At 45.1% G+C, this 144179-nt stretch overlaps 3 protein-coding genes across 7 annotated transcripts in view; 1 reads left to right on the forward strand and 2 right to left on the reverse strand.

Annotated features, from left to right (window-relative positions):
- The window catches only part of ADAM11 (ADAM metallopeptidase domain 11), a 92513-nt gene extending 74203 nt beyond the window's left edge, over positions 1-18310 (forward strand). Inside the window, exons 20-27 of the mRNA XM_088470668.1 lie at positions 1896-1959; positions 8313-8412; positions 9757-9876; positions 10727-10895; positions 11492-11606; positions 12488-12578; positions 12684-12701; positions 16037-18310. Coding sequence (XP_088326794.1) covers positions 1896-1959; positions 8313-8412; positions 9757-9876; positions 10727-10895; positions 11492-11606; positions 12488-12578; positions 12684-12701; positions 16037-16052 — 693 coding nt within the window. The 3' untranslated portion in view covers positions 16053-18310. The remainder of the gene's footprint in view (positions 1-1895; positions 1960-8312; positions 8413-9756; positions 9877-10726; positions 10896-11491; positions 11607-12487; positions 12579-12683; positions 12702-16036) is intronic.
- A 32307-nt stretch (positions 18311-50617) lies between these two features.
- GJC1 (gap junction protein gamma 1) lies at positions 50618-98199 on the reverse strand. 5 transcript variants are annotated; one of them, XM_088470738.1, is made up of 3 exons: positions 98115-98199; positions 54959-55032; positions 50618-52241 (listed from the first exon to the last, which is right to left on the reverse strand). In XM_088470738.1, the coding sequence occupies exon 3, from the start codon at positions 52225-52227 to the stop codon at positions 51058-51060; it is 1170 nt and encodes a 389-aa protein (XP_088326864.1). In that variant the 5' UTR covers positions 52228-52241; positions 54959-55032; positions 98115-98199; the 3' UTR covers positions 50618-51057. The 5 variants fall into 5 exon arrangements, 4 of the variants coding, with proteins under 4 accessions (XP_088326864.1, XP_088326866.1, XP_088326865.1 ...); XM_088470740.1 differs by lacking the exon at positions 98115-98199 and adding an exon at positions 66185-66255; XM_088470739.1 differs by lacking the exon at positions 98115-98199 and adding an exon at positions 55956-56033.
- A 21311-nt stretch (positions 98200-119510) lies between these two features.
- FAM187A (family with sequence similarity 187 member A) lies at positions 119511-121618 on the reverse strand. The gene is given in 4 exon segments (XM_088470716.1): positions 119511-119553; positions 119555-119663; positions 119948-120179; positions 121538-121618. Coding segments are annotated over 4 exon segments (465 nt in total).
- Positions 121619-144179: the final 22561 nt, after the last annotated feature.

The raw sequence follows: 144179 nt of genomic DNA on the forward strand, positions 1-144179 counted from the left end.
AATGTGATTCTTGTGTGTTCCAGAACTTTCTTCTCTCTCTTTCTACTCCTCCTCCGGCCTATGGCTTGGTACGTAACTGATTTGCCTTGGCTCGGAGGCGGGGTATAGGAGGGGGACCCAGTGCATCCTGGGAGGCTAAAAACTTTAACTCTGAGGTGCCCGATGTCTGCTGCCATCGCCTATACCCCAAGGCATCCTGTGCAACCCTATGGACTTCGTAGAAATAGAGATAACAAGGGTAAGTTCTTTCCATATCTCATTTATTAACCCTTCTGTTTTTAAGAAGGATTTTTTCCACACCTGCCTGTAACTTTTGCACCGTACTGTGTATATGTATGTATGTGTATAGAGAGAGAGAGACCGACCCACAGCAGGTGCGGTACTCACAGCATCAGAAATAATCAATGTAAATGGAGCATAACATTTCAGTGCTTTACTAAGTATGCACAGTCATCAGAGTAATCGGTGCATACTTAATAAAGCACTGAAACGTTATGCTCCATATACATTGATGATTTCTGATGCTGCGAGTGTCGCACCTGCCGTGGGTCTCTATCTCCGTTTTGATTGTGAGGGCACCGGGCTACTCGGACAGATGGAAATTGTGAGTGCCGGTCCTTTGTTTGTGTGTGTGTGTGTGTGTGTATGTGTGTGTGTATATATATATATATATATATATATATATATATATATATATATATAATATAATATAAATATATAATCTGGGAAGCGGCACTCCTCTAATGTCCAAACATTTGCAATGAACAAATAAATAGTTACAGTCTGGTGCCCTCCAAGCTGTGCAAGGTCAGTGTAGCTGCATGTAGATTCCGAACTGGCGGCACTCAGAAAATAAGACTCCACAAGAAATGTGGTCCAACGTTTCAATGCTCTGTTGTTGCGTGTGTGTGTGTGTGCGTGTGTGTGTGTGTGTGTACACCCATCTCATCAATTTATTAATTCAGCACAGGTTACTGTAATACTAAATCAAGTAGGAATATTTGGGGCAGAGCATTTTTCATTGTGTTGAAGGAGTCATGTTAGCGGTTTTATGTTCAGCAAGGTATGACTTCCAAAAGATAGCACCTAGAATTTGTATATACTTACCTAGGATTCAAGGATGGAAAAGGCTAGCCTTGAAGTGTAGTACTGGATTTAAATGCAGCACATCTAGGGTGTTTTTTGGCACATCCCTTAAGAACCTCTGTATTCGGAAATAATGTGTTGGGTTCTTTTTACCAAGAAAAAGCAAGATATTTGGGCAAATACTGTATTGTATTCTGACCATCCTATAGTTACAGTTTATAATATACTGTATTAAGGTATAGAATTTCCAGAGTTTCACCTAGCTTGGCTAATAGGATATTCTGATGGACAGTTGACTCAGATATCCTTTATTGAGTATTTACTATAAGACACTGCCAGGCTTGAATAGTAAAAAGCAGAATGACTATAGTGTCTATTTATCAAGGCAGTTTTTCATCAAATTGTGCAGAAAAGGGAGATACATGGATGCAACTTGCAAGGACAGCTTGGTTATCGCTAACACTGTCCCTTTGAGTTACACTAAGTATATAGCAGGGATATTTTAATTCAAAATAAAACTATCCATCTCAATACTGACTGTTAATAATTGTGGCAGTGCTGCTATTATTAATAAATAGGCTCCTATATCTTCGATGGGTTCCAAATTATTATCCTATACGCTAAAAGGCCCATTATGTAGTACTTATAGTAAAATATATCAAACTATAAAGTAAACAGAAAATACGATACTTTCATACATCTTTTTCTGCTACTTCTGTTTTTGATGAGTGTTTCTTTAATCTGTCATTGTGTGGAAAAGTGAAAATATCACCGTCCCTTTTAAATCTTTATATATGTCTACCTCACAGGGTCGGTGTTATGGAGGCCGGTGTAAGACCAGAGAGCGCCAGTGCAATGCTGTGTGGGGACGCAGTGAGTATTACTGTAACTACGTGCATTATGCAGATCACTCTGCTATAGGCTCAGGTTATAACTTTTTTCAGTGATCACTTTGGTTATCATTTTTTTTTTTTTTTTTTTTTTTAATTCAGATATCACAATGACATAAATAAGCTATTTGTATCTTCTGAGAAAGAAATGCAGATGATCCAATTTGTGAGACAGCCTACATAGTAGATTTAAAGATCCTGATCATTGGCTCCTCCACAATGTATTAACCCATGGCTTCCACAATTGGTTCACAATGCAAAAGCCATTTAACACATAATGGGCCTCATTCAGAGCTGCATGCAAGGCCGATATTCACGTACAGATGTGTCCACATACATCTTACTTTCTTGCCCTTCTAGTCGCTCCATGCAGTTACAAGGTAGCCCGAGCGTCTTTTTGTGCCACATTTTCCCTTCAAATGCTTCTTATTCACAAAGTAATGTGACCAGGACGTGGAGTCAGCTTCTGCTGATTAAAATGATATGCGGCATGCCTATGTTCTGTGTGCAGCTGTGGTTGTATCTGCATGCGAAATGCTACTTTACAGTGTCAGTAGCTGTGACACTGTAACGTAGCATTTTGCATGCAGATACACCCGCAGTTATCATTTTAATCAGCCGAAGCTGCTTGTGCAAACTATTCACATCACTTTGCAAATAAGACGTATTTTAAGGGGAAGAAAATAGCAATAAATGACGTTTGGCGGTGCTGAGTAGCACTGCGCTCACACATTAGTTTTAACGCGACTTGTAGCGTACAGAGGGAAGATGTGTGTGGACACATCTGTAGTTGAGCGATTATTTGCAACTGCACATGTGACAGATTCTACAAACTCCTACAGCGCATGTGTTACCCTGAGTATATCCGGTTGCGGTAGTGAGAGACGGTATCAGAAATGTTGTGGAAAAGTGTAGGGTGTTCCTAGGCAGTGAAAGGGCATTGGATAGAAATACACGCAAAAAAAGGTCCATTCAGTGGGTGAATTATGGGAGTGTCGTAGGCACGTCAATGCAAGTGGCTGCATTGCCAGACGCACAGCCGCAGGCACAGGCTGTGGTCAGACAGACATACTGCACCACCCATAGAGCTGTTGCAAGTTTTAATAGTGCAGCCAATGGTGGAGTATAAGGATGTTTCAATCGGTATTACAACGTGTACAGATGTTAAGTGGGCGTCTCAAAGCTTTCACTGTCGGACGAACGTATGTGCACAAGCGAAGGAGTTTGTAACAGCATTCGTATAAAGTTGCAGATGAGCGACTGCCAATAGATGCTGCTGCGTGTGCTTATACATGCCACTCAGCTTTCAGGGCCAATATGTCTATTACTGAATGTTTAGGTCTGTCTTTATGATTACATTTTTACATTTTTTGGCTGTTTTTTAAATATTGTATCTTAATCTTGCAGAATAATGTTTCGCGTTTTCATCATCTCTACTATTACATGCATGTATTGTACAGCAACAATTACTGGACGTCCTACTTACCTCTCTAGTCATGCTCAGCAGTAGTCCTCAACCCCAGGACTTTAAAAAAAATGACTCCCTTCATTTGGGACTTATTAATTGAATTTAATAACTTGATCTAATTTTTAACTCCTTGTGTATTTTGTATTGCCAATCACATACAAAGCAACAGTGAATGGATTTGTGCAGTATCCAAACACTGTACAGAGAGGCTGGAGGCAACCCAGCCGCTTAGGAAGTGCTGGGTACAACCCCAGCGAGATGAACAATGGGGGCATAATGCATGCCCCCCCATTGTGACCAATAACAGGAGCATGACACGTGGTGACACAGCCTTATTGTGCATGCACAAAAATCCTGGCCTCCCCATCCAAATATTGGAAGCTATGCCAATATAATGTACGTTTTTCATAGTACAAGACGTTTATATGATTAAATGTAAGATTTTGAGAACATTTAAAGTAAATATCTCATGTTATTTTGTTTCAAGACCATGGGCTCTATTTATCAACATTATTTTTACTAAAATATAACATTATTTTAGTATCACCTATAGTTATTACAGGGCAATTGGAGTAGAATTCGTAAAATTATACTCCAACCCCTAAGTATCACTTATTTTTAGTAAAGCAGATCGCATTTCCCATAACTGTAATGGGAAATGTGATCTGACCATAGTTACTAAAAATAAATGTGAAAAAAATACTGGGGAAAGCCCTGTGATAACGCCACCTGGAGGTGGCGTTATCCAGGGTCTCCCCCCGGATACCGGCCTCCTGCCCTGCTCTAACGGGGAGAGCAGAGCCAGGAGTCGGTCCCTGTAATCAGCTGTGTGGTCTAAACAGACCGCAAGCTGAAATTATTATGCTGATAGGGAGACACATATTTAAAAATTAAAGGGGGCACAGATTACTCCTATTCTAATTAAGAGTACAAATATGAGTACTTTTCTTATAAAAGCAACACCTCACTGGGCTGAGACTGAGGTGACCTGCTACTGCTCCAGGGGCAGTAGCAAACGCAGGATTTCTAGAGGGGGGTTTCCAAATGCCTGATTTTAGAGTGAGTGTGGCCAGCCCAAGAAGAGGGCAGAATTAGCACTTAACCAGCTTTAATATGCATCATACAAAGTGTATTGTGCGTCATAATTCCAGCATAGAGAGGAGCAGCAATCACTGTAACCCATTAAATGCGGCAGTAGGGCCATCCTGCCTGAGATAAATGGTTTTATTTGAGATGTGGGCACCATTCCAGAGCATTGGAGCAAGTCCGGGAGTCTGGGGGAGCAGCAGTGGAACCTAGCACTGCCCTGGACATATATGTACATATTGGGCTCTATAGCAGCACATCCTTAACAGTGAATGTTTTCCAGATCTACTAGTTGGTGCACAGGTTATTTATTACTGGCTGATACATGTTAAAAGATCCACCGGTGGTGTTAATAATTTCATTTGTGACACTGAGAAGGACATACAGCGCTAGTAAAATTACCTTACTATTTCTATTGTGGTCATGGTGTGGGCTGGGGAGGGGGGTTTCCAGGCAGACGGAAACCCCCCCTGCGTTTGCCTATGAGGGGAGCCGGTGGGGGCTGCTGTTACCTGTCTCCTGCTTCTGTGTCTGGCTGCTGTGGTTCTGGGCTGCTCAGGATGGATTCAGTATGCCCACCGAAACCTCTGAATGAGCTGGGACTGGCGCCATGTGTCATCTGTTTGGCGATGTGTCGTGGAGTGATGATGCTGCGGTCGCTGAGGTCATCGCATCAGAGGACCTGTATCCTGCTGCTCCCAGCACCGGCTCTCGGGAAGGAGGCTGGAGTTATTATCACAGCGGCCGGGGTGGTGGAAAGAATGGGCACCAGGGCTGGGCCAGGAATCGGGACCAGGGACAGATACGGCAGCAGTCTCACCAGCAGCATCTACGGCGGCTGAGAAGGCAAAAGAGAGGGAAAAGGACTGGCACCCTAGCAAGACTGAGGTATCAGCCATTTAAACCCTCTCTGCCTAGTTTTTAGCCAATGTAAGATCCCTGTCTAACAAGATAGATGAGATCAGGCTGAGAAGTGATTATCAGCCATTAATTAACTGCTCCTTATTGATATTTACCAAGACTTAGCTGGGAACGAATGATCCTGTTGGTCGCTTTGCATTGCCTGGGAGGGCTTTGTTTAGAGCCCATAGGACATTAGAGTCAGCAAGAAAAAAGGTGGAGGCCTTTGTAATAAGATGTGGGTTTAATTGAAAGCCATTGTTCGGCTGATTTGGAATTTATGCTGTTAAGGCGTAGGCCATGTACAGCCGACTATGGGGATGTTTCTGAGGTGGGTGGTAAAGGCAGTACTAAAAATGCTGTAGGAGGTGTCTTATGTAAAAAGACGCCCACTGCCAGCTTCTCCGATTCACTGCTGCATCCAAAGATGCAGCATCGGATTAACTGCGTGAATATCGCCGGGCCCACATATCCCCGTATTCAGTTTGAAAGTACACGAAAACTGGACCCGGCAAAACTTGAACAGGCGGAAAATACTGTCAGATTTGGGGAAATCAGCCTGACACCCCCCAAAAGATGCTCTGACATGGGGGTTAGCTATGGTTATCCCCGATTTGGCTTGCTGAAGGTATTGGGTGTTTTTAAACGTGCTCAATAGCTGCAAAATAGCGTTTTTGTATAAGTGGTGCAGAATAGTATTCAAGAGTATTTTTTGCAGAAAATAACATCCCAGCAAATTTGGGGTACTTGAAAATGGGGGCCAGCATATTTTAAAGTTGCTAAAGTTAAGTTATTATTATTATTACCAGTTATTTATATAGCGCACACATATTCCGCAGCGCTTTACAGAGAATATTTGGCCATTCACATCAGTCCCTGCCCCAGTGGAGCTTACAATCTATATAAGTTGAAAAAATCGTGAAAAATCCACCTGCCGCAAGCCCCTGCAATGAAAAAAAACACATGGGGCATACTTGGGGAACCCCCCAGAGTCAAGTCCACTAGTTTATATCTTTGTCCCCCAACATTTTTTTTTTGCCCCCAAATTCAAAGTGATGATTTTTGGGGTGTCCTTAAGTGGTGTTTTTTTGTGTTTTTTTTTTTTTTACGCAGTTTACCTTTTGTTGGACTGTCTGAAGGCTGCACGGGGGTTCCCGCAACGTTGCACCCCAAAACCCCAATTCTGCACTTTTTTCCGCGAAATAGGCAAAACTTTTCCGCCTATTACATTGCATTGACTTTCCGCCTAGGCGGAAAGTCTTTCAAATTGAATACGGCGATACTTTTCTGCCTGGCGAAATGACGTCATTGGTGAAACTTTTCCGCGGATTCCGGCTTTTCACCTCAAATTGAATACGGACCATGGGCTGAATGATCTGCTGATCGGCTAATAGCCTTGGCATAGCTATTTGGCCTTGAAGTTGAGAATGTCCACCTCAAACATATTAACAGAACCATGGAGATTGATAATACCCCACTGTCTTCCTCTCGCCAATATTCCATTGTTGAGGATCATCAGTGTAAAGGCAGAATGTTTCAAGTACACAATGGTTTAAAGGATTTAATTATTAAGGAATGGGAATAGCCTTTTCAAGGTTAGGAGGCATCAAGGTGTTGAGTGCCTAAATTTAATGCTCTGTAGCCAATCTATTCTGACGCTAGCACTATGTGGGCCTACTGAAACATCACATGAATAGGAAATGGAAAGCTGTTTCAAGACAATTTGGGGTTTATTTTAGAACCCGACGAAGAGTAAATAAACCCCTTCATATTTACTCACATACCATAACTCAAGTCTGATGTGGCTGCAGCCTCAGGGCCTTGTGAACCAACCTGAATCGGGTCCTCAGTTCACAGGGCACTTAGAGTATGGTCTGATAACCTACATAACTTTCTGCCAGATGTATGGCTTCAGTTGTCATCACTAGAAGAGCTCTGTGGTTCCATCCTTGGGTGGCAGGCCCACTATAAAAATGCGTGACCATGTTCCATTTTGAAAGCACTTTTCTCTTCAGGGATAAACTTGATTCAATTCCTCAAAAGATTAGAGGGATCAGATTACCACAATATGTGGCTCGAGTCTATGGCATGTACCCATTCTTCTGCATTCAGTTCTGCCCAATTTGGCTACATACATATGTATGTGGCTTAAATAGGCAAACAGACTGATTTTAGCATTGCACCAAACTTAAGTAGAATGCATACGATAAACCTGTATTGTGAATAATTCAAAACAATTTCAGCTTTCTAGGATCATCCCTGAGGGCTATTTCAGACACAACACTTTTGTCCGTACGGAAAAAAAAAGTCAGGTTTTCTTCTGTGGAGTGGTTGTAGTCAAACGGAGAAATACATGCATACTTTTAGACGACACAAATACGGCATGGACGCCGTGTTACAGCCGTGAATCACCACTGACAAAGATGGCTGCTGTGCTGTGCCGCCACCGTAAGATAGTGAAGTACATGATTTTCTGAATGCTTTCACACGCCACGGTATTTAGTTGTATGTTCACCTACCTGTCCACAGTATTCAGTTTTACAAGTGTTGTGGTACCATGTGTGCCTGTGTCACCCAACATACTGTGATGGGGGTGGTGCTACTGCACATGCCTACAGATTGCAAAGAGATTGAAAACACACAGCATTAACATTACACATGGCACAAAACCATTGCTTGTGAAAGTGACTCATCCACGGGAAAAAAAAACCCTCTGTGTCTGAAATAGCCTTTATTATTAGCCTTTATTATTAGCCCTTATTATTAGCCCTTATTATTATCCCTTATTATTAAATAATGAATTCTCACTCTCTAGAATGGAACATTTATATATCTGTCAACAACTGCAGTGCTGTAACAGACCAGTTTCTTTTGTATTCCAGGTGCATCTGACAGGTTCTGCTATGAAAAACTAAACATAGAGGGGACAGAGAAGGGCAATTGTGGGAGAGATGGCGATCACTGGATTCAGTGCAGTAAACCGTAAGTGGACGTTAATATTGGTATTTACCTCTAAAGAGAATATGCAACCACACATTTTTTTTTTTTTTTTAGAAAGTCGCTCTTATACTGTAGGACAAGAAGGCACTGTACAGTTGCCTAGCTTTTGTTACACTACACTTCCTAATAAGCAGATAAAAGGCTACAAATCTCTAATCTCAATTGGCCGTACACTGACCAACTTTCATCTAACTAGTAAACTATCCAACTTATCAGTCCCACTAAAATGGTGCTCCATACACTGAAGCAACCTTTTCATGAGACCAGCCACTGCTGTCTACCAACTGTACGTCTATTTGTTAAAAATAGAGGAAAAAAAATAACTCATGGGAAAGTCACGTGGGCTTTTAGCCCAGTGCTGATTACCCCAAACTCAGGAGGAAAATGGCACGAGATCCCCCCTGATATTAGGTTAGCCAGCGCTGGGTCTTGCCAACCTGGGCTGATGGAACTATAGAAGGAGATCACCGAAGCAGCCCCGTAACCAGGGATGTGCTACATGTGCTGTAGCAAAGGACGGAGGGCCCTGGGGAGGCGCCCTGCAGCCAGCATAGCCGCTGCAGTGCTGTGGAGCATCATTTGGTGCATACTGCAGTCTGCAGCCGTTTGGAGCATCCTCCGGACACTCCAGGCACTGTTGCACTTCCCAATGCTGGTGGTGCCACCCACTCTGCACAAAGTCATGCGTTCAGGCGGTGTGACTGGCACAGGGCGACCGGTCAGATTTAAACTGTGCTGTCTCGCAGCATGTGGGTCCCCCCACTGCGATTCCAGACAGCTAAAGGCCAGTTGGCACCAGGGGTAATTTTCTCAGGGGTTCGGGTCCACAAAAAAGTGTGCAACCCCGGATAGAGCAGTTTCACATCGGCCATCTTGGAATTAAAAACCAGGCTGCCAATTTCTTTGGAGCAAGCTGAGACGCAGGGGGAAACAACAGCAGTGACAGCAGGTAAGTGGCGCAATGCCGGGAGTGAGGGGGGGATGTTACAAATGCTCTGCCCTGCACAGCAGTCTGTCAACGCCAGGCCTGATGCGGTAGGGTACCCACCTGCTTCTGCGACTGATAGTTCAGTTGGGGGGAAAGTGACCAGCTTTCCCCTGTACAGAAAAGATAGTCAGGCATCAAATGTTTGATTACATATTCTAGTTGGACCTACCGTTTTCACTTATTTCTGTCAGAGACTCAGAGCAATCGGACGATTGTCGTCTGCTATGTATGATAGTCATTCTGTGTATGGCCACCTTCACTGTTTGTAGAAAACACATCCTGTAGATCTTTAGCACACTGTTGTTTATATGACCTCTTTTCATACCCCCATCTCATAGGGATGTGCTCTGTGGCTACCTCCTATGCACCAACATCTCTGGAATACCAAGGATTGGAGAACTGAGTAGTGACATCACCAGTATGAGTTTCTATCACCAGAACCGATACATTGACTGCAGGTATGACAAGTGCACTTCTTGATGCAGATTGAAGTAGAATCTACTAGCTTTGTTTTTTTAAAAAGGACTATATTTAAAAAGTAATAAAAACAAAAAAATCCAAAAGTAATTATTTATGTTTTTATTGTCTGGAATTGTGGTGTTATTGAGTGCAATAAATTAATAAAGCTGATGACACCTTAGGAAATACAGATGTGTCCACATTCATCTTACTTCCTTGCGGGTTAAACAGCCATGCCGTGACTCTGTAGTGCTGAGCATCTTTTTGTGCAACTTTTTCCCTTCAAATGCGTCTTATTGGCAAAGCGATGCGAATAGGACACAGAAGCTGAATGCTATGCGGCATGCCTATGGTCTTTGTGCAACTGCGGGTGTATTGCATGTGAAATGCTACGTTACAGTGTCAGTCACTGATGCTGTAATGTACATCATTTTAATCAGCAAAACCTGCTTGTGCATCCTATTCGCATCACTCTGCAAATAAGATGCATTTGAAGGTAAAAAGACGCTCGGTGCTACAGAGTCGCACGTCACTCACGCGTTATGTTTAAAGCGACTTGTAGCGCACGGAGGTAAGTAAGATGTGGACACATCTGTAGAAGGGTGGATCATATTCATCAGATATTGTTCAGCTGGATACTGGTTTAAAGAAGTAGAGTGTAGGTTGAGATAGGGCCAGAGGAAATTCCCTAATATATAATTTATTACTTAACCCTTTACCTTCCTGATTGATCAAAATCATATTTCACACCTATGTTCCCCCTGTTACTCCTAATCCTGGTGCCTCTCAAGCTGAGGGCCTTTTCCCTCCCAAGGAACTTACATGTGATTTGTTTTTCCTGTGTTTTAGAGGAGGGCAGGTTATACTACCAGATGGCTCATGTTTGGGGTACGTGGAGGACGGCACACCGTGTGGACCCAACATGATGTGCCTAGATCGAAAGTGTCTCTCCGCCACTTCTTTCAACTTCAGCTCCTGCCCTGGCAGTGGGAGCGGAGGGGTGTGCTCAGACCATGGGGTAGGTTCTGTTAAGGGATCAAAGAGTTATCCCTGAATGAGGATATGACTGTATTGTAACTTTTTTCTGTCATGTGCAAAAAAAAAGTGTTAGTGGAACTACTATAACACCTTGGCTGTGATGTTACTGATAAAGTGATAGGAAGACAAAATGGCTACCTCTACTATGTATAGGTAATGGATTTACTTTAACCACTTAACATGGGTGCAACCACTGCCAGATAAGTTGTGACCATGTCAGTGAAAGCCCATGTGACCATGCCATCGTCCTCCGTCCTGTGTAAATGTAAATCAGATCTCTTTTCCTACTGCTGTCGTGTGGATGTATTGTTTTCTGAGTGGGTCGGGTCTAATGTCACAATGGGTACCTATGGACACTCGGGGTGTTAAACCCCCCCAGGAAACATTTTATTTTTCAATTAAAATACTTAAAGTTCTTGACTTATTTATAAATATCAAATATTTTTAGTTAATTAACTAGCATTTAAGTGGGTAAAAGTGGTCTTTTTGACATATATGTTCTATTTTCTGTAGATGTGATAGTGACAGTGACAGATTCAGTACTAACTGTACTTCTGTTCTTTTATCTGCTTCCAGGTTTGCAGTAACGAGGGAAAATGTATTTGCCACTCAGACTGGACCGGCAAGGACTGCAGTGTGTATGATCCGCTTCCCATTCCTAAATCCACTGGGGTCGTGGAGAAATACAAAGGTAATTACCCTCAACATTTAGAAGACACCCCTGAACAGGTTAGCTGAAGGGTATATTTTAGGAAGATCATGCTTAGGATAGGCAATATCTACAACCAGGCTTCTCTACTTACATCTCCTAATTAAATGTTGAGCTGACGTTGGGCTCAGATAAATTTCTTTAATTTTAACTATTATAATGTTGTATTTCTCTATAATATGGTTCGCTTTTTAACACTCAGGGCCTGTTCCATAGCCGCACACAAGCGGCTGTGCGAATCCGTCCATCTCAGATGCCAATGCAGAAGGAGGTGCCAGACACTTCCTTGCTGTATTTGCGTTCCCAGCACTGCCACCGGAATCGCAGGCTGGGATCAGCTGAAGCTTCCTGCAGCCTGACCTAGTGCAGGTCACGTAAGAGGTCAGGAATCTGCGTCCACTGAAACAGACCCTGGCCTTGTCCCTCCCGGAAAACGGGGTCGACACACCAGTTTCCAGGAACGGTGACCATGCACGCCCCACAAATGCCGCAGAATGTCAGTCATGCTTGAGGGGTCTGCGAGCGAGATCACAGGACTCCTTCTGCACAGACCCTTAAACATCATGATGTACATTAATCATCGGATAAATGTACATTTCTGAATTAGGCCTTCATTTATGTGTCCTTGAAATTTATTGATGTTATGGGCAATACTGGTGTGAGAAAAATGTCCATACTAGATGGGAAATTGGTCTTTTTATAGATTTTGAAAGCAATGTTTCTGATCGATACAGGTGAAAGTACAAATGTCTTTGTAGGAATACTTAAGCTGGTACAGTAGACCTCTCCATAGGGTAGAAGATAAGCTATAATGATATGGTTTTCCTTTGTGTCCACTCTTAACAACTACATCATTATTCCAGGTCCAAGTGGCACAAATATCATCATTGGGTCCATTGCAGGGGCTGTGCTCATTGCTGCCATTGTACTAGGGGGAACTGGATGGGGTTTCAAGTAAGTAACAGACTGACCATTTACTAATCCCTTGCTTTGTTATCTTTGTCTTTATTATAATGTGGAAATAATTGCCTTTTCTTTTTCTTTTTTACTTTTGGCAAGGAATATCCGGAGAGGAAGGTACACACCCGAGGATTACAATTGTTTGTTTTTCATCGTCATAACTTCCCTACAGCAAGCTGCATATTACACGTCATCCCAGTCTCATCAGCATCACTCAACGATGGAGTGTTTAGTCAAACATGTCTACTTTGCTTCTAGACTATCCAGAGATACAGTATGAAAACAGTAACACCTCACTCACACAGAGGCATCACCGAGTCTGGTGACAGCCAGTGCGCATCACCAGAGCTGGGCTGCCCCCGGAGACTGGGCAGTCTGCACTATTGGCTTATCTTCTATGACAGGAGCCGGGTGCTGCAGGGGAATGGGGCACATAAATAGTAATGCCCATAGTATGCCCCTGTAGTAGTGCCCATAAAGTAATGCACCTATAGCGCCACTTACAGAAAATATAAAAAACATTACTTACCTTAAACCTTACTCCGACGTCCAGTCCACACGGCTGCTCCTCGGAACTATGGGAGAGACTTCATGACGTCTCCCATAGTTCCCGGAAGCTGGAGTTCAGGAGAGAACTCCAGCCTTCGGCTACCGTGGCGTGGCAGGGAAGGAGCCGGGCGCCCGCTGGTAATAAAATGTCAGCGGGCGTCCAGCTTGGAGCCTTCCTGCGGCACCGGTCTGGAGGACACTGGCAGCGGTGCACGAGCACCTCCATGAATTCGCAGTGAGACCAGCTTGCACCTAATTAAATTGACCCCTATATGGTGAGTGCCAGCTAGATATTATCTAGGGATAGCCAAGGACAGACTGTGTACAATATATAGCTGCAGTAGATAATGACATTATGGCCAGGGCCGGCTCTAGGCTTCTCTGTGCCGTCCCATGCTGCACAGTTGCGCCCCTTCCCTCCCACTGAGTGTATTCCAATGACTGCAACGAATGGGTGGAGGGGGATATTTTCCAGAGCTGAGCGCTGGTGAGTGCCTCTGTTCAGGTAGGGCTCATTGCTGCACCCTTCAGGCTATGGCGCTTCGGGCGAAGACCCTCCTAGCCAAGGCCTTGAGCTGCCACTGATTATGGCAACAATGTTCTACACAGAGCAACCAATCAGTTTTCAGCTTTCATAAATAAGACTAGACTGGTAAAGGCAGCATCAGAGGGGAGTTTTAGAACATCAAATCTTTGGGTTTCACAATAGCAGAATGTAATGATGCACTCAGTCAGAGTAGAATGAAAGTGCATGGGGAACACTTTCCCTGTTATACTATTTAGCGTCATCTGCCAGAATACCAGATGCAACTCTGTGACAGTGGAATTACTGTCATCATGTGATAGTGGAGCAGAGCAGAGCTCGCCATTCTCTTACATATTATCCCGACTGAGCGTATCATCATTTTACAATGTTGAGGTTTCCTGGTCAGAAACTTGCAGTGTTCAAAAGAAAATGCCTACCTTATTTTGCCCTTACATCTCTGAAGCTAATATTCTACCCCTGGAGTCACTGTAATACATAACAAATATTATTATCACTGTAATCCTTCGGCATTTTGATCGACACGTGTCAGTCAAATGATTCTATTTCAGTCAGTAAATATACTCTTTCTGGGCGAGATGCAGGAAGGGGAGGAATGCGTCAAACCCTCAAAATGCGGGTTTGACCGCATTTCTCATATGCACTAAGCTTCCTGGTGGCGTTACCCATACCCATCTTCTCAGAGTGCTAATAGGAGGATCCCTCCCAGCCCCCCCTAGCGGCGCGTGCGTCCTTCTAGACCCGGAAGTTCCTCCATCGCAAAGAGCTGCTGTTACCGACAGAGCGGTCCTTTGTGGAGATCATCATAAACACCGGCATTACCAACGCCGACATGCATGCGAAGACCTGCAGAATGCATCGCATCCCGAGTGCGGTGCGTTATGCATCCTGCCCACTATATATAATAGCGAGTCTAATTTTTTTGTGCATATAAGTGATAACAAAAACAGCATGCAATTCAATATAATGATAGTTGAACAAGATTCAAATATTAAAGACGAACTCCGCTTTTAAATGTGAAAGTTCTTATGTGTCTTTTCATATCTTCAATTCATCATACATGATGCTTAGAAAATTGATAGTCACCAACGCACAAGAACTAAGCACAGATACATGTTGCATGGCTCACTGTCTTAGTCGCATCCCAACAAACACAGGGAAAACTCCCTTCATATACTTGCTACTTACAAAATTACTCCCCATAGTATCTGGTTCTAACTGGTATTACAATTGATCCATAATGCTTAGCGTGTGCCCACATTGTTACAGAGGCAAATACATAACACTATGAGGGGTATTCAATATGAAACGTTAACTTCACTGTCGAAGTTAACGTTTCATATCGGAGTTTTTTTCTGCGTTAAAGTATGGTGCGCGCTCCCGCTTATCCCCGTATTCAATATAAAATTAACGAAAACGGGAAACTCCGAAGTTGGATTTGCGTAAAGTTACGAATTTTTCCTTAAAATAATTGTAAGACCCCCCCTAAAGTTGTAAAAACATGGGGGATCACTATGGGTACCACCGTTTTAGCCTTTAAATGAAAGTCGGGGATTTAAATAGCCGCAGCAGGTGTTTTTTTCCCGACATTGAATAAGTGATGCAGAAGAGCACTTAGGTTATTTTTTTTCGTTTTTTTAAGTGGTCCCATCAAATTTGGGGTACATGAAAATGGGTACTAGCATATTTTTAAGTCCCTAAAGTAAGTTTTTAAAAATTCTGCATTTGTGCACCTGCTGCTATAATTCTATTCTAGAAAACACCTGCCGCATACTTGCAGAATAGCCCTGAATCTATTTCCCTATTGTTAAACAATTTTTTCCCATTTTTTTTTTTCACCCCAATTTTTTAAATAATTTTTTGGGGTGTCCCTAATTTTTTTCTTCAACTTTTTTTGACACAGTTCTTTTTTAAATGTCATTCCCAGGGGTGCAGGCTATTTTTTTAAAGCCTGCACCCCTGAACCCCAATTGTGCACTTTTTTTCGACACCTATTCAATGGTGAAAAGTTATCCCCGTTTTTTATCAAAGACTTAACGCAGTTTTGAAAAGTCTTTGAAATTGAATACGGTGTAAAAGTAAAACCTGCGATAATGACGTCATACCTCCGATATTAACGCAAAAACGATGTTATCGCACCCATATTGAATACCCCTGTACGTATGACTCATTGTTTTATCGTCGAGGTCAGTTTTTGCTCTATTACAAATGTGTACACTGGCCTCACACAAGATATCTGCTAGTCATGCAAAAATCACCATTTTAACCCTATAGCGACAATCACTCCTCTTCGCAATGCATAAATAAATCCCAATATCTATGTGCTTTCTATAAACAGCTTTCTCTTTTTATTTTCCAGGTCTGGATGTGGATAGCTGGTCAGACATAAGCTACGACACACAAGTCATTTTTTAAAATTCTCTATCATTCCCATGACACCTCTAAGCCTTGATAATGACACAAACAAGATGGTGGTCTATTAAAGTGTGATAAGAATGAGAAGCTGCAGCAGGAAAACTACAACAAATATTTATGGGATCACTTTCCGTGTCTTCCAAAACTAAAAATGTAATTGTCTCTTCCTCAGGACAGTGATGGACCACAACATAAATGGCTTCTCATGGCAGGAGCCTTACTGAACTTATCAGTCTTAAAAACTGCAGCAACTTATTACCAGGAAGAACTGACCCCTCAAAACACATCACTGCCATTAGTACACTTTGCGTTTGACAAGTACTGACCCACTAAAACAAGTTACTGACATTAAAACACTTTATACTTATAATGGGATCAACCTACTTAAATTGTACCAATAGCTTGCACAAAATGGAGGCTGCCATTTTGTGGGATGAACCAACATTTAGTGGTCTATTTACCAAGCAGTGAGAAGTGGACTAGTGGAGAAGTTGCCCATAGCATCCAATCAGCTCCTACCTATTATTTTATAGACTGTACTTGATAAATGCTACTTCAAAGCTGATTGGTTGCCACGGGCAACTTCTCCACTGGTTCACTGCTCCACACTTTTCACTGCTTGATAAATAGACCTTGTCCTAAGGGGTCTATCATCAGTAAGACAGTGGTACCAAGTAAATTGATGAGCTACATTGTCAAGAATGGGGATTCAGCACACAAAATGCCTGCCTCCTTGATGTAAGCAACATCACTGCCATTAGTCCACATTGGTCTTAAGAGGGACTGTTCTTAAAGACAGCATTGCCATTGGTGCACATTTGGTCACCTGTAGTCTGGCCACTTTATATTAATACTGCCATAATACTACTTTGATTCCAGGTAATGACTGGGAGTCTCATTGATAATGGAGGCAAGACTATGCTTTTGACATAAGAAAGAATGTTAATTTTTAACGTTTGGCCCCAATATATTATCACATACTTAATATTAGGGATATCTATATTTGCAAATATTTTTTAAATATTATGTATGGCAGATAGGCACTAAAATATTTACATATGCTAATTGCACTAACAAATGGAATTGATGACTATGTGAAGGGGTTTAGTATTTTTTGTTGGGGGGGGTGGGGGACAGATCACTGACTTGTATTTATCAACAAAAACGGCTGAGAAATGTATTCCAAATGGATGTAGGACGAAGACATCCTCAAAATTCAAGAATATTGCTCAACCCTGGCTTTTCAAATGACTTTGAACATTCTGGATTTGCAGAGATTTCAAATTGTTTTTTTTAATACTCTGAATGTAATACTCCTTCTAAGACATACAAAATAATTGAAATGGCTACTCTGTTTACTGTATGGATTCATGTGTATATTGCTCCTGGTTTCTATGGTTTTGAAGAACCTCTTTGCCTCAGTCTAGTAAGAATGCCAGTATACCTCTGAAGCTTGTCTAAAAAATAATCGCCAACTGAAATTCCCCTCCAGCATCTTAAACACCACTCAAGTAAGAGGTCTCCATTCTCCAAACCATTTGTTTCAGAGCTTTATATTAGCTCACTACCAAAGCCTTCACCAGTCCAAATGTGTGCACAGAACTTGATCCAGCACAAGATAAAAGGAAAATTGTTTGTACTCACGACAGCACAATGCGCTAAGAAAAAAACTAGACTAAAAGGCGTAACAAAATCAGGATATGGCTTTACTAATATTATAACATGGATATAATACAGCACAATGAGTAGAACAAGGAGAGAATACATCATAGTGGGTTAGAACCTGAATGTGTCTGCCCAAACAAGAATGAACATAAATCTGTGCAGAAAGAAATGACTATTTAGGACATCTGTAAAATTGATACACTGGCATTAGTGAGTATTGATAAATGAAAATCAAAGGACTTGCACAAATAAGAACTGTCCTTCCATGGTTACCTACAGACAGCCATCACATGAGTTGTCCTATTTTTGGGATGTGGATAGGAGAGCACAGACCACCAAAAGACTCCTTTACTAAGCAATGTTGAATATCTCTTTCTTGATGGATATAGGTGAGTTTGGAATTAGCCAACTGGTTTTGGATCAACTTTTAACAGCTTTTAAAACATCAATCCTATAGGACCTTGATGCAGTAGGGTCGGGGGCTCTTAATGAAATTCATTTTTTTTTTTATTTATTACAAAGACGATAAATAAAATGAATGTTCTCACTGTGACAGGATATAGAGCGAGATATTTTAACTACTTTATTATTTTATTGTAAGAAAATTGTGTTTCCATACTGCCACTGAGGCTACTAGATGTTTTCAGTAATACAGATTGAGGATATCGCACGCAACATAGCTACATCGTTCCATGCAATATACATGTACTGATTGATACTCTAGACCTCAGTTGATATAGCAGCATTATAAGCACATCATTTACTTTGCCAATACCTAATTACAACTATAATACCTAAACTGAATGCTGCAGGCAAGAGAAATTAATGTTCCATAAGACTATTTGCCCATTTTACTTATTCTGAAAGATTGCTACAACATATATGTGGCGGTGCAAACATCATTCCCTTTTCCAAAATGCTAATAATTGAAGCACTCAGGGGATACATCTGTTGTCTCCTGTTCAGTCGTTACTCGCATTGGCAATACATTGTGTAGCATGGGTGTGGTAAGATTGGTCGACACGGTTGGACTGTTGACATGCTTAGCATGTCAACATTCACCCTGTCTACACTGATGATATGTCAACATGATGAACTGTCAACAAACTCCCTGGTGGTCTAGTGGCTTCTAACCTCCCGGCGGCAGAAGAGGCAGTCCCGGCAGTGACATCTAGGCAGCAGTGTTCTGTAGAGCATTCTACCACCTTGCCCTTCTTCTTCTTCTTGAGCATAACCCTAACGCCCCCCTGCACCCAAACTCTAATCCTCGAGTCAATATTCTAATGTCAACATTGTGGTGTCAACATCATGAATGTTGACATAATTACGCATGACTTAAGTCTTCATGTCACACTAATTTAAAATTAAGCTGAAAATTAAATTTTGTACATATATTTTGTACATTTAAATCTATGGCCGCTAATAGAAGTTTGAAAAGGGCTTTGCCACCTCCAGATGACATGAATATGTTGGCTTGTACCTGCCCCCCTAGAACTTCTACTAAATACATAACATTTGTTCTAGCTTCTTTGCTTTTTAGCCACATTTATATATTTAAGAAGGGTTATGTACTCTTTGTACTGGGTACAATTGTATGCAGAAAACAGCTGTTTTCTTACTGCACTGAAAATAAACAACTGTCTAATAATATGAAAACAATGTGCAAAAGCATGAAGAAACCTAGAAGAAAAAACAATGCACTTAGTTAAAGTTGCAAAATAGTACACGCACACACAAGACGCTAAAGCCACTTATCGGTGGTCATGTGCTGTGAACTGCGTCAATCTGAAAAAATTCTGAATGTATGATGGTCAGAAAATTGAGACTTATTTAAACATACAACTGGAGAAGGTTGAGGACAGAGCTCTGGCAGGGTAGGTGCGATGTTTCTAGGTGTCTTAAGCAAAACTTTACATTACCACCCCTGCTCCCCTCTATGCACTCTCCTGATACTTCTACACAAAACCACACTTTTATAGTTCCAGTATTTGTGTGTGCAGTGGGGTACACTGAGGATTTTCCAAGGAACCCTGTTTGGCCAGTCTGACATTGATTACTTGTACTTTGTCTCACTGGCCCTAATTTGAGGGCAGCTACTAACCAGTCCTTTACAGAAGGAGATTCATCAGTAAGGGAGAAATGAACTTAAAGGAAGATGAAGAATACAGAGCTGCAGGGATTTTGTAATGGATGTGATTTGTTAAGACGAATCCTAGATTTATTGCATAATGAGTGTGACCTTCACCCTTTCAGTCATGTACTTAGGAACAATTCCAGATATATTAAAAATAAGTGGCAAAAAAAAAAAAAAGCATTGTAAATGTATTACACATTGTTAACAGAATCAACACAGTGTCCATTCACCTTCACCCCAATCAACCCCATTTAACCCCCTCCCAGCCCCCATAAACCCATTACCCTCAGGAATCCACTAATCAATTACTCCAGCCCCAGTACACATTAAAACATTGCTCTTCAAAAAAAAAAATATATATCCTTCACCCTCCCAGTACTCCAAGCAACAAATGCTTTTAGAGCGACACATCCTTCTACAGCAGTTGTTCATTTTATATCCCATAGTAGCGCCCTAGTTAATTTTATGTCCCACGTAAGTGCACCAGTTCACATTATACCACAGTGTCCCCAGTCCACATTATGCCACACTGTAGTGGCCCAAGTTAATGTTTTGTAACATTACCATGTCCTCCAGTTCATATTACAATGTACTCCAATTCATAATATGCTACATTAGTGCACCCTGTTCAAATTATCCCACGTCCAGATTATGCCACATTACAGTGTCTCCAGTTCATATTGTGCCATATTCTAGTGCTGCAGTTTATTTTATGTAACATTACCATGCTCTCAAGTTCATATTATGCCACATTACAATACCCCTTAATACACTGACATCCACTACACAACACACATCCTTACCAGTATAATGAACACTAAACACACCGCTCTCTAAAAATGGAATATCATCTCATAAGCAGCCCTATTCTACATAGAAGTCTGGTAAGAGATATCCCATTGACCTACTATGATATCTCACCTTATTAGTCAATTGAAATACTTGCAGTGCAGCTTTAAAATCTTAAATGGCATGCTCACACAGGGCCTTCAGGTGTGAGAAGATTGCTGTTTTCAGTGAGTGTAGACAAGTGAGAAGGACCACCCAGCTCCTACCTGTAGGGGATACTTCCTAGTGCAGGAGATTCCACTTTGAGCAAATACCTTCTTAATTTCAGCACACTGCCCTTTTCTGGGACATTCAATCTCGGAGCTCAGTTCCCACCCCCCAGCTCACTTCAAGTAAAAGCCTACTCTCTGACAGTTCCGAGCTCACTGTATAGCTCAGCTGTACCTGTGAGGGTGAAATGGGAGTGCAGGAGATGACTCATGTAAGTATGATTCTTTACTGAGGGAGAGACATCCACATGTATGAGCACTGACGAGTATCCCTTTCCAGGCCGGGCAATGGTCTGGACCCTATTGCTTAGCAGGCAATTTTGAGAACTATATGACCTGTCCTGGTCCTAAGCCACTGGGCCTCATATCAAATACATCACTTGCTACAGCTACGCCCATGCAATTATCAATTCACTCCCAGCACCCAGTCGCCCAACACTCAGTACTTATAAACGTCTCCTCAAGAATCATTAATCAATTATAAAAATATATAGCATTACTCAATTCACCCAACCAACTAACAAATTCCTCTTCAAGAATACATCAATTCACCCACCCAGTACTCACTAATACCCCTTTCACACTGAAAATGAAATTACTGGGTAATTCACTTTTACCCTGTAATTTGCTAAACAATCCGGGATTTTTCCTTGTGATATTTCCCAGGGTCTCCGACCCTAGTTTTTTGCAGGGTTGGAGACCCAGGAATTTAGTCCTGGGATGAACCTGTCACACAGGGAAAAATCCTGGGTTGTTTGAAAATTAAACTACCAGGTAATTCACTTTTACCCGGTAATTTTCTAGTGTGAACGGGGTATCAGACAGAAAATGGCAAAATACCTGGCACGCAAATGCCAGGTAAAAGCCGGGTTTTTTGCCATTTTCTGTCTGAAAGTGGTATAACAAATTCATAACAAATTCATCCACTGTCAACACCCATTAAATCATTCACCCCCCACTCAGCACCTATTAACTTCCAAGCACTCATTACCCATGCCTTTCCAAGAATCCATTAATCAATTCACCCGTCCCAGCTAGGTAGACACCCATTCACCTCCCCCTACCCAGCATTCATTAACCAATTCACCCTCCTAGCATCCAATCACCCCCACCTAGAGACCATTAGAAAACTTCAGCTGCCTGTCTATCTCTAGCTCCATTCAGCTCCTCATTCTTCTTGTGTTATCAGGGCAGTGGAGCATCTTGTATGTGAGAGGCCACTGCCTGCCTGCGGCATCGGGCATGACATGATGTCACCAACATTGAAAACAGGAGAGTATCTCCGGCGATGAGAAGGGTACTTTATATATCAAAACTTCATTGTGACACTTCTGCTATGCAAAACTAGTCCCTTATGGTGCGTACACACGGTACGATAAAAATTACCATATTGTTATCGTTCAGATCGTTCATTTTTGGTGCCTACCAGCGATGCGTGGGCACTTATGGACGATATCGACCATCGACCGATATCGACCAGGTTACTTAGGGACCCGGGATAGTTGATCGTGGGTCGCTGGCCTGGCCTGCCGGTGGTGTGCTGGATGAACGATCAGCCAGCACACCGGGATGGTGCAGGACGATCAGTCAGCGATATAGTTATTACCATTACTCTCCAAAGGTTTACTTTCCACATATGGACACGACATCCAAATATATCTGAACGGCAGCATTTACATCTAATCTTAGAGTCAGTCCCAAATCAGACCATTACAAGAGCATATTCCAATAATCGGAGTATAAAATAGAGGAAAAAATAGCCGAATATACAGAATTTGAATGTAAACAAAGGACTGTCCTAGGAAAATAGGGACATAGTAACCTTCACAAAGCATCAGGGTAAAAAGACTTCCAACTTGATTCAGTATGAGGTGAGCATTTGTCATATCATTGCAAGCCACAAAAAAGTCAGTTAATTAATTTGTATGTATCGATCTGCTGGTACACATAAAAATAAATACATTCAATATAAAATTATTTCTTTTATTCTGACTTTCATGCATTTTTACCATGTTTACTTGATTGGAAAAAAATAAGATTACAACTATAATGTAAAAATTCTGCAGCATATACTGGTGCTATATAAATATCCCTTTTTTTTTTTTTTTTTTGCGGTGAACCAATTGTCATTTTAAATTCAAAGCCTGCCACTCGGTGGTGCTGGTGTCATTCAGATCCACACTATGTAATAAGATGTTAGCGCTTAATATTACTAGGATATGGTGAACTAGACTAGATTGTATATCTTAGAAAGTAGCTTCGATAAGTAATACCTACTGCTATAACACTTTTTGTTCAAACACCAATCAATGCTTAAAGAAGTGCTGTGACCAAACGCTGCAGCCACCCACAACCTTGACCCATCTAAAGGCCCCCACACGCGGTACAATTTTTTACATGATTTGACAGATTTCAATCGATTGGAATGACCAATCGCTTAAAAAGTGCTGTGTGTGGGCATGATTACGATGCCAATATGCGCTCCCACTGTCGCTGATCAATTGAACCTGCAGAAAGATATCGAACTATCTTTAACGATTTGGCACACCTCGTTCCGTGTGTATACACAGATACATGTAGCATGGATGGGGGATATCCGTACTACATGCATCTGTATGCGGGGCGAGGCGGGGTTATTTTTTTACAGACAGATGCATGTAGCACGGATCTCCCTGATACATGCAAGCATCTCTGTGCTATCGCACACGATCTATATCAGAGGTTTTCAACCGCTGTGCCGCGGGCGGTTGTGAGGTGTGCCGCAGCGGTAGAGTCGCCGGTCACATTAAAGAGCTGCGGCCCGGGCAGCGCTGCCACTGAGCTCCTCTCGGAGGCTCAGGGGCACGCCCGGGCCGTGACCTGCCTGAACGCGGCAGCGTGACATCACAGGTCACGCATGCCGCGTTGCCTGTCTGGCCTGCCTGCCCGCCCCAACAGAGTCTCAGCCAGTCCTTTCCTCCCGCTTGCGGCCAGCCAGTCCTTCTCTCCTTCCCGCCTGCGACCAGGCAGTATTCCTACCTTCGCCAGCGGTTAGCCACCCCTTCACTAACTCCTGCCTGCGGCCAACCAGTACTACCCGCCCGCGACCAGCCACCCCTTCTCTCCCACCCGCCCGTGGCCAGCCAGTACATCTCTCCCTCCAGCGGCCAGGAAGCCCTTTCCTCCTAGCCGCCCGCGACCAGCCAGCCACTGCTGACAGCTCTGCACCGTGGGAACCTGCAGCCAATGACAGGCAGGTAAGTCTAAAAAAATGTACATTTATTTTTGATGTGGTAGCCATTATGATTTGATTTTGTGGAGAGCAATGTGTTGTTGTTTTTTTGTTTGTTTCTGTGGGGGTCCTTGTTATTTTTTTTTTCTGTGGTTGCCTATGTTATTTTTTTTCTGTGGGGGGTCTATGTTTTTTTTTTCTGTGGGGGCCAATGTATGTGTGTGTTATATCTTTGGGGCCATTGTATGTGTGTTTTATTCCTGTGAAGGCCAATGCGTGTTTTTTTATGTGAGAGCCAATGTGTATGTTTTTGCATAGGTCGCGCACGCCGCATCGCCGGATGGTGTGCCTTGGCAATTTTAAAATCTTGCCTAGTGTGCCTCGAGTTGAAAAAGGTTGAAAATCACTGATCTATATGAATATGCAAATCATTAGATTGTGCACGATAGATCTGGTGAACATTGTGCAGCTTTTCACTTTGCACATTTTTTACTGGAGCTGTCGGGGAGAGTTCAAGGGAGATTGCAAACGAGATTGGATTGTTTGCAAATCGTACCGTGTGTAGGGCCCTTGACCCCACAAGAAAGATGCAATGCTGCTTGTTTTATCTCAGTGCAAAGTAAGATAATCTCTGCATTTATTATTACTCTTTTCTTGATGTAGATTATTATTTTATTATTACATTTTATTTATAGGGCACCACAAGTGGTCCGCAGCTCCATACATACAGTAAAGGATAAACAGAACATTACATTACAGTGACCAAAATATAAACCGAACACAAGTAACAATTAGCAACACAATTCTCCATACACAATACAGCTCTGAAGGTGAAGGCTGTCATAGAAGTGCTAGAGAAGAGGGCTGTGAGACAGTGGGGGAGGACCCTGCTCCTTGGAGCTTACAATCTAGGGGAGAGGGGAGACGGACGGATGACATGAGGCATGAGTGTGTAGAGGGGGACCTGAGTGCAGGAAGTAAGGAAGGTAGAGATGGCTGAGGCGGGAGGGACACAGACCTGGTAACATGGTTATGTGGTGGAAGGGTATGCTTTGATGAACCAAATGGGTTTTCAGTGCACGTTTGAAGCTCTGCAAGGTCGGGGAGAGCCTGATCGAGCGAGGGAGCTCATTCCAGTGAAGTGGGGCTGCACAGGCAAATTCTTAGACACGAGCATGAGATGAAGTAACCAGGATGGAGGAGAGGAGTAGTTGAACTAATCAGTATAAACCACCTTTTACTCATGAATGGATTAACAGAGATTATGCCAATGTTGTATAAAAGAAATATTGCCCTTACACTAGACGTACATTTATGACGGTATGGAGTAAAGTCAGAATGAAAATTGTAAAGCAGGGGAAGGCACAACAGTTCTCAGTGATCCTGTATCCATCGTATAGGCGAGCAGATTGGAGATGTATCAACCCTTCCAGCAAAATAAAGAAAAGTTGCCCATAGCAACCGTTCAGCATCTAGCTATCATTTATCTAGAACAGTCTATGAAATGACAGAAGCTGATTGGCACTACAGTTGCCACTGCCAGAGTATGGTGGGACGTGGCATACAACCACAGATGGACAAACACAGGCAGCCTCCTAGTCATGAAATCCCCAGATTTGTGTCTTCCCATCCTTTTTACCCGATGGAGAAGCTCAAGTACCAACACAGCAGCTCTAGTTAGGGCCAGATTAACAATGGGGCAGATGAGACTACAGTTTAAGGCCTCCACATAAAAATAGGCCCATCATCATTCATCATGGCAGCATGAAGATGACCAGTCACTCAGCAGGTCATACAGTCGACTATAAATCATTAAGTATAAAAATTGCATTTACTTTTTCATTTTTGTTACATATATATGGAGACATTGGGACTGATATTGTAGGGAGTGTACACACTCACGTGGCAATGGCCACACCCACACGGCACTGGTCACAGGTCCAACCCTTCTCAGAATAGACCTTTAATAATTTTCAGCACCAGGTCTATGCAGCCTTTAATCTGGCCCTGGCTTTAGTATAGAGGGTGCTTCCAGTGTGGATAGCCACAAAGCTGTAGTTTCTGTGTTCTGTGACTATCGGCACTGCCCTCGCTGAGGCCGTCTGTTAGAATCAGATGGAGGAAGAGCAGACCCCATCAGCCACCATGTCTTTGGAGAGGGAGGGGAAAGTGTAGAGACAGACCAGTTCTGGGACTGGGCTGATCTGGTCAGCTCATTCAATAAGGTGCTGGTCCCCAGCAAGGGCTAGACACCAGGAAGAACATATATGTTGAGGCAGGCCACCAATTACCCAGTGCTGGCCCCAATGAGGCTGGCAGAGCAGAAAATATATTTAAAATGAGTCACTGGTCCACCAGGAACACACAGTTCAAGCCTATGGTTATTCCTCCCCTGTTAAGTAAATATGCATTTCCGTGCACTACTAAGTAAGCACTGTTTATTACACATCTTTCCCCACATTTTAGAAACATTCACACTTTCATTCAAACACTTGGGGGCCCTCCAATTAGCCATGGGACTTACCGCATGACTGCAGCTCCCGGTTTAACGCCCAGAGCATGGTAAGCACGGCTAACTGATAGAGTGAGTTTAAGCACCCGTAAGCCCTACTTACCGTGGATTTCTTTTCGCTCCTCACGAGGGTGCGAACAGAAATCCGCGGTAAGTGCAGCTTGCAGGTCTGCCGCAAGCTGTAACCAGGGGCGGATTGGGATACAAAACCAGCCTGGGTATTTTATGGAAGCAGCCCTAATGGGGGCGGGGTAATTCCTCAGAGGGCCTAATTCTGAGTTGGATGCAGTTGCGGCCTTCTTCTTCATCTTTTGCAGCAGTTGTATCTTATCTGTGACTTTAGGCAAATGCAGCTACGATGCCTCTCCCTGGTGTACATCCAAATATGCAAGGACTGAGATGCCTACTTCCAGTGTCTGCAGACGCTGCAATCATGCTACATCTGTCCTTCGTGTCATCAACACGCCCATACTACATTACATCTGCGTCTGCTTAGCCAACCCCCTCTAACCACCTAGGAGTGCCCAACACATTTCTAATACACTGCATGCATCTGAATTTGTACTGCAACGCCATACAAACACCATCGGGAAGCATGCACGGTGCAACTCAGATGCATGCGCAGACGAAAAAAATAGACACATTGGCCCCCACAGGTAAAAAACAAATACATTGGCCCCCTACACGAAACCATAAGACATATTGTTTTGTTTTCACACATTGACCCCCAACAGAAAATAAAAAAAGCACTTTAGCCCCCACAGGAAAATATAAAACCCATTTCCCCCCTAAAATAAAGCAAGAAAATTGGCCTCCACAGGAAAAAAATAGGTTGTTAAGTGTATGTCCCTGGGTTGGAGGGGTACTGTGTCTAAAGCTGGGTACACACCTCAAAGATATATCTGCAGATCATACACACTGAACAACCATCATCTGGCTGCGGCTCCCCCTCCCCAGGGTTCACGTCTCGCCCCCCTTCCCACGGCCTCTGCTCCAAATGTACAGGCAGTCGGCTGACTGCCTGTGCATACAGCACGATGGACAGATATATCTGCAGATAGGTGCAGCACAATTGATCGGCCAATATATCTGCCAGTGTGTACCCAGCCTTAGGGACCAGAGGGGTAGGGTGGGGAGTTTATGTTCCTGGGTTGGGGGGAGGGTGTATGTCCCTAGGTATGCCGTAGGATGGATAGTGTATGTGACCGGGCCTGGAGGTATGGTGGTTAGTTGAAATCTCTCTGGGGCCAGGGGGATGGGAGGGGGTAGTGTATGTCCCTGGGCTGGGGGATGCTGTATATCTATGGGGCCGGGGGGAGGGAGTAGGGCTAGTTACAGGTATGTTCCGGAGGCAGGGGTAGTGGTTAGGGTGAGTACTGTACAGTGAGGCCAGTGGGTAGGGCTGGTTAGTGTGTCCTCCCCCACCAGAGCTAGCCACTAGGGAATCGGCCGCTGACACCATCTAGCACTGCTCTGTAGGAGGCCGGCGTCATGTCCTTATTGCTGCCGCTGGGCAAAAGCGACTGACATGGACTGGACGTGGACAAGTCTGGCGATGGAGGGGACACAGGAGCTGGAAGTTTCTGTTTTGCGTTCCACAGTGGAACGCAAATTCCAGAAGAGCAGCAGCCACCACTGGCAGACACATGAATCTGCCTTGACCGGCAGGCATGTCAACCGGCCCGGCGGGAACCTTCCCGCTTTCCCGGTGGTCCAATCCACCCCTGATCAGCCTGTAACTGAATAGCACATTTATTTATATAATTACTGATGTTGGAGTTGAGCACTTCTACTTTTTCTTTCTGTGTCTGTAACTGAATATCTCCAGGCACAGTAAGTGCCACGGTTAATTTGGGAAGTGAGGGAAAATTAGCGATGTTACTGGCTATTAAGTGCCTTCCCCCAAACAATATGGAGGCACTTTGTGGCCATCTTGCAGAATTGCACCGTAATGTCTGGCACGGAGCATCAATTTCCTACGTTTTACAAATGTGCTTTTTTTTTTTTTTAAGAAAAAAAACACAGCAATGGGAAATTTGTAACTAAAATAGATTAATATAATGTCAGAGCAGGCGGACAAAGGCAGGTGTGGTTATGCAAATCAGTGGATCTGACTTTGCTGCATAACATGAGAACTGTGGATCACATAGGGGTGAGGTTACCAAGAGGCAAAAAAGGGCAGACTAGATGGGCCAAGTGGTTCTTATCTGCCGTCAAATTCTATGTAACAGTAATATGTGATCTCTAGGCATGGTTTATACATTTGGGTTCTGCAGGTTCTTAATCTGCTTTCTTTCTGTGCAGTATACCCAGCAAATGACCAGCAGACAGAGGGGGTCATTCAGACCCACTCGCAAGCGGCAGTACGCTCGCAAGTGGGTCGATGTTCCCCACTGCGCATGCGCACGACAGAGGGATCTCCGTCGGTCGCGCATGCGCTAGACCCGGACTGCGACAGCCAAGCTGTCGCTCCGGGTCTCGCACCAAAGGGGGCGTGCTGTCGATGGTGACTGACAGCACGCCCCCTTTGGTGGGCGTGCCTGCCAGACGGAGGCGTTCCCATGGGAACGCCTACCGTCTGAAGCCGGCCCCACTGACATCACTAGAGATGTCAGTGGGAGTGATTTGGGCTCTGATAGCCAAAATCACTCCATCGGACTTGCGACTCCAGGGTCTCCGTCGCAAGTCTGATGGTCGCGATGGTCAAGACCATCGCGACCATCTTTTTGGACGCTCGTATATGCTGTGGGTGGTGACCCACAGCTATACGAGCGTCCAGGAGGACGCTCCATTTTAATGGAGGAGGGCCCTGATTCAGAGCGAGCGCTCTGGTCAGAGCGTCCGGCTCTGAATCAGGCCCAGAGCCCATTCTGATTAGCATACACTACATAGTAAAAGATGGCTCTTTTCGACAACATTATGCAAAACAGAGTACCATTCTGGTGACTAAACACAGCAAAGTCAATTGGCCTATAAATTAACCACGACACTGACGATTTTAGCCAATGTAAACTACTCAAATTGTTGTTTCTTAATTAAGTTTAAAAATTTACTTTTAATAATATATTTCAATATTTTATTTAAAAAAATAATAATTATCTATCTATCTATCTATGGAGTGTTTTACAACCTCCCTCATACCCAGTGTCCCCATTATAAAATAACTTCCCACCCCCTATGGGTAATAGGCCCCATAAGGGGGTCATTAATTCTAATAATAATACCCCCCCACACCCCATTAGTAGTAGAAAAAAAAATTCCCTACTTTCTAAACAAACCATCCCCCTTTAAAAAGACCCTTTTTCTTTGTGCCCCCCTCCTCCTTCTACTCTGTGACCAGTATGTTTTTTATTATTACTATTTAACCCCCTCTTTCCCCTCCATTCATATGTCTCTTTATTGCCCCCAACCCCCATGGGCATACACACACTGCCCCCTCACCCAGCGCAGCGGAGCATGTGTCAAGGAGGACTGATCCCCCCCCTGCTGAAGCAGAGATCAGCCAGTTAGAGCTTGGAGGGGAACCAAGTTCCCCTCCTCGCGCTGTGATCCCTGGCACAAGCACTCCCGGAGTGACGCTCGCATCACTTCCGAGGGATCCGAGGAGTCGGAGGATATCTGTTCTGCAAAAGCTGGGGGAAACAGCGGGTCGGCGCGGTCGCATATGATGCAACGTTGCCAGCTAAAGCAATGCAGACTGCGGTCGCATCACTTGCGAAGCCGCCAGTTAACTTGTTAATGGGTAGATCTTTAAATATATCTAGCAAGTAGAGCTACACCAATACTATTTTTTTATGTTGAGGGATGCACAAATGCACATGACCTGGTGGTGCCACCAATATATAGCATTCATATAAGGGATAGCTTCTACTAGATAGCAAAACTCACTCTAGGAACCACATGGTATTTCCATTGATCACAGCACAAAAGTGCTACGTTTTACGTGCCCACGGGTAAGTTATCACAGAGTGACACAGAGCAGAAAAAGCAAAGCATGCTAGGTGTTTGGCCACACAGGCAGGTAACACACAAACAAAATAACCATTTATACTTCCCAGAGGCAGCGATGGATTATCAATGGAGTAGATGGAGCTGCAGCTCCAGGCCCCTGATTAAAAAAAAAGGCCCACAGAGTCCACTGGAGTTTTATAAAGAAGTCAGGATTTATTTTTTTCCTGTCACAGCCAGCGCTGGTGGCTCAGTGCTAAGCCCCGCCCATTCTGATCCCATCACCACACTCTGTCCTAAGCCCCGCCCATCCAGAGAACTTCTCCCATATTACATAGGGCCCGATGGGTCTTCAGGGGCGCGCCAGTGGCAGGTAGTAATTTCACCAAGCTCACCCCGCAGTTATGGTGCTGCCTTCCTATGGGAAGGACCTGGCACACACATGTATCCGTTCCTCTCCCTCCCCACTCCTTGCATGCCTCTTCCTTCTCCTCCCAGTTACTTCCCCTCCATAGCTCCGCCTCCAATTTGCCCCAGTGTTGTCGTAATAACTTAGGTGCCCGGTGGTGGGGAGCGTGCCTGCAGAGATGGAGACATGCCGGCAGCCATGCAGTCCAGCCTATTCATTAACACTGAAATAACGGTTTTAAGAACATTTTCCTTAATTGCCGTTATTTTAGTATTCATTAACACACTTGGCACAGGAGATATCACTGATATCTCCTGGTTAAGTCAACCTGCGTTAATTTCCACACTCCCTATACATTAGTATGGTGATGTAGAATTAGACTATTCATCAAATTCCAAAAATTATGTATTTTCGGAATTTGATGGTGTTACTATACGCCAGTCTCAGGTGCCGTATAGTGGGTTACATTTACCTGCTTTCAGCTGGGCAGGTCCTCCTCTTGCTCCCTCCGTCACTCCCTCATCCCTCCTCTGGCTCCGGCTGCTGCTCCGACTGTGTTCTCCTGGCAGAACACAGTGAAGTTTAAAAAAAACAAAACAATATATATACAGTATATGTTTTTTTTTTAACTTTACTGTTTTCTCCTCTTCAGACTGGAGGTTGGGGTCCGTGGTTGCAGCGGCCAGGTAGGTGGGGGATAGGGAGGTGAGGGGAGGGGACACACACACACACAGAATTACCGCAGCTGTAGGCAGTGCTGCGCATGCGCCGATTTTGTGAACGTAATGGCGCATGCGCAGCACTGATTACAGCTGCGGTAAGGTAGTGTAGACAGGGAAAATTATCTACCGTATTTCCTGAAAAGCTGTCATCACAAATATTGCAGCTTTTCGGAATAGATACATAAGGAGAGGAGGAATGATGAATTCCTCCGGTAATTAGGTAGAGCTCCATGCGAGTTCTAAACCTAATTACCTCCAGAGAATTTTTAGTTATGATTATGATGAATAGGCCCCCAGGTCCGGTACTACAGGCTGCAAACTATTGTGGAGGAAGAAGAAGAGGGCAAAGTACCCAAATTGCTGAGGGACATGTTTGCTCTACTGCTTCTGCCCCTGCATGGAAGGGGAGCCCCTAGAGCAGGATGGGGAACCTCAGGCCCGGGGGCCGTATAAGGCCCTCGGAGTCATTTGGTCTGGCCCTCTGAGCTTTTCTCTGCTAGCCTCATCTGGCTACCAGGATGCCCAGAATGGCACCCTGCAGCCAGAATCTATGCAGCAGTGCCGCCAGGAGCATCCTTGAGACCCTTTTGATGGTCACACCGCTGCCCTTACAGCTGCCCGCTGTCAGGATGCTCTGGGTATTTCTGTAATCAACAGCTATTGTGGCACCGCTCCGTGTGACATCACATTGAGGGACCGCGGCCTGCCCCAGGCCCGCAAATGATGTTATATATATTAAAATGGCCCTCGGCAGAAAAAAGGTTCCGCACCCCTTCCCTAGAGCATGAGATCTGGATGCCAGTCTGGGCACAATCTTGCTTCAGGGTAGCTTGACAAAAGTTCCAGAGAGCAAATTGAATACAAGTGAGCAACTAGTGGCATAAGTTCATCCCATACGCCCGGAGGAAAATTATAATGTGGTGCTCCTCTCCCGCCACATCCGCTGACACTGTAATGTAACAATTCGCATGCAGACAGGCTATAGATATACGAAGGCAGCAGCTGATGGTCTGACATGGAGCTCTCCACTAGTGTATTGTGGCTTCTCCGGGATGGGGTGCCATGTATTGGGCGGCCTTGACGGTACTCTCTGGGTATATAGTTACAGCCCTAAGTGGGGTGAATATATTGTGGACAATGGAGGAGGTGCCCCTTCAGAGCTGGAGCCTGGCGGCAGGCGCCTCCATTGTCTCCCATAGTTCTGCCCCTGTGAGCAACAAAGTATTTGGTTTTATTTTGAGGCTATCTGGTAGCATCCTAATTATGTAATACCGCATTGTAATGATATGTTGTGCCATTACAATGTTTATATAGTATATTGATGGGGCTTTATGTTGGTGTAATGATGCTGAGTTATAGGTCTAAGTGGCTTTATGATATGGTGGACAGTGTTTGGTGTTCTGCAGAATACTGAGCATTGAGCTGTATGCGATAGTCAGTTTAGTTTGATGTGCAATGTATTTGTCCTAATTATCCAGTACAGAGCAAGAATAAAGTGTGTGTCTCAGCCTCAGGGGCGTATCTATAATGGGTGCAGGGTGTGCGGGGCACATGGGTCCCTGGGTCCAGGGGGGCCCCACACTGCACACTCTGCACCCATAGTATTACTTACATCTCCAGAGTCCCACATCAGCGCAGGGGTCCGGCGCTGTAAAAACGATTGGAAAATGGACGCCACGGCCATTTTTCCGTCGTATGCGCAGTACAGGGAAAATGGCCATCGCGCCCATTTTCCCGGTGTAACTCTATAGACTCTGGGCGCACTCTACAGCCCAGAGACTATAACTCTGGCACTGGCCGCGCACTGCTCAGTGCACTGCCGGCCGCCGGACAGAGAGGAGGGGGCCTGTGTCAGGGACTGCACACGGGCCCCCTCCTCTCTAGAAACGCCCCTGCTCAGCCCCTAGTGTGCATCTCAGCCAGACTCCCCAGTCCCAGTGTGTGTCAGCCTCATTCCCCCCAGCCCCAGTGAGTCTCAGCCTCATTTCCCCAGCCCTTGTGGGTCTCAGCGTCATCCCCCAACCTCTGTGTCATCCCAGCAGTGTCGTCAGCTCTGACCTCCCCAACCAGCCCTGTATTGTCTGCTCCTACCCCCCAGGGCAGCCACCGCCGCCAACACTTACCTGCTGCTCCTCTGTTTGGCTGCCCACCGATTGTCTCTGCATCACCATGCAGGCTGCTGTCCAGGAGTTTTGGGCTGGGCCATGGCGGTGCTGGAGACGGTGGCTCAATGGCCCTGCATGCACTCCACATCACTAGTGACATCCCTGCTGTGCTTGCCAACCTCCTTGCGGTGGCACACAATAGGCCCTTCAGAAATGTAATCTCCAGGCCCATGTGTACCTTACTCTGGCACTGCCTAGAGGGGAAAAAAAAGACTTGTCAGAAGAGGAATTCAAAATGCAGTATTGTACAGTAACAGAAGCCTTTGGAGAAAAGCTACTCGATTGTATGATTGTACATTTTTGACCCGAGTTGTCTGTAAAGTGAAACCAAAATATCTTGTCATCTTTAAAACTGATTTTGTAATTCTTATGTTTTCTGTCAATTTAGTCACATGACTATTGTTTTTTTTATATCGTAATTTGCTCATCTAATTACTGGACAGCCATAAAAAGAATATACAAAACCAAAAGGCATGAAATACGTCTACAAATCAAGGGGCAAATCAAACTCCACTATAGCCGCTGGCACCTGCTGGGGAATCCACCTTCTATGCGAGGGAGATCCAAAGTACTTGCCGCTGGTTTTTTGTTCGGTAATTAAAGCCGAGGCTATGACAAGCAGGGCTCAGTGGAGCGCGTGGGATGGATTGGAAATGACAGAGAAGATGCAAACAGGATAGCTCCAGAGATTGTAACATCAGTGGCTCGGATTAAATGCTGGTGGCTAATGTAGACGTTAGCCTCCTCAGTTGGCTTGGTGAGTGGTCAGTGAAGGCAGCCAAATTGTCCAGCCCTTAGAACAATACACAGGAAGCAAATGGGAGAGTAAGTGGGGTGTGAACAGGGTCTATCCAACTAACCGCTGAAGAGAAACAAATGCTTTTCTCCATGTAGAGACTATTAACCTTTTCAGTAAATAGAATGTGCACCCAAAATGTAAATACAGTATGTCACAATTGTCACACATCATGTATCTTGCTGCTATGTAAATAGAGAAATACACAATATAGTTGCAAAAAGACAGCCATGCATTTCAATGTTTATATAACACTTGAACAAAATAACAATATTAAAAGGTTATTCATTAACATTGATGTAAAAACCAACACTTTGCAGTAACTCTAATGAAACAACCTGTTTGCCTTGTGCTAAGCTGATTAAAGCTAAATACATAGCAATTGTTGCCTATGCACTATATATAATTGATCAAGCTTTTGTCAGTTTATGAAGCCCAGGTTAGGGGCATCTGTCCACTAGTTGGTACATTACTGCATGTATTAATTGCATCCTCAGCATATTTATTATACAGAAATGTTTTGAGTTTCTAGGATAACTGCTCATTTATGTTACATTTGACATAATATAAAGAATCTATATCAGGATTGTAGATAAATGCTTCTCAAACTTGGTCCTCAAGGCACACTAAGGGGCCAATTCAATTACAAGTGATGTGCCGTCAAGACACCCGTACTGGTGACACATTGCAGCCTTATGACTCATATTGCCTCACACCCCCATAGGGGGAAAACTCCAAAAGAGGTGCATCGCAACTGCACATCACTTGGGGGTCATTTTATTCATTAATGGGTTTAGACCCAATAAGTATAATTTCTCTTTGTGCTGATAAGAAATAAATTACTATTCTTTACAATATAAGTTTCTAGATGAATAATGAAAAGGTTGTCTATGGGGATCTAGATAGAAACGGAATTAATACATTTATATTCCAAATTAAATATTAATTAAGTCCTGTAATAATTACATTAGTGGCTGAGATTTATTTAACTCGGCATATTGGCAAATATTTGTATGTTTCTGTACATGCTCCTTTTGTGCAGTGTACACCCAAATTACTGCAACTCTGCATCAGGACCTCTATATAGTCTGTTTTATAGGATTGTCATAATTAAATAAAAGGGAACATTTTATGACTGCTAGCCCTGTGTGGTGCTGTAGTATACAGAAGATTTCTACATTACTCTGCTGTCACTACTAGCTGTGGTTCACATATTAAATGTCATAGCCTGTGTTGGTTTTCAGCTTGTTACCATATAAGGATGAAGGAGTACATTTTACTTTTGCTAAGGTCTCTGCTTTTGTTGAAGCCTAAGAAAATGCAAAACAGGCTGAACTCTTTAAGGACTTGACAACGCAAAAGGTACATTTAAAATTTTAAATTCAAGGAACACAAGATAATAGGCGGTGCAAAACTAGTGCTCACAGGACATGTTTCTCATGCTTTGTATTAATATTTTTACAAGTATTTTCCTTCAAGGCAGTACAACCAATATTTACCAAGCAAAACCACTTAACATTTGTAACATGGACTTTGTATACAGATTCATTTTCTGTGTATACACTATAAGTCATAGATCCTTTCTAAGAAGAAAACGAAATGAGGCCATCATAGCATAGTGTACATAAAGCAGATAACTCAGTGCAATATTATACTATGGGGTCTGTTTACCAAGCTTTATCCTCCCAAAACATATGTAGAAACCGCAGCTTCTGCATTATTTTATGAATTGTTGCTATTTACTATTTTGATTCTTTTCTAACTATGCTTTTATTTGATTTTGTGATTGTATGTTGTGGGTTTTGGATCCATGTGAACGCTGTGATTAATCTCAGCTGGACCAAATTGAATACAAATGTATTGCACTATTTAAGAGCTGCACTTGGAACATTATGGTCACCTTGAAAAAGCTGCCAGTTGGCAGTGAAACGCGTTGATGTTGTACCCTGAACCAGGCACCTCTTTGCACTTTGCACCTACTTGGAAGGATTTATCCATCTGGAAACGCTGTCCTCACTGGAGTTGCTGATTATTCACTAAACGGCTACAGCAAGTAGGAGGAGATCTCTTTTGCGGTTGGGATATTGACTATAAAGACCATCGCTAATTAAGGACACATTGGACCTCTCGCCAGCCGACTGAGTTATCATTTTATGGGAGCATCTCATTGGACATAGTGCGGTGCATATGAACAGTGACGGAGCCTGACAAGGGTATATGCTTATTTATGCGAGCTTTCCTAAATCTGACATGCATGTCTATTATTGACTATTTTTGTGCCATATACATTTGTATATTGATTATTCCCATTTTTTAACAAATTATGTTATGACAATTTTATAATAGTGTATTATGAATTCTAGTGTATAATAAATTGTTTTTTTTAGCGCTGCTTTAACCTAATTTTATTGTTCTATGGAACTCACAGCTAACTGAATTCAGCCCTAACTGTAACTTTTATATGTATTGTTACTAAATATAGTTGATGTTATTTTTGATATATAAGCTTGGACTTTACAAGCAGTTTCAGCATAGACAATATCTTTATTTTTCCAACAAGCATGACAGGAAAATACCCAGCAGGTGTCACAGTAACTTTGCAGTATGACATTTGCACACCCAACTCGAGTATGTAGATTCATACACTTGAAATATCAGTAAACATAAGGGGTCCATGTACTAAGAGGTGGTAAGGGGGCCAAATGAAAAATGCAGAGAAAATCCCAGTACACATCACTTCTCAATAGTATTGAAGGGTTTTCTGTGTCTTCTGCCTCCTAGCGCTAAGAGCAGGCTAGAATATTGCACTGCCATATGCACTTATGTCAGCGGTAAGTGACCCAAGAAGCCGGCTGTCTTCTCCAGTGCCGGCTTTGTCACCTCTCTAGCTGCCGTTACCTGCTTCTTCCTCATGTGAAGAAGCAGGAATTGACCTCTCTGTCACTTTGGCCATTTGTCAGCAAAGTTTTGAAGAAAAAAAAAAGCATTTCAGGGAGATTGTGAAAGCAGGACCTATGAGTGCGCGTTAGAGTGGGCGTGTACTGCTACATCTGGGGGCGTGTCATAACACTGATTTACATCTAAATGTAAACGAGCCTAAAAGCAGTTAGTGAGATCTACTTGTTAATTAAAACACACTCATACTTTTCAGAAAATGCATGTAGCCATAGGGATCATTGTGTCTTATAACCAATACAGGTCAATGATTCTAATCATCCCATTTGAATGTGTATATCACTGTTTTTTCTTTTATATAACAGCTTCATAATGGGTGTAAGGTACAATTAGGGAGATTGCTGCGATTTCAGGGAGTCTCCCTGACAATCAGGGAGAGTTGTCAAGTATGCAGTTCAGTCAAAATGGAATGTGTCCCTGCTGATACCGCCAAGAGGGTAACTTAATGTTCACTATCCCCAGCAGGGCTATTCTTAGCTACAATAGTGGTAGCAGCCTCCTGCTTTGCAATGATAGCAGGTCGAAGTAGGAATGACTTTTTGTTCACAATAATCAGGGTTTTAGTACATGGGGATCTGCGGCGCTGAATTGTTACTTATCACTATAGATTGCACCAGTCCAATGAGGAGGAGCGGTGATCAGGGTGTCTCTAATGGTTTCTCAGGATCGTTTTATTTATTTAAAGCTGAATTACAAACAGGGGCGTGTATATAATGGGTGCAGGGTGTGCGGTTCCCATGGCCCCTGGATCCAGGAGGGGTCCGCACCACACACCTTTACTGCGCCTGCGTCGGCTGGTGTACAGAGGGTGGAGCAATATAGTAGGCTGTCTGAAGAGAAGCTGCAGTGGGGGCTGACGGTAAACCGGGGGGGGGGAAGCCAGCACTCAGAATTTCTGGTTTCCTTTGAAACTAACTGGATTACGCCATTCTGAGACGGCGATTCGGCACCGTAAAAAATTACTCCGAGTTAGGTTTTCTCTGGCTTCATGAATCACAGTCACCATTCTACGGTATGTTGATGCGATACATCACTGAACTAGGGGCAGCATGAGAGAAACATTGTGTTTCTCTATGTGATAACCTCTTTGTAAATAGCCGAAGGCAGAGAAGGTATGCGTTCGGCATCCCGGCGCTCCTGGTACTGATGCTTACATTATTGGCGTCAGAATACCGACGCCGGCATGCCGATAGTAAGTAAAAGGGTGGGGGAGGGTTAGGTTTAGGCAATAGAGGGGGGAGATTAGGGTCAGGTATTAAAGCGGGAGGGTTAGCATACCGACCAACAAGTGTCGGTATGTTAACCCTGTCAGGATCCCGGCGTCGGGATTCTGACTGTCGGTATTTCATAGATTCCGCAAAGCAATGCCCTGTTTACCGCAAAGCAGGGCATTTCTCTGCTTCACAAATAGAACTCATGGAGCCCTAAATCTCATTTGGGTTTTCTCCCTTAATGCCGTATTTTAAGCTATAAATGAACACTTTTGAACTACAGCATTCACAGCCCACTCTACAAAACTATTACCGAGCTGTCTACTTTCACCACTTTGTAAAAGCAACAAGCAAAGAGAAGGTTTTAAAACACTGCATCTATTATCCATTACTTGGCAGTTTAGGCACTCACCACTCCTTGGGTTGGGTGGTAGTCACAGGCTGAAGCATCCACGTTTACAGCTATTGCCGTTCCATTCATCACGGAGGGTGAGAGTCATCAAAGCTTGGAGAGAGATAAAGTACCCACCAATCAGGTCCTAACTGTCACTTTACAGACTATAGGGGGAGATGTACTAAGCCTTGGAGAGCAATAAAGTGGAGAGAGAAAGTACCAGCCAACCAGCTCCTATCACTTTACACATGCTGTCTTTGAAAAATGACAGTTTGAAGCTGATTGGTTGGTACTTCATCTCTCTCCAAGACTTCGTACATCTCCCCCAATGTGAATTCAGTCACTTGGAGAATATGGACCATGTCCATATTCTCCACCATATTGTCACTAGCTGTCAACTCAACACTGGGCTGTTTGTTTACAATGGGTGTGGTGATACGCCCTTAGCAATTCTATGTGGGTGAATATCAAATCCAGGGCATGAACAGATTGCAAACTAGTTCTCTCTAACTTGTCATCGTCACACACATTTATCAGAGTACAACTAGTTGTTACTGTGTTTTAATACTCCGACAGTGCAACCAATTATTCACTGCTAATCTATATAAATCATATGATTGTTCAAATAAAACGTGCAATTGTACAGCTGCTTCTCCAAGAATACACCACAATAAAAACATATTGAACCTGAAAAATTAGCAAAATGGAGAGCACAATAATGTAGCATGTTTAGTATAATATAATAAACTGCATACATGTGAATGCTGATCTGCACTGCAAATTAATTTCAGACAATTACCCTTAATCATACCTGCCAACTCTCCCTCATTGTCAGGGAGACAATCTCCTCGACTCCCAGAAGAGTTTTAAAAGTGATGTTGCCCATAGCAACCAATCAGATTCTACTTAACGTTTAACTAGCACCTTCTAGAAGATAATAGCTAGAATCTGATTGGTTGCTATGGGCAACATCACTTTTAAAACTCACTACTAAAAACTCTCACTTTAGTAAATTTACCCCTAGCAATCTCCCTAATTGCACCTTACCCCCATTATGAAGCTGTTGTATTAAAAAACCAGAAATAAATACATTCAAATGGCATCATTACAATAATTTCCCTGCATTGGTTATAAGGCACAATGATCCCTATGGTTACATCAGGGACATATTAAGAGAGGAGAGAGCAAAATGCTGGAAAAAGTTTCCGGTGTTTTGTGCAGGGCTGAGACACCTGACGCGGGACCTCAGAGAGGTCAGTATTAGAAAATATGGGTGCAGGGTCTGCGGTGCGGCCCCCCATGGATGCAGGGGCCCGTGTGCACCGCACACCCTGCACCCATTATAGATACGCCCCTGGACTACATGCATTTTCTTGAAAGTATCAGTGTGTTTTCATTAGGGGTGAGCGGATTCGGTTCTACTCGGTTCCGTTTGGATTTAAAAAACGAATCTTATTGGGTATCAGCTGTCACGAGTTTTGGACAGCCAATAAGATTCGGTTTTTAAATCCGAACGGAACAGAGTAGAACCGAATCCGCTCACCCTTTTCATCAACAAATAGATCTTACTAACTGGTTTGGGGCTCATTTACATTTGATGTAAGTAAATTTTAATCTCAGAAGCACGTTAAAGTATACTGCTACATCTGACACCCAATCTGCATGCACAGGGAGGATCGCACAGGTGTCACAAAAACATCAGTAGTCTAAAAAAAAAAAAAAAAAAAAAAAGAGTCCAAAAGATCTAGTACACACAACTTACGTGGCCAAAGTTTATGCAAACTTCTATCAAAAGGTTAAAATTTACAATGCAATATTTTGCCTGTGAGTAAGCTGAGGTCTGATATGATAATACATCACAGCCTTTTAATTAAATCAAGTACTGGCTCCTTTAAGAATTCACCCCCCCCCCCCAAACAAATTAAAGTATCTTCATTGTTTGGAAAATCTCGTGAGACCCTCCTAGTTGCTCCTGCTACTCTATTTTTGGACTTTTTAGAAATGTCTTTACACACAAAAAAAGTGAAATTCCTCAATGCTGCAATGGGTGTGAACTTGTACAAAGTTCTATGTTAACGAATCTTTATTACAGATTACTTGCCATGTAATAATATACGGTGACCTTATTTATAATGCCAAACATAACCCAGGCTTAAAACTTAAAAACGCGTGTGGCAAAATAAAGCAGGCGACATAATGGCGATAAATACTTTTGTACAGAATATACCTGGTAGTAAGCGAGGGGTATAATGAGGAGTACTGTACAAACATTTAACTTGACAGTGCACTACAGTATTACATCCATGGCAGCTTTTCCAACTCTTTTTGGGGAAAACTGAATTGTCGGCGAAGGGTGCGATTTGTTGTTGCCACAGCGTTTAAATGGCCAAATGCATTCACACAAAAGTGCTCACTACCCTATGGTACCCTAAGGTTTTTATGTAAGATCCTGCCACCGCCAAGTGCAGCGGCTGCTTCATAGATTCAGCCGGGCAAATGGTTTTCCCTTAATTGAATTCCCCCTTAGTGCTTGCTGTTTTCATGCATATCTGTTACTTAAAAATATTTAAAGCTGCATTACAAACACGTGCAAATTTATAATGGGTGCAGGTTGTGCGGTTCACACGGCCCCTGGATCCAGGGGGGGTCCTCACCACACACCCTGCACCCATATTATACCTACCACTCTGGAGTCCCACACCGGCTCCCTCACCATCCCACAGATACTGTTTACTTAATTTTGTCATTTAAAAATATGTGCACACCTGCATTTTACTCATAGTTGCCGACCTTTTGGCTGCCTCCACCGGTAGGAGGTAACCAGGTTGGCACTGCAGGGATGGGGCTCAGCGAATCTGGGGTGGCGATCGGCAGGTACAGAGGCGTGATGATGCAATCGCATCATGGTAAGCCTGCCTTCTGCTATGCAATGCAGAGATTACCAGCATTGTGTAGCAGGGGGCAGAGCCACGATGATTTTATGCAAATCACATAATCGCGAGCAGAGGCGTAGCTAGGAGCCATGGTGCCCTGAGCAAGGGTATGTTGTGACACCCCCCCTAACCTGTAGTGAATTGGGGCCAACATGTGGGGGCATGTGTGCATTTGAAAGGAAAAAAAATCCAAAATTTACGAGAGCACCACTCTGTTGTATTATTTATAAATACAATACATAAAGTTAGTCAGGTGCTTCAGTCTAAATATTATACATACATACATACATACATACACACATACATACATACATACACACATACTGTGTAGAGAGAGAGACTGTTTTCATTATAAAAGTGTATGGAGGGATGTTTGAAATATTAAATTAAAAATGTCTGTGAGGCCACGCCCCCTTTTCGGCGGCGCGCGGGGAGGGACTCCACTGCTTGACAGCCCCGCAGAAAGAAATAAGGCGCACTCCTGGATTTTGGTGAAAATTTTGCCTCTTTTGGGGGCAAAAAACTGCCGTTTTCGCCAATTGAATGCGGCCATTAGTATCAGAAAAGCTTGTATTCAAGTGATCAACAAGCTTTTTGATACTAAATCCAGACTTATTTCCTTACTTCTGTGGGGCTACCATGTCACACTATAGGAACACTATATAGTCAACTATCCAGAAGGGCGGCCTGTTCGTCCTATTATCCTGAGTGCCGAATAACAAGTAGACTATATATACACACATATATATATATATAACACAACAATTATACATTACAGGAGCAGCTAGCACGCACCTCTTTTCTTTATTCTTATCTTGCTTTTATTCATTGTGGTGGGTACATTCGCGGCTTCTCTGTGTGTGCAGTACCCGGCTGATCTGGCATTAAGCTCCGCCCCCAGACCTAAGCCCCACCTTGTTGCCGCCGGACCTAAGCCAATCTCCCGATTAACATCTGCTGTCAGTCTCCAGACTCAGTGTAGGTATAGAGGGCTGGATGGGCATCGTCACTGCAAGGGGCTGTGCGGCAGGCACGATCGTGTACCGTCCGCGAATGTAATGCAATCTGTTAGGACCCAGGCCAGGAGAAATAATTAGTGTGTGCCTGGCACGGCAGTCTGTCAGCAAATAGACACCTGCTGGAGTAAGACTTAAGCTAGCACCTGACTTTTTCAGCGCCTGGAGCTGGCGCTGCGCCGGAACCGTCCTCACTACGCCCCTGATTGCGGGCAAGCAGGTGGCCCAGGAGTGTGGGAAAATTGTCCACCTTTCAGGTGGCCGGGAGTGCTACTCTATTTTCAGGAGCCTCCCGGCAAGTATGATTTTACTTTGACTACAGACTGGGTTAAAATGTTATTTGAGCTTCCTGTGTGAAGGAGTGACCTATGTACCTGCTTTAAAATGTAGTCTCATGTATTAAATAACTAATTTTTTAATTGGGATGGTAGTCATAATCAAACAGAATTTCATAAGAAAAACAATGGTGTTGTTTGTTTATCGTATCTTTATTCATTCTCGAGTTTTACCATAAAGTTTATAGTATATGTTCGAAGTGCTGTCCACCACGTTGCAGTGTTAAGATTTTTCTCTTTTCCCATTCCCGATGAACCTTGACCAACATGTCTGGCTGAATCTGAGCACAAGGATCAACAATTTGTTGTTGCAGATGATAACAATCTTGTATCTTCACAGCATAAACATGTTCCTTCAGGTAACCCCACAGTAAGAAATCCAACAGAGTTAAATCTGCAGATCTTGGTGACCACTGGACTGAACCTCTACAGCCAATCCACCTTTGGGGAAACTGAACATCAAGATATTCTCTGACAATAAGTCATTAATGAGGTGGGGCACCATCTTGCTGGGAGAAATTAGGATATCACCCATCCACTGATAACAATGAGGGAAATATCTCTTCATCTAACCACCTCTTGTAATGTGCTGCTGTTAACCATACCAACTGTTTTGCCGAGGCCACAACCCTACAGGCATCCATCCAGTGAGGGTTTGTCTCTGACCAGTACCTGTGGCTCTGTTTGTTTACCTCAGCATTGACAAAAAAATCTTCCTCATCACTAAACAGTACCTGGTGTGGAAAATTAGGGTTCAGCTGAAGTTGCTGTGTTACCCTGTGCAAACTCCACCCAATAGTCTGTGTCATCCTCAGTCAGGTGTTGCAGAAAGAGGCCTGTGATAAAAAGTATTTTGCTACTTGGGAGAGTTTCATAAAGGTTCTTCCAGTTTCCACTAAAGACGCTGTATCTAACTGTTTACTCGTATTTATTTAGGTGACCCTCCAGTCTCCTCTTAATGTGTTGTTCGGCTTAAGCTGGGTATACACTGACAGATATATTGATCGGCCAATACAATGTCGTCCACATACATATCGCGTCGGCTGATATATCTGTCCATCGGGCAGTGTGTACACATGCAGATGATGACCGGTCAGTGTGTATGAACGACCATCATCTGCAGATAGATCTGTGCAGTGTGTACCCACCTTTAGTACCCACCTTTTCCTGCTATCTGTATAATCTGGTAATGTGAATTAGTCATTGCTCCAGTTTCAAATCTTTGATGTTGTTATGGATACTACCCACCCCCCGCCATAGAGAAAAAAAATAGCCCACATTAACTTTCCCTGCCATGTATGCCCATATAATCATAGTTATTAATCTGTAAAACATTATTTACTAAACAAAGATAATAATTGTGGTAGTTGTCTATGGAATTTTCTACTCAAAATATAATCTATTGAGCCCCTCCCTACCACCAGGAATAGATCTTAACAAGCCATTTAAAAAAAATCTCAGATTTCTAAAAGTAGAATATTATTATTATTATTATTATTATTATAATGATATGATCCCACGGGCAGTGGTACAATGGCAATTTGTGGGTTAGTATTCATATAGTGTGCTTCTAGTGTGACAGAAACAAGTTTACATTGCATGCCACGCTGCAGGCATGATGAATATATAGTACTAACACAGAGTTCCTGAGCTGATAAAATGCCAGCAGAAGCACCAGAGTGAATGGTTGACCAGGTTTCAAACACACAGAACCAACGACTATTGAATGTTTGACGTCTGGTGTGGCAGTGTATACACTTCACTCAGGCTGGTCTATAAAGAAACATTAGAAACAATACAAGGGAAAACAAGACAATTGACAGACTTCAGTCCAGTATCACTGAAGGAACAAAAAAGGAGCTCGGTATAAATGGAAAGAAAAGAAAAAATCCAGATTGTTCATGAAAATAAACTTTTCTTTCAAAAGTATTAAATACAGAAATTGCTATTGTGTTTCATGTGATGTGAGCCACTATGAGCTCCACAATGCACATGATCCAACATGATGAAATGTTAGGGAAGATTCAATCTGGAGCTCCCATGCACTTCCTCTTAGCTAAAGTGATTCCGTTCACATCATTGTGATATCACCAGGTTTCTTAGCAACCTCCTTGCACTGAATGTGAAGTGCTTGGGAATTTGCACTCACTGAAAACAGAACTCCCATTGAACTACACTGAAGTGATCAGGGGGACAAAAACATGGCAATTCTCTGACCTTCTTTGGCCCAGACCCATTGACAGCAACTCACGTGAGAGACACTACTATTATTTAATTCAGAGGTTCATAAACTCCACCAATACAGTCTACATTTTAAGGATATTCATCCTTGAGCACAAGTGCATTAGGGCCTGATTCATTACCGATCGCAACTGCGATTATGCACGCAATCGGACAATTGTTGCATTCTGCGCATGCATTGCGCGAACCAGCCACTGTGATCGGGACTGCGCAGATCCTTTGCAGAGTGATTAACAGGAAGTACTGTTTGCGGGTGGTGATGGGGTGGTGGTTGGCGAAACGTAGGCGTGCAAGTGCGTCTGAACACCATTGCATGGCCATGCATAAATTATACACTGCAATTGTAATAGCGATTACGCAGCAGTCTCACTGCGATAGTATGCTAATCCACTGCGATCGCTATGCAGTCGCAGCACAACATAAGGACGCCAACTTTACCTTACACACATCCGTAATACTTAGCAAGACTGCAAAACCATCGGTAACATTGAGTACCATCGGAGCCTTACGCACACTTACACAAGCTCTGACCTTACTCAGGAATTGCTTACCTTGTTGCACGCTATGAGTACTCAGGCTGCGTATGGCATCGCAGTGTATAATTTATGTACGCCCCTGCAACTGGCATGCCTGCATTTCGCCGGCCCCCCTCGTCACCTCCCAAGCTGCGTATGGCATCAATGGCACTTTCTGTCAATCACCCAGCGATGGGTCTGCGTAGTCACTGTGATCGCAGTACCGATCGAAGTGGCTGGTTCACAGCAATCGGCCGATTGCGTGTGTAATCGCAATTGTGATTCTTGCTGAAACAGGCCCAAAGTCCAGAAACACACATACTGTGAATTTAGGCTGCTACTCCAGCAATGTGCTGAGCAACTGCAGTCACCAATTCATCCAAGGGCTTATTAATAAGAATGAGGGGAACTAAAAATAGAACTTCCCAGGGATGTAATGTACATTTTGTATGTTAAAGCAAATTAGACATATGTCATATGATTTAATTAACACATTTTATCACGAACAAGTCAGATTAAAACAGATTCTTAATTAAGTATTGTTCACAGCCAAATATTTCAGCATGAAATTTCCTTAAATTCTATTTCATTCTTATATTATATAAGTAATGCTGATAGTGTAATTGTTTCACTTTAGAGTGATAAGATGCTGTACTTTAAACATGGAGTTTGAAGTGATTCTGCAACACCAGTGACTGTGCCACACCACGGTAAGGGTCAAGCTACAGTACCTACCTACCTACCTACCTACCTACCTACCTAAACTAATGGTTAAGGCTCCGCTTTCAGTAGTGAATGGTTATATTGAGCCATATGCAGAGCTGAACAAACGCACGGTTGCGGAGCATATCATGTGTGCACAGAGCATGCTCCGGAATGATTTGTTCTCATGTACAGGCAATGCAGAACTGCAAGCATTTCAATCATATCTCTTACTGAAGAGGTGTAATTGGGCATTCTCAAGTCAGCCAAGTTCACTGAAGGCGTGCACCTAAAATAGGCTGTGCAATTGCCTATAAAATGGAGAAGCCATTGCCAGCTCTGGTGTAAACTTTTTGGGTTCCCCCTGCACAGACATGTATACAAAAATAAAAACCTAAATGTAAGTGTTTGTCCTCATCTACCGTATACAATTCAGGGGAAGTTTCATCCCCATGGTTGTTTTCCCAGTGTATTAGTAGTATTGTTGTTTAATTGAAGGGGGTATATACAGTATATGCCTTTTATTTTAATGACCACCATGCTTCTGATGAAGGACCCATACTTGGGGGTTCGAAATGCATTAAGCAAGGTGGAAACCAGGGACCCTGATGTGGACTGAGGTGGGCACTGTACGAGATATTTTCTGAATGTTTGGATTGAAACCACAGGTTCTGGGACTTGTCAGTATTTTCCCGGCGATTTTCTCACAGCGCATTCGCAAAACGCCAGAAACATGGCCACAGCAGCAATTTTCCTGCGTTTGAGCAGCGCTGGGAAACCCAACGCGGGACCTCGGAGAGGTAAGTTCTACATAATATGGGTGCAGGGTGTGTGGTGCGGGCCCACCCTGGACCCGGGGGCATGTGTGCACCGCACACCCTGCACCCATTATAAATACGCCCCTGTATGTAGTTGTTTGTCACAATTATAATGGTTTCATTTTATGCTAACGTTTTAGTAATAAATTTGATATATGTTGAATATTCGCAACTTACTGTTATTTGTGCTCCTATTGGCGTTTGCTACTAAAAAACAAAAGAAAGAGGGAATGGTGATTACGACAGAGTTATACCGGTTACTTGATTTAGAAGCTTCATTAATGGGACATCGGGTCTGATTCAGCATGGATCGCAACTGCGATTTAGCATGTAATCGGCTGATTGTTGCGTTCTGCGCATGTGTATGCATCGCAGTGCATAAACACTCCTCTGTGATCGGAACTGCGATCAGAGTGAATACACAGACCAATCGCAGAGTGAGTGACAGGAAGTACTGTTTGGGGGTGGTGATGGGGGGGGGTCTGCGAAACACAGGTATGCCAGTGCGTTTCAAAGCCGTTGCAGGGGCGTGTATAAATTAGTCACCGTGATGCCATACGCAGCTTGGCCTTTCACTGCGTGCGATGAGGGTAGCAATTCCTGAGTAAGGTGAGAGCTTGTGCAAGTGTGCGTGAGGCTGCGGTTTTACTCGATGTTACCAATGTTTTGGCAGTCTTGCAAAGTATTACGGATGTGTATAAGGTAAGGTGGGCGTCCTTATGTTGCCCTGCGATGGCATAGCGATTGCAGTGGATTAGCCTATCTTTGCAGTGAGACTGCGTTTGTAATCGCAGCCGCGATCCGTACTGAATCAGGCCCATAGTTCAATTTAAATTTATTTAGTATTATTCTGTGCTTAGTTTATTTCTGAGTTCCAAACCTATGCACCTGCAATCAATGAAGGAACAAAATAAATAAAATCGAAAATAGTTATACAGATGTATCCAACATTGCAAATTTTGTACTTCTGTATTTTGATGTTCATTGATTGCAAATACAACTTAATTGCCTCCTGCTATAAACTCCCAATACGGAAGTATGCTTAATATGTCAATCATAGAACCCAAGTGTAAACATAGAAAACAAACACCGAACCCCAACCTCCCCCCCAAAAAACTCACTGTCCAGAAAGGAAATATGTAAACATGGCAGTATATATCTGGCTGACGATGCTAACTGTCCTTTGTACAATGAAGCAATTGAAGACAATACAGAAAAGATGCAATGTAGTAAAAACAAAAAAAGAAAAGTTAGATTTGTGATTTGTTTATGCGTGGTATTGGAGAAAAATATCTGGGTCTTTAAGGTTTTGGCTAGGCCGTGGCCCACAATATATTAACCATGTGTGTACACACAAGAACATATTTATTGCTAAATTACTAATGTCTTGTAACAAAAAGAAGAGAAAAGCTGCCATAAAATAAAGTTACAGTACGTTTTTTTTGTGTTTATTTAAGAGAAAATTGAATGAGGACTTTGGACATAGGACCAAAACAGCAATATTCTGCTTACTGTGGCCCTTAGCTTCAAGTACCAGGGGACACTCTGAGGGGAAACTTATACTTATCACTAAATGGGATAAAACATCACTATGGAATGTAAAATCTGGGCAAAATAAGTGCAACGTCTATGATCCTAACTGTGTGCCAGATTAGTCCAGTATACAAGCAGTACATGATTGCATTAATATCAACATCTAGGATGTTTGCTCTTCTGTGGTGCAGATATTAGAGTCATTTAGGGGCACTGAATACCATTAGGATGATGCTGAAATGTGCAAAAGAAGTTACATATATCTCTGTATAATGTATTGGAGAACAGGTAGCACAGATACAAAGAATGCCCACAAAAAAAAACCAAATACATACTTATCTGGGGCGTCGGAATGATTTTATGCTGGGGGCAACATAAAGTTGTTCTGGCGCCTGCAACTCCCCCCTCTCTCTTACCTGAGCGGCGACCGTGGACGGTCAGGGGCTGTGCTTTATAGCAGGGGCTGTGCTTTATAGCAATAGGCAGCACAGTTCCAGCAGTGCATAGGGGAGGTGTAATGTGCTGTGTTTCAACTTAAAGACCGCACATTACACCTCCTCCTCCATGTGGTGCAGCCTATTGCTATAAAGCACAGCCCCTGACAGTCCGCAGCCGTCACGCCTTTCAAATGTTTGGGGGACAACGAGCTGCCCTCTTGCCCCCCGTTCCGATGCCCATGATACATATAGAGTACTGCAAAGAGTTCCAAAATGTTCCTTATGTTTTTTTTTTTTTAACATACCCAATTCTGTTTATCTTTTTTTGCAAACTATATAACAAAGAGAGGAGGCACTTGCTCTAATGTAGGTATATACAATTACATAATTTGAAGTAAAAAAAAAACCCTTTTTGTTTCCATGTCTCGCGGCTTCAACGATTAACTACAAAGATTATTTTCCCCCCAGTCACCGCACATCTGTAATATCTGATGAATGCGCAGGAAGGGGAAGTCTGGGATCTGGTTTTCATCAACAAATGCATTTTTATTCCCCCCTTCTCTCACAGTCAGTGACTTGTTACACTGAAAGCAACAAGATAATGGAGGTGTTATTACTAAGCTTGTCCGAACCATCTCACACATGAGGTCAGATGTGTTGTCTTAAAAGAACAAAACAAAAAAAAAAGTTACGAATGAAATAAATACAGCACTCTGCAGAGCATCAATGTAAGACACTTGTTCTCCTACAGCCAAGCGGAGACCTGGGGACGCAGAAGCACCTGCAGAGGGGCTACGGCTGCAAAAGTCATAGAAAATAGCTACATCACATTTATAATTAGTAGCTGGTGTGGCAACAAGTAAGACTAATAAATGATCTTCCCTGACTCTGTTTGAAATACAAAGAAACACAGCAGCCCATTTGTAATTATAATCATATCATGTATAAAAAAAAAGGAGAATTTGAACCATAAAAAAAGTTCTGCAATCAAACAGGATTATCATACAGCCATGTTGGATCATTAGAGATATAACATTACTGTCTAACAGATTGCAGGTCACAGTAATACAGTTCCATAATACAAGAGAACAGGCCTACAAAAATCATAGGCCATTTTTTCTCCTCATATCCAGGCCATACAAGTCTGTTTTTCTCCAACATTAACAGAACCACAATATTTATATGAATGGAAGATATCACTCTGCTGCCTGTTCCTCCCGGAGACAAGAAGTCACAACTTTTTGCTGGTGAGGGATTAAATCCACACAGAGGTCTTTCCGTCTCCGGACCGGCTGCTGACACTACTCTTATTTGACCCTTTCTTAGATCGCTTTTCTTTAATGGGAGGTGGGTTGTGTACGCTATTGTAAGCTTGGATGGCAGTTTCCAGACGTTCTTGAGCCATGCGGACTTCCCGATGAAGGTTTTCTAGGTCAGTAGGGATATTGTCCTCGCTGTTCCCATACTGCTGTTCCTGAGCAATGTTGGCCCTGTTTTGTTTGTAAGCCATTTTTGTATTTGTAAGTTCTGTATAATGATTTTGATCTGGTTTCACAGCAATGTTATATCCAGGAGGAGCTGATGGAGTGTTCCACGAAAAGGAATAATTATACGAGGAAGAATCATCCAAAGGTTTTCCCCTGTTATTAAGTGCATCCCTTATTGTCCCAAAGCCAAGATGTAGCATCTCCCACACATTCAGAAGTAGACACAGACAGCTTACTGCATACATAATTAACAAAAAGATGGTCTTTTCAGTGGGTCGGGATATGAAGCAGTCCACAGTGTGTGGGCAAGGACTTCTCTGGCATTCATATCTTGTAATCACTTCAAACCCATATAGGAAATATTGCCCGGCCAGGAATCCAACCTCAAAAACCGTCCTGACCAGCAACTGAAGTACATAAATTCTCAGTAGCCCATCAGCGCGTATCCGCCTTCGGCCATCATGTTTTACCTTTTTGTTGCTCACTTTTACTCTGTTTTCCATTTCGGTCTCTGGGTACATTATGGGTTCCTCTTCATTGTCATCATCCACCTCTTCTAGGGTACAATGTTGTTTCCAGCGTAAGGATAGAGCTCTGTCCCTTGACCTCTTGTCATACTTATTGCGCTCCTCAATTTTTGCAATTTTATGCATAGCATAGCCCAAGTACAAAAGAGGTGGAGTGGCCACTAAAATAATCTGAAACACCCAGAAACGAATATGAGAGAGAGGGGCAAAGTCATCATAGCATACATTCTCACATCCAGGCTGATCTGTGTTACACTGAAACTTGGACTGTTCGTCATCGTAAATGGACTCTCCTCCCACAACAGTTAGAACTATGCGGAAGACTATGAGCACGGTCAGCCAAATCTTTCCAACAAACGTTGAGTGATTGTGGATTTCTTCTAAAAGGCGCGTCAAGAAACTCCAGCTCATGTTGCTACTTCCTCCTTCAACATAAAGAGAAATCCAGTGAATAGGCAAATACGTGAATATAATTGCTGTTTAAGAACCTACAGGTAGCAACTAGAATTCTAAGGGGGAGATGTACTAAGCTCTGGAAAGTGATAAATTGGAAAGTGATAAACTACCAGCCACTCAGCTCCTAACTGTCATTTTACAGGCTGTGTTTGAAAAATGAGAGTTAGGAGCTGATTGGCTCTTAGTTTATCACTCTCCAGTTTATCCCTTTCCAGAGCTTAGTACATTTGCCCCTAAGAAAGATATGCTATGTATGAGAAAAGTGTAGTTTCACGAGACAAGGTTATGCAATAGGTATTAGCACAATAAACATAAAATAGATGGGCTTATTTAGAGGCTCAAAATATTTTAAGACAGGAAATAAGTGCAATAAAATTCAGTTTAGCTAAGGCTAAATAAAAAACGTGCGGGGAAGCCAAACTGTGTTATGTGTAGTGGTGCCTATTGTTTATTTCAGTCACCTGTACAGTTTCAATGTAACAAAGAACTTTGGCCCTCATTCAGAGCCGTACGCTCTGAGCAGAGCGCACGCTCTGAATGAGGGCCGCCCTCCATGAAAATGGAGCGTCCTCCTGGACGCTCGTATACCTGTGGGTCACCACCCACAGGCTATACGAGCGTGCAGTTTGATGGCCGCGATGGTCTTGACCATCGCGACCATCGAAACTGCGAGCCGGAGCCTGCGGTTGAGGTTTGTTGCTGTTGCTGCCACTGTTGCTGCCACTTTATAATTGCAAACCAAACATAGACATCTTGGGGATGTTTCTATAATCTGGTGCAAAGGAAAGAAGTAAGTTGGCCATTGTAACCAATCAGATGTTAGCTTTCATTTTCTAAACCAAGCTAGAAAATAGGACTTAAAGGGCAAAATTTACTAAGCGGCGGTTTGACGGCAGGTTCTATTCTATTCTAAACCCTGGCGGTTTGGTGGCGGGTTCTATTCTGTTCTAAACCCCGGGGGTTTGGTGGTGGTTTTGCAGCGGTTTCTAAATGACAGCCCTATTCTATTCTATTCTAAAATGTGTTTTGATGGCAGTTTTGCAGCGGTTTCTAAATGACAGCCCTATTCTATTCTATTCTAAAATGTGTTTTGATGGCAGTTTTGCAGCGGTTAAGGCCTTAGTAAATCTGCAGATAGCAAAACCGCCGCCAAACCACAGTCAAAACACATTTTAGAATAGAATAGAATAGGGCTGTCATTTAGAAACCGCTGCAAAACCACCACCAAACCCCCGGGGTTTAGAACAGAATAGAACCCGCCACCAAACCGTTGGGGTTTAGCATAGAATAGAAACTGCTGTCAAACCGCCGCTTAGTAAATTTTGTCCAAAGACTGGTTGACTGCAGTGAGCTACATCACCTTTTTACTTTGCACCAATTTTGATAAATGTCCCCCATGTTTAAATTATGCATCAGGTTTCAACCCCTTTATATATACATTGTTCAGGGAAAGAGTCAGATATACTTAATTTTATCACTACAAGATACAAAAACACTCCAAAAAGTCACAACAAAGTCAAAATAGGATGAACAAATATATCTCACCAAGCAATTACTTGACATACAAAACCCTCATGTGTATGTCCTAACTATTGCTGGGTATATCAGAGCCAAAATCACTCCCACTGACATCACTAGTGATGTCAGTGGGCCGGCTTCTGACGGTAGGCGTTCCCTTGGGAACGCCCCCGTCAGGGAGGCACGCCCCCGGCACGCCCACCAAAGGGGGCGTGCTGTCAATCAACATCGACAGCACGCCCCCTTTGATCAGACACAACGAGCGAAGGACTTTCCTTCGCTCGTCGCGTCTGGCGCATGCGCACGACGGAGCTCCCTCCGTCGTGCGCATGCTCAGTGCAGAACATCGACCCACTTGCGAGCGGACAGCCGCTCGCGAGTGGGTCTGAATCAGGCCCTTTGTCTTTATACATTAACGTTCAGTTAATATTTTAAGGGGTTCACCTTGAGCCGCATGCAGAGTGGCTGAGGTTATGGGCAACTGCGGAAGCCTGATTTACTACCTTATTCTAATGCGAGAATCCATAGGGCCAATTCAAGCATAAACCCTTGCTGCCCATTGATCTTACGCCATCTGCCATCATAAGTATCAGCACTTGCACCAGCCCCATACTAGGTGCAAGAGGTCAGTCAGAACAGGTTTCCCTTCCCTGTATGCACGACTCAGACTAGCACAGAGCTTTAGCGACTCGCCCATGATACTCCCATTACATTCCCAATGGTCAGGGCAGCTCCGTGCACTCGCACGGTTGCTGCCCGGAAACACCCAACTTCATGGAAAGACAGATCTGCCCGTGTTCTATATGACTCATAATAGGACGGAGATACGTAAATATGCATCTGAGAACCACCAGACTCAGAATCAGCCCCTAAGTCTACACATTTAATCATAAAAAAATGTGGCAGTACCTTTAGCTAGTGACACTGCCCAATACTGGTAACAGCAAGTGTGTGCTCCCAATCCAATAGGTATGGCCAGGAATGACCAGACTGAAGTCATTTACAGATGAGCATGAAAACCCATTTGGCAGATGACCAGCACAATCACAATAGCATATTGTGTGGGTTATAAATTTTAAACTTTTAAAGTCATCTATCAAGACTTCAATACTAGTTAATAATAAAGAATAAGCAGCCTGGTGACACTGGCAGTGAGTAGTCTATATACCTGCAGCCCTGCACTTTTATCAGCTGCTGATTCCAGAGACGTGCGGGTCTCTCCTGTAGCTTTCAGAAATCCCACTGAAAGAAAACAATGTTATGGTTTATTATCTGTTGCTGCCACTTTATAATTGCAAACCAAACATAGACATCTTGGGGATGTTTCTATAATCTGGTGCAAAGGAAAGAAGTAAGTTGGCCATTGTAACCAATCAGATGTTAGCTTTCATTTTCTAAACCAAGCTAGAAAATAGGACTTAAAGGGCAAAATTTACTAAGCGGCGGTTTGACGGCAGGTTCTATTCTATTCTAAACCCTGGCGGTTTGGTGGCGGGTTCTATTCTGTTCTAAACCCCGGGGGTTTGGTGGTGGTTTTGCAGCGGTTTCTAAATGACAGCCCTATTCTATTCTATTCTAAAATGTGTTTTGATGGCAGTTTTGCAGCGGTTTCTAAATGACAGCCCTGTTCTATTCTATTCTAAAATGTGTTTTGATGGCAGTTTTGCAGCGGTTTCTAAATGACAGCCCTATTCTATTCTATTCTAAAATGTGTTTTGATGGCAGTTTTGCAGCGGTTAAGGCCTTAGTAAATCTGCAGATAGCAAAACCGCCGCCAAACCACAGTCAAAACACATTTTAGAATAGAATAGGGCTGTCATTTAGAAACCGCTGCAAAACCACCACCAAACCCCCGGGGTTTAGAACAGAATAGAACCCGCCACCAAACCGTTGGGGTTTAGCATAGAATAGAAACTGCTGTCAAACCGCCGCTTAGTAAATTTTGTCCAAAGACTGGTTGACTGCAGTGAGCTACATCACCTTTTTACTTTGCACCAATTTTGATAAATGTCCCCCATGTTTAAATTATGCATCAGGTTTCAACCCCTTTATATATACATTGTTCAGGGAAAGAGTCAGATATACTTAATTTTATCGCTACAAGATACAAAAACACTCCAAAAAGTCACAACAAAGTCAAAATAGGATGAACAAATATATCTCACCAAGCAATTACTTGACATACAAAACCCTCATGTGTATGTCCTAACTATTGCTGGGTATACATTAGAACACAAACTTCTCAAACTTAGTCCTCAGGACCCCAATCAATGCAGGTTTTCCAGATCTCCTGAAAGAATCACAAGTGAAATAATTAGTTCCATCTGTGGATCTTTTAAAATGTGTCAATGAGTAATGACTGCACCTGTGCACCTACTGAGTGACTTGGAAAATGTGTACTGTGTGGGGTCCTGAGGACCGAGGTAGAGAACCACTGCATTAGAAGATAGATCACGTCTTGAGACGGTCCACAGTATATCGTATCGGAGTGTGTGGACATTAAGGGCTTTTACACAGTACAGTTATACACTGCATAACAAACATTTTAATGTAAATCTGTGGAAGCATATTGCGTACATACCTAATAGGGGAAAAATTAGATGTTTAACCAGCATATTGTGTATTTTACCCCATTCATATCAAATGCAAATCCATTTCAGTGGATTTGTGTGCTATATGTAGAATACTCATTGAAATTAATAGAGCAAGCCAGCATTGTTAATTTGTTTCTTCTCTGCATCAACAAAGCTTTGATTAACCTCTTGTTGTGTAACCATAGCAGGAAGTTCCTGGGACTTTCCACACTGCCAGCCATTCGCACTGTGGCTACCATGAAGAAGAGTTTGTGAATTGCTTATTGGCTTGGATGAGTCTGAAAAGTATTCACAACACTTCACTTTTTCCACATTTTGTTATGTTACAGCCTTATTCCAAAATGAAATAAATTCATTTTTGTCCTCAAAAATTCTACACACAATACCCCATAATGACACCGTGTAAAAAGTTTTTTGGAGATTTTTGCAAATTTAATTTAAAAAAACAATAAGAAATCACATGTTCATAAGTATTCACGGCCTTTGCCATGAAGCTCAAAATTGAGCTCAGGTGCATCCTGTTTCCACTGATCATCCTTGAGATGTTCCTACAGCTTAATTGGAGTCCACCTGTGGTAAATTCAGTTGATTGGACATGATTTTTAAAGGCATACACTTGTCTATATAAGGTCCCACACTTGACAGTGCATGTCAGAGCACAAACCAAGCATGAAGTCCAAGGAATTGTCTGTAGACCTCTAAGACAGGATTGTCTCGAGGCACAAATCTGGGGAAGGGTACAGAAAAATATCTGCTGCTTTGAAGGTCCCAATGAGCACAGTGGCCTCCATCATCCATAAATGGAAGAAGTTCGGAACCACCAGGAATATTCCTAGAGTTGACCGGCCGTCTAAACTGAGAGATCGGGGGAGAAGGGCCCTAGTCAGGGAGGTGACCAAGAACCCATGGTCACTCTGTCAGAGCTACAGCATTCCTCTGTGGAGAGAGGAGAACCTTCCAGAAGGACAACCATCTCTGCAGCAATCCACCAATCAGGCCTGTATATTAGAGTGGCCAGACAGAAGCCACTCCTTAGTAAACAGCACCTTAAGTACTCTCTGTTCTGAAAAGACAAAGATTGAACTCTTTGGCGTGAATGGCAGACGTTATGTTTGGAGTAAACCAGGCACCGCTCATCACCAGGCCAATACCATCCCCTACAGTGAAGCATGGTGATGGCAGCATCATGCTGTGGGGATGTTTTTCAGCAGCAGGAACTGGGAGACTAGTCAGGATAGAGGGAAAGATGAATGCAGCAATTTACAGAGACATCCTGGATGAAAACCTACTCCAGAGCACTCTTGACCTCAGACTGGGGTGACGGTTCATCTTTCAGCAGGACAACGACCCTAAGCACACAGCCAAGATATCAAAGGAGTGGCTTCAGGACAACTCTGTGAATGTCCTTGAGTGGCCCAACCAGAGACCAGACTTGAATCCAATTGAACATCTCTGGAGAGATCTGAAAATGGCTGTGCACCGACGCTTCCCATCCAACCTGATGGAGTTTGAGAGGTGCTGCAAAGAGGAATGGGCGAAACTGCCCAAAGATAGGTGTGCCAAGCTTGTAGCATCATATTCAAAAAGACTTGAGGCTGTAATTGCTACCAAAAGGTGCATCAACAAAGTATTGAGAAAAGATTGTGAATACTTATGTACGTGTGATTTCTTAGTTTTTTTTTTTATTAAATTTGCAAAAATCGCAAAAAAAACTTTACATGTTGTCATTATGCAGTATTGTGTGTAGAATTTGAGGACAAAAATTAATTTATTCCATTTTGGAATAAGGCTGTAACATAACAAAATGTGGAAAAAGTGAAGCGTTGTGAATACTTTCCAGATGCACTGTAAAACGCTTACCAGAGGGCAATAGAGAAAACAGAGAATGACACGGGTGGCTAGGATGAGCAATTATTTTAGTTGCTTTTAAACTACACCTTTTAGCAAAAATGTCTTCCATTCTAGGCAATTCTGTTCAATCATTCTTTGTTTGGGCACAGTTTATGTTATCTGGAGACTTTAGATGTTTTGAGGAGCGTGTTTATTATTCTTTTTCCTCTAGATTTAAAGAAGATCCTTTAGACTAGATTTTAACATTACCTGTGAATTACGAGGATCTGTTATAGCGAGTTAATAAATGGGTGATCAAATGCCACTGCCAGGCAGGAAAAAAAAAATATTTATTTTTTATTTTTTACATACTTTAAAAAAAAGAAAAAATGACCCAGAAAAGAGATGACATAAAAGAAACAAAAAACCCCCCACAAAAAGACATTTTCTCATATTAAGATAAAATGTATCCTGTACATAACTGGGTGACAGACACATTTTATGTCCCTTAATTACACAAAAGCTATTACAAGAATAACAAGTAACCATAGAAGGAATAGCAATACACTAATTTACTGCATATTTGACAAGCTTTCGGGACTTAAACTTCTTCCCTGAGGCTAGAATACATGGAATGTATAAGCCAAAGATCTATGCCAGTCTTGCAAAAGAATGAAAAACAAACAAGTAACCAACTCCTGCAAGCGAACAAGACAGACAATCTTTAGCCATTTAAGTATGATGCAGTGTGGCACATTATCTGTATTTTTAGTTTGGTTTAGGAGGGCATTTTATATGTACATTAACTCAATATATGTGTAGAATAAACATGAAATATTTGCAGTGACACCTGTCAAATACAAACACTAAGCAGACACCAGAATCATCCTCTATAATTAGTACAGCAAATACAAAAAAAACGTACAATTGTCACTACTAAACATCTTTGTTAGCTGACGTGTTGAAGGGCTTGCTGACTTAGCATGAAGAATGTAAGTGTGCAGATTCCTGCATCTTGCACTAAAGGAGATTGTCCATATTAGAAAAGTCTCCAAACATTTAAAAAATTAAAAAAATCTCAGCGCTGACAATTGATTATAGATTGACAATGCACAAGTGTAATTTAGTATACCAACTTCATTTCACTATTTATTAGAGTATACTTACGGGATACCAGAAAATATTAAGCAGCACCTGGATGTAATAAGAAGGGACCGCAGCCGAATTCTCAGATGTCAGCTGCGGTCCCTCCATTTCTGTAGGAAGCAGCAGCCCCTGTAGGTTTCTATGAGGGCTACTATGTTGTTGGGATTACCAAACTCCAGAATGGTGATGCACAGAATGGAAGTTGCTCAAATCAATTTATTAGCCCACTACAGGTGCATGAAAGGGAAGTGTTAAGCTGCCCATCCACTTAACTATGCGGGAGACGACGGCACGATTACGACGCCGTCGTCTCCCACGGGGTGAAGTGCATACACTGAACGTTCAGACGTTCAGTGTATGCAGATCAATCATCCCCGAATATGGCAACCTGACGGCGGTCGTCAGATTGACTGTCATGTTCGGGCGATGATTGATGTTAAAAATGACCAGCGGGCGCGTGCATCGCTGGTCGTTTTTAACCTTTTGCTGCCCGATTTGCAGGCGATTACCAAGCGATGGAGCGATAACGACCATCGTTATCGCTCCACTGCTTGGTTTAATCGTCTAGTGGATGGGCAGCATTAATCTAAAAAGAAAACAAACAAACAAACAGATTCCCCCAGCACACTGCAAATAGGCCACAAAACTGTTTTACATCCTACATGATAATAGCAATGTAGAGATCTCAGTTACATACATTTGCAAATATATGGTAAACAACCAGTCACGGCAAGGCGCCTCTGTTCTGGTGGTCCCTACACTACACGATAATAGCATTATTATTGCGTCACATATTTATATATTTCTAAATTGAGAGCCAACTTACCTTAAGGCACCCCAAGATCCTCCAAAATGGCACTAAAAGGATCAGCAGTGTGGCATGTATGGGATCAGTGGCTTGAGGGTGTGCTTATCCTTGTAGTGCTATTTTGAAGGAAGTTGGGGTGCCTCCAGGTAATAAAAAGAAAAAGATGTTTGCCTCAGAACAGTTAAAATACCCGACTCTGGTAAATGCAAGAGAATGCATTGCAAACATGGATGATGGAAACCCTGATAGTAAGTTGTCATACCCTCACATGGCAGTACGTCAAGATTTGTTGTATCAATAAGGGAGAAGATATTGTGGAACAATTGATAGCTCCTAAGGCATATAGAAGAACGGTGTTAGACCTGCCTCATGGTCACATAACTGCGGGACATCTAGGGGTACAGAAAACCACTGAGAATTTTGCAATGTTTTTCTGGCCAGGGGTCCATAAAGATGTATCCCACTACTGTGCATACTGTCTGAGAGTCAGTACCATGCTCCCAGGGCACACTACAGAAGTCTTCGTGTCCCATATCCCATTGTTGAGGTCCTGTTTGAGAAAATAGCTATGAAATTTAGTTGGACCTCTAACGTTTACCAGGCAATATCAGTATATTTTGGTGGTAATAGATTACGATAACCGATACCTAGGAAGTGATACCATTGCACAATACCTCAACAAAGACAACTGCTAGGGAACTAGTACATGTCTTTAGTAGAGTGGGAAAACCTAAGGAAATTCTCATTGATCGTGGTACCCCATTTAAGACAAGAATCAAGAGAGATTTGTGCCATCTGTTTAAGGTTACTAAGATTAGAACTTCTGTGTATCACCCTCAGACTGAAGGTTTAGTGGAGAAGTTTAACAAAACATTAAAGAATATGCTAAAGAAAGTGGTGGATAAAGATGGGATAGATTGGGAGTATTTGTTACCCTATTTATTGCTGCCCATTAGAGAGATGCCACTAGGTTATTGCCTTTTGATTTTCTGTATGGAAGACACCCAGGGTGATTGCTGGATATTGCAAAAGAGACATGGGAGGGCAACCCAGTCCTTGATGGTTATTAAGCATCTTTCTCAGATGCACTAAAGAATAGCTGTAATGGTGCAGATAGTGAGAGAGCACTTGGAACAGGCCCAACAAAGGGTTTACAATCGTAATGCCCAATTATGCACCTTTGCGCCTGGACAGAGTGTCTATTATGGTTCCCACAATAGAAACTAAATTCTTGGCAAGGACCATTTGAAATCATAAAAAATGGGTGATGTTATTTATAAAGGTGCACCAGCCTGGGAAAAGAAAGCCAGAACAGATCTACTATGTAAATCTTATAAAACCGAGTAGCTCTGTTAGCCACCCCGGTCCCTCTAGTAATTGCAGTACCTTTGGTTACCAAAATAACAATATCCAAAATCCTCTCAACTATTCACAGCATGAGGCTAAAGAATTTCTTGTAAGAAATAGAATTTGTTTTCTGACATACCTTGTAAAACAGCCATTAAACATGACATAATAACTGAACAAAGGGTTAAGTCCTATATGATACCAGAAGTCCAACAGGAATCGGTGTCTATATAAATTTAATAAATGAATGAATTAGATATAATTGAAGAGCTACATAGTGAGTGGTCAAGTCCCATTGTACTCATTCCAAAACCCGACAAGAGCTTACACTTCTGCAATGAATACTTTAAATTGAATAGTGTGTCCAAGTATGATGATACCTACCCAATGCCATGTGTGGATAAACTTATTAAAAGGCTGGGAACAGCACTGTACTTAACCACTCTAGGCTTAACCAAAGGGTACTGGCAAGTACTGTTGACAGACAAGGCAAAAGAAACAGCTTTTCCTGCACCAGAAAAAAAAGTAAGATGTTGCCAGTTGGGTTACATGGAGCACCTGCCACCTTTCAGAGGATGGACACAATTCTAAGGCCTCATAGACAGTAGGCTGCTGCTTATATCAATTATGCAGTCATCTATAGTCCTGATTAGCAATCTCACTTACCCAGGATACAAGCAGTGTTGGACTCCAATCCGTGATGCAGGATCGAGAGCCAACCCCAAAAAATGGTTGCTTACGGTTGGAAGAGGTGAAGGACCTTGGACACACCATAGGCAGAGCACTAACTTAATAAAATTGAGACAATATAAAATTGTCCACGACCCCTAAATAAGAAGCAGGTGAGAGCTTTCTTAGGAATCACAGGATACCACCATTGCTGTCTCTGTGACTGACTTTACCAAGGGTAATTTGGCAGTTATAGTTAAGTGGAATCCTCAGGCAGAAAAGGCTTCTCAGGTGTTGAAGGTAGCGGTTATGCACCCAACCAGTTTTGATTACATCTGACTTTAAAAATGAATTTGTTGTGTAGACAGATGCATCAGCTGTTGGGATATGTGCTGTGTTGCCTCAAAGCAAAGATAGTGAAGAGCACCTTCTTATTTATTTAAAAAGTACTTTGTATATACATGAGAGAAAAAGAAGCATTATCAAGTAAGTGGGCAGTAGAAACACTAAAGTACTACGTTTTGGGGCAAAAATTTAGATTGGTTATGGATCATGTTCCATTGAAGTGGATGGCTGAGAATAAAGAGTTCAATGGTATAATAACTATATGGTTCTTGGCATTGCAAAATGTTAAGTTTTCAGAAGAGCATAGGCTGGAAAGCCAACTGGCCTATGCAGATGCTTTGTCTTTTTGCTTAGGGGCTACTGGTGCTTAGTCCAACAGGTCGAAACAGGAAGGGGGGGGGGGTATGTGACAAAAACACTGGAAAGCTTGTCAAGGGATATATATATATACGCCCAAGGTTTTTCATTTCTGTCTGGTACTTGGCAGCCTTGATTGCCAGACAACCTGTGAGAGGCAGTAGTCAGTCTCTTACTGCCTGGGGAACAGGTCAAAGGCCTGTTGAGAGACACTGATTACTGAATGTAAGTGCTGCCTGTACTAAAGACTTCTGCTTTGTGAGTGAAGGAATAATTTTGTTTAGTTAAAGCCAGGCAGGCCTGGGTTTATCCCAGGAGACGACACCCTTACCCTGATCTTGCAATTAATAAATATATAATTATATTGTTCTATATTGTAATTCACTTTCTGTTTATTTTTTATGATTTGCTCTCATTCTTTCTTCTCCTTTTCATGCTTTGAGTTTCACAGTGGGTTTCATGTCTGCGCAGAAGTGTTCCTGTTCCTCTACCCACCGCTCTAATGCTGTGTCACAATAATTGGAATGGGATCTAATGAGGAGTTGGATGGATGGTGAGCGGGAGGGATTGAATGAGGAGTGAGAACTGGTGCCTGCTGTTGCAACTCCCCTGCTGTCAGTCACGGACATTGAAACGGATTAACAGCTGGCGCGCCCATGAAAAAGATCCTGTGGAGAACAATAGGTAGGTATTCACTATGGCTGACCTTAAGCAACCTACGTGCTTTGCAGTTTTGGAAATGCTCTGACCCAGTCGTCTGGCCATAGCAATTTTAAAGCAGCCCATACACGGTGAGTTTATTTGCACAATGTGGACGATTTCGATCAATCGTAACGATCAATCGTGCACATCGTGTGTTGATTCTGTGTATTTTACGATGCCGATGCGCGTCCCTGCAGTCGTATAGCTGGATCGTAGATCTTACTGCAAAACCATAAGATTACGATCTATTGTGTACAATGTGATACACATGTATGCATCTTATCATATGATCGTAACGATCAATTGTACACCATTTGACCACATCGTATGGAGAATTTCAAGGGAAGAATTTCAAGGTCAATCGTACAACACATCTTACCAACATAAAATCGCACCGTGTATGGCCGGCATTACTTGATCAGTCACTCAGGTCTGTACGCTCATTCATAGGGGCAGCCACATGTTTTATTTATTTATTTTTTACAGGTAATGCAAAATCCATGCTGGTGATTATCATCGACAGGCGACAGCTTATACCTTACACTACTCTAGCTACATCAGCCGGACCCTTCACTCCCCTATACCGCCCTGAGAGTGGCAACAGGGAGATATGTCTCAGTCTCACTCTTCTACTGAGCATGTGCAGTACAAATAAAAAAAACACATGGGGGGGGGTAGAATGTGTTTATGTTCACAACTGCATGAGCCCCTAATTTTGTTTAAAAGAAAAGGGAACATAGGCATTTCCTTCCTGGCAAAAAAATTAAGCATTGAGCAGGTGTACCAGAGGGAGAGGTGGCGGCCGACCCTTTAAGATAAGTATAGAGAGTGGCCGTAGAATAGAAGAATCTTCAATTCGGACCTCAAAGTTCACAACCATGCATATGGGTGTTTGCAGCTACATTAGAAGCACTTACATTGAGCTCTGTTTCTATGAACGCTGCCCACATTTTCTAAAGTACATGCATACACAAATAGATACATACATACATACATACATACATACACAAATAGATACATACATACATACACAAATAGATACATACATACATGCATAGTAGTGTAAGTCAAACTGGACAGATCTGGACAAAAGGGTAAAAGTGCTGCCAGAACATCCTATTGAAAAGTAATCAATGACAAAGAAAGTATTCCTGTGGCAGTATTCAAACTGGAGTTGGCGCTATAGCCTTGGTACAACAAATGATCCATCAGTCAAAATATAATGACACAAGAGGCTGTATGTGAACGGAGGAGCAATCACACACCCCTGGCATTAAATTAAATGTAAGTAAAACTGCCAGTCTTACTATTACTTACTATTGTTCACTAGCCAATAATACAGCACAATTAACATAGATAAAGAAGAATTTATTTACAAATGTCTGTGCACATGCAAAATGTGCATTTTCCTTTAAATATCCTCTAATAGAAAAATAAAACCAGTGCACAAGGATGGGATTGTCACATTGCTGACGTAACCAATTAGGTTAGAATTCATTGTGGTAAATAATATCCCTTTTATGGGCACATGGTTTTAGGGTTAACTATGGATGTGACACACAGAAAACAGGAAATGCCTAAATTATCAGTTCATCTGATCAAAATTTTCCATTCCCTTCCATTAAGTAACTTCTAACAGTAAATGATCACATGTGACTAAAGGGTACACATAGATCAAGTAAAAAAATTGTAGGTTAAGATTTACAGTTGGTTATGCCAATTTATGTTGCTAACATTTTTAGAGTTAAGTATTTGACAAAAGTACAGACAGCATGTACAGACGTGGACGCATTTGTTGGTACCCTTGCAGCTCATTGAAACAATGCTTCATTCCTCCTGAAAGGTGATTACATTAAAAGCTTTTGTCTCATGTATACCTGCATGACTTTGTCATAGAATAAAGCAAAGAGACTGTGAAAAGAGAGAAATTATTTCTTATTCTTCAAAGATATTCTAAAATGGCCTGGACAGATTTGTGGGTATCCCTTTGAAAAGATAATAAATAACTGGACTATAGTGATATTTCAAACTAATTGCCTTCTTGAATTAGCATCACACACGTCTTTAATCGTCTAATCAGTCATTCAGCCTATTTAAATGGAGAAAAGTAGTCACTCTGGTGTTTGGCATCATCGTGTGCACCACACTGACCATGGGCCAGAGACAGCAAAGCAGAGCGTTGTCTGAGCAGATCAGAAATAAATTGATAGACAAGCATGTTATGATTATAAGACCATCTCCAAGCAGCTTGTTGTTCCAGCAAATACTGTTGCAAATATTAAGAAGTTTAAAGTCCGTTGGACTGTAGCCAACCTCCCTGGACGTGGGAGCAAGAGGGAAAAAAAAACAAAAACGACGTGGATTAATAAGAAGGATAATGAGAATGCTTTGAACCTGTCCAGGACATTATAAAATCTCAAGACAATCAAATCACAGGTCATGGGTCCTCCAACAGGATAATGACCCATAACATACAGCTAAGAGCACCCAAGAATGGAGAAAAACAAAGCATTAGTCTATTCTGAAGTGGTTTTCTATGAGCCCTGATTTAAATCCTTTTCGAACATCTATGGAATGAGATGAAACACATAGGTACCTTTAAAACTGAGACAGCTGCAGTAGTTTGCCCAAGAACAGTGGGACAAACTACCTGAAGAGTGTGTCAAATTGCCTGTTGACTGGTGAGGAATCTCAGTGAGAGCTACAGAAATTGCTTGATTGCAGTGATTGCCTCTAAAGCTTGTGTAACAAAATATTAGGTTAAGGGTCCCATCATTTTTGTCCATACCGTTTTCATTTACTTTATTACTTAATATTCTGTTATTATTAAAATATTCTGTTGAATCAAAAATCAATGGCAAAATCTAATTTCTATTAAAATATGGAATAAACAATGATGCATGCCAATTACTTTTGTCAGAGAAATATATGGGTTCTTTTTTTCTTGGAAACCAACAAGTTTGTCCATGTCTGTAACCCCCCCTTACCGCACCCTAAACCTCTCGGGGTGCCTAATCCTAACAACCCCCCCACCCGAGTGCCTAACCCTAACCTTTCCCCCTAGGGGTGCCCATTCCTAACCTCCCCCCCAAAATCTAACCCCGCTATGCTCCCTAAAGCTAAACCTCCCCCCATTACAGCACCCTAGACCTAACCCTCTCGGGGGGGGGGGGTTCCTAATCCTAACCTTCCCCCAGGGGTGCCTAATCCTAACCCCCCCGAGGGTGCCTAGCCCTAACCATTCCCCTAGGGGTGCCAATCCCTAACCTCCCCCCCAAACCTAACCCCGCTATACTCCCTAGAGATAACCCCCCCCATGGCCATCGCTAAGGGCGCCTGGACTTACCTCGTTCGGTCCGGCGTCAGGATCAAGATAGGCGCCGTTTTTTCGATGCCCATCTTATATCATTGTGATTTGGATGTCGGTATTGAGACCGGCGGTCTCATAACTACATCCCCCTGTTAGAAATTGCTGCTTCCCACGGTGGGATGTAGTAATGACCGACATCCGAATCCCGACAAGGGATTTAAGATAGGCATCGAAATACCGACTCCTATCTTAATTCTGACACCGAAACATCAGAAGGAAGCTGGACCGAATGAGGTAAGGTCGAGTGCCCTTAGCGAAAGCCACGGGGAGGGAGGGTTAGCTTTAGGGAGTGTAGTGGGGTTAGGTTTTGGGGGGGTTCGGGATGGGCACCCCTAGGGAGAAGGGTTAGGCACCCCCGGGGGGGAGGGAAGGGTTAGGCACTGTGGGGGAGGTTAGGCACCTCTATGGGAGGGTTGGGGGAGAGAGGTAGGGATAGAGTACTTACCTGCCCTGTCGGGATGTTCTCCATTCGGGCTGCCGGCGTCGGGACTTCATTCCTTGCCCTAAAGGGACCTGGACCAGCCAGGCAAGCAGCAGCAAGGGGGCCCATCTATAATAAGAAGTGGCCAGTGAGCATGGATATTGTTTCTCCTGTATGTCCAACTGTAAAATGCTCAAAACTGCAGCCATGGAGAAAATGTCAGATTATTTGAACAATAAAACAAATTTACCTACACTGTTGGTTTCATTGCATATACCTAATCGCATCAATACCCCGCTACCAGTAAACGTTCAGACCTTCACTGGTAATTGCTGCACATTTCATCAGACTTCCAAAGTCCATGGGTTTTGTCTTTTTTTGTTGCAATGTTTCTTCTCCCCAGGCTTGCCAAGGTTAGCCTCAGTGCCCCTTCCCTTCCTCCCCCTTTTTCCTCAGCCTCGGTTTCCTGATTGTGCCACAGGCAGGCATCTTCTCAGCTTTCTCACATGCTCAAACCCCCATTGAATGTCAGTGTTCTCATTATCTTCACTTCAATTACTTTTGTGACTACCGTCTTCTTGATGTATGCATTTATTACCTATTAATGTCTGTATTGCTGGGAGAATCATACTACATTCATTCCATTTTTACCAAATGAACGAAAACAGTATTTATTTTTCCTTATTATAAGATTATTGGAGAACCAATGTAACTTATAAAGCCAGACATCCTGACTCTGTCCTTTCATTAAGGAAAAATTAAGGATTTCATTAAAGAAATTCTCTTTGTAATGCTGCATGTCTACCAGACAAATGTGCACTGTAAGAGCAGGAAATTCATTAGAAACCTGTAAGGAACACTCTTTGGTTGAAGAGGTCCCTATGAAATTCACTTACTGGAAAGGCATAGGGGTCAATGTACTAAGCAGTGATGAGTGAAAAGTGATGTCTGTGATAAGTGCCAGCCAATCAGCTCCCAACTGTCATCTCACAGGCTCTCACAAAAATTACAGTTGGGAGCTGATTGGCTGGCACTTATCACAGACTTATCACTTTTCACTCTGTCACTTATCACTGCTTAGTACATAGACCCCATAGTATTAAAATATCCCAACAAACTGGTCCCCAGACATCTGTAAAGCATTGGAATAAGTATTGTATGCTAGATCTAAAATATAATATTAGTTGAGTGATTATGCATAAATGCTAATTTGCATACATCTCAATGGGTTGGGTAAGTTATGTTGACGAGAACATAGCAGACAATGTTCTTGTTGGCACCATAAATCCGGCACCACGATATCCACCACAGTAATATGATGATTAAAGCATTTTACCGCATGAGCAGAATAACTGTAAACATTGGCTTCACTGCATGAGCACAGTTACACTGTCAACAGTGTGAAAATGACTTAGCATTTCAAATAGGGTCGACATTTTGGTGCCGGCATTATCGTGCCGGCAAGAACATGTTCTGCAATGTTCTTGTCAATATTATGACCGCATACCTTCTCCATAGTCATAAAAATATCTATTTGAAAGGTTTAATGTTTCGTGTTTATAGTTTTCCACATACAGATATGAAATTGAATATACAGAATGTTTGAGACCTGGGTTTTAATCATTTAAATTAGTTTTTTCTGCAATATGGAGCACTATGCCTAAAATATTTTGAAAAAGTATCACTGTTTTTCCCACCACACTGCCCCTGATGTGACATTCATTAACTTGGTTAGAGGTATGCCTTGCAGCTGGGAGGAATATGAAACACTTTATCTAGTTATTGGGAGGAAAAATGGGTAGCTGTAACTTCTTTTCCAAAATCCCCAAAAAAGTAAAGTCTGAATGTTTGCGGCATCTTTTTTTCTGCAGTGACCTGTATAGAAATTGTTATACATTTGCCTGACTTTGCTGAAAGCTGTGTGAACTGAATCACACTAAACAAATCCCAGGCACCAAAAATGATTCTCAAACTGTATTCAGTGGTGGTAGTTCTTCAATGGGCAACACTCTTGGTGACTAGCAAATTATCGCTAAGAGGATAGGGAAAGCGTCTTATAACGAATGGTCATTTTGGACAAGATAGAAAACACAATATTATATAGCTTATGAATTTAATATTTTTAAACTAATGTATATAGAGTCTGATTAAGAGATTTATGCAAAGCCGCTATTTTCACAGATCGAGCGATTGTTTGCTATTGCACATGCACAAAAGCCGCATTACACACACACACACACACACACACACACACACACACAGCGATTGCATTGTGATAACTTGTTTGCAGCTAATCAGACTGGACTTACAAGCTGCGTGGCTGCCCGACCTGCGTCGGTGGTACCGATGTTTGCGCTGTTGCATGTCGACGGACAGATAGAAAGGCAGCAGCAGGAGTCGCTATGCTCGGCTAAGCTTCAGAAGGCATTAGCATATTTTAGCAACTGCGATCAGTTAGAGAATGCAGTTGTGATTGCATTACCGTTCGTCTCTGAATCAGGCTCATAGGGTGCTCCTGCAGTGATCACTGGGCCTGATTCAGACCCGTTCGCTAAGCTGCGAACGCACGATATGGGCGATTGTCACACATTTGCCCACGCGTATGCATCAAAGTACACATGCGCGAATCAGTCACTGCGTCCGGGAATCGTGCACTCGTAGTACACAGACTGGACGCTATTTTGAGTGACAGCGCCATTTGTGGGTGCTTGTGAACGGGGGAGTGGTGCAGGCGTGTCTGGGCGTCAAAACAGAGTTTTATGGGTGTGCATAATTAGCAATGAAGTGTCATTGTACACGTCACTCGGTTGTATTTCAGCCTGCAGTCATCGCAAGGCTTATGGCGGGGTAGGGTCTACCTCAAGTGCTGCGTGCAGCTCCAATGGCTCTCGATGTATCCAATTAAATCACACACTTCCTGGAGATGACGTTTACTGAGAAAGATAGGTGGGCGTCTCTATACTGGCATGCGTTCGCTCTGCCGTTGCTCTCTAAGGCACAGAGGGCGTCCTTCCACCAGACAGTGCGATCGCGCCATTTGCATACCCGGCACCTTTTAGCTGCGTGAGTGCGCAGCTTACCGTCCGGGTCTGAATGAGCTCCACTGTACAATAATATTATATGGCGGCAGCAGCAGCATGCAACCAGTGTAGTAGGGGATGAATGGCTGTGCAACGCAATGGTTTAGGTCTCATTCAGACAAGCAGTTTGAGAATTAAAGCTAGTCAGACTGATCACCAGATGTTGGGTGTATGTAGGACCGATGCAGGAGCGTTAGCTGATAAACAGCTTACAACGCTCCTACAATGGTCGGGATCTTATGTTTTGTATAATATTTTAGATGTCGCCACCTGATCCCATGAAAACCCAAACTTACTGAGCTTTTTGTAACTCTGTGTACGGGACTCACAGGGAGCATTTACTTGATCAGCTGAGTGACCTCAAAAGTGTGTGGGGTCTGGGCCACAATGAGTCGGCACGTATGAAAAAACACACACTAAAATGATTGCTAAACCAAGTAAGGATTTGGAATTTGGCCAACATTAAGTTTATAGTTGGTAATATGCTGCACAATAATCGCGCAAAAGCAGCTGACCACCAAGAAACTGGTTTGAACGGCTATCGTTCAGTGTATGAACTTGAACATTCACAGCCTGCAAATGGACGAAAAAACATTGGGATAATTTGTTTTGGTTATCAAACCTGACCAATCCCCCCCGACCGGCATTCAGCATACTCCAGGCAGTGAATGGAGATCACATCCATACATCGTGCAGTGTATGGAGGCGCACTGATTATCGTGCTCCCTCCCTTTCACATTTTTTTATTAAGTTTTACAAAAAAGGAACACATAGTAGAGATTGACAAAACAGTACACATTTTATAGTGGTTATTTACATCCATTGGAGGTTGCAAATTCATAGTTGACATTTAGGTACCGCCTTTCACCATAAGAATTAAATAGAGTAGTATGGTATACATATTAGAGTCTGAATTCCTGGAGGGCAGATTGATAAAGGCAGCTTAGACCTGCTCTCTGCATCATGCAAAGGGGATGGGGCCACGATGATGGAATTTGATTATGCAGTTTCTCTAGTGATTGGGATGCCTGCCACCCCGGGAGTCTGCGGGGACGTTCTGGGAGAGCAGGTAAGCATTACCACAAGCAACAGCAAGAACCTAATAGGACCTTTAGCAGGCACCGCTAGGGAGATCTGAATTACAAAGGCACCCACATCCCAATATGGCAGGAACACCTGTCATACACTAAAGGACAGCCCAGCACTATTATATAAACCAGAGTTTCCCAAACTCCACCTTTTCCGTCCAAGTTTTAAGGATATCCATGCTTGAGTCCAGATGGTTAAATCAAATTGACTGAGGTACTAATTAAGGCCCTGATTCAGAGCCGGACGCTCTGACAGAGCGCTAGCTCTGAATCAGGGCCGGCCTTCTTGTTTTTTAGAGCAGCCTCCTGGCCGCTCGCATAACTGTGGGTGACCACCCACAGCTATAGCGAGCGGCCAGGAAGATGGTCGCGATGGTCAAGACAATCGCGACCATCAGGCTTGCGACGAGACCCTTGTGGTAGGGTCTCGTTGCTGCAAGCCCCAGAGAGATTTCGGCTCTCACAGAGCCGAAATCTCTCCCACTCTCCCATTCCCCCGGCCCGCCCACCAAAGGGGGCGTGCTGTCACTCAACATTGACGGCACGCCCCCTTTGGTACGAGACCCGGAGCGACTGTTTGCCCGTCACTATCCGGGTCTCGCGCATGCACACGATGGAGCCGGCTCCGTCGTGCGCAAGCGCACTGGACCATAATCGACCCGCTTGCGAGCGGGTTTGAATCAGGCCCTAAGTCGCCTGTGCTCAAGCATGGATATCCTTAAAATGTGGACTGCAATGGCAGAGCTTGGGAACTTCTGGTATACACAGTTATTTCGCTTATTTTTATGTTAAAATGATAGGCTATTTCACACATACATACTGTACAGTGGACCTGATTCAGTCTGACAGAGCGCTCGCTCTGAATCAGGGCCGAGTTTGTTTTTTTAGAACGGCCTCCTGGCCGCTCGTATAGCTGTGGGTGACCACCCACAGCTACAGCGAGCGGCCATGATGATGGTCGCGATGGTCAAGACCATCGGGCTTGCGACGAGACCCTTTTGGTAGGGTCTCATGGCCGCAAGACCCAGAGAGATTTCGGCTCTAACAGAGCCGGAATCTCTCCACTGACATCACTCGTGATGTCAGTGGGGACGCCCCAAAACGACAGGCGTTCTCATGGGAACGCCTCCGTTTGGGCAGCCACCCACCCGGCCCGCCCACCAAAGGGGGCGAGCAGTCACTCAACATCGCCAGCTCGCCCCCTTTGTTGCGAGACCCGGAGCTAGCCGGGTGCTCGTCGCTAGCCGGGTCTCGCACATGCGCACGACGGAGCCGGCTCCGTCGCCCCCTTTGTTGCGAGACCAGGAGCTAGCCGGGTGCTCGTCGCTAGCCGGGTCTCGCGCATGCGCACGACGGAGCCGGCTCCGTCGTCCGCATGCGCTGTGGGCCACCATCGACCCGGTTGCGAGCGCTCAGCGCTTGCGACCGGGTCTGAATCAGGCCCAGTGTACACACAATACATTAGACTGAAATAGGACATCGCTATGTTCAACTCACTCAACATTTCATCACACAGTGAACCTCATTCAGAGGCGCTCGCAAAAAGCGAGCGCTCGCACTGAATGAGGGCGGCTGCTTTTTTTTTTTTAACCGGCCTCCTGGCCGCTCGCTAAGCTGTGGGTGACCACCCACAGCTTTTGCGAGTGGCCAGGTGATGGTCGCGATTATCACGACCATCGGGCTTGCGACGAGACCCTTGTGGTAGGGTCTCGTCTGGCGCAAGCCCCAGTGAACTTCCTGCTCAAACAGAGCAGGAAACTCACTACTGACATCACGAGTGATGTCAGTAGGGCCGCCCACAAATGGCAGGCGTTCCTTTAGGAACGCCTCCGTTTGTCCAGCCACCCCCCCTCCCCGCCTACAAAACGGGGCGAGCTGTCGACCATCGGGCTTGCGAAGAGACCCTTGTGGTAGGGTCTCGTCTGATGCAAGCCCCAGTGAGCTTCCTGCTCAAGTAGAGCAGGAAGCTCACTACTGACATCACGAGTGATGTCAGTAGGGCCGCCCACAAACGGAGGCGTTCCTTTAGGAACGCCTCCGTTTGTCCAGCCACACCCCCTCCCCACCTTCAAAACGGGGCGAGCTGTCGATCAACATCGACAGCTGTCCCGTTTGTAGCGAGCGAATTTGTCCCTCGCTACGGGGCTTACGCGCGGCGCGTGCACAATGCCCCTCCATCAACCCACTTGCGAGTGGGTCTGAATGAAGGCCAGTATGCGAGTTCTGCATTCATTGGTCCTTGTCAGTATAAAGCAGCAGCCCAAGTGCCTGTGTGTACATACTTCAAAGACTTTTCCACTTTATAACTATCTCCCTCTATACCTAAATTATTGTGAAACAATACCCTGTGGTGTTTGGGATCTGCAAAATAAATCAGGGTCGCACAAAGAAAACTTTAAATAAACAGTTTTGGGCCTGATGCCTGTTTGATGAGCGTGACTTGCGTGTGCTCAGTTCTGGAGCATGTGCAGTGCAAAAACACGCAAGTACAGGCGTAGCAGAGTCATATGCATTGCAATCACACCTACAATTATGACTTTAGCAGGAGTAACTGGACTGTGACAGGGCTTTTCAATGAAGAACATTGAAAATCGGAATGGAGAACCCATGGGGTACACTTTGCAGCAGCGTATATTCATTGTCATGGAGTACATCTACTCCTGCAGTTATGCCCGGACACAGGAGACCTTCATAGAAGACTTGCTCTAAACAAATTCTCCATCAAGCGACTATACAAAAGTTTCAGGAGACAGGGAATGTCGCGGACACAGCAAGAAGCGATTGATCAAAAGTGTTAACAGAGGAAAAATTGACCAAAGTGCGAGCTGCACATGTTGCGAGTGCCCGGAACATGTGGTTTCAACAGGACAATGCCACAGCCCATACAGCCAGAAACTCTATGGCTTACTTGAAACAGTGTTTTCAAGGACAAATGATCCCATGGGGGTTGTGGCCATCGCGATCTCTAGATTTAACACCCCTCGACTTTTCTTGTGGGGTACCTGAAGGATGCTGCCTGCACAACTCGCCCACACAGTATTCCAGAATTGCAAGCAAATATTCAGAACGGTGTTGATGCAATTTCACGGGAAACATTGCAAAGCGTGTTTAAGGACATGATTAGCCGTATCCATTTGTGTGAAGCACAGAACGCCGGCTACTTCCAGCACTGAAATAAAACGTTTCCCCATACGGTTGCATATATTTTTGGACACCCTATAGTAGACGGGATACGTTTAAATTGCCAGTGGACGGAATCCTGGACGTCGATATACTGGCCAAATGCAGATGCCGCTGTCCCGAATTAGATCAGGATAAGGAGTCGGCATCCCAAACTCCAGAATCCCGAACGAAAGATCCGGATAAGTATTAGAATTTCTCCAAGGATGGGGGGGGGGGGGGGTTTAGGGACCCCTCGGGGAGAGTTAGGGTTAGGCTACGGGGAGTGGAGTTAGGGTTAGGCACCCCCTGGGGAGTTAGGTTGAGGGTGTGGGAAGGGGGAGTTAGGGGTAGGCACCCCCCAGGGAGGTTAGGGTTAAGCACAACCAAGGGAGGGTTAGGGTACTTACCACCCCTGTCTGGATCCTGGACGATCGGGCTTCCAGCGTCGGGATTTGAACCGGCATATCATACCGATTGCGTAGTAGAGTAGTGTGACTTACATACATCACAACATTCCCAAATCGTGACATATTACACCATGGCTTTATCTACCCAAATCATGACCTGACAATCCCACACCAATTTCTCACAATGCCATATTACAGTTTATTGCAATTAATAGTGTTTTAAGGAACAAGATGTTTTGTTTTATTTAAATATTCTGAGCTTTTACAGCTAAATTAGAGATCTGCCACAGAACATTCTCCAGCTAATCCTTAGCCCTAGTGCAGTATATGGTGCACTATATACTCCATATGTAATAGTTTGTGAATACATATAACCAAGGGGATTATTAGTGGCTTCAGTGGACACTGGGCCTGATTCAGAGCCGGACGCTCTTTCAGAGCACTCGCTCTGAATCAGTGCCCGCCTATTGTATTTTTAGAGCGGCCTCCTGGCCGCTCGCATAGCTGTGGGTGACCACCCACATCTAGTGCGAGCGGCCAGGATGATGGTCGCAATGGTCAAGACCATCGCGACCATCGAACTTGCGACGAGATCCTTGTGGTAGGGTCTCGTTGCCGCAAGTCCCAGTGGACTTCTTGCTCTTACAGAGCAAGAAGTCCAACCACTGACATCACTTGTGATGTCAGTGGGGCCGGCCCTAGACGGTAGGCATTCCTATGGGAACGCCTCCGTCTGGGGAGCCACGCCCCCGGCACGCCCACCAAAGGGGGCGCGCTGTCACTCAACATCGACAGCGCGCCCCCTTTGTAGCGAGACCCGGATCGACGGCTTGCCCGTCGCTATCCGGGTCTCGCGCATGCGCACGACGGAGCCGGCTCCCTCGTACGCATGCGCACTGGGCCAACATCGACCCACTTGCGAGCGCTCAGCGCTCGCGAGCGGGTCTGAATCAGCCCACTGTCAGGCCAGGGAGGAAGTTCCAATGTTGTGTCTTTAAAGCTGCCCACACACATAGCAATATTTTACCCGAGCTGGCCGATTCCGACGCATTGGAACGACAGATCGTGTAAAATATGGCCAAAATCGTGAGTCCCCACTCATGATCACGATGCGATGCGTGTCCCCTTCAGATCTGTAGGGCAGATCTGCCAATCTCGAGTCAGGATGCATTGGAGTAGTTAGGAGGCACGATAGATCGTGTGTCACATTGGCAGCTTTTTCATACCCTTTTTCACACACGTGTGATGCCCTGGGGATAGACCTTGGCTGGATTCTTTTGGGGTTCCCTGCGTCTCGGACGTGAACCCCATAATGTTAGGGACGCTGGTATAGAGGAGCCTTGACGTTGGCCCAGCGCATTTGCAAATGTATGTAAACCAATACCTCTGAATTTCTATTATCATATAAGATTCAAGTATTTTTGTTGATTTTGCTGCAGTGTGCTGGAGGGTAAATCCCTTTTTTTTCTGTAGCTCAGTGTAAACCCCACCCTTTACAAGGTCAATGTGCAATGTCATTAAGTTGATGTGAGCGACCACCATACTTTTTGTTCTCATGAGAAGGCCTCCGTTTGGGCAGCCACCCTCCCGGCCCGCACACAAAAGGGGGCGAGCTGTCACTCAACATCGACAGCTCGCCCCCTTGTTGTGAGACCCTAGAGCGACGGAGTGCCAGTCGCTATCCGGGTCTCGCGCATGCGCACGACGGAACCGGCTCCGTCGTGCGCATGCACTCTGAGCCCCCATTGTCCTGGTTGCGAGCGCTCAGTGCTTGCTACCGGGTCTGAATCAGGGCCTAAGTCCGCAAACAGGCTCGCGGCTGGCACTTTAATCGGATTTCTGCTTGCACCCGCAGGAGGATGCGAGAAAATATGAGATATGGTAAGAACTTACCTTTGTTATCTCTATTTCTACGAAGTCCATAGGGTTCCACAGGATACCTTGGGGTATAGGTGATGACGTCAGGCATCGGGCACCATAGAGTTAAGTTTTCAGCCTCCCAGGATGCACTAGGGTCACCCTCCTATACCCCGCCCCCGATCCAAGGTATCTCAGTTACGTACCAAGCCATGGGCCGGAGGAGGAGAAGGAAGAGAGAGAAAAAAGATCTGGACACACACAAGAATCACATTCTCACCAGAGGGAGACGGAAAAACCGGTGACCAGAGTAAAGCCCATCTGCAGCACAGGTGCGACAGGGCGGGAGCCCTGTGGAACCCTATGGACTTCGTAGAAATAGAGATAACAAAGGTAAGTTCTTACCATATCTCATATTTTCTACATCAGGGTCCCTAGGGTATCCACAGGATACCTTGGGGATGTCCCAAAGCAGTATCCTTCAAGGGTGGGGACGCTCCTGCGCTGAAAGGAGAATCTGACGCCCGAAGGAAGCATCCTGAGAGGCAAAGGTGTCAAACGCATAATACCTCACAAAGGTATGGACAGAGGACGACGTTGCAGCCTTGCAGATCTGGACTGCAGAGGCACCACGTCGTGTTGCCCACGAAGGACCCACAGACCTAGTGGAATGAGCCCTCACAGAGGAAGGAACCGGAAGGCCTTGATGAAGATAAGCTTCTGAAATGGCCATACGAATCCAACCTGCCAAAGTCTGCTTTGAAGCAGGCCAACCCTTTTTATGGAAGCCATAGAGGACAAACAAGGCGTCCGACTTCCTAAATGAAGAAGTGCAGTCAACATAAATCCTTAAGGCCCGCACAACGTCCAAAGTGGCCTCACCCACTGAAAGGTAAGGTGAGTTAAAAGCCGGCACAACGATTTCCTCGTTGATATGAAAATGAGAAACAACTTTGGGTAGAAATTCAGGACGAGTGCGCAGCACTGCCCTGTTCCCATGAAAAATCAGGAAAGAGGGTCTACAGGATAGAGCCCCTAAGTCCGAAACACGTCTGGCCGAAGCGATGGCCAGAAGGAAAATTGTTTTAGCCGTCAGCCATTTAAGGTCCACTGAGCCCAGTGGTTCAAACGGCGGTCTCTGGAGAGCCCTCAGGACCACAGCTAAATCCCAAGGCGCCACCGGTGGAACAAATGGCGGCTGAATTCGAAGAACACCTTGCATAAAGGTGCGCACATCAGGGATTGTAGCAATCCTACGATGGAACCAGACAGACAGGGCAGACACCTGCACCTTAAAAGAAGCAAGGCGAAGCCTATGGTCTAGTCCCGCCTGTAGGAAAGCCAACACTCTAGACAGACGGAACTCCCGAGGTGCATAACCTCTCGGCCGACACCACTGGAAGAACGTATGCCACACACGATGGTATATTCTTGCAGAAGATGGCTTCCGAGCTCTTAGCATAGTTCGTACTACAGAGCTGGAAGACCCCCTGGACCTTAACATGGCAGTCTCAACAGCCACGCCGTCAAAGACAGCCGAGTCAGGTCCGGGTGAAGACAAGGACCCTGTGACAGTAGGTCCGGTTGTAGCGGCAACCGCAGAGGAATGTCCAAGGACAGACCCTGAAGATCTGAGAACCAGTGCCGCCTGGGCCACGCGGGAGCTATCAACAGGAGCGTCCTTCCTTCCTGTTTGAATTTCCGGAGTACCCGTGGAAGAAGGGAAAATGGAGGAAAGAGATAAGCAAACCCGGAACGTCCACTGGACGGACAGAGCACCCACCAGAGACGCCTTTTCGTCTCTTGTGCGAGACCCGTACACGGGCAACTTGTTGTTGTGCCGTGACGCCATGAGGTCGATCTCTGAAAGACCCCACCTGTCCACCAGAAGTTGAAAGACGTCCTGGTGCAGAGACCACTCCCCCGGATGAACGTCCTGGCGACTGAGAAAGTCCGCCTCCCAGTTGAGGACTCCTGGGATGAATACTGCTGATATGGCCGGGAGATTGCGCTCCGCCCAGACCAGGATACGGGACACCTCTACGAGTGCCGCCCAACTTCGGGTTCCTCCTTGCCGATTTATGTAGGCCACGGTGGTGGCGTTGTCCGACTGGACCTGCACGGGGTGACCCTGGAGAACCCGATGTGCCTGCTGTAGAGCAATGAAAACAGCGCGGAGTTCCAAGATGTTTATTGGAAGCTCCTTTTCCGCCTGAGTCCATCTGCTCTGGAACAAGTGTGGACCCGTGAACGCTCCCCAGCCCCAAAGGCTGGCGTCCGTTGTCAATAGGACCCAGTTCACCACCCAAAACGGACGACCCTTGTTGAGATGGGTTGTCTGCAACCACCAGGCAAGGGACAGGCAAACTTCCGGAGTGAGCACCATCGTCTGGGATTTTAGACTCTGAGGCAGTCCATTCCAGTTGGACAGGATCAATTGCTGCAGAGGTCTGGAGTGAAACTGGGCATATTCCACCATGTAGAATACTGACACCATGGAGCCCAGTAACCTCATCGCTGAGTGTAGAGACACATGGCAACTCTGCAGACAACTGCGCACCCTCAACTGCAAGGCAGAGATCTTTTCCCCCGTCACAAAGATCCTCTGCTGACTGGAGTCCAATAAGGCTCCGAGGTGCAGAATCCTCTGAGACGGGATCAGGGTGGACTTTTGCCAGTTTATCAACCAGCCGTGCCGTTGCAGTACTGCAATCGTCAGATCCAAGTGGCGTAGAAGGAGCTCTGGAGACCCTGCTACCAACAAAAGGTCATCTAGGTACGGCAACATGCGGACTCCCTGCAGCCGCAGGAATGCCGCTATGACCGCCATAACCTTGGTGAACACACGTGGTGCTGTCGCCAGGCCAAAAGGTAACGCCCGGAACTGAAGGTGATCGTTGCGGATTGCAAACCTGAGGAACTGTTGGTGACGCAAAAGAATAGGGATATGCAGTTAAGCGTCCTGTATGTCCAATGACACCATGTAATCCCCAGGTTCCAGCGCCAGAATGATGGACTGTAGGGTCTCCTTCCGAAACCGCGGCACCCGCAAGGACTTGTTGAGGGCCTTGCGGTTGAGAATCGGACCGTACGACCCATTGGGTTTCTGCACCAAAAATAGATTGGAATAGAAACCCTGGCCCCGCTGGGAGAATGGAACAGGCACTATAACTCCAGCCTGGAGCATAGTGTGCAAAACCTTCCGCAGTTGCATGGCTTTGTTCTGGTCTAAGGGAAGACCCGTGGTGAAGAATCAGGATGGGGGCCTGTGCCGAAAGGAGAAGGCATACCCGTGAGAAACCACCTCGTGAACCCAAGTGTCTGTCGTAGTTGCCGACCAATACTGGGCGAACTGCAGCAGGCGGCCTCCCACTCTGGGATCCCCCAAAGGGAGGCCCGGACCGTCAGGCCGCAGGCTTGTCATGAGACTTAGGGGCCGGACGTCTGGTACTCCAGGCCTGTTTCCTGGGCTTGGCCGATTTTTTGGGGCCAGCCTGTCGGGGAAAGGACTGTGCTTTAGGCCTACCCTGGGCCCTATAAGGCCGAAAGGACGACGTACCCGAACTGGAAGGGACCGCAGCAGACGGGAGACATGCAGACTTGGCTGCCGCCAGCGTGGCCACAGTTTTGTCCAGATCCGGACCAAAGAGGACTTCTCCATTAAAGGGCAAAGCTTCCAATCCCTTTTTGGAATCAGCGTCCGCCTTCCAGGATCGCAACCATAAGGTGCGACGAGCAGAAACCGCTGCCGAAGAAATCCGAGTTGTGAGGGTGCTAATATCCAAGGCCGCTTCATTGATGTATGTGGCCGAATCCCGGAGATTGCCTACCAACTCGGCCTGTTGAGCCGAACAGTCGGAATCCAAAGACGCCTCCAAACTATCAGCCCAGCGCTCCATAGCTCTGGCTACCCAACATACGGCCATAGCCGGTCTGGATGCCCCCCCCCCCCCCCCCCGCGAGGGAATAAATGGACTTTGAGCAGATCTCCACCTTACGGTCCGTAGCATCCTTCAAGGAGGACCTGGGCAATGTGGCACTTCGGACTAGGCGTGTCACATGAGAATCCACCTGAGGAGGGGATTCCCACTTGGAAAAATAATTGTCCGCAAACGGGTAAGCCACCGCTAAGCATCTTTGAGGCTGATAAGGTTTACCAGGGTGTTTCCACGCCTCCTCTAAATGGTCTACTAACTGACCCGAAAGAGGAAACACTGTGGCGTCACCCTTAATATCCTTGAAAAAGGCATATTTGGACTCGGACACCGGAGGATCATCATCCTCAATAACTAAAGCTGTGCGGACTGCACAAATAAGGCCAGGAATATAAACCTTAGAGTTAGCGTCCGACTCTTTAGTGCGGAGAGGTTCTTGGTCAGAAAGATCCAGAATCTCCCCATCATCGGTCGTCACGTCATCATTCTCATAAGGAGCGGACAGAGACGCCACCGGCCACTTGTGAGGCCGCAACACACAGACTCCCCTTGTAACACGTCCGACAAATGCTGTACAGAACTTGTCAGTGAATTAACCCACGCAGGCTCCTGAGAGACCTGAGGAGGGGAAATAGGGAGACTGTGCGGTACCATCAGTTGTCTTGGGAACCCCTGCATGGGTGACGACACCACTGACTGCTGGGACAATCCCATCTGTGAGAACGCAGGTTACGGAGCTAACTGGCCCACTAGGGTTGTAAGCGCTTTGGCGAAACAAGCCCAGGGCGGTACCTGTACCGGAGCCGCGACAGTAATTGGTCGCGCCAATAAAAAACACTGCCGACACAGCCCCTCCGTGTTACCCTCCCCCTCCGCTATGGGTACCTTGCAAGTAGTACACAGAAGCTGGAGAGGAAATTCACTCTCAGACATGATGGTAAGTATGTGACCCCTCTCACTGATACTCGTTAGTATAGTGGGAGAACCACCCTGCAATCACCGCACCGCAAGGGCTTTAGCAAAAGAAGATCAGGGACAGTGAAATGGCTGACAGTAGAAAGTGAAAGTACAGGCAGCAGACGCTAGCGGAAGTCACATACAATGCAAAGAAATTAATCCCTGCACTATCAGCGCTGATCCTCAACTACGCAGACACAGAGCCTGGTAGGACACAGCGCTGCATACACAGACCTGTTCCAACGGAGGAGAGGTATGCCGGGGGACCCAGACCACGATGCCACCGATCAGCAGCTTCCAGCAGCGTTCACCATGCTTCTGCAAAGATGGCCACCGAGGAGCAGAGAGGAGGCCGGCCTGGGGGAGGAGCGCTGCCACAGGGCCAATCGGCAGGTGCAGAGAGGGCTGTGTGCAGCGGGGAAGGCACCGGCTGTGTACAGGGAAGGCGCGCTCCCCTGGCATGCAATTAACCCCTGGGACGCCGCAGCGCTACCGCTCAGCTGCAGTCCGCTGTCCCAGGGGGGTAGTGGCAGCGCAGGTTGGTTACCTGGCTCCACGCTGCAGCCAGTCCCCAGGGAGCCCCCTGCCTGAGGACTCTGGACCATGTGTTCAGCGGGGACCCACCGTGGGACCCCGCTGCTTACCTGCTGCCCCCTTGAATCCGGCCATGGTCCAAAACATCCGGGCTCACCGCTAGCTGTGACCCCAGATGCTTACCAGCATCCCCGGATCAGTACCGGCGTTCTGGTACCAGCGGGGGTGTAGGGAAGACAGCATGGACGTCAGTAGTGACTGTCCATGCTGTACTTCCAGATGGGCAGCCACAGCTGCCTTGAAGAAAAAACTTCAGGGGCTATCCTTAGCCCCCCTATAAACAGGTGCTCCGACTCAGAGCCGGGCACCAACGAAACTGGGATGCCTTGGCTCGGGGGCGGGGTATAGGAGGGGGACCCTAGTGCATCCTGGAGGCTGAAAACTTAACTCTATGGTGCCCGATGCCTGACGTCATCACCTATACCCCAAGGTATCCTGTGGATACCCTATGGACCCTGATGTAGAAAAAATCCTTTAGTCGACCTAACAGAGCGCTGAATTGAATAGCTCCGGGAGCTCCTTCCCAGCGCAATCAACAGTGCGCTTAATTTAATCACCCCCAGTGTATGTGTTAAACTGAAGTTCCACAATATCAATATAAAAAAATAATAGAAATAATTAGATTGAATATTACACTCACCAAACCACCTCATTCACCACTTTAATGTATTCAATGTTTATGTTTTCTTAAAGCGTACAAAAATAAATAATTCTTTGAAATCTAATAGGAAACGTACTGTACATAAAATATATACATGCCAATGCAGCAGCTTGATCTGATGCCCACCACTGAATGAACGTCCTACCTTTACCAAGTTTTACCTTACCTTAACCACAAGTAGCCAATGTGAAAACTATTGTGACTGACTGGGCAGCTAATGAAATCTTGGTCGTTCCTGGTCACAGGAATTTAATGTCGGATTGGAATAGTGAGAACTTAATTTGGCTTTTAAAGGGGAAGGGGGCTCTTTTAACCATTGGATTATGAAGAAAAATTGTATTTTATAATAAAGTAGTGAACAAGATTTGGGGAGTGTTTTATACAAATATACTATACTTAAAAAGATTTTTACACTATTTCGTTCTAATGTACAGATCTTCCATGCCATTAGATTGGGACCAGAGAATGCATTTTTTTTTTCAGGATGTAGTCATAATGTCAACATTTACAATATCGACATTCATGGGCGTAACTACCATAGGTGCAAGGGGTGCAGCTGCTATGGGGCCCAGAGGTGAGGGGGCCCATCTTCCTTGTCAAAGTTACATGTGTTATATACATTTGTCACCATTGTGTGGTACATAGGGGCCCTTACAAAGTTTTGCTATGGGGCCTTCAAATACCTAGTTACGCCCCTGTCGACATTCATAATGTCTGCATCACAATGTCGACAGTTACGATATCAACACTGTTGAAATGTTCACATTGAGCATGTTGGCATCTGCAGACACCAGAGGGTTAAGGTGTGTATATACTAGAACAATATCACCCTAATTTGTCATTTCCGGGCAAATCGGAATGACAAATCAAGCATACTGTTAAGTGTGTATGCCCAATTAGCGCGCTCCCACATTCGCATGCAATATTTTCTGGTTGTCTGCTGCACGGTCAATCAGAAGATATTGTGTACGATGCCATGCTGCCGAATGCAGCAAGACATCCTACATCACGCAATCGCCCCCTGAATCGTGCAAGTGTGTTTGCACTTGCCGATGAAGGGTCTCGTTGCCCGTCGGATCGGCTGGCCACATCGTTCTAATATGTAGCTGGCTTCAGGCTGCGGCAGTGGAAGGTTACGCTACAGCAGGGCTCAGAATACTCACCGCTAGAACCACCGCGATCCCTGGACCAGGTGAGTCACCACTAGATCACCAGGGACGTTTTGCCGACATTCTAATCATGTTGATATTTCAGCAGTCTCAAAATGAATGTCAGTGTGGTAAATGTCGGCATGCCAAGCATATCAACAAAATATACCACACCCTTTTTTCATTTTTATTCCCACAGCAGAGGAAAAGCCCACTACTTTCCATTCTTGTTTTACTGTGTCCAACAGGAGGAGCATGTTTTTGCATCATACCATAGTCCTGATTAGGGTCGTGCTTGCTCCAGGTAGCAGTCGGGAAGCCGACCCACGGAATCCCGACCGCCGGCTTCCCGACTGTCTAATCCCGGCAAGGGTTAAATGACAGGCGTTGAGATCCCAGGGACCCTAGGCACCCCCAGGGATACTTTGGTTTAGGCAGCAGGAAGGGGGGAAGGTTAGGTTTAGGCACTTAGAGCGGGGTTTAGGGTTGGGGGGGGGGGTTAGGCTAGTTTATACTTACCTTTAGCGCAGTCAGGATCTTCACCTCTGCCGGGCTTCTGCTGTCAGGATTTGAACCGCCTCCACGATCATACCGATCCCCATGCTCCCACTAAAAGAAACCGTGCTGCAGGTTTCCCTGTTATACTGTCATAGGCTGAGCCTGTGTAGCCTGATGCTGCTCTCTACCGGGATTAATATGTTTTGTCAACAGTTATGTGGTTGACAGTCAAAATGTCAACAGCATTAGATCGAGCTCATAATGCTGAAATGGGAGTAACGTTATTTAAAGCATTTTTACCGGGTCGGCATTAGAACTCTAATGGCCGTATTCAATTAGCACGGAACGCCGTTTTTTGCAAAAAAGTTTCGCCGGGGACGTTATTTCGCCAGCGGAAACTTATCCCCGTATTCAATTGTGGCGACTTTTCACCGGTGCGAAAATGCAATGCAATGTGATAGGCGAAAAAGATTCGCCTATCAATAGCTGTCGGAAAAAAAGTGCAGAATTGCGGTTTTAGGGGTGCAAAGGTGTGGAAACCACCCTGCACCCTTAGGACAGGTCCCCAAAGGTAAACTGCATCAAAAAAATCCTAAAATATGTAAGAGAACACTCCCCACCCCCCCCCAAACATCCCGATATGTGCCCGTGCCTTTGGTGCGTGCAGAAAAAAAATGGGCGTGGTCACTTCAAAATGGGGCGTGTCAACATGACACACCCCTTTATTTTCACGCTGAACATTCCTATCCATATGCACCTTAACCCCAGTAGTACCCCTTATACATTACCCCCAGTATGCAGTTGTGGTCCCTCTTATGCAGGCCCATAGTAGTGCCCCTTATACAGTATCCCCAGTAGTGGTCCCCCTTATACAGCCCCCAATTAGTTCCCCTTACTCAGTGCCCCCAGTAGTGGTCCCCCCAAATGCAGTGCCCTATGTAGTGTTCCCCCTTATGCAGTGCCCCCAGTAGCAGTCCCCACAATGCAGTGCACCCAGTAGTGGTATCCCCTTATGCAGTGCCCTTTATATAGTGCCCCCAGTAGTAGTCCCCCCCCTATGCAGTGCCCTTTATATAGTGCCCCCAGCAGTAGTCCCCCCCATGCAGATTTCCCAGTAGTGGTCCCCCTTATGCAGGCACCCAGTAGTGATCACCCCCTATCTAGTGCCCCCTGTAGTGGTCCCCGCAGTGCCCCTAGCAGTAAGCCCCTTATATAGTGCCCCCAGCAGTAGTCCCACTCCCTCCCATGCAGTGCCCCCAGTAGTGGTCCCCCTGATGCAGACCCCCAGTAGTGACCCCCCTTATCCAGCGGTCCCTGTAGTGGTCCGTCCTGTTATTGCCCCCAGTTGTGGTCCCCCCAGTGCAGTGCCCCTAGTAGTAGGCCCCTTTTATAATGCCCCCAGTAGTAGTCCCCCCCCCTAACTAGTGGTCCTAAGTTGAGGTTCCCCCTCCCGATTAAGTGCCCCCTGTAATAGCCCCCCCCAGTAGAGGTCCTTCCAATAATGGTGCCCCCAGTAATAGCCCCCCCAGTAGAGGTCCTCCCAATAATGGTGCCCCCAGTAGTAGCCACCAGCCCCCGTTGTGCCCCCACCCCAGTAGAGGTCCCCCCCAGTAGTAGCCACCCCCTCCCCCATTGTGCCCCCAGTAGTGCTGACAGGTTTTAAAAAAAATATATATAAAAACATACTTACCTGAATCCACGCTGCTGCTCCGGACCGCGACACCGCTCCCGCCGCCAGTCCTCCCGGGCTGGCGTGCTCAGCATAATGGGAGAGACGTCATGATGTGACATGACGTCTGTCCCATTACCCACTGCAGGAGCCGGACGGAAGTCCGGCTCTTGCAGTGGGTGCTGCAGCAGTCAATGAGAGTCTATCTGGCGGCGATGTCTATCGCTGGCGGCGATGCGTGTGTTATGCACAGCCTGAGCCCACCTCCTGGCGCTATTGGGCAAGCGCTCAGGGGGAGGGAACGGGCTCAGGTGTGCAGCACAGGACCGACGCTGGAAGCCTAGCGCCGGTCCTGTGTAAATGTGTAGCGTTGACCGCACTCATTGCGGTCGGCGCTACACTGGCTAACTAGGGCGGGCCGGTACCGTGGCCGGCGGCGACCCCCCGCGCCGCCGGTCCAAGGGCGCCCAGGGCACACACCCCGCTCACCCTGCCCTAGTTACGCCACTGCTCTCCCCTTTTGTGCTTCTCCCTACTTTAGTTTAATCTACGTCTTACTCACCACTAGGGCACCTAACACTTGGTTGCATATGCTCTGTTGCTTATCTGGGTGTCATGGTCGCTAATGTAGCAAGATATATTATCCTTATCCTTGTACTTTGTAAGGCGCTGCAGAACACTTGTGGCGCCATATAAATAAATGATAATAATAATAATGATGAATTCAGTGTATATTGACTCTGGGTATACTGTATGTAAACTGCATATCAAACATGTAGCCTTCATATGAAATGTACATGCAACACCAGTGGCTAATCAGCATAACTCATTTTTAAATCAATATAAAAACTTGTGGTAGACTCTTCTGTTAACACCATCCTGACATGGCACTAATAGTACTGGTACCGCAACAGCGGAAGTACCACCATGAGACTTACGTTACCATGCCAAAGCATTTCCCTGAAAAATGTTGGTGGCCATTTATAGGAGGTCATTCTGAGTCGAACGAAATGCTGATGGTCATGTAGTTGGTGATTTTTGTTGATCTGTTGTGACTGCACATGCATATAAATCCCTTAAAAATCATGTGGAGCATGCATCCCAGTGTGTACATACAGGGTCGCAGGACCCATTGTGCTGCACAGACTCTAGAATGTATTGGGTGTTCCTGGTCAGTTGTGTCTCTCCTCATGCTGTCACCCAGGGCAGGGAGGGATGCTGCACGCACCCCGAAAGGGGGTGTGGCCTCATGGTAGGGGCGTGATCTCGCGGGAAGGTGAACCCCCGTGACTCTGTGCTTAACACGGGGGAGGGGGGGGGCATATGTGCAGTGCAGGCTACCTCACAGTGTCAGGAGCCAAGTGCTGCACTTAATGCTACAGTGCAGCACCCGCTCCTGTCATTGAGGGGGAGTCTGCACCTTGGCGTCACCCCTCGGCCCGCACACACTACTGACACTGACTGGGTGGTTGTTATGCAGACACACAGAGATATTCTGTCTGCACCTAACATGGAACTGGTGAAAGTCCCAATGGTGTATCAAATGGTTGCAAGCAGTGGCGACTCCAGAGCAGTCCAAAATTCAAATAGGAGAGCCACACCAACTGCCACTCCAAACGCTGCCAAACATCGCCGGCCGGGACTCACTGGCAGTTGGTGTGGCTCCCCTATTTGAATTTTGGACTGTGTTGCAGCCCCACCTCTGAAGCCTCCACTGGTTGCAAGTGTAGCTGTTCGAAGTAAGCATCCCAGCCTTTGTGCATTCAGATGCACAGATGTACACCAGAGAAGGGCCGATACTAGCATTAGTATAAAAGGAATCGGTATGATATGCCGGCGGTTCAAAACAAGAGATATGGTAAGAACTTACCTTTGTTATCTCTGTTTCTACGAAGTCCATAGGGTCCACAGGGTTGACCTTGGGGGGTATAGGTTGGGAACCAAATCCGGGCACCACGCAGTTAAAGCTTTTAGCTCCCAGGATGCACTTGGGTCCACTCTCCCTATAACCCCACCCCCAAGCCAGAGGCACCTCAGTTTGTAAGTAGCCAAAGGCCGGAGGAGAGAAAAAGAGAGAGAAAACTGGAACACTCGATAACCATACTCACAGAAATGGGAGACGGAAAACCGGTGACCAGCCACACAGCCCATTTGAAGCCAGGTGCGTCAGGGCGGGCGCCCTGTGGACCCTATGGACTTCGTAGAAACAGAGATAACAAAGGTAAGTTCTTACCATATCTCTTGTTTTCTACTTCAGGGTCCATAGGGGGTCCACAGGGTTGACCTTGGGGATGTCCCAAAGCAGTTCAACCAAGGGAGGGGACGCTCCTGTGCTGAGAGGAGAATCCGCCGCCAAAAAGGAAGCATCCGGAGAGGCAAAGGAAACCAATGCCTAGAACCTTAAAAAGGTGTGGGCAGAAGACCACGTGGCCATCTAGCAAGGCAAAACAGCCAAGGCACCACAGCGAGCCACCCACGAGGGTTACATGGCCCGAGAAAAAACAAGCATCAACAACAGAAAGGCCTACCCATGGGTAGGCCCCTGAAGAAGACATACGAGGCCGTCCAGCCAACATTTGGCCATAGGCCGGCCATCCTTTCCTGTTAAAACCAGAAATCTCAGACCACCAATAAGGAGTCCGATTTCCGTCAGGAACTTGAACGGATCACATAAATCCACAGAGGCCGGACCACAGTCAATGAGGCCACACCAGCCGATAAGACTGGGGACTGAATGGCCTCACCATAAGTTCCAGAATAATATGGAACCTAAAAATCACTAAGAAGAAACACAGGGTGAGAGCAACTCACACCCTGACAAGATGCCCTCCAGAAGAGGGAGCCACATGAGAACGCTCCCAATTCCGACACTCACCTGGGTGATATAAACTCCCTGAGAGAAAGAGAGAAAGCCAAAGCAATAGACCATGTAATGGCAATCACAACCAGCGGTTCCATTAACTTTCCCCGGAGTTAACGAAGAACCACTACTAACTCCCAAGGAGTCCCTAGGGAGGACAAATGGAGGCATAATCCAGAAACACTCCAAAGGATGAACTGGATACCAGAGCGGAGCAATTCCATATCTTAATCATACTGACAGTGTAGAGATCCGCACTGTCAGGAAGGCCAGGCCGAGGGTGAAACCCAAGCCAGCCGGAAGGAATGCCAGAATATCTGGAAATACTGGACACCAGAGGATCATATCGACAGGTATAATACCATAAGAATTATGGCTGCCACAGTTTGTGGTAGGTCCCAGCAAAAACTGATCCATGTGCTCTAATCATTCCAACGATGACAAAGCCAGGGAAGCCCTTAAGACCACTGTAGGGACGCAGTCAAAGACAAATGACCCAGGTCCAAGACAAACCCCAGGACCCTGAGACAACAGGTCTGGGCAGTGAAGCATCAGGAATGGAGTATCGATGGAGAGACTCCGAAAAACCAAGTACCCCTGACATCTGGGGCAATCAGGAGCCACCAGCAGGAAAGCATCTCCGTCTCGATTGAAACACTTCCCTCGAGGAAGAATGGAGACCGGAGAACACAGGTACGCAAATTGGAAGAACTACTTCACCGACAAAGAGTCACTGAAGGTTGCTTCAGAATCCCCAGAGTTGGACTGTAACACCATAGTGTGATAGAGTCAGAAGGCCATGAGGGTCACCTCAGGAGGACCCCCCCCCTGCTCACCAGGAGATGAAACCTCTCTTGGGGAAGAGACTAGTCCCCTGGATGCACGTCGTGACGGCTGAGGACTACCGCTTACCAATGGAGAGCACCTGAAATGAACACTGTCGAGATGGTCAGGAGGAGACCCTCAGACAATGTCCGAATGTATGACATACCTGACATTGCCACCCAACGAACAGTATTGCTAAAAAGGAAGCCACTGTTCTGACCCTGTCGGACTGAACTTTTTCAGGTTCACCGGGAAACAAGGGTTATGCCAGAGTGAAGGCCCAAGACAGGCTAAAGTTCCAACCAGTTAATTGACAGGGTGGAATCAACAGACATCCAACTGCACTGAAATGGATGCGAACCAGACACTGTCCTTAGCAAAGAATACCCTGGACGAGATGGCCATAGTCACCCGAAAAGGGACCGACTTGCCTCCGGGGAGAGCATCATCGTTTGAACAGTGATCAGACAGAAAAAACTTGTTCCATCTGGAGATAAGCCAATTATGGAAAGGCCTGGAATGGAACTAAGCCCATTCCACCCTTCCAAAGGCAGACACTGAATAGTGGACCATGCATCCCAGAGTGTAAAGACATATGTCGACTGCGCAGACATCCATGTACTCCTAATGGAAGAGTGGAGATGCCGTCTTACGCCAGAAGAATTCTCAGATTCTGAGAATCCAGCAGGGCTCCTAGGTGAAGAATACCCAGAGAGGGATGCAGGGAGGACTTTTTCCCCATTGATTAAACGTTTGCACCCTGAAGAAGCCACAGTCAACCAGACCCGGCTGTAAAGTACCCCGGTGATCCTGCTAAGAGCAGGAGGCCATCCAGGTACAGGAGCATTGGGATATACTGAACAGAAGAACTGTCAGAAAATCCAAAACGCTGGTAAACCCCTGTGGGGCTGAGAGCAGTCCCAACAGGCAGAGCCTGAAAAATCGTAAGTGCTGTGATACAGCAAACCTCAGTCCATGCTGAGGTAAGGTCTCTGTAAGTACCCGTAGGCACGCGTCCTGTATATCCAGTGATACCATAAAGTCCCCAGGTTCCAAACATAGTATGATGGAGCATAGGGATTGCTTCCTGAGCCCAGGTAGCTTTAGGAACTGGTTCGGGGAATTGAGACAGAGAATAGGCCAAAGAGGACCATTCAGCCACCGCACCAGAAAGAAAGCAGAACAACCAGTCCCTCGCTGAGAAAGTGGGGATGGCCCAATTAGCTCCGCTTACCGCAACAACTGTATAGCTTTCTGGATTTGTAAGGCCCTGTTCCGAATAAGGGCCTGCGTACCATCACATGGAAATAGGCCGCCTGAGCAAAGAGAGTGCGTACCCTCCTACCCACGTAGCCGCGGCAACTAGACACTAGTACCGGGCAAACTGAGAAATCGCCATCTCCCAGTGGTAGGCCTGTCTCATCAGGCTGACGATATATCTGTAGGTTCAGAAGCAGGATCGGCTGGCAGTCCAGGCCTGCTCGGAACTGGATATGTCGGCCCTTGTAAAGGCCGACAGTCTATGAAGAAACAGACCTTTAGGCTGACCCAGAGGACAAAAAGACTTAATAGTCTGAGGCCCCGTAGTGAGCATAGCTGACGGCGGGAAATTTGTATTGCCACTGTCAAGGTCAGGACCCAACAAGATATACCCTATAGATGGTATCTGCACCTCTGCATTCCCAGAGCGCAGCCATAGGGTATTACGGAGGATACCGTCGCAGCCGGAACTCTGAAAGTTAGGAGCTGGTATCCAATATAGGCATGTCCACCTATGACAACTGCATATATTACGTGAGCGACCAAATACATTTGAACCCCAGACGTGTTGGAGGGGAAAAAACATTACAAATGCATCAGTATGCAATAGTATTAACCAACCATGCTATCGCCATGGTAGGATGGGTAACAACCCCTGAAAGCGAGTATACTGATTTCAGGCAGAGTTACCACCTACGGATCAGAAGAATCCGACCACGCAGGAATGGGATGCGTAGTAACGTCTGTAATCCGACGAGTAACACGCCCATCCACCCCAGGAGGGGCTCATGATGACCCTCAGGGAATTTGGGACAGGAGGCCAAACACTGTTGTAATACTTCGTATCTAGCGACAGCCAGAGTCCCGCCATGCGATCCCCCCGCTAGTCAGCAACAGGGAACCAGAAGGCATGTAATACTGAGGGTGTATGATACAGGTGCAGGTCAACATTCACTCTAACCAGAATGGACCTGCTACCAGCCCTAAAACAGGGATAATAATACTTGAAATAGGCTTCCCCCCGTGTAAGAGGGAAAGAGCCCAAAACAGTATCCAGTTCACGGTAGAGCCAAGTGGGAAGTAAGCACAGGGCGTCAACCACGCCAATTTGCGTTTCATAGAAAAACGACATCCACCCAGGGTGGCTGTTGTGGTAATCCCTGCAAGGGGCATGACAGACTATTGTGGCACCAGGGGGAATTCATATACTCGAAAAACCCCTGTAGGGAGCGGTAGTCTGTGTCACAGGCGAAGAGTGCAAGAAACTGCGAGATACCCTGAGATGAAAAAGGGCAGTATGGTGAAGTAACCCCAAGTGAGGTACAACAATGGGGCCCGCCCAGCGATCCGCAATTAAGAGGATCCCGAGAAAACAAACTGCCCAAGGGGGTCGTGAAAGGGGCCGGCACCCGATGACGCCACATACAGAACCCTTTAAGAGTTAAATCCTCCGCACTAACACCTGCAGCACATGGCTTGCAGGATAGTAAAAATGGGTGCAGTATAACGCTCTATCTCCTGGTCAGACATATCTGACCAAGCTTGGCGGAAATATCAAGCAGCGCTATACTGGTCCTGACTGATACTAAAAATTAGCTGCAGGGACCCATTTTCAGCGTATGCAACACACAGTTCCACTCAAAATATGGCAACGTGCAGCACGCAACAGTATGTGACAAACCTCACAAATATTAACAAGTATATAAATGTGAGGTCTCAGAACCACCCTATGTACAGCTGTATTAGGGCAGATAAGGAAAAGGGATAGATATACACTGACAGGTGAGAGAATAAAGTACAGTCAGCACTAGCATAAGTCACATACAATGCAGATATACACATATATACATAAACATGTCATATCATATACTGCACTATTACACTGCATGCAATTTACCCAGATTCAGTGTCTGGGAAGGCTACAGCGCTGTGTACACTGACCTGATGGTGAGGTACGCAGGGGGACTGGGCTCACTGCCATCTCCAGAGATTTCTGCTGCACCACAGAGAAAATGGCCGCTGGAGACCTCAGAAGAAGCGTGGCCTGCGGAGGAAGCAGCTCAGCGACGCCAGACTATAGATACTGAAAGGCGCGCTGAGCTGAGGGGAGGAGCCGCTGTAACAGGGAAGGCTGTCTCCCCTGGCCGGCTATTAACCCCCGGGACGCCGGCTCCCTGCACCGAACACTAAGTCCCTGGTGGTCTAGTGGACACACAGGGTATGGGGGGCCCGCCGCCACTGCCGGCGCCTCCGGTCTGTCCCCAGAGACCGGAGGCACAGGACTGCATTTCAAATGCGCGGATCACCGCAAGCGGTGACCCGCGCCTTACCTGCTCCCCGTGGATCCGGCAGCAGTCCTGGGCGCCCGCAGAGTCCGGCTAGTACAGACTCTGGGGTCCCACTGAGATCCCCAGATCTGTACTGGCGTCTCAGCGCCGGCGGGGTGACGGAGCGGCAGCTTAGATGTCCTATGGACAGTCTGACGCTGCCGCTCTGAAGAATCCAAAGGAAAAATAAAAAACTCTGTCCTTTAGAAAAAATAAAGCTTAGGGGCTGCTAATCAGCTCCCCACTGCACTAAACGGTGACCCGATTCCGGCCGGGCACCAACTTAAACTGAGGTGCCTCTGGCTTGGGGGTGGGGTTATAGGGAGAGTGGACCCAAGTGCATCCTGGGAGCTAAAAGCTTTAACTGCGTGGTGCCCGGATTTGGTTCCCAACCTATACCCCCCAAGGTCAACCCTGTGGACCCCCTATGAACCCTGAAGTAGAAATATTGACGTCGGATCCCGATCGTGAAGAATCCCGACAGGGACCGGTAAATACCCTAACCCTCCCCTGGTGGTGCCTAAACATAACCCCCCCCCTTCCCACACCCTAAAGCTAACCCTCCCTGGGGGTGCCTTACCCTAACCTCCCCGCAGCCTATCCCTAACCTTCACTGGTCGATGCCTAACCCTAACCCCCCCCGGAAGTCCCTAAACTTAACCCCCCCATCCCCGGGCTAACTGTCAAGCTTACCTTCGGGATGCAGACGTCAGTATCCTGATGTCTTCCGGATGGCGGCGTCTGCATTTTGACCGGCGTCGGGATTCCGGCGTCAGTATATTGACGTCCAGGATCCGGTCCGCCGGCATATTGACCACATACCAGGATAAAGTAGCAGCCACAACTGCGGCAAAATACGTTAACACAGTCACAGCAGTGTCCGCCTCAAAATCAGCCCTATAGTGAGTAGTTGCATCATGGGGGTTTTAAAAAAAGCGGTTTTACTTTATATATTACTTTATATATTTTTTTAATATATATTTATTGCCATTATAATAATAGTAATAACAAAGGTGAAACAAGAAAAATACAATAACAAAATGGAGTAGAAAGGGAGAGTAGCCAGGAGAACATATGGCAAATTGAATCTCTCCAGTGTAATACATACAGTATGACAAACAAAAGCGTATGATGACATAGGAGCAGACTAGAACTATATAATCATAACACAACATAGGGCCTGATGAGAGATGTATGCAATGCCGATATTTACGCAGCATAAGCAATAAAATGTCTCTGTCGTCTCAGTTCCTGTGGCCATTATGAATAGCCATAGGGTTACTCAGAACTGTAATAATTGAACGATCTGTGACCAATGCTGCGTCTTTGTACACAGATGCTTGGATTGGCAAAGACGTTGGTGGGCGTCTCAATAAAATTCTCGGCGTCTGCGACTTTTGCATATCATCGCACAGCAACTGCGTACGAGATCGCAGCTGCGAAGGCATTAGCATACATCTCTGAATCAGGCCCATATTTCACCTTTGCCATAGATGAAGCATAGCACTTTATTCTATAATGCCCTATAAAGACATTTAGGGCCGTATTCAATTGCCGGCGAAAAGTTCTCGCGGTGACGTCATTACGCCAGGCGAGAACTTATCCCCGTATTCAATTGCAAAGACTTTCCGCCGGTGCGAAAAGTCTGCGCCTTGTAACCAGCGGAAAAGATTCGCCTCTGAAAGGAAGTGGAAAAAAGTGCAAAATTGGGAGTTTGGAGTGCAAAGTTGCGGCTACACCCCTGCAGCCTTGGTATAGTCCCCCAAAGGTAATCTGCATCAAAATAAGTATTAAAAATCACCCCAAAAAAGTACTTTCGTTTTGGTGTCGAAAACAAACAAAGTTGGGGGACAAACTTAAAAACTAGTGAAATCGACTCCAGGTGGTCCCCCAAGTATGCCCACGGTATTTTTTGGTTTGCAGGTGCATGCTGAAGGTGCGTTTTTTAAAAACGCACTTTAGCGATTTTTAACCATGCTTGCACCCATTTTCATGTATTCCAAATTTGCAAGGACTACTTATTTTTGCAAAGACGCTAAATAGCACCAATTGTGAGCATGTAAGCACCCCAAATACCTCCAGCAGGGCTATTCGGGGGTATACATAGTGATCCCCATGTCATTGCATCTTTTGGGGGGTCAGGCTGATTTTCCCATATCTTACAGGCCTTTTTGCCTATTTGAGTTTCGCCGTCCTTTGCAATTGTATAGGTTGAATCGCGGTGACGAGCTCGATACTTTTCCAGGGAATAAACTGGCGATGATGGCAAATCTCCGGTATGTGAAAAGTCCGGGACTTTTGGCCGGCAATTGAACACGGGCCTTAGTTGATGACCATATACAAGGCATATGACTGGACACTTTATTGAAGGTTGCCCAAGGTGTAGCCACTGCCCCGGTCAAATGACCTTTTGTTTGAATCTGCGCAGGTGCCACTTATTAAGTCCGAAGATTGGCTGCTTGCAATTGTGGACTAAATCATTTCTTTTTATGCTTTTGGAGGAGTAGACCTATTTTGGAGGGTAGGAAATGAACTGACTAGACTGTAGTTATGGAATACCAGATGGTAAAGATTATCCTGTGTCAGAAACCTGAGAAAAATTACATTTACCAGTATATTTCTACCAAAAAGGCCTTTCTATATAATCCATCTTTTCTTGAGGAAGCACCTTGTATAGTCTAGTGAGCCTGTCTTTAGGAGTATGTGCAGCTTGTATGCATTAACTTGCAGTCCTATGTGATGAATTTCACATTGCTCTGTTCATGCTTTTTTTATTTATTTATTTATTACCAGTTATTTATATAGCGCACACATATACAGAGAATATTTGTCCATTCGCATCAGTCCCTGCCCCAGTGGAGCTTACAATCTATATTCCCTACCACATGCTCACACACTAGGGTTCATTTTTGTTGGGACCCAATTAACCTACCAGTATATTTTTGGAGTTTATGCTTTGTTTTGTTGTATGAATGGTAATTTCCTGAACTGAAATAACTTGGACTGATGTAGATATTAGAAAAGCAGTGAATCAATATATAATGATCCAGGTTATGTTTGGGAGGTATTTTACTAAATACACCCAATCAACACAAAAAATCAAATTTTCCGCTACTGTATGTGAAAAAGAACACACCATAGTTGTTTAAAAATGGGGAATTTGTTTGACCATTATTAAAATTAGTAATAAATATTATACAATGAAAAGAGTTAGCTAGATATAGTAGATAGGTAATATTTATAGACATTTTAGCTCTAAAGTGGTTATTTAGTTTTCAACCTATGTTAAAAAAAATATAACAAATCTTGTCAAAAGCATTGTAAATTTAAAATAATTTTAACTACAGTAAGTATACTGCCAGACGTAAGAAAACATGCAATATGATCAGTCAGCCGCAAATACGGATATTTCCAGATTATAACAGCAATGCTTTGTCTTCAAGCATTGAAACAAATAAAGCTACAGTACTAAAAAAGGTAAAGAAAGGCAAAAGCTAAAACCAATTTAGGAACCAAGTTCAAATAACAAACTAAAGTATTTCTTGAAAATATACAGAATTAGAAAACAACATGATACACAATAAAATATTAACCATGTGACATAATTAAAAACAAACACACAAATCCCATATTGGTCTTTTTTTAATGGCACAACAATGCAGAAAAAGAACATTAAAAAAAAAAAAAAAGTGAATTACATCGGTTTCATTTGCAGGTAACCTATCTTACAGCTAAAACGAATTGCAAATTTCATCTTATTTAGAGATGTGAAGATAACACCAGACTGCTATAATAGCTCACACATCTGTCCAGACACCGATTGTGAGTTACTGGAGGGAGCACGTATTCTGTGTATTTTATATTTCCTCTGGAGGTGGTTTTGTGGCACTTTCTCGTCTTTTATAACCACCTTTATCTGCGATTTCATATCACAGTGCGTAATTTATTTGTATCACAAGCCCTTGTAATACACGAGAGTGCTTATTATATAGGACATTAATCATTTCCAGAGATACAGCAGCCTGATGTTATCCTCAACGATCTCATCTGTAATCTTTATCTGCCATAGCTGGAAATAGAGACAAAATAAAATAAAACAAAATAAAAAAGTTACTATTGGAGGTCTCGAGGATGTTACTATACACCAGGGACAGGTCTATCCCACTTAACTCTTCGGGACCCCTTCATATGGGGTTGTCCCTATTTTACTCCAGTGGGTCTCTAAGACGTTTCACATGTCCCCATTTTCTCGAGATGAGATCAGCCCTACGTCCCTGCCTCAGGTCGCTACATGAAGGGTAGCTCTGCACTGTGTCACGGTGCGCCCTGACTGCGCTTGGGGTCCGGTGCAGGGAGAAAGTGCCCAGGGAAGTGTGTGATCAGTCAGTGCAGGGTCCCGGTACTCACTCAGGCTGGCTCCTGTCTCCGCTGCCCATGGGATCCGGCGTCCCTGAGAGTGTCCGGACTCCAGCGCTGCATCGCACGGTCGCACATAGCGGCGGAGTTACAGACCACGCCCGCTGTCACTCTGGCCACGCCCCTCACCGCCCTACATGTCACGCCCCTCGCTGTAGCCAGAACTATGCTAGGCGGGAGCACACTGGCCTTTTGATTTCCACCTATCAGCGAGCGGCACAAAAATAATAATAATGATTTCATGCCCCACAATCCATTGGGGGGCAGTGTGAGACAGAGCAGAGGTAGCCATGGCAGCCAGGAGGACGCTGCTATAAAGGGTAAAAACCCTGATCATGGCTACACATCTGATTGGTCTCGTGGACAGCACTAAAGCTGGGTACACACGATGGGGGATGTTTATTAATGATCGGAATTGCAATGCAATCTGGGCATTTTATTACCGCCCATAATTGCATTGCAACATGTGGTCGTATCGGAGATATCTGCTGCTGTCCCTCTTTCATACATGTGGGTGCAACTTACAATGATTAATGGACGTCCCCTGGGATGTCAGCCTCCTAGGTAAACACACCTCCAGGTGGCTTAAGTCATATCTTTGCTATTATGGCAGCGTTTAGGACTAGTTTTCTTGCTGATAAAGTGATTTCTGTATCACCCTCCTCTGCTCGTGTGGCACAGCTCCAGAACCACATGGTATCCAAATATGGGTGTATGCAGCCCACATGAACACGTGGCACCACAACATGGGCACATAGAGCCCCAACAAAGCCAATTGATGTCACAACATAGGCCTGTGGAACCATAGCATATACCTAAAGGTGCCTTTCCTAGACTGTGGAGACCCAAAATGTGCCCGTGACCCTTCAACATCGCATGGTGTCTCAATCTAGACGCATGGAGCCACAACATAGTTACGTGTCACCACAATATCAGCGCCTGGAGCCCTAGCATGGGCCGGTGGGGCCTGTCCGAGACCTTTTGAAGCCCCAACATGTGCCCGGGGCACTTCAACATTGCATGGTGCCTCAACCTAGATACGTGGAGCCCCAAACTAAGCAGGATATCCCTCCAGGGCTGTGTAGTGCCCCAGCATCGCTACTCAGAGCTGAAATATGGCCATGTGGCACTTTTTATTGCTCATGTGGAGCTCATCATGAGATAAATAGATCCCCTCATGGAACGTGTATATACCTTCCAATTGCATATGTTGCCACAAATTCGGCATTTGGAGTCCCAAGTTAGGGGCGTGGTGGCATATGGAGCTTCAATATGGTTGGGTGACACCCCTTATGCACGTGTGGAACCTATCATAAGAGTGGTGGAGCCACTAATTAAACATGTAGGGGTCTTCTGCAGCCATGTACCATCCTGTAGACTTCCTCCTCTACCTCAAGTCATTTGCCGTATTTGATGCCTCCTTGTCCCCTCCAACCCTCCACAGTCACCTCCAGTCAGTATCCCCTCAGCACCATCAGATGAAAGACACCCAGTCTGACCTGAAACATCACCAAAGGGGATCTGACTAAAGGTGCATACACACGGTACGATCTGCACAATCAACGATATTGCTGAACGATTTCCCTTGAACTTTCTAGTGCAGGACAAACAATATTGGGTGTACACAGATATCTATGATAGATATCTTTCAGTGAAGTCATCCTGCCACATCTCTGGACAGGCAAATCTTGATGAAATCGTCCCAAGTGGGCCTGCATGTATAGACGACCATAGATATTGTTATCGTCCATGCGGGAGCGCGCATCGTTGGTCGTTCGCTGCATAAAAATTAACGGTATGAACGAGTTATCGTTCATAGATATCGTACCGTGTGTACGCACCTTAACTTGTACAAGGTATCTGTAAAGCCTGGGGTGTCCTTTATGACACAGCAAACTCAAAATACAGACATCTGCTCACAGGACATGCAGGTAAGTAGAGGGTGCACTTGAGACAAAAGATTAGTCATGATATCAATAGTTTAAAATAACTTAAACTTTACAAATATGGATAAAAATACATTTCTGGAATAATTACCCTGCCTTTATTTGTTAAGGCGCATACACACTACACGATGTGTGTATGCAGCGAAATTGTCATCGGCAGGCCCGGCGTATAAACATTATTTTATGGTAATTTATATACTAGTGCGGATGGAATTCTGGGTCTGATTCAGACCTGGTCGCAAGTGATGAGCGCTCGCAACCAGGTCGATGGTGGCCCAGAGCGCATGCGCACGACGGAGCCGGCTCCGTCGTGCGCATGCGCGAGACCCGGATAGCGACGGGCAATCAGTCGCTCCGGGTCTCGCACCAAAGGGGGCGTGCTGTCGATGTTGAGTGACAGCACGCCCCCTTTGGTGGGGGGGGGCAGCTGCCCAGACGGAGGCGTTCCCATGAGAACGCCTACCGTTTGGGGGCGGCCCCACTGACATCACAAGTGATGTCAGTGGGAGAGCTTTCGGCTCTGTTAGAGCCAAAAGCTCTCTGGGGCTTGCGGCCACGAGACCCTACCAGAAGGGTCTCGTCGCAAGCCCGATGGTCGCGATGGTCTTGACCATCGCGACCATCATCCTGGCTGCTCGCATTAGCTGTGGGTGGCAACACACAGCAATGCGAGCGGCCAGGAGGCCGCTCCATGAAAAAAAAAAAAAAGACGCCCTGATTCAGAGCGAGCGCTCTGTCAGAGAGTCCGGCTCTGAATCAGGGCCTCTCTTCCTTGTTGTCTTTAAAGTAAAAACAAAACTGCCTCAGGGCAACATTTACAGCACTTTGTCCAATTAGGTTCAAAGAATGCCCATAGCATGGAATATATTCAGCTAGCATATTCTTATGATGAATTAAGGCCTGTATTCCATTGTATTTTGCACTCATAGTTGATGCATTATCGTATGATTGGCCCCGGCTGTCTTGAATGGAAATTCCATTTTCTTCAAGAAAAAGAAGAAGGGTGTTTGCCTAGTGTTCTCCAGTATGTCCATGTACTGGAATAAATTTGGTAAAATGCTCAATGGGTCCACTTGTAAGCACATAACGAAATATCAATGTTAGCTGATCAGTGTGTGGGTGTTGAGTCCACACTAACAGAAGAGTACTTGATTATGATCTGCTGTAATACTTGTTTGCCAATCAGCTCAATAAATTAATCACAAATTGTTGAGGACAGGTATGATACGTGTCTGCTTCCATTGTTAGCTTGCATCTGGATTTGTTCAGCAAGGAAGGGATCATACTCAATCAAAGTTGCTAGACATCCTAATAATTAGTAATTACCATTGTGCACTGATCCAATGATTTCATAATTTCCACGAAAGTCAAGGAGTTTGATAGCACTTAAAATTCTATGAAGAATTTGATGTCAATATTTTTTCTGAGACTCATATTAAATCGCAAACAAAAAGTAGGGTGGTCGCTCATATCAGCTTAATGACTTTGCACAGGTGCTTGTAAAGGGCGGGGTTTACACTGAACACAGAAAAAAAAGGGATTTGCCTTCCAGCACACTACAACAATATCAACAAAAAATACTTAGGGCCTGATTCAAAGCCGGACGCTCTGACAAGAGCGCTCGCTCTGAATCAGGGCCCTCCTACCTAAAATTGGAGCGGCCTCCTGGCCGCTCGCATAGCTGTGGTTGACCACCCACAGCTTATGCGAGCGGCCAAAAAGATGGCCGCGATGGTCAAGACCATCGCAACCATCGGGCTTGCGACGAGACCCTGCGATAGGGTCTCGCTGCCGCAAGCCCAGGAGTGCTTTTGGCTCTATCAGAGCCAAAAGCACTCTCACTGACATCACTAGTGATGTCAGTGGGGCCGGCCCCAGACGGTAGGTGTTCTCATGGGAACGCCTCCATCTGGGCAGCAACGCCCCCGGCACGCCCACCAAAGGGGGCGTGCTGTCACTCACCATCGACAGCACGCCCCCTTTGGTGCGAGACCCATAGCGACGGCTTGGCCGTCGCTATGCAGGTCTCGTGCATGCGCACGACGGAGCTCCCTCCGTCGTGCGCATGCGCACTAGGGCACCATCGATCTGCTTGCGAGGGCTCAGCGCTCGCGAGCGGGTCTGAATCAGGCCCTTAAATCCTACATGATAATAGAGGTTCAGAGGTATTAGTTACATACATTTGCAAATATATGAATAAGCGCCAGGCCATCGTCAAGGCTTCTCTATACTGGCGTCCCTAACATTAAGGGGTTCACATCCGAGAAGCAAGGTACCCCAAAAAAATTCCACCCAAGGACCATCCCCAGGGCATCACACGAAAAGGGAAAAAAGGTGATAGTGAAGTCTAAAGAATAGATGTGTAAAGATAAATCAATAAGTGTTAATGAAATGAGAAAGAATTAAAATAACATAAATAATAAACAATTAGAAAAGTGATAAAAAATATCTATGTGAATTAAGTGGTGATGCCCTGAAAAAGGTCCAGCCAGAACAATTCCGGGGGCCCCACTCCCAAACGCTCACCCCAAAATAATTATTGCTACATAATAGTAGGACCCACTCTGGGTCATATAATTACAAATTGGTGTATTGCATAATAACAGCACATGTATAAGCTGAGAGCTGACTCACCTTGGAGGTACCCCAGAAACCTCCACATGGCTCTATAAGGACCAGCACATCCTCCCAATGCTGGCTCCCTTCATGCCTCTCAAGACTGCAAACAAAAAGTATGGTGGTCGCTCATATAAGCTTAATGACATAGCACAGTTGCTTGTAAAGGGCGGGGTTTACACTGAACACAGAAAAAAAGGATTTGCCCTCTAGCACACTGCAGAAATATCAACAAAAAATGATAATAGAGATTGAGAGGTATTAATTACATACATTTGCAAATATATGAATAAGCGCCAGGCCAACGTCAAGGCTCCTCTATACTGGCGTCCCTAACATTAAGGGGTTCACGTCCGAAAAGCAAGGTACCCCAAAAAAATTCCAGCCAAGGACCATCCCCAGGGCATTACACGAAAAGGGGAAAAAAGGTGATAGTGAAGTGTAAAGAATAGATGTGTAAAGATAAATCAATAATTTTTGTTTGCACTTAATTCACATAGATATTTTTTTATCACTTTTCTAATTGTTTGTTTATTATTTATGTCATTTTAATTCTTTCTCATTTCATTAACACTTATTGATTTATCTTTACACATCTATTCTGTACACTTCTCTATCACCTTTTTTCCCCTTTTCGTGTGATGCCCTAGGGATGGTCCTTGGGTGGAATTTTTTTGGGGTACCTTGCTTCTCGGGCATGAACCCCTTAATGTTAGGGATGCCAGTATAGAGAAGCCTTGACGATGGCCTGGCGCTTATTCATATATTTGCAAATTTATGTAACTAATACCTCTAATTTTCTATTATCATGTAGGATTTAAGTATTTTTGTTGATATTGCTGCAGTGTGCTGGAGGGCAAATCCCTTTTTTTTCTGTACTCATATTAAATCACCAGAAATTTAGTTACATGTTCAATGGATACATTCAATATCCTGGCACATGGGATTCTGGCGGTCAGAATGCTGGCGCCAGAATCCCGGCACTAGTTAGAATACCGGCGTCGGCTTCCCGACAGCCGGAATCCCGAAGGTAAGTAGCAGGGTTAGGGGGATGGTTAGACACTATGCGGAGGGTTAGGAATAGGGTGGGGAGAGGGAGGTTAAGTTTAGGGTATGGGGAAGGGGAGGCTAGGTTTAGGCACTGGGAAGAAGGTTAGGTTTAGGCACCAGGGAGGGAGGGTTAGGATACCGACCAACAGGTTTCAGTATCCTAACCCTGTTGGGATGCTGGCGTCAAGATTTTGAATGCCGGAGTCCCGACCGCCGGTGTTCCGTACCCATCCCTCAATTCTCTTCTGTTAAGTTTTTCAATAGAATCTGCGTAAGTTTCACTACTTTCATGGCAGCTTAAATGTCTGGCAACATGTCTTCAGTGTAAATAACCATCAGTTGTCAAAAGTAAGGTGGCATCTGAAGAAACTAATTTGCAGTGAGTACAAAAGAGTTTGAGTATTTTTGCCAAGTACTGTAGCAAAGCCAGTTATGCTTTCTCACCATTCATTTGTTCATGATAAAACATTGATTCTGTACAATGTCATGCAAAATGTTCACCAGGGAATATTTTTGGGGGGATGGGTACAGGATGCCGACACTCGGGATCGTGGTGGTCAAAATCCCAACACCGGCATCCCGACAGGGTTAGGATACCGACACCTGTCGGTAGGTATCCTAACCATCACCCTCTCACTCCCCTAACCCTCCCTGGTGTCGGGATTCAGCCTGGGACTGGCCGTTACTCACCATGGCGCCGACTTCCCCTTTCTAGCTGCGCAGTCAGACATCAGGTGCGGTGGCAGGCTACACAGTGAGTGTTATCCCCGGGGCCCTGTTAACTTCCACGCAATCCTCCATGTCGGAGTTCCCACGGTGGCGGTCATGGACGCAACCGGTGCCGGCTCAAGGCACGTTCGACCAGTGCGGTTGAACAGGGGCTCCACCCCATAAAGGGCACACCCCTCCCAACCATCCCGATTTCTGCGGGACAGTCCCACTTTTCGGGCACTGTCCCGCTGTTCCACCCTTGTACTGAAGTGTCCCCTGGGTGGTCGGGAGGCTGGGCACCCCCCCGCAGCAGCTGTGCTGGACTCCGGAGAAGCTGAATGGATGCTGCGCACATGCACGCGCCATCCATTCAGGGCTGGCGGAAGCCCAGCTACTGACGGAATGCTGGGCTTGCCCCCAGCCTGACGTTAAACGGGAGGTGTGCGATATGGACACGCCCCCAAATATCATAATTTAGGGGGGTCCTATGGCAATTAGGCCACGCCTCCTTTTCGGTCGTGCGTGCTTCACCATGTGCAGGATTAACAGGTGCCTCAGTCCCATTCTGCATAGGGTGCAGCTCCCACTGGAGCCGGCCCTGGGCGCAGCCATATTGTCTGTCTCACCTGACTGGACCCTCCACCAATGGTAGCCTTGTCTCCTCTTAGCTGACTCCTCCAATGGACAGCTACCTAAGGGTATATAGCTCGACTCCAGGAAACAGGAAGTCACCTGAACAACTTCTCTTCTCCAGTAGCTGCTAACTTCAGATCGCTGTTCCAGGCTCCACGCTATTATCCTCAGTGCGCTTCACCAGTCTCTGTGATATTCTCCAGTGTTATTCAGCATCGGTCCCTACCGATATTCTCCAGTAATATTTAACATCAGTCATAACTGATATTCTCCACTGATATTCAGCATCGTTCACTACTGGTATTCTCCAGCGATATTCAACACCGGTGACTACCGATATTCTTCAGTGATATTCAACATCAGTCACTACCAATACTCTCCGGTGATCCTCTACATCGGTCACTACCGATATACTTCAGTGTTACTAACATTGATGATTACCGATATTCTCCACTGATAATCTGTCAGTTGCTAATTCCTGGGTCCCTGATTAGGTGGCCGTGACCTGCTCACTGGGCACAGCAAAACCCATATCCCAATTGGAGGGGTCACACCCTCAATGAGTTAGACTCTGCGCCTCTGGTCAGCTCTCACCAACACCCGGAATTAGCCGATGAGGAAGTCATACTTCCTCCTCGTCTGCTACTACATTCCCAAGGGCCAGGTCCTGACAGTTTGTTCAGGCCAAATGGATGCCGAGGGTCTCCAAGGAGCCGTGGCAATACAGAACCTTACCTCTCATATAGAAAGTCAAGAAGCAGCTCAGCAACAGGTGGCACACTATTTTTAGAAACTTTCTACTCAATTAATTACTATTCAGTCCACCCTAGCTTCAGTGGTTCTAACTTCTTCCATAGCTGTACCAGTTAATTCTCCTCCTGTGTCCTCTCCTCTGAAGTCTCGTCTTCAATTACCTACCCCAATCATTTTGATAGGAATCCTAGATTCTGCCGTGGTTTCATTAACAGTGTGAGATTCAATTTGAATGTCTGCCTCAGAATTTTCCCACACCAAGATCAAATGTAGCCTATGTTATTTCTTTACTCTCCGGATCTGCTCTGGAATGGGTCTCTCCTTTGTGGAAACATGCGGACGCCTTGGTCTCCAATTATGAGGATTTAATTTGTTCTTTTAAAAGGAATCTTCAATGAACCAGGCAAGTCTATTTCTGCCTCTCCTGATATTCTACAGAATCGCCAGGGCTCACGCATGGTGGGTCAGTCCAGTTTCAAACCATTGCATCCGAGCTGGAATGAAATGACGGAGTTCTTAGGGCTGCTTTCTTATATGGTTTATCTGAAAAATTGAAAGATGAGTTGGCTTCGCAAGACCTACCTGATTCACTCTCAGAATTAATTTCTCTCTGTATTAAAATTGATCTTCATCATAGTGAAAGACAGTCAAGTAAGTGGCGAGTGGATCGTAGCAAGGATCATCCTATGTCTATCAATATGAATCCTTCTTTTCCACCCAAGGATGAACCTATGCAGATAAACCATTCTCGTATGACAACAGCAGAGCGGACTCGCTGTCTCCGTGATAAACTTTGCATTTACTGTGCCACTCCGGGATATTTCATTGGCGCTTGTCCTCAGCTCTCAGGAAGCCCTGACCAGTTCTAGGAGCGTCCGGTTGGGGGTTCCAGGCCTTGTATCGACTACCGTGGATTAAACGATATCACTGTGAAGAATAGGTATCCTCTTCCTCTCATTTCTGAACTCTTCGATAAGGTGCATGGTGACACCATCTTTACCAAATTAGATCTTCAAGGTGCCTACAACCTGATTCGGATAAAGGAAAGTGATGACCGGAAGACTGCGTTCAATACTCGCGATGGCCACTTCGAGCATTTAGTGATGCCATTTGGCCTTTGCAACACCCCAGCAGTCTTCCAGGGTTATGTGAATGAGATTTTTTGGGATATACTTTATTATACTGTAGTGGTCTATCTGGACGACATTTCGACTTTTTCAAGGGACATCCAGTCTCACCATCTTCACGTAAAAGAGGTCCTCTCCCATCTTCGAGCCCATCACCTTTTTGGAAAAGCTGAATGCCATTCAGGATTGGCCGCAACCTAATTCTTTGAAAGCTATTCAATGGTTCCTTGGTTTTTTAAACTACTACCGAAGATTTATCCACAACTTCTCCACCATAGTGGCCCCCATTACAGCACTCATGAAGAAAGGGGCCAATCCTTCTCGTTGGTCGCCATCTGCTGTAGCCACCTGCCAGACTCTCAAACAGGCTTTCTCTTCTGCTCCTATCCTGTGTCAACTGGATTTGAATAAACCTTTTACAGTTAAAGTAGATTCTCAGTCGGCGTGGGAGCCGTGTTATCTCAAATAGCCATGGATGAACGGAATCATCCCTGTGTATATTTCTCTTACAAGTTTTCTCCAGCGAAAAGAAACTTATGCTATTGGTGACCAGGAATTATTGGCCATGAAAGTTGCACTCGAGAAATGGAGACATCTTTTGGAAGGAGCCAAGTTCCCGGTACCTATTTTTACAGATCACAAGAAACTGCTATATTTGAAGACGGCTCAACATCTTAATCCCAGGCAGGCCCACTGGGCTCTCTTCTTCTACAGGTTTAATTTCAAGATCCTATTTCGTCCAGGAATACAGAATTGGAAAACTGACGTTCTCTCTAGATCCTTTTTGCCTCTAGAAGATGAAAAAACATAAAAAACCATTCTATTCTCAGTCCTCTATTGTTTGCACACACTCAAGTTAGTTCTGTTCCTCCTCCTGGCAAAGTTTTTGTAGCTCTCCATCATTGTAAAAAATTACTTACTTGGGCCCATGCCTCTCTATTTGCAGGTTATTCTGGCATTCACAAAACCTTTAAACTCCTTCAGCGTTCCTACTGGTGGCCATCCATGAAAGAGGATGTCAGTAATTTTATTGTCTCCTGTGCAAAGTGCGCTCAGCAAAATATGTTCAAAGAAAAGCAGTAGGTCCCCTAGATTGTAAGCTCCTAGGAGCAGGGTCCTCCTCCCCACTGTCTCACAGCCTTCTACTCGAGCACTTCTATGACAGCCTTCACCTTCAGAGCTGTACTGTGTATGGAGAATTGTGTTGCTAATTGTTACTTGTGTTCTGTTTATATTTTGGTTACTGTATTGTAATGTAATGTTCTGTGTACCCTTTACTGTATGTACAGCGCTGTGGACCACTTGTGGCGCCCTATAAATAAAATGTAATAATAATAATAATAGGTCCTCTACGACACTTACTTATTCCGTTGAGTATATGGACTCATTTATCCATGGACTTCATTTCTGATCTCCCTTTGGCACCACAATTAGCCAAAGTCTTTTTTCATGCCTACCTAAAGAAATCGTGTCTGACCGTGGTGTACAATTTGTGGCTAGATTCTGGCGAGCTTTGTGTTCCTGTGAGATAAAATGTAAGTTTTCCCCTATTATCTGCAGACTAATGGGCAGACAGAAATAATTAATCAAGAACTGGGGACTTTCATCAGACTATTTGTATCTTCATTTCAAAATGATTGGTTTGCTCTGCTGCTTTGGGTAGAATATGCTCATAATTATTTTTACCACACATCCACAAATTCTACTCCTTTCTTCGTTGTTTTGGGAAAGCATCCTCATGTCCCAGAGTTTCAAGCTTTACCACCAGTAGAAGTACCTACTGTCTCCGGTCTTCTTGAATCTTTCTCCGATATCTGGAAGAAAATCCATTCTTCATTAAAGAAAGCATCTAGCAACTACAAGAAATTTGCTGATGGCAAACGTTTGGCTGTTACTCTTCTACGACCTTGAGATAGGGTCTTGCTTTCCACCAAGAATTTGAGATAGAGAATTCCAAGTATGAAACTAGCTCTGCGTTTCATTGGTCCTTATCATATCTTAAAAGATAGTGAACCCATTGGCATACAAATTGGAATTACCTTCCCAGCTGAGGGTATCTAATATGTTTCATATTTCTTTGCTTCAACCTTTAGTTCTCAATCAATTCCATCACACTCCACCTAAAACTCCACAGGTTCGTACTCAACGTGGGATTGAGTTTGAGGTGGAACGGATTCTTGATTCCAGACATCAGTTGGGTCATCTTCAGTATTTGATTGACTGGAAGGGCTATGGCCCGGAAGAACGAGCATGAATAAAAGCCTCTGATGTTCATGCTGTGCAGTTTATTCGTGCTTTTCACAAAAAAAATACCTGCTAAACCTTCAAGGTGTTTGGAATCCACCCTAAAAAGAGGGGGTACTGTCAGGATTCAGCCTGGGATCGGCCGTTACTCACCATGGTGCCAGCTTCCCCTGACCAGCTGCATGGTCAGATGCACCACACACCCTGCACACATATTATACTTCCCTTTCATGGGTCCCATGTCGGCACTGGTGTCAACGCTGCAAAAACACCTGGAAAATGGCCACCACAGCCATTTTCCCCTTTTTATGCATGTGCAATACAGGAAAAATGTCCGCCATGGCCATTTTCCCAGTGACCTGCACATTCGCTATAGACTCTGGGCACACTCTAGTGCCCAGAGTCTATCAGTGCGGTGCTGGGCATGCTGCACTCAGTGCGCTGCCAGCCACCAGACTGAGAAGAGGAGAACCGTGACGGAGACTGTACATGGGCCCCCTCCTCTCTTGAAATGCCCCTCTCTCCTCCAATGGATAGCTACCTAAGGGTATAGAGCAGGACTCCAGGTAACAGGAAGTCGCCTGAACAACTTCTCTTCTCCAGTAGCTGCTAGCTTCGGATCGCTGTTCCAGGCTCCATACTGTTATATCCTCAATGCACTTCACCAGTCATTGTGATATTCTCCAGTGATATTCAACATCGGTCACTACTGATATACTTAAGTGTTACTAATGTCAGTGATTACCGATATTCTCCACTGATAATCTCCAGCCACTCAGTCGTCTTTCTTATCTCTCTGTCAGTTGCTAATTCCTGGGTCCCTGATCAGGGGGCTGTGACCTCATTGGGAGCAGCAAAACCCATATCCTAATTGGAAGGGCCACTGGGGAACACCACCAATGAATTAGACTCTGCACTTCTGGTCAGGTCTCGTCAACACCCGGAATTATCCTCCTCGTCTGCTACTGCCTTCCCTCTTAGTCACCCCGACTCCCAGTCCTCTGACATGGAACCTCAAGGGCCAGATCGTGACACCCGGAGCCTGAACCTAACCTCCCCTCCCTGCACCCTAAACCTCCCCCCTTAGTGCCTAACCCTAACCCCTAAACCTCCCCCCCAACCCCACTACTTACCTTCAGGATGCCAGTGCCAGTATTCTAAACACCGGCATCCCCTGTGCCGGGATACTGAATGTATCCCATTTTTTGGGGTATTGGTAAAATCAATATTCAGACAAATTCACGCAAACCTTCGGAAACCTTCCACTCTTACATCATTTGAAAAGAATATTTTTTGGTTGTTCATCCACAATTCTGTATCACCTTCAACTGATTCACAAGTTACATTTTAGATATCTATCGTCAGTGCCAGATAGAGGTCCACGAGGCCCAGGAGCTGAAAATTATGAAAGGCCTATTGCGTGGCGCTGCAGGGGGTTTCACAAACGCTGGCAGTGTGTCGAGGTTTTGCCTGCTGGTGCAGGATTTTTATTATTCAATTAGGTGCAGGGTTTTTTCTATTTTGAGCGCCAGGAAATTTTTTGTTTTGAGTACCTCCAGAGAAAGTCTGATTTTTCCTAAAATCGTTAATTTTAGGAAAAATTAGCAGGACTTGCTCTGGGACCCTGACGGCACGTCCCCCCCGAGGACTAATTAAGCAATTGGCAGTTTACAATTAGCTTAATTAGTCCTTAATTACTCACCTTCTGAAGAGTTGTCTTCTGCATCCAGCGTCAGGACCCGGTCTCCTGCAGCAGCGGTGAGTATGTCAGTGTGTGTGAGTGTTTGTAAGTGTGTATGAGTGAGTGTGTGTGTATATGAGTGTGTGCGCCCCCCCAGTGTGAGTATGCTGGAAGAACTACATCTCCCAGCAACCCTTGCTCCTCCCTCCAGCCCCAAGGGCCTCCCACCAGCCCCCGGGACTCCCAGAAATCCCCTGCTCAGTGAAAATATGGAGGGGAGGCCACCAGGAGCCATGGAGATTACCGGAGACCCCCAGGCAGGAAAGTGATTTTTTTTTGTTATGCGCCGCAGGGTTTTCAGAACTGAAAACCCTGCGACCCCTGTTTTTTTTGTTGGATACTGTGGGTATCGGGAGCATGCATACCCGCGGTAATCCAAAATTGGGCGCAAGGTTTTTTACCTAGCTAAACCTTGCACCCAATTGAATATGCCCCTTTATACAGTCAGGTCCTATAATGAGACCTTTGCACCAGAAGCACCCAGAGAGTAGTACAACAGCTTTTAGTGTGAAGTATTGCAAATTTATTTTTGCTTTAAAATTAACAGACAAAAACATATATAAATAAAAAGCTTACTTCATATAATAGTAGCCACCACCAATGGTATATTGGCAACAATATTTCTTTATCTGGCCCTGTTATTGGGGTAAAGGCTCTTCACTGTTGGCAGACCAATATGGTGGTTCCACATAAAATCACCCCACTCGTTTTGTCCATAGGACTTCATCAGGAATATAGCAAGCCATAATAGGCAATGAATACGTAACAAAATACCTTTAGATTAAAACAAGGTCTGTGGTAATACCAATGTAGTTCAGACAGAGAATCGTTCCGGTGATGAGAGGAGCTGAGGCCGCCCTGGTAGCGGCAAAATCTATCACCGAGTCACACAGAACGGAAGTTCAGATGGTTTCCATGGTCAGTGTACACTCTCATAGAGTCCTTAGTCCCAATGTGATACTCTATGTGATAAAGCCTTTGGTGATCTTTATTTCAAGCCACAGCATGTCCTGGTTTGGCTCCTGGATATTAAATGATCAGCTGCTGCCTACAGGGTGAATGTGCATTTCAATTGGTATCTTGGGAAGCCGAACATGATCTTTTTTTTTTTTTTGTATTCGTTTATTGAACATAAATGATAGCACAATAATTTGTACAAATGATGTATTGGACAATATTATTCAATAGCATATCAACAACAGTCAGATAATGACATTTGCCACAGAATGTATGGATATTTAACAATCAAAAACCGTTTATAATGTAAGTATGGTGGATTAGAAAAGGGACTAACAGAGAGTAGGATTAGAAAGGATTTATGTGAGAGGGAGGAAGGGGACAAAAAAAAAAAGTCGATCGGAGCACAAAGTAGAAGAGTAGCTGGAGTAGGAGAGATCGGGATGGTAACAATTTGGGAGAGTACGGTACGGACCATGTTCCAGAATGGGACAATCAAGGGGCATGACCACCACGTATGAAAATAAGTTCCGAGTTGACCGCACCCTCTTCAGCAGAGATTAGAGGTGCTGGGGTAGATCTGATGTAGGCGTTCTGGCACTAAGTACCATCTGGTGTACACCTTATATGAGTTCTCGCGGATGGCCACATTGATGGAGCATTTAGAAATGGTCAAGCGTATAGCGTCCCATGCTTCTTCCCCCAGAGAGAGGCCAAGATCCGATTATCAAGCCTGTTCGTGTGTTTCAAGCAGAGGAGGCTTCAACGCCAGTATAAAGGTGCGAGATAGCTCCTTTGTCATTAGGTCTATACATGCATAATCTCTCTATAGGTGTGGGGTTAGGAGGGGAGCGAGTGGAGGGATTTCAGCTGGCAAAGTGGCGGATTTGTAAATATTGATAGTGGAGTTTATTGGGAATTTTATGTTTGTCTTGAATATCTGAGAAAGATCTAGGGGAGGATACTTCAACTACATGGTGAAGCCTAGTGATGCCTGCTGATATCCAGGGGCAAGCCACTGTTTGAGATAGACCGGGGGGGAATGCAGGGTTGTTCCAAATGGGGGTTAGAGGGGAAGGGTGTGGAGAGAGATCCAGTTTTTTATTAAGGGAGTCCCAGTTATTAAGTGTCAGTGCTATAGTGGGGAATAGAAGAGTGGATCTAGGTCTATGTTTACGGGGCATCCAGGGTAGATAAGAGACTGAGTGTACATCCACTAAGTCGCTCTCCAGATCAACCCATCTCTTAACATGGCGGGTTGAGTGCCAGGCGGCCAACTGACTCAATCGAGTTGCATTATAGTAGCGGTGCAGTGAGGGTAACCCCAAGCCTCCGTCCCAAGAACGCTTAGTGAGTATATCTTGACGAATTCAGGGTTTTTCGGTAGTTCCAGATGAATTTACAGAGTACGGTTTGAAGTGTGTTGAGGGTGTGGGAGGGAATAGGAATAGGGAGAGTTTGGAATAGGTATAATAGTTTGGGGAGAATGTTCATTTTCATGGCATTGATGCAGCCTACCCATGAGAGAAAATGTGTTTGCCATTGTTGTAGGTCTCTCTGGATTGAGCTGATGAGGGGAGGGTAGTTGGCTTTATATAGAGATTCCTAGGATTTAGTAATGAATACTCCTAGATATTTGAGGGAATCTTTTTTCCATATGAAATTAAAATTTGATTGCAATAACGACTTCATATTGCCGGGTAGATGTATAGGAAGAGCTTCGGATTTGGTATGATTAACTTTGTAACCAGACAGGGAGCCATACATAGAGAGTTCTCGAAACAGATTGGGGAGAGAGGTGAGTGGTTTTGTTAGCGTAAAAAGTATATCGTCTGCGAATAGAGACAGGGTATATTGAGAATGTTTAACCTTGACTCCAGTAATGTCGGGATTGGCCCGTACACGAGAAGCAAGTGGTTCAATAATAAGGGCAAATATGAGTGGCAATAGAGGGCATCCCTGTCTGGTTTCATTTGTTATTGAGAAGGAGTCGGAGAGCAGGTCTCCTGCTGAAACCGTAGCAGAGAGATTGGTGTAGAGGGCTTAGATGGCTTGTAAAAACGTCCTCGGAATCCGAAATGGCTCAATGTTTGGAAAAGAAAAGGCCAGGTGACCCTGTCGAAGGCCTTCTCCGCGTCCAGAGCAAGCACCAGAGAGGGGAGTTTGTGAGTATTGATATAGTGAACTAGATCGATTGTGCGTCTAGTATTGTCCAATGCTTGTCTGGACGGGACAAAGCCACCTGGTTGGAATGGATTAATGAGGGAAGGAGGGGGTTGAGCCTATTTGCAATTACATTAGCAAAGAGCTTTAGATCAGTATTGAGTAGTGAGATGGGACGGTAATTAGTCACTAAAAGGGGATCCTTATTAGGTTTCGGGATGACGGTTATGGTAGCTCTAGTCATGTTTGGGTGGAATGAGGAGCCTTCTAAAATACAATTGAAAGCCACAGTAAGGTGAGGTATCAAGGAAGGACCGGGTGCCTTTGAAGATTTTTGTGTTTTGAGAGCTGAAACAATTTCTTCTGTAGAGATAGGGTCATTTAGCGCGGAAGAGGTGGCGGTATCGATTCGGGGGAGATTACAGGAGGCCAAATAGTCCGCGGTTGAGGTGTCAGCGTTGATGTCATTTGTTGGCGGGAGATTGTAAAGGCATTCGTAATAATTTTTAAATAAAGAATTGATGGTGGATGGACTATAGTGGCTGGTGCCGCGGTCGTCGTTTAATGCTGGGATAGCGGCCCTGGCTTTCCGAGCTTTCAATCTATTGGCTAGTAGGGAATCAGCTTTGTTGCTCTTTTCGTAGAATTTTTGGTTGAGCCAGCGTAGGGCCTGCTCAGTCTTTTCAGCGTTAAGGGCATTAAGGGCCGTCCTGGAGGAAGTCAGTTGGGCGTATAGTGAATGGGAGGGAGTACATTTATGAGCGGTTTCAAGACGTTGAGCCTCTGCGGTCAGGGATTTTATTTGGGACTTACGTTCTTTATTTCTAAAGGAAGCATAATTAATGATGTGCCCACGGATAACAGCTTTATGCGCTTCCCATACCAAAGGGGTGCAAGTAGGATCATTGTTTATAGAAAAATAGTCCTCAAGGGCAGACTTCACCTTTTCCTGAAATTTTGGAATGGTAAGCAGAGTTTCATTTAAACGCCACGGGGGTCGTGAGGGTGGAACATAAAAAAAAATCGAAGGACGCGGTGACGATAGAGTGGTCTGACCAAGCATTAGACAAAATAAAGGAGTCAACAAGGTGTTCGCTGGCTGATATGCTACATAAAATAAGATCTATTCTCGAGTAGGACTGGTGGGGTATCGAGAAGAAAGTAAAATCCTTGGATGAGGGGTTGAGGGCCCGCCATGTATCAAATAGACCCGATTCGTGGGGGGTATTGTTTAGGAAGCGAGTTGCTGGGCAGGGTCGTGTTTTGGTAGGGGTAGGACCTTTATCAAGCTCGTGGCTAAGGACTGCGTTGAAGTCTCCTCCGACAATGAGGCTGCCTATCCTATATTTGTTTATTTTAGAGAAAACAGAATTGAAGAATGATGATTGATCTGAGTTGGAAGCATATATATTAGCAATTGTGCATTCTAAACTGCCTAATTTGCCTGTCAAAATAATATACCTCCCGTCTGAGTCTGTATGTACTGTGTGTAAGGAGAAGGGGATTTTGCTATTAATCAGTATCGCTACTCCATTGTATTTAGACCGATTAGAAGAGTAGTATGCGGTGGGGAAACTCTTAGTATGTAGTGAGGGATGTGACTGCGCTTTAAAGTGGGTTTCCTGGATCAGGATAATCCCAGCCTTGAGATCTTGGATAGTTCGGAAGAGCGATGAGCGCTTCTGAGGGGTGTTTAAGCCCTTGGAGTTAAGGGAGGCAAAAGTTAGTGACATTTGGCTGGAATGCAATACTCAATATAGATAATTATGTAAGAGGGAAATTCCTGACTCGCTAAGAGGCAGAGGGAAAAAGAAAATAAAGACAGAGGGGGAATAGAAAAAGAAAAATAAAGAAAGGAGAAATGGAAAGGGGTTAAAAGTGCGGAAGACAAGGGGGAGAGAACCGGGTGGGAATTCCCCGTGTCCAGCAGGGGAAAACACACTCGGAGAGTGGGACTAAGCAGTCCAGGAAGGTAGTAGGGAGGGAATCCGAACTACCTTTAGGTAACTAATTAAGATAGATTAGAAAACAAATAATTGTGTATACTGAAGAGTACTGAGTATGTATAGAGGAAAGAAGTGAGAGTGTCAGAGAGCCTTGGCCCTCCATTTGTGGTTGTGTAGTAGAGGTAAATGAAGACCTAGTAATGATTGAAGAGATGTCAATGTGAGTTGTCAAAGGGGGGGGGAGATAAAGCATAAAGTAGAAAAGCCCAGATAAGGGTATACTTATCAATTACAAATTACAAAGTCAATTACAGGTTGAGTCTCCCATATCCAAAATGCTTGGGACCAGGGGTAGTTTGGATAATGGAATATTCCGTATTTCGGAATAATTGCATATCATAATGAAATATCTTGGGAATGGGACCCAAATATACACACAGAATGCATTTATGTGTTATATACACCTTATACACACAGCCTGCAGGTCATTTTATACAATATATTCAATAATTTTGTGGCTCAAGCAAAGTGTGTGTACAGAAATGAAATTCATTTATGTTTCATATACACCTTGTACACACATCCTGAAGGTAATTTTATACAATATTTGTAATAATTTGTGGCTTAGACAAAGTTTGTGTACAGTGAACCATCAAAAATCAAAGGTTTTATAATCTCAGTCATTCCAAAATAATTCCGTATTTCGGAATATTCCGTATTTCGGAATATTTGGATATGGGAGTCTTAACCTGTATAACTGAACATATAACATACATAAACATTTCAAATATGTTCGTCAGATATTCCTAGAAAAGAATAGGGTAATATTACTCACGTGAGAAACCCATGTGCGATGTCCTGATGGGCAGAGCATTCCGGTAGCTCCGATGGAGTAATAAACTACTAAAGATACAGCTACATGAAATAAAGTAGACATATAACCAAAACATACTACTATGAATCAGAAGAACAGGTGAAACAACTACAAATATCTTAACACATAGTACTATGACTGAGAAAAAGGATATGAAATGGCCGTCTGTGTAGAGACTCAGGGCCAAGATTAGGATCCCATGGCGGAGGAGGGTAGTCTCTGCCATATAGTAGTATGTTTCTCAGAAGAGTGTCCAGTTATCGTGGGTAAACCCAAATGGGAAGAAGAAGCAGCATGTAACCTTAATCATATTATATGTCCTCTGAAGCGATTGGAGGGGGGCCGGAGTCTTCCAGATGGGAAAGAAAGTCTTTGCCTTCTTTAGGGTCTCTGATGATAATTGTTTTACCGTTGAAGTCAACCATTAGTTTGAAGGGGAAACCCCATCGATAACGGATCCCCCGTGCTCTTAGTGCCCTCGTTAGATCTTGAAGTTCTCTGCGTTTCAAAATTGTAATGGGGGCTAGATCTTGAAAGAATTGTAATTTGATGTTATCATAGAGAATATGGGGTTTTCCACGTGTCGGGGGCCAAGACTTTTTCTTTGTCCTTAAAGCTTAGGAAGCGTATGACTACATCTCCTGGGTGTTCATTATCTCTTGGTTTAGGTCTGAGGGCTCGATGGGCTCTTTCAAGGGGAAGCTGATGAGGGCTTAAGTCAGGGAGAATGAAGGAGAACACATTGTAGAGATAAGTCTCTAAGTTATCCGGAGACACCATTTCTGGGATGTTTCGTATGCGGAGATTGTTTAGTCTTTCTCGATTCTCCAGATCCTCATGCTTGGTACGGAGATCAGCGAGATCCTGGACAATGTGATCAATGTCCCTATGAGTCTCATTTTGGAATTTTTGAAGGGTGTCTTGGCGGGATTCTAATTTAGAGGTTCTTGTAGAGAGTGAGGATAGGTCTGATTTGATCGAGGAAACTGCTTTATCCAACTTGGACTCTAGAGATTCTTTAAAATCTGTAATAAGGGATCGCAGTGCCATAATGTCTTCTTTTGTGGATAGAGCTGAAGAAGGTGTATCCTCTCCCTCTATATGGGGTGGACTGGGGGAAGGAGGGTCGGCAGCCACCGAGGACTTGTCACCTTTAGGGAAACGTTGGGAGATATCACCACCCACACGTTTTCTGGTATTAGTATTTGACCTGTTCATAGTGGTGGTAAGGGGGTCAGTATGGTGACTGGAAGGACTCTGTGGGCCTAGTTGAGCAGCGACAGAGGACCCGAGATAGTGGACGTCTGCAAATATGCACAGAGTGTAGTTGTGCGGCCTTTGTCTAGAAAAGAACCACAAGAGGGCACTGCCCCAACACTCTCAGGGGGTCATTGCTTCAAATTGTATACACATTTATTTCAGTATCAGAGCGGTTTATAGGCGGCAGTGAGGCTCTGCTGGAGTCGGATATGTGTGCTCGCTTCAAAGCTACTTTTCAGCCCAGCCAGCGGTATCGGAGAATGAAAAAGTTTAGGGACCTCTACCAGGTGTGGTCTTCATAAGAAGGGGTGCAGTCTGTGTGATGTAAAGTGTGGACAAGTCAGAATCTGCACTTATCCATGTCTGCTTAGCTTACCTGCCAAGCCACGTCCCCCGTAAAATCACTTTTTATATAATCAAATGTTCAGTTTATTGTGAATGCACTCACCCTTCTGGTTAGTAGCAGGAAACCAAACGATGTAACCGGGGTGAGGGCCACCCTTGATGGTAGATCACTGTGCAAGTTGATGTAGTTGGTAGACCGCAGACTGCAAAAGGGACTTCCAGTGTTATAAGGAATGTCAATCCAAAGTGGCCAGCACACAAGGGGAGAGAATTACAGTGGAGGGGGGGTCCAGCAGAGAAGGTGAGTCACCTGGGGGCCCACACGCTGCAGAGCAGGGCAGAGGAGCTGATCGGGCAGGAGGGAGATAGCACAGCAGGGAGAAGGTGACCAGGAGATGCTGTGAGCAGACTAGCGTGGTCTGAAATGTAGGCCAGTCTCCAGGGCCGTTTTCAAGATGGCGGCCACCCGCGATTCGCGGCTCTGGCCGCAGTTACTTATAAAACACCCCTCCACATATCCCCACACCGCTAGGGGAGTCCAGGGAGAGGACCGGGAGGTAGCGTACGGCAATCAGTACTGGCCACGGCACCGCCGACCTGCGGGACTCCAAAATTGAGCCCCCAGCTTCTGGAGGAGGAGTAGGCCGCGATGCTGCTGGAGCCGGAGATCACTCCCGGAGCTCAGGTAGGAGTACAGCGGGTGGCAGGAGGTCAGGAGGGATGAAGGGATCCGCTGGGACAGCCGGGGCAACAGTAATGTGGTAGTTTTAAGTGGTTTCTGGGGAGCTCCGAAAAAACACAGCCTCTCCACTTGCTAGTCAGGCCACGCCCCCGTACATGATCTTTTAATCACACTACTCTCTAAATTGTAGACCTTTCCTTGGATGCCTGTTTTGTACTTGCTGCATGGAGACATGGTCATGATCTCTGGTCTCCGATCAGAAATAATTTTTTTCAAACTTGCTGAACAGCATCTGATCCACAAGAAGCTGTAGTATCCCAGGTAACACAATAGCTTGGGTTAAGGTAGGCAAGTTAAGCCAAGTCTCCTTTGTTTTCCTCTCATCACAGCGATCACATACCATCCAATCCCAAAAAGTAGTGAAGGACTTACAGTCTTTTACTTTAAGATCTTTTTGTGGGTGATCATTCTGATCATTAGATGCTACATATGCTTTTTGGGATTTCTGAAGTTAGCATTCTATTCATAAAAATGCTGCTTCTTCCACCTGCCACATATGTAGGGGTCTATTTACTAAACTTTGTTAGGAGATAAAGTGAACGGTGATAAGGTACCAGCCAAACAGCTACTAACTGCCATGTCACAGGCTGTGTTTGAAAAATGGCAGTTGGGAGCTGATTGGCTGGTACCTTATAACCGTTAACTTTATCTCCTAACACAGCTTAGTAAATAGACCCCGTAGTGTCCTGAATCAATTAAGCTGAACTATCAGATACTGAACCCCTGCAGGACATCATAGTTACTATGAATGTTATCACTTTGAACGTGGGTTGCACCGCTGATGTCTGGGAGCACCTGAGTGAGTTCAACACCCAAGGAATTTTGCTAGTATCACACCACAGACTTAATCTCATCTGACTGGCAAGGAAGCTCCAAGATCGTGTGTGAAAGGCATGCAGCTGTATCAAACACCAAGAATGGCCAGTGAACCATCCTAAAAGCTACATGCTGGGGGAACGGAAAACAGGAAAACAGGTGAGGGCTTCTGGGAAGCATCACCAATGAGAATAGAAATGTGTTCAGAATGGAACACAAAGCCCTGAAAGAATGGAGCATAAAATTAGGTCTCCTCTTGCCTCTGGTACTAGAATGCAACAAGCTATTGTTAGTAAGGAAAAGATTCAGGCAGACTTATCCATAACGAGATAAACTACATGTTATCAGTCAAATTTAATGATATTGGACCATAATATAAAGCATCCATTTGCTACATTGGAATGCTTGAGATGGGATGTAGTTTCAAGATTAGGAACTGGGGGGGAGGTTAGGTATAGGCTGCGGGGAGGGAGGGTTAGGTTTAGGCAGCAGGGAGGGAGGGTTAGGTTTAGGGGTAGGGTAAGGATACTTACCAACAGGTGTTGGTATCCTAGTCGTGTCAGGATTCTGACTGCCAGGATCCAGTACCCAACCCATTGCGATAAATGGGATTCTTTTGTAGATAGAGCAAAGTAAATGCACTAACTGAAATACCAGTCCTAGGACTACTTTTTAGAATTATTCTTTTGTTCCTTTTCTTAAAAACAAAATCAAGAAAACATAACCTCCCATATGCTCGAAATATACACTGCTAGTAACAAATATATATATGCTTGCTGCATGCAAGTGTTACAATAACCTGCAGAGCTAATATGTACGTATAAATCCATCTAATCAGGAATAACCATGACAATTTGGAAGAGATACTGTAGGACCAGCCAAGCTTGGTAAAAAGGTCACAAATGTGATCAATTGCAGAGCTGCAACAAGTGCTCTGAGCACCCTGTGCTGGCACCGCCCTTTTGAAAATGACATCATGATGTCTCACAATGGGGAGCAGGGCTGCCAGCACCCGGAACTGCAGGAGTGCCTAGAGAGTCTTGAAGACTCTCCGGGCAGCTGTAATTACGGCAGGGTGTCTGCCTGTAGCGTCCAAAGGATGCTGCATGTGGCACTGCCGCAGCAGTCCAGGTGTCCAGCCCACAGAGTCCTGCGCTCTTTGTGGCCGTAATGGTCACACACCACTAGTTAAGGCCCTGATCATTTGAATTTGTGCACCACTTTTTTTTTCTTTTGCACTGGTTTACTATACACAAACTATTGTATATTAATACAATTTTAATAGCAAAGGCTGAAAATTACAAATAGTATACACCAATGATTGTACTATGCCTTTACCATGGCATTAGTGACACATATATTAATAAAAGTTAATGAATATTAATAAAAGTATATTCTTTCTGTTATCCTATTCTGCTATCTGTGAGTTCACGGAATTCAACACTGAAAGTAAAGTATAATATTCAACTGGACTTGTGCTTCAAACTTACTCGAGTACAGTATTCTTGAATTAAGGGGTAAATTAACAGGAAGTCCTGCTTAGTCTGATGGGACTTTCTAAAGATTCCCATGGAGAAGGTCTAACCTTTAACCCGAAGTCTTGTGTCTCAGCAGCATTGCAGATGTTATCATGACACTTTGTGCAGCCTGCAATTACTGCATCTGGTAATACTACCCTACTGATAGACAACAAAAGACTGAAGGTGCCTACACACATAGCGATGTGCTCATGTTCCCACAATGTGTACGATTTACCCCTGAACTCTCCCTGGAAGCTCCCTGGCAGTCGTGGGCACGATTTGGTCTGAAAAGCTGCCAATGTGACACACAATCTATCGTGCCTCCTAAACTATCCAGTGCATCGTGACTTAAATTTGCAGATCTGTCCTACAGCAAGGCAGATCTGAAGATGCGATGCGCGACCTGCGGGGACGCGCATCGTGATCGTTAGTGGGGACTCATGATTTACTCACGATTTGGGCATATTTTACACAATCTGTCATTCCGATGCTTCGGAATCGGCCAGATCGTGTAAAATATCGCTATGTGTGTAGGCACCTTTAAATTCAAAATATTTCATCCTTAATAATTAACACTGTTTGTACATTGAAAATATGGAGACCATGATAATATAATATAAGCCACACGTACTGCACAGACATTAATTCAAACTCCCTTGTACATCAAGGGAAACAGTCGCCTGGAATGACTTATGAACTGTGGGCCAGATTCAGAGATGTACGCTATTCCAATACTTACGCACTTGAGCAATTATCGGTTGACTGCGCATTCACCAAGGTACCTTTTGATGCTGCTCTCAGTGAGGATTACACTGCAAAGTGATTGACAGTCAGGACCGTTTAGTGAAAGTAACGGGAAGTGGCAGCAATTTTGAGGTGTGTCGTAGCAGTGTCTGAAATCCCATATGCAGCTAATGAGGAAACCCACACAAACACTTAGAGAACATATGAACTTCAAACAGATAGGAGCCAGGTCAGGAATTAGCCCCAACATTGAGAGGCAGCAGTACTAATCCCTGTGTGATTGTGCTCTGTTGATTCAATAGAGCCCTTGCCATCACTGAGTGCCAAGTCTGTGTTTCCATTAAGGAGACCTAGGGCGCCAGTTGTTGGGCGGTCATCAAATAGGTGACATCATTTCAATATTTACAGTGTTATAGTCTCTAATATCACAGCCAAATATCTCACTCCTAGTCCAACGAGCAGAAGATGTCATACCCACTCCTGTCTAGGGGCTGCAATGCAAGTGAGGGGGCTCAAGTGAGGGAGATAGCCCTGACTGAGTGACATAGTGATGTTACTAGATCATAACATATTGACAGACTGTATTGTTATAAATATTGATCCATTTGATAAAATATCTGCAAATAGTGAATGCAACAGTGTATTAACATCTTGGCCGTTGGGAGTGGGGGAAAGAAAAGCCCCCTCACACGATCCATGCATGTCTTGCAGCACATCAGTCTAGTGCTGATCTGCATCTTCTCCTGGCTGGCCCCACCGCACATTTGCGTAAGATCTTGCAAACATCAGGTTAGCTCTGCGCAGATGGGACCCCACAGACACCACTGCTACACAGCACACATACCGCCAGGTAAACCTGCCAATATGTAAAGAAATGATAAGCCCCAAAAGTGCACTTGTATTTATTTAGTAACAGCTGAATGAATTTCCGTCATCAATAGTATGATTATGGCAAAATCTTTAGATGTTTGCAGATATCGTAGAGAAGACCTCCCAAAGAAGACAGAAGACGCTGGAAAGCAAAGAAGAACTGCTGCATAGAAGAAATGAAGAGAGACACAGGGCTCAAACAAAGAAGACTCCCTGCAAGAAGAAAAGGTGATGCGAAGCAGGATGGGTCAGTGACAGAAGGCCTAAGAAGAAGAGATGTTGGTGATTAGCAGAGGGCTGCCCAGGTGAAGACTGACTCTGGCACGCTGACAAGGCACAGCTGTGGAGTATTGCTAATCCCTGCAGAGAAGGGCCAGCACAGAGGAGACACCCCATGCAATAGAGCTTATCCAGGTTGCCCCTCCTGTGCCCGCCAAGTCGGCTGAACTGCTAAGGCCTTGGTAAGATACCATCTCCTTATCACCCACTAGACCACCTGGATGTTACCCTTTTGATTACTGGGTGCTAAACCGATATCGCAATTAACTCCGGGCACTAGATTCATGGTCCAGCTACAGTTCAGGCACTAGGCCCGCGGCCCCACTACCCAGCATACGAGGTGTGCAGGGGTTTACTGACTTCCACACAACTCACTGGCCCACTAGGGATTTGAATATATGTCTGCCATTCTCCTGCTAAAAGCCCAGTTCTCTAGTCACCAGAGCAACCTGTGTAGAGGTCACAGGTTCCCACCATCCTCTTGTCTGAGTGTGCATCAGTGTGAATGTGGTGTGCTGAAGGCCCCTGGTGTGGAGGTGTCCTCTTGCTTTATAAGCCAAGCACTAAGCACAGCGTCCCCTAGTATCCCAGGTCATACACTGTTCAGTCACTGGTTTCTCCCAGCAGTCAGACCCCAGTTAAAGGTAGGCTGCAAGTGTCACTGTACCTGCATGTTAATGTCATATTAATGTATTGTGTAAGGTTTTTCTCTGTACTGTTGTTAGCATAGGTTGTTTATTAAGGGATAGCATTCACACCTAGCCAGCAGTTGTATTACACACTAGGGAGTCAGCTGTAGGGCCTGTGTCCTGCTACTCAGGCTATTGTAGTGCGACATACTATCTGGTGTAATGCAGCCTTTAGAGAGGGCTGCTGTGTTTACTCTGTGTAGGTGCTGAGCTCCAGTGAAAATCCGTCAAGGGGACAAGTGTGACCCAGGTGAGTCTGTCAAACACACATGGTGCTAGGGCAGACCGTTTGTGCATCCCCTATTTATTTTCCCCATAAACGTTCTCCATAGGTCGGTTGGGTCGTCAGATGGGCATTACTGACAACTGTCCCCTCAGCGCGCAAGCGTAATTAGGTGATTGCTGGGTGTCTGAGGTGAGCCACCTACTGATTTGTAGGACTCTACCTTGTTGTCTATGTCATAACATTTTGTATTTGCCTGGTCCTCACAAGTTTCTCTTTACATAGAGCTGTCCAGCTTGTATTCCAGGATCGTCTGTAACATCTCGGCGTCCTGAAGGTGAGAGCTTATGGTAAGTGCATGACTACACAGCGACACACCCTCCACATAAATAAATAACTCTGTAATAAAGAAGTTTCTCATAGGAGGTTTTGAATATCAGCAAAATAATAGAGTTTATTAAAAATAAGATAAATGTGTACATAATAGTCAGGAAAAATGTGATTAAAATGTAAACGGTAGTTCCACTGTGTCAGGACTCAATAAATAAACCACTTTAATGTGAATGTTATTTGTGTGTGTTGTTTAATCTTATTTTAGTTTGGTGAGTTGACGTCTTTATAGTAGGACATTGGGCCTGATGCAGAGTTGTACACTATTAGCACCGCGGCTGAGATCCCGTACGCAGCTGCTGCGTGAAAATACGCAAATGTCACAGCTCTCAGGATATGTAATGACGTCTTTGCAAATCCAAACATCGGTCACAGATCATTCAATGTTATCTGTCCTGTTAAACTCTGATAAACTTCTATGTTGACACTCCCCAGAACCACCCCCAAGCACTCCCTGACTGTAGATCACACTGCAACCGACTACGGCGATGTACCTTGTGTGACTCGGACGCATCCACAGGTGGCTGATAATTGCTCAACTGCTAAAACATTGGCATCGTGTACATCTCTAATATCAGGCCCATTGTTTCTTTATGTATCCAGAGATATAATAATATTGCAGCCTTAGGTAGTCATAAACTCCATTTATTAGGTGCTTCTGATGCAGATACAACTATCCTTAGACAAATTAGATATTACACAAATGTGAGACTTCTTATGCAAATATAACTACTCTAAATGAGTGAGGATGAGACACAATACATAGAAGACCCACATAAAGGTCCAAAACAGATTAAATAATACAGTAAGGATACAAGGAAAATCAACAAATTGTCAGATACATGTATTGACAAACCATAAAATAAGTATCCATAAATCTGCAGACTCAACCAATTTTTAAGTAAAATCTAGAAATAGAAAAAAAAAAGAAGAATATTGAGAATAGAAAAAAGAGAACCAAGAGGTTACCTTATTTTATTACTAGTTGTTATAGTGTGGAAATTCTTGGCACATCAAAGACTGGGCGCACCATGCATTTGTTTTCTAAAACTAGCTGATAATATATGTCTGTTTATTCATTTTTCCAGCAAGTCACATTATACATCAATCAAGGATGTGCCTCTCTTATCTCATCCGTCCCTGTCCCTCTCGCTCCCCCCTAATGTCCCCACACCCTCAGAGACTACAGGAAAGTGGTGGATGGCTGTGGAATACCCTATGTGTAAACAGAAAATCATGAGAAAGAACCATGTGGTCACATGCAATGGAAACCTGTGGACCCTCGCAGCTGGAGAGGTCTCGTAAGCTGCACGTCGCCTTTCTCTCTTCCACCCACTATCCTGTCTAAACCGATCCTGTGACTACACTGAACTCATTACATGATAGGATGCTGCAGAGAAGTTTCATTCAAGCTTAAAGAAGCTACTTTTAAACACATTTTGAGGATACAAACAGAACATACATGTTACATCCAATAAATCTTCTCAAATACATAAATGCTAACGGTCATAAATTATGTCCCAATTTTTCAATGTTGGCTAATTGTGCAGTTTTTATTACATATCTTGAATACAAGTATCACTAATGTTACAGCCTAGGCTCTATTAGTTAATACAGGTTGAGTCTCCCAATTTTTCAATGTTGGCTAATTGTGCAGTTTTTATTACATATCTTGAATACAAGTATCACTAATGTTACAGCCTAGGCTCTATTAGTTAATACAGGTTGAGTCTCCCATATCCAAATATTCCGAAATATGGAATGTTTTTAGCATGACTGAGATTGTGACACCTTTACTTTTTGATGGTTCAATGTACACAAACTTTGTTTAAAGCACAGAATTATAAAACATATTGTATAAAATGACCTTCAGGTGTGTATAAGGTGTATATAAAACATAAATGCAATCTGTGATTAGATTTGGGTCCCATTCCCAAGATATATCATATATCATTATGGTATGCAGATATTCCAAAATATGGAATATTCTGATATCTAAAATACCCCTGGGCTCAAGCATTTTGGATATGGGAGACTCAAAAATACCATATTAAAAGTACAATAATTTTTTTTTCGGGAGAATACACATTTCCATACTGCACATACACAGATTTAGAAACATCTTCCACTTGTGATTATGGCATGTTAGTGTAGGCAGAGTATAGTAAGGACATATTCATCTACAGTAATTGCAGCATATGTGGAGGGAGAAGCTGCTGCAGAAACGCATGTCAAAAGGTGTATCTGTTGCAGGTGCTTGATACCATAACATTCATATAGTTTTTCCCAAAAATTGGATTTATTGAGCAAATGTACATAAGTCATTACAGTGGTACAGATAAAAGCAAGAAAGAATAAAGAGTGAATTCAATGAGAATACATAATAATAAATAGCAGGTAATAAAGAGTATTAGTTAAATCCAGATATTACATTATGAAGATAAGAGAAAAATAACATGGAACTGCAGATCTGTTAGGCACTCTCAGAAAAATCATTTTATTCCAATTATGAAGCCATGAAGCCACATATAATGTAGAATAGGTGAGAAAAAGAAGGGATAGGAGGGGAATAAAAACATGTGGGAGAATCTCAGACCCTAGATGGTGATAAATATACCCTATGAGAAATGTTATTAAGAGTTTCTCTTTAAGTTACTGTTGTCAGAATTCAAAGGGGATGAGGAAGAGTATTCAAAATAACAGAGGTCCGAAGATGTGGGAACTGTTCCTGTAAGGCTTTAATACCCATCCGATGGTCAAGAGATGCAAGTGTGTAACCACTTAACTGACGATTTTTGCCAGCAGAACTGTTCAAAAATTGTCTTTTTTTTTCTTTAATCTAATACAATATAAAAAGCATTTTTAAAAATATTTGTAATTTTTTAAAAATAAATAAATAAATATATGTGTATGGGGTATCTGCACCACCCTGTGGCCATAGGCCCCCATTATAAAAATCACATTTCACCCCCCCTGTCTTCTGCACCTTTCCCTCCTCCTGTGAGCAGTGTAAATTTTTTTCATTATTTTACCCCCATAACCCCCCCAATGTCCCATTACTTTATTTTAACCCCACACCTTCCCCCCAATCCCCATAGGCATTATGCCACCTACACACATGCAGAGCACAGGGGATACTAATGATCAGTCTTCCCTTCTGAGGCAGGAAGCCTGGCTTCCAGGGGCAGTGGCTACTACTCTCTGCAGCCAGTGGGTATTCACAGTGGGGCAGCGCTGGCCTCCCTGGTGACTGCTGCTCTCTGCAGCCAGTGGGTATTCACAGTGGGGGATAGGCCTTTTGGTCAAAAGTGATCGGGCGGCACCCCCCGCTTGGCGGCTGCAGTTAGCAGCAGCTGCTGGGCTGCCCGATCACTGTTGGCCACAGTGATCGGGACACAGGAGGAGGCGCACCATGGGTGCAAAGGGGTTGGGAGGTCCTACTAAGATTGGCGGCTGTGGGAAGATTATCATCAGATGTGCCCATGTCAAAGAGAAAAAGCCCAGCCTGCTGTCATCGCATCAAGTGGTTGGGAATTAAAAAAAAGAAAGAAAAATAAATGGCTTTCGTCATTTGCCGTCTGGTTAGAAACATTCATATTCAGACATTTAAATTTACATTCTATCAGTTTAATTACAGCTGTACTATTTGGGAGCAAGGCTGGATTAAAAGCCTCATTAAAATGATCAAGGGAATATTATGAGAAGCAGAGGAGCTGTAACTGTGGCCAGTGCCATGTGGGCGGGTACACACCCTACACTATAAGACCCAAGGTCTTCCTAAATATGTAAAAGTATAAAAAAAAATACATAATTTTGTAAGGAAAATAGAAATACAATTTTAATACTTATGCTCTATGGCCATCTGTGTGGCCCGCTGGTGACTGGTATTCATTAAGGTGTCATGATGAGGAGCCTACAGTATATTTATGTGGAGGCCTGGAGCTGTAACTCCATCCACCCCATTGTTAATCTGGTTCTGTGTGGGGCTAACAGCCACTTATAACCATTTAGAGCACTTTTTGGCATGAGCTGACTAAACATTAGGTTATTACTGACAAACCAGGATGTTTTATTACTTTGCAGAGCTAGTCAGTGTTGTTCAAGTGGTTTTCAGTCCCATTGGTTTAATGTTTCAAGACTGGTGAGGACTTCCTTGGATTTTGTTGATGAATAAATTAGTATACAGCGGGTAAAATAAGTATTGAACACATAAACATTTTTCTCAGTTAATATATTTGTAATGGGGCTATTGTAATTAAATTTTCACCAAATGTCAGCAACAACCCATGCAATCCAAATATTCAAAGAAATCAAACCATAGATGTCCATAAATTAAGTTATGTGTAATAATGTGAAATGACACAGGGAAAAAGTATTGAACACGCTTACTGAAATTTATTTAATACTTCGTACAAAAGCCTTTGTTGGTAATGACAGCTTCAAGACACCTCCTGTATGGAGAAACTAGTCGCATGCATTCAGGGCCATATTAAGCCCTTGGGGGGCCCGGGGCATTTAATACAGAGGGGCCCTCCCCCTCTTCTCAGCACAGCCCCCTGGCTTTGCCTGCTGTGTGCCTCCTCCCCCAAACATTTTCATGAGGCAGCAACGCAGGTGCTACCTGCACTGGGGGCAGACTTGGAAACCTCCTCCAGGCTCCATCACCAGCAGCGTGCCATTTTGTTGTGTTGCTGCTGGGAGAGCTGCTGCTGGCAAACACAGGAAGGGGAGGGTATATATATATATATATATATATATATATAATATATATACACATACACACACACACATACATACACACTGTACATGAAAAGTCATGCACACTGATTGCAGCTGAATACATTATCTTTTACCTTGTAGCCAATCAGGTCGGTTTCTATGATATTGGAGGTTCAGTAGCATATAACTCATTTAGAGACAGGAGAAGACTTATGGAACATATTGTAGGTAGTGCATAATGCTACAGCCATTACCCTGGAGGGAAATCCGCCTCCCAGACAGACAGTGGAGCATGGTGCCCACACTACTCACCTCCTGAAGTCAAATGGCAATGGCAATGTGTAGTGTACTGTCTCCTACCGACACTAACTGCTGACTTGCAGGGGCTCCTGCGTGCGAGTCACAGTCTCTGCAGGGTAGACACAGAGGAACTGGCATCCGCAGTGGGTTGATAGTAGAATCTATCCGACCTAACCATCAGTGGTGCTCAGGAGCTCGCTGTGATTGTGAGCTGAGCGGAAGGCAGAAAAGAAACATCCGGCCTTGGTTACATGATAAATTCAAGTCAGAGAGCTCTGCTCTGAGGAGCTGCCAGCTGCCACGCATGCGCAGCAGTGCCAATCAAGCACCGCAGGCAGCGCAGTGACAGTCCACAACCAGTGTGAGAAGGAGTGTGTCCAGATCGGACAGCAGTGCAAGTACGCAGTCAAGGTGTCTCTGAGTATGGCTGGGAAGGGGGCCCCTTAAGAAAGGGGGGCCCGGGGGTACTAGCCTCCTATGCCCCCCCCTTAATCCGGCTCTGCATGCATTGCTCAGGTGTGATTTTGGCCCATTCTTCCACACAAACAGTCTTCAAATCTTAAGGTTCCGTGGGCCTCTTCTATGAACTCTGATCTTTAGTTCTTTCCATAGATTTTCAATTGGATTCAAGTCAGGTGATTGGCTGGGCCATTCTAGCAGCTTTATTTTCTTGATCTGAAACCCATTGAGAGTGTCCTTGGCTGTGTGTTTGGGATCATTGTCTTGCTGAAATGTCCACCCTGGTTCCATCTTCAGCATCCTGGTAGATGGCAGCAGATTTTTATCAAGAATGTATCGGTACATTTTTCCATTCATCCTTCCTTCAATTATATGAAGTATGCCAGTACTGTATGCTGAAATACAGCCCCACACCATGATGTTCCCACCTCCAAACTTCACTGTTGGTATGGTGTTTTGGGGGTAATGTGCAGTGCAATTTCTCCTCCAAACACAGTGTGTATTATGGCATCCAAAGAGTTATATTTTTGTATCATCTGACCAGACTTTATTCTCCCAGTATTTCACAGGTTTGTCCAAATGTTGTGCAGCAAACTTTAAATGAGCTCAACGGAGTCTTGCATGGTGAGCATGCATACAGGCCATGGCGGTTGAGTGCATTACTTATTGTTTTCTTTGAAACAATTGTACCTGATAATTCCAGGTCTTTCTGAAGCTCTCCACAAGTGGTCCTTGGCTCTTGGACAACTCTTCTGATAACTATTTTCACTCCTCTGTCAGAAATCTTGCGAGGAGCACGTGGTCGTGGCCGGTTTATGGTGAAATTATGTTCTTTCCACTTCCGGATTATGGCCCCAACAGTACTCACTGGAACATTCAGAAGTTTAGAAATCCTTCTGTAACCAATGCCATCAGTATGTCTTGCAACAATAAGGTTGCAAAAATCTTGAGAGAGCTCTTTGCTTTTACTCATCATGAAATGTTTCTTGTGTTACACCTTGGTAATGAGACACCTTTTTATAGGTTGGGGCTAAACCATCTTATATTAATTTGCACTGACAAGGGGCAGGATTGCTTTCTAATTACTGACAGATTTTAGCTGGTGTCTTGGTTTTTTGCACCTCCCTTTCTTCATGTGTTTAATACTTTTTCTCTGTGTCATTTCAAATTATTACACATAACTTAATATATGGACATATACGGTTTGATTTCTGTGCATGTGTGGATTGCATGGGTTGTTGCTAACAATTGGTGAAAATGTCATTACATTTTGAGAATATATTGAAAAATTACTCCACATACTGTATGTAAAAAGTATACATGACATTAATTGATAGCAGCAGCTAGTTTCAAGGTAATTAGTGAAAAAAATCTAACAAACAGATTCAACATTAACAAGTGAAACACAAAGGGAAAGTCTTTCAGAGTAAAACAAGCAGCTCAAATAACCAATAATAGCATGGTGTTGGTCCTCTGACTAGTTTCACCCCCAAGTAGAGGATTTTTCAAAGATAGAGACCCATGCATACATCCACTGTTTATATAGGTAGTGGGGGAGAGTTTCCTGTAACCAGTTAATTACACAGGTGCATTATCACAATCAAGGTTGTTTAATTCCAATGAACTATCATATATACAGTATATTTAGTTTCTTGAGCAATAACATTAATGGGTGTGTCTTGACAACAAATATAAAATCACAATAATAAGATAAGGTATAAATAAATGAAAAATACAAATACACATAAGAATATATATATGTTTAGAGAGAAAAAATATATATTAAAGAAAACATTTTTTAGTGGAACCCCCAGGTTGTAAGCCAGACATTCAACCCCTACACTGGTACCTCACTCTGATGAGTCATGATGTTGTTGAAAATAATACCCCTTTTACACATGCTCCAGCAACCCGGGCTACTGTGTAGAGTGAAATAAGCCGGGTCAAACGACATGTGTTCAACCCTGCTCGTGATACAGTGCCAGGCAGTGCCAGATTAATGTCCACATGGGCCTGGAGCTAAAATTTATGATGGGCCTATTGTATGCCGCTGCAGGGGGTGTGACAAGTGCCGTAGCAGTGTGACTGGTAATGTGGGGTCATGACCAGTGCGGTGTGGTTGTGGTTTACATAGGGGTGTGGCCAGTGTAGCGTTCTCCCAGGACGCTCCGGGCAGTGCTGCATTTTCAGGTGCCGGCGGCCTCAGTACCTCTATGCAACGGCATGACGTTACACACTTAAGGGGCACGGGGCCGGCACAGGGCGCTCCGGATTTAGCCCTGCTATGCCACTGACTGTGCATGTGTAGGCCTGTGCAAAGTATAGTGCTATGGCGTCTGGTGCCCTCCTGTTTTATACAAGCCGTCCAGAGTTGCCTGTGAAGGGAGGGAACCATGTAGCAGTCGAATGGGCGGCACTCTGGACGGCTTGTATAAAACACATTAAAATCCATTTTAAGTTATCAATATTTCAGAACTTGTATTCGTCCTTTCAGTAATCCTGATGAAAGAATGAATACAAGTTCTGAAGCGTTGATAACTTAAACTGAGTTTTAGTGTGTTTTATACAAGCCGTCCAGAGTGCCGCCCATTTTACTGCTATATATATGTTTATGTGGGTGTGTACTAGGGGTGTGCACCGGCCACTTTTCGTGTTTTGGTTTTGGATCTGGATCTTTCTTCGTGTTTTGGATCTGGATTGGTTTTGCCAAAACCACCCTTCCGTGTTTTGGGTTCTGGGTTTTGTGTTTTGGATCTGTATTTTTTTGAAAAAAAGCATAAAAACAGCTAAAATCACAGAATTTGTAGGTTTTTCTGCCCCTATGCTATTATTAACCTCAATAACCTTAATTTCCACTCATTTCCAGTCTATTCTGAACACCTCACACCTCACAATAGTGTTTTTATGTCCAAAAGGTTGCACCGAGGTAGCTGGATGACTATGCTAAGCGACACGAGTGGGCGGCACAAACACGTGACCCATCTAGGCGTGATACTGCAGTGGCAGACAGGATGGCAGTTTGAAAAACTAGGCCCCAAACTGTACATAGTGCAAAGAAAAAAAAGAGGTGCAAGATGGAATTGTCCTCGGGCCCTCCCACCCACCCTTATGTTGTATAAACAGGACATGCACACTTTAACAAACCAATCATTTCAGCGCCAGGGTCTGCCACACAACTGTGGCTGAAATGATTGGTTCGTTTGGGCCCCCACAAAACAAGCTGGCAATTAATGTGTCCCTGCACAAACTGGCTCTACGGAGGCAAGATGTCATCCTCATCCTCCTCATCCACCGATTCCTCACCCTCTTCAGTGTGTACATCCTCATCCTCACAAAGTATTAACTCGTCCCCACTTGAATCCACCACCACAGGTCCCTCTGTACGTTCTGGAGGCTGGTCTCCCTGGAAGAGCTGATAATTCATTTTGATGAACATCATCTTCTCCACATTCTGTGGAAGCAACCTCCTACGCCTTTCGCTGACAAGGTTCCCGGCTGCACTAAACACTCTTTCGGAGTACACACTGGAGGGGGGGCAACTCAGGTAAAATAGAGCCAGTTTGTACAGGGGCCTCCAAATTGCCTCTTTTTCCTGCCAGTACAGGTATGGACTGTCTGACATGCCTTCTTGGATGCTGTCACCGATGTAATCCTCCACCATTCTGTCAATGGTGACAGTATCATATGCAGTGACAGTAGACATGTCAGAAATTGTTGCCAGGTCCTTCAGTCCGGACCAGATGTCCAAACTTGGTCCTGCCTGCCCTGCATCACTGCCAGCGGGTTGCTTAGGATACCTAAGTTTTTTCCTGGCAGCCCCAGTTGCGGGAGAAAATGAAGAAGGAGCTGTTGACGTGTCACGTTCCGCTTCAGCTGACAGTGTGTTCACCAGCAGGTCTTTGCACCTCTGCAGGCTTGTGTCAGCTGGAAAGAGAGACACCACATAGGCTTTAAACCTAGGATCGAGCACGGTGGCCAAAATGTAGTGGTCTGATTTCAACAGATTGACCACCCTGGAATCCTGGCAAAGTGAATGAAGGGCTTCATCCACAAGTCCCACATGCCGAGCGGAATCGCTCCGTCTTAGCTCCTCCTTCACTTTCTCCAGCTGCTTCTGCAAAAGCCTGATCAGGGGAATGACCTGACTCAAGCTGGCAGTGTCTGAACTGACTTCACGTGTGGCAAGTTCGAAGGGCTGGAGAACCTTGCACAACACGGAAATCATTCTCCACTGCGCTTGAGTCAGGTGCATACCCCCTCCTTTGCCTATGTCATAGGTGGATGTATAGGCTTGAATGGCCTTTTGCTGCTCCTCCATCCTCTGAAGCATATAGAGGGTTGAGTTCCACCGCGTCACAACCTCTTGCTTCAGGTGATGGCGGGGCAGGTTCAAGAGTGTTTGCTGGCGCTCCAGTCTTCGGCACGCAGTCGCTGAATGGCGAAAGTGGCCTGAAATTTTTCGGGCCACCCAAAGCGTCTCCTGCACGCCCCTGTCGCTTTTCAGAAAATTCTGCACCACCAAGTTTATTGTGTGAGCAAAACATGGGACGTGCTGGAATTTGCCCAGATGTAATGCCCGCACAATATTGGTGGCGTTGTCAGATATCACAAATCCCCAGGAGAGTCTAAGTGGGGTAAGCCACTGGGTGATGATTTCCCTCAGTTTCTCTAAGAGGTTGTCGGCGGTGTGCCTCTTACTGAAACCGGTGATACACAGCGTAGCCTGCTTTGGAACGAGCTGGCGTTTCTGAGATGCTGCGACTGGTGACGCTGCTGCTGTTGCTGCGTAAGGTGATACATCTACCCAGTGGGCTGTCACAGTCATATAGTCCTTAGTCTGCCCTGTTCCACTTGTCCACATGTCCATGGTTAAGTGGACATTGGGTACAACGGCATTTTTCAGGACACTGAGGACACTTTTTCTGACGTTTCTGTACAGTCTCGGTATCGCCTGCCTAGTGAAGTGGAATCTAGACGGGATTTGGAACCGGGGACACACTACCTCCAGCAATTGTCTAAATCCCACTGCACTAATGGCGGATACCGGACGCACGTCTAACACCAACATAGCAGTCAAGGCCTCAGTTATACGTTTTGCTTCAGGATGACTGCTGTCGTACATCATCCTCCTCGCTAAGGACTGTTGGAGGGTCAATTGTTTAGTAAAAGTAGTGGTGTTCCTACTTCCTCTCTGGGATGATGAACGACTCCCAGCAGCAGCAACAGCAGCAGCGGCAGCAGGAGGCGTAGCAATGCAGGATCCTCCGGAGGAATCCCGGATAGAAGAGTCAGTCATGCCAGTGACATGGCCTGCAGGACTATTTCCGATCCTGACTAAGGAGGAAATTGACGAGGAGGGAGTTGACGGTGTGGTTTGCAGGCGCTTGGATACAACAGGACAACGGGATTTAGGTGTCCCTGGACTGCTTACGGTCTTAGCCAAAGTTTCTGAACTTGACAGTAACTTATTATGAACGCGCTGCAGGTGCCGTATAAGGGAGGATGTTCCTAGGTGGTTAACGTCCCTACCCCTACTTATTCCACCTTTACATAAGGTACATATGGCAAGACAGTTGTTGTCCGGATTTGGATAGAAATATTGCCAGACCAAAGAGGTGGAATGTTTGGTCTTCTGCCCAGGCATGACCGTGATGGGCTTTTTCATCCCACGGACAACAACTGTCTCCCCCGGAGCCTGATTTAAACAAACCACATCACCATCAGAATCCTCCTCGCCAACTTCCTCCTCAGCGCCAGCTACATCAGTATCCTCATCCTGTTGTACTTCAACAGTGACATCTTCAATTTGCATATCAGCAAATGGACTGTGGGTGCTCCTTTCAGCACTTGCAGGGGGCGTGCAAATGGTGGAAAGAGCCACCTCTTCCCGTCCAGTGCTGGGAAGGTCAGGCATCGCAACCACCACCACACTTGGACTCTCCTTGGGGATTTGTGATATCTTCTTAGAAAGCACAGTTCTTCGCTGTGCTTTTGCCAGCTTAACTCTTTTGATTTTTTTAGTGGGAGGAGGGCTTCCATCGTCATGTGAAGCTGAACCACTAGTCATGAACATACTAGGGATCGACCTTAGCTGTTCCTTGCCACTCCGTGTCGTAAATGGCATATTGGCAAGTTTACGTTTCTCTTCAGCTGATTTAAATGTTTTTTTCAAGGTCATTTTCCTGAACTTTGTCATTTGGGATTGTATGTGCCCTCTATTATGACATTGGGCATCGGCCTTGGCAGACGACGTTGATGGCATGTTATCGTCATGACTAGTGGCAGCAGCTTCAGCACTAGGAGGAAGTGGTTCTTGATCTTTCTCTATTTTATTTTTATCTGAGAAAGTTTGGTCCTCCATTTATGTTATATCGATTTGATATATACGTGCTGCTAAACACAGAAAATATTTTTTTATTTTTGCTGGAGAGTAGTGCACTTTGGCCCTCATTCAGAGCCGTACGCTCTGAGCAGAGCGCACGCTCTGAATGAGGGCCGGCCTCCATGAAAATGGAGCGTCCTTCTGGACGCTCGTATAGCTGTGGGTCACCACCCACAGGCTATACGAGCGTGCATTTTGATGGCCGCGATGGTCGAGACCATCGCAACCATCGAAATTGCGAGCCGGAGCCTGCGGTTGAGGTTTTCAACCGCAAGCTCCGGATGAGTTGATTTTGGCTCTATCAGAGCCAAAATCACTCCCACTGACATCACTAGTGATGTCAGTGGGCCAGCTTTTGACGGGAGGCGTTCCCGTGGGAACGCCCCCGTCAGGGAGGCACGCCCCCGGCACGCCTACCAAAGGGGGCGTGCTGTCAATCAACATTGACAGCACGCCCCCTTTGATCGGACACAACGAGCGAAGGACTTTCCTTCGCTCGTCGCGTCTGGCGCATGCGCACGACGGAGCTCCCTCCGTCGTGCGCATGCTCAGTCCAGAACATCGACCCACTTGCGAGCGGACAGCCGCTCGCGAGTGGGTCTGAATCAGGCCCCTTGTGGGTTACACCAGCCTTTAAGAAATGAGCCAGCCGGCTCTTTACTTATGGGACACAGGCGCACGCTTGGCGCTGCTCCTTTGTTGATGCACGTGCAGCTACTGCGCACACAATTCACAAACACAGAAAATATATATTTTTTTGGTTTGGACTGGAGTGTACTTTGGGGGTTACAGCACCCTTTAACGGTCAAGCCAGCCGGCCCTTTACTTATGACAAAGGCGCACGCTTGGCACTACTTTGTTGATGCACATGCGGCTACTGCGCACACAATTCACAAACACAGAAAATAATTTTTTTTTTGGTTTGGACTGGAGTGTACTTTGGGGGTTACAGCACCCTTTAACGGTCAAGCCAGCCGGCCCTTTACTTATGACACAGGCGCACGCTTGGCACTACTTTGTTGATGCACGTGCGGCTACTGCGCACACAATTCACAAACACAGAAAATAATTTTTTTTTTGGTTTGGACTGGAGTGTACTTTGGGGGTTACAGCACCCTTTAATGGTCAAGCCAGCCGGCCCTTTACTTATGACACAGGCGCACGCTTGGCACTAATTTGTTGATGCACGTGCGGCTACTGCGCACACAATTCACAAACACAGAAATAATTTTTTTTTTGGTTTGGACTGGAGTGTACTTTGGGGGTTACAGCACCCTTTAACAGTCAAGCCAGCCGGCCCTTTACTTATGACACAGGCGCACGCTTGGCACTACTTTGTTGATGCACGTGCGGCTACTGCGCACACAATTCACAAACACAGAAAATATATATTTTTTTGGTTTGGACTGGAGTGTACTTTGGGGGTTACAGCACCCTTTAACGGTCAAGTCAGCCGGACCTTTACTTATGACACAGGCGCACGCTTGGCACTACTTTGTTGATGCACGTGCGGCTACTGCGCACACAATTCACAACCACAGAAAATATATATTTTTTTGGTTTGGACTGGAGTGTACTTTGGGGGTTACAGCACCCTTTAACGGTCAAGCCAGCCGGCCCTTTACTTATGACACAGGCGCACGCTTGGCACTACTTTGTTGATGCACGTGCGGCTACTGCGCACACAATTCACAAACACAGAAAATATATATTTTTTTGGTTTGGACTGGAGTGTACTTTGGGGGTTACAGCACCCTTTAACGGTCAAGCCAGCCGGCCCTTTACTTATGACACAGGCGCACGCTTGGCACTACTTTGTTGATGCACGTGCGGCTACTGCGCACACAATTCACAAACACAGAAAATAATTTTTTTTTTGGTTTGGACTGGAGTGTACTTTGGGGGTTACAGCACCCTTTAACGGTCAAGCCAGCCGGCCCTTTACTTATGACACAGGCGCACGCTTGGCACTACTTTGTTGATGCACGTGCGGCTACTGCGCACACAATTCACAAACACAGAAAATATATATTTTTTTGGTTTGGACTGGAGTGTACTTTGGGGGTTACAGCACCCTTTAACGGTCAAGTCAGCCGGACCTTTACTTATGACACAGGCGCACGCTTGGCACTACTTTGTTGATGCACGTGCGGCTACTGCGCACACAATTCACAACCACAGAAAATATATATTTTTTTGGTTTGGACTGGAGTGTACTTTGGGGGTTACAGCACCCTTTAACGGTCAAGCCAGCCGGCCCTTTACTTATGACACAGGCGCACGCTTGGCACTACTTTGTTGATGCACGTGCGGCTACTGCGCACACAATTCACAAACACAGAAAATATATATTTTTTTGGTTTGGACTGGAGTGTACTTTGGGGGTTACAGCACCCTTTGACGGTCAAGCCAGCCGGCCCTTTACTTATGACACAGGCGCACGCTTGGCACTACTTTGTTGATGCACGTGCGGCTACTGCGCACACAATTCACAAACAGAAAATAATTTTTTTTTTGGTTTGGACTGGAGTGTACTTTGGGGGTTACAGCACCCTTTAACGGTCAAGCCAGCCGGCCCTTTACTTATGACACAGGCGCACGCTTGGCACTACTTTGTTGATGCACGTGCGGCTACTGCGCACACAATTCACAAACACAGAAAATATATATTTTTTTGGTTTGGACTGGAGTGTACTTTGGGGGTTACAGCACCCTTTAACGGTCAAGCCAGCCGGCCCTTTACTTATGACACAGGCGCACGCTTGGCACTACTTTGTTGATGCACGTGCGGCTACTGCGCACACAATTCACAAACACAGAAAATAATTTTTTTTTTGGTTTGGACTGGAGTGTACTTTGGGGGTTACAGCACCCTTTAACGGTCAAGCCAGCCGGCCCTTTACTTATGACACAGGCGCACGCTTGGCACTACTTTGTTGATGCACGTGCGGCTACTGCGCACACAATTCACAAACACAGAAAATAATTTTTTTTTTGGTTTGGACTGGAGTGTACTTTGGGGGTTACAGCACCCTTTAACGGTCAAGCCAGCCGGCCCTTTACTTATGACACAGGCCCACGCTTGGCACTACTTTGTTGATGCACGTGCGGCTACTGCGCACACAATTCACAAACACAGAAAATATATTATTTTTTTAGCACTTGGGGGGAGCACCCCTGATGGACAGAGCACCCCCTGGACAACACTACAGCACCCCTTTAGGACTGGGACACTGCACAGGACTTTGGAGTGGACACAGCCCCTATGGAGAACTGACTGCACAACACAGTCCAGCCAGCCCCTATGGACTTTGAAGTAGTGGACACAGCCCCTATTAACAACAGCAGCACAGCACAACACAGCCAGCCCCTATGGACTTTGAAGTAGTGGACAACAGCAGCACTACACTACACTACACTACACAGCCCAGCCAGCCCTAACTCCCACCCTCCCTCTTCACTGTCCACAGCCGAGTGAGAAAATGGCGCCGACGCGGGTACCTTATATAGGATCCAAAACCCGCGAGACTCGGAAGGCGGGATGATTACGTTTTGCCTCGATTTCAGATCCGAGTCAGGCGGGAAAAGTCGAGCCTGACTCGGATCGGGGGGGCTCGGGGGGGTTCGGATTTCAGAAATCCGAACCCGCTCACCCCTAGTGTGTACATACATACACACCCACATACACATAAATTGTGAAGGTGCAGGGGCTTGTTGCACACTTAAGGGGACTGAAGCAGGTGTGGTGTAGTATGTTGACAGTCATGAAAATGTCGACATTAGGGTTAGGCTACATGGGGCTTAGGCACTAGGGGAAGGTTAGGGTTAGGCTATGGGGGGAGGAGGATAGGGTTAGGCACTAGAGGGAGGTTACAGTTAGACTGCGGGAGGAGGAGGTTAGGGAAAGGCACTATAAGGTAGGGGTAGGCATTAGGGTTAGTGGGGAATACTCACTAGAAGGCTGGAGCAGCAGAGGCCATGACCGCTGGGATCCAGAAGCCGTACTGGAGTCACTGCAGCCATCAGGAGCAGGTCAGTGAGCGCTGGGCCAACAGGGATGATATGTCGACATTCCATCACTGTCTACATGAATGTCGACACGGATCTTCCAAGAGGAGAGGAACAGGTGGGGAGGTCAGAATGGGCTAAGCTCTGTTTATGGCAGCCGTTAGGTGAGAGAGCTGACTGAGCTGTTCCTTTTTTTTTCCTGCCTGCACTGCAGTCTGTGTGGGCCTATTTTCAATGAGAGGCCTGGAGCTGGAGCTCCACCCGCCCCATTGTTAATCCGGCCCTGGTGTCAGGGCCGGCTCTTGGGGTGTTCGACCAGTGTGGTCGAACAGGGGCGCCACCCCATAGAGGGCGCGCCCCTCCCAACGTCCCGCTGTTCCACCCGTGGGCTGAAGTGTCTCCCGCAGGTGGTCAAATCAGGAGGTTGGACACCCCCATCGCCGCAGCTGTGCCGGACCCCACAGTAGCTGAATGGATGCTGCGCGCATGTGCGCAGCATCCATTCAGTGCCAGGAGAGGGCTGGGGGGAGCCCAGCAAGTGACGGAGTGCTGGACTCTCCCCCAGCCTGACGTTACACGGGAGGCATGCCATGCGGTCATGCCCCCACCTAACAGCACTTAGGGGGCGTAATTAGATCTGGCCTCCATTTTCAGGCGTGGGATACAAAGTTAGGCACAGGACGCGGCTACCCCTGGAGCTGGCCCTATACATTGTGAATGGGTAACCCGGTATCCCAGGGTCCTGTTTTCTGCATAGGAAGAGCCGGCGCTTGGAGATGAGATCATCTCTAAGCGCCGTCTCATTATGTGATGCCGATGGCACCATCGACTAGGCATTAGTGCCGGTCGGGTCGCCCGGCTATATGAGGTCTCAGCCTGGTCGCGTGAAATCCCTGGTGCGACCCAACAATCAGATGTAAAAGCGCTATAAGCAGTGGCGGATCTTACCTAGGGGCTGCGAGGCTGCAGCCCCCCCCCTCCAGTAAAATCTGCTTCTTCAGTGAGCCAGTGCAGTCGGGGATGCACTGGCTTCATTGTGACTGGAGGTGGCTTCCCTTTGGAAGCGCCACCTGCCAGTCACGCTGAAGACAGGCAGCCATGGGGAAGTGTCTCCTCCCCCTGGGACTGCCTGTCTGGGCTGCGATCAGTAGAGAGCAGCTTCAAGTGAGCGGGGCCCAATATGACATTCCCACCCGGGGGGCATGTTATGGCATTAGGCCCTGCCCCCTACACATACACCCGCGAATCGCGGCATTATAAGCGTGGTGGGTGGGGCTTAGAGATCATCAGTCATTGCCCGGCCGCCCGCTGTAGTGTAGAGGTGAAGAAAAGCTGTCTCTGTCTTGAAAGACTTCAAACAAAAGTCAATCTGGTAAGTGACAGACTGTGATGCTGCCAGAAGCCAGAATAGGGAGGGTCCAGAGTGGCCCAGTTCAGTACAATGTTTGCTGAGTGTGGGGGCCCCTGGACTACCGCCCCGCCTATAATCCGGCCCTGCATACCTACTCTCCCGGGAGGAAGTTGCGGGAGGCTCCCGATTTTTTGGGATACCCCCCCGGAAGAATAACCATATGTCCCACATCCTGCCCCCACTTCCTAGTGAAGTGGGCAGGATGGGGAGATTTTATTGGGAATTTTCGGGTAGGGGATGGGGCTAAAATTATGCAAATTGCGTTATTTAGCCCTACTCCCACTCTTGGCCTTTTCCTGTGGTGGGGCAGGATCTAATAACCCCCCAAAGATGTCAACAGAATCTCCTCTCCGGGCTTCTCCCGGGGAGAAGAGTTATACCCCTTCTACACCAGAGCAAAAACCTGGGTTTTTGCTGGGTCTACCCGGGTCGCAGCTCAGTGTAAAAGGGTCCCTGTAAAATAACCCGGGTCAAGTGACCCAGCAATCCAACCCAGGTAGCTACCAGGGTTGGACCCATGATGGACCCGGGTAAAATTGCAGTGTAAACGGTGCGACCCGGGTTATCCGACCTGGGTCATGACTAAATTGAGCTGATTGGTGGCTTGTGGAGCAGTCACCTCCCACTTTTTATGACCTCACAGGTTTAGCAGGGCAGACCTGGGTTCAGTGTGAACATGGCTGACCTGGGAGTAACCCAGATCGAAGGTGCAGTGTAAATGGGGTCTGACCTGGGTTGGAACCATGTCTAAAAACCCAGGTCGGACCTGGGTTTTTGGTGGAAAAGAGGTATTACAAAGTCGGCAAGTATGCTCCAACCGTGGTTTCTACCAGAGTTTGATTCCCAGGTCACTCGGCCCATGTTATTTTTCAGGGTCCTTTTCACACTGAGCCGTGACCCAGGTCGACCCGGTAATAACCCAGATTATTTTTTCGACGTGAAAGGGGTATTAGTTTGCATGAGGTGTAATACTTATGCAAGCAGTATTTTTCATTCAAATACGCAAATAATGAATTATGATTTTGAAAATTGTCACATTTTTAAGAGCCTACTGATTCACAGTAAATATACTGGAAAATCTGTATAGCTTCATGCATTAGTATTAGTATGCATTAAGCTGCATACACACACATCGATTTGTTACCAACGATTTTATGAACTACAAACTAGGGATGTGCAGGCTCGGATAGGTTCGAGTTTGCACGTGGAGTTCGGATTTTTCCCTCCAAAAAAACGGAACTCAGAACGAGGCAAAACGTCATCTTACATGGACGAACATCATCATTCCTGGACAAAAGACCAGGAATGATGATGTTCGTCCATGTAAGATGACGTTTTGCCTCGTTCTGAGTTCCGTTTTTTTGGAGGGAAAAATCCGAACTCCACGTGCAAACTCGAACCTATCCGAGCCTGCACATCCCTACTACAAACGTGAACGCGCATGAACGATAATCGTTCATCTTTTTAACTCAGAAAGTGAACGATTTTTTAAACGATTGAACGATAAACGATATCGTTATTGAAAATTGTTCAAAAAATCATTGTGTGTGTATGCACCTTAAGTATTAGTATGCAGCGTCACACTCTTCTTATGATACATGCAGCTCAGCATACTCACGTCATTCATCTATTTTTTGGATGCATTTGACATCTGCATAAAAAGTGTCCAACTCTTCATGAGTCCCATTATAACCAGGGCAGTAAATATATGACGCTGTGTATTTGGTCAGATCAGTGTGTTACTTTGGCAGATAGAGATGTGGCCTGAAAAATGTCCTAATTTCAAAATTGGCAGTGTTTCAAGGTATGCTCCACCATTCTTCCAAGCAGTACTGCACACGACGTGCTTAGCAGCGCTTGCTCAGTAGCAAAGTCTGCCTGGACATGATTTTAAAATATTGTCAAATCTGCACTTATCAAGATTATCTAGAGCAGTGGTTCTCAAACATTGATTCTTGTTTTCATTATGGTATGGTCCTATGCATCATATACCAGTTAAAAAGAAGGAAAGAGGTGGGGCAAAAATAACTGAACCAGGGAAGACCTAAAAGATGTATATGGAAATAAAGAGAGAATAAGTAATTCTCTTGCTTGAATGAGCAAAAGGTTATCCATAGCAACCAATCAGATTCAGTAAT

Source organism: Taudactylus pleione, unplaced genomic scaffold (genome assembly GCF_031769625.1).
Source record: "Taudactylus pleione unplaced genomic scaffold, aTauple2 ptg000102l, whole genome shotgun sequence".
Taxonomy (NCBI): domain Eukaryota; kingdom Metazoa; phylum Chordata; class Amphibia; order Anura; family Myobatrachidae; genus Taudactylus; species Taudactylus pleione.

Coding starts and splice junctions, on each gene's coding strand:
- GJC1 (XM_088470738.1), bottom strand. CDS start 52,227: ATGAGCTGGAGTTTCTTGACGCGCCTTTTAGAAGAAATCCACAATCAC.